Source organism: Pithys albifrons, chromosome 2 (assembly GCF_047495875.1).
Source record: "Pithys albifrons albifrons isolate INPA30051 chromosome 2, PitAlb_v1, whole genome shotgun sequence".
Taxonomy (NCBI): Eukaryota; Metazoa; Chordata; class Aves; order Passeriformes; family Thamnophilidae; genus Pithys; species Pithys albifrons.
In genome coordinates, this window is record NC_092459.1 from 32776119 (window position 1) to 32920297 (window position 144179).

The following is a 144179-nucleotide window of genomic DNA, read 5'->3' on the forward strand; positions in this document are numbered from 1 at the left end:
TCTAAAAGATTCTATGACTCTATGAAAACTAGAAACTCAGCTTCACTCTTGGGTAAAAGGGTTCCTGGGGAATCTTCTTAACACAATAAAGTAAAAATGTGCTTCTACAGCCATGAAAAACTGCAGATTGTTACTTATCTTGACAAGGGACAGCTTCTTTGATCAGGCTCATTTTAGCAGGGTGAGCAGAAGTGAAGGACTTGAGACATTTCTCTCCTTCCCTACTGTAACCTATCAGTGTGTCCTCGAGCTTTCCACTGTATTGGTCAGGTGATTCCCATTCTCACACTTTGCTTTTGTCCTCCCTCTTCTTCAGTCCTGAATGCTTCCTCCCTCCTGAAAAAGACAGCATTCTAAAGTGAGTGATCATTTGGCTGCATCCTCATCATACTCCTCCTCAGTTTGGCAAAAAGGACTTGCAACACTCCAGACACTCAACTGGCTCTCAAAAAAATCCCCCCAAATTTAAGCAAAGAAACGACAATTAACTCATTCCAAAGCATAAGAGCATCCATCTGGGCTCAGATTTTGAGCAACAAGCAAAGGCATTTGGATTTAGATGGTTTCCAGTCCTCCAGTTTCCGTGTGCCTTTGGGCAGTCACCTTTGTCCAACTGCCTAAAATATTTTCTAACTGAGCAAGTTAACAGAAGGGAAGATGTCAAGCACATCCCCCTCTCCTGGCCAGGCTGGCCAACAGTCCCGTCCCAGTCCCATGCCCAGCAGGTTTCAAAGGCACCGTGCAGAAGGCACACAGCATTCAGCAAGGGGGCTGCCCCTGTGCCTGAAAAAATGAGCCATCCCAGCAGCTTGTTTGTTTGGGGCTTTTTTACGGAGGAATAAGGTTCACTCATCATTACAATAAGCATATTCACACTTGCACTTCAGTGGGTTTGAGACTTCCAAGACCAGGACCAAGTATGAATGAGCCTAGTAAAAGCTACATACTGCAGAGTCTTAGTCAATGTTTTTCAAATTTGGGTCAGTCTGAGGCACCCTGGTTGAAAAGGTACTGCAATGAGCACTATAAATTAATATTTTATACTCCCTTGAAGTGCTTTTTGAGGAAATTAGCCTTCATTACTGAGGCATCTCTCCTGTAAACACAGAAAACAGAAAATACCTCTGCTGACAAGGACAGCATTGTAGGGCAGGGAAAGAGAGTAAACATTGAATCTGCATGAAGAACTGGACTGATTCAGCAACTGAATCAATCAGGCGTGTGCATCCCTGCTCCCCAGCAGGTCCCCATGCTGCACAACCTGTAGCACCCACTCGCTACAGATGGCCCCACCTTTACACCCAGGGAACAGCACCCTATTGCCCCTCCAGACCTATCAAAATCATAATGGGGAGACTTCAGCCCCTACTGGATACATCTCAAGGGCACCAGGACCCCCACATTAATCCCAGCATGCTGGTTTGTGGTGCACAGGTCACAGGCATCACAAGATTCCGGTCCTGGGACCTAAACTGGAAGGGCAGCAAGAGCATGGAGCTGCCACAGCACTGTTTCACTTTTCATGTTTCAGACCATTTGCACAGCCTGACCAGTGCTGGAGTGAGTATTTTTGGCACTGGCCAGGGAGGTTCCTCTGGAGCTGAGTGCAGCCAGCCAAACTTGGCTGGCACAAGGCAGGATTTTTCAAAATGTTCTGTGCTCCAATCAGAAAGTGGCTGAATGCTACTCTTCTCAGAAAAGTGCTGCCCTTGTCCTTTTAAAATGAAAGCAAACTTGGTATTCAGTAGGAGCAGGCCAGAGCTATTTCAGACACGAAAGACAGCAGACACAAATCAATAGAAAAAAATAACTTCTTTTTATTTACAAAAAAAATCCAAATATTGGATGCTGTAAACAAAATTCACAATCTGTTCCCTCTAGAGTCTGTTTTCCATCAGCTCTTTTTCTGTCTGTGACAAAGCCTATAGTCAAAATGTTTCCAAAAGAGCAATCCAAGGAGCAGTTTGCTGCAACAGGATGCCTTGCAGAAGGCAACAGTTGTAAGGAAATTTGAGGGAAAGCAAATCTGCACAGACTCCTACAGACTGCAGGAGCCTGCAGTGCCTTTAGCCAAACTGTCTTGAAATTTGCAGGCTTTTTTTTTTTTTTACTATTTATTTTGTTAGCAAACCACTATTACAACAGCAAAACAGTACACTGATTTTCTTTCTTGCAAGGGAAACTCTGTGCATAAAGAAAACCATACAAAAGAATATAATCAAATAGGAGCTGGATATGCAAATACAGTTTTTTCTCTTCTGTGCAGTTTTATCTAACACATTTTTTTTCTCAATTTAAAAAAGCGCCTTTTTGAACCGGTAGGAGCTTCTGACACGATGCAAACCAAACATTTAACAAGAGCTGTTTAGAGGATTGTGTGAAGGCCTTTGTGCAAGATAAAAATATTTTAAGTGCAATAAGAGAAACTAGAAAAATATAATCTTTTTGGTCTTCTAATTGCCCTTCTATTTTTAGAAGAAAGGTTCTTGCATTTGGAAGAACAGCTATATCTAAGGGGAAAAAAAAGAAAAAAAATCCTATTTCAAAGCTCTTGGTTGTTTTACGATCACTACATTTAACCAAGTCCAGTGCCCCATTGGTTAGCAGGAAATTCAGCGGTGGCACAAACAGTTTAACTGTAATCAGGTCAATGTCTTTAATCAGTTCAGCTCTTTAAAAGGGGCACTGTCTCCTGTAGCACAAGCTCTAACCTTACAGCTGATTGGATGGGATAGATGAATTCTACAAAGCAAGAATGCGGTTGTTAACTTTAAAAGCAGCAGTGTGCCGAAGAGCAGGAGAAAAAAAAAGAGGTAAAAAGAAGTCAAACTTTATGGAGAGGAAGGTGTGCAAACCACAGAAATAAGTCAACTTTGAAAAAGGGTTCTTATTTTACTCTTGGCCTGAACTCATGCCTTCTTCTCACCTCTAACACCAGGTACCTTTTAAGCTACAAGTAAAACAAAGCTCCACCAGTTCCACCACTTGATCATCAACATATGCAAAACAGACCTGGAATACCTATATAATATATATAAAAACATATTATATATGTATCAAAATGTAAATACCAAAACGTGCAGTTTAGCTCAGAGCCCTGCTGTATGCACTATAAGGTAACTAGCTGCTGTCAATCAAAAAAAAAAAACCAAAACACACAATAAAATTTGAGCTGAGAGGAAGTAATGCAAAACTTTCTTTCAAGCAATGGCAAAAAAAAGGGTCCTTCAAAGGAAAACTTTGTGTCATGTATTATCAGAATTTTGTGGTTGTGGCACAGCTATAGATTCTCAAACCCTTTAAAGAGTGGATGACTCATTTATTTGCTGCAAATAGTTGTGGGAGAGAAGACATACCACATTACCAGCTGATCCTATTTCCCCAGCCCTCCCCTCGCTTCCACAAGGAAACCAGGAGCAGGAGGCAAGGGGAGCCAGTGGGCCAGGAGCACCCAGCCCAGACCCTCCAGGGGGCTGGAGGGAACCTGGCAAGGACAAGAAGCCAGAGAGAGATTGCAGCCAGCACCAGAGAAGGGAAGGTGGGGAGAAGGTCTGCACATCAATGCCGGGAATGGCAATGAACCAGCTTTTATGTTTCCTGAAGGACTCACAGGGAAGGTGCTTCAGTAAACAAATCGGGTTCCTATTAAAGTGCCTGCAGAGTGAAAAGTACAAAGCACGACAAAAATAGATGTACCTTACTCTCTCCATAGGGAAAACACACCGGCAGGACACAAGTCCTCTCCCTCTCCCTGCCCCTGACTCCAGTACCAGAACCTGTCTGTGACCAAGCAGGGCACAACCGGTTTTCCTTCAAAAGCCTGAATTCCCCTTTTTTTTTTCCTCAGCAAGAAAAAACAAAATATCAGAGTCAAGTGTCACTTAGTCATTAGGTTTTTGAAGTCCAACAAAGAATTTAACACCTTCAGAGATGGCATTGAAGTGAAAACAACAGCAGAGGTTGGTTCTTTTACCTCCTCTGGCCTTAGGGAGAGGAAATGAAAGTGAATAGTTATTGTTCCAATGTAAAGTGATTCCATTTAAAAATAAAGTACAGTACTAAAATTGTAAATGCAGTGTGACAACCAGATCAAAGATGTTTAATATTTGCATAAAAATATATATAATATATATATAAAATATAATTTTAAGCAATCGTGCAACACTTTTAAAAAGGGTTCATTTCACATTTGCTAAATTCTAGTGGTCCTGGAATGCAACATGCATTCTATTAAAAATACTCCTTTAAATATTAACAATTAGTGTTCAAATCACCAATTAATACAATATTCTTTAGCTGTCAGGGGGTTTAAATAAACCTATCTTTGATCCACGTTCCACTGAATTACACATCATGGAGGTATGCAGTCACAATATTAGTGGGTTAAATGTCAAAATGGCATTACAGTACAAAACAGTTAAAAAAAATCAGCTAGTCATATGTTTCTCCATCTGTGGAATTATTATGGCTCACAAGCAACCCACTGAATTACTGTAATCCTTGTTCTTGCAACCAAAGACATTATCTGAATCCCACCTTAATCCTGACTGGTTCATTTACTTTAAATTTCTCAGGTGTGGGTTAAAAATTCACTGCAAGGTGCCCACTGCCCTATGACATCCTGTTGCAAACTGGAAAACAAGTAGTACTTTATTTAAACATTCCTTAATTGCTACATTTTCCTAGACCACATTAATATATATATTGTGTGTGTATATATAGATATACACCTGTAACATGTACATATATACACACACAAACATATATACACACATACACACACGTACCTAGGATAATAGCACACTGACATAACATTAACTCTATACAGGTATTTGCCAAGAAAAAAAAATAGGGCATTTCCTCCACCACTTATTCACAAGCTTATGGGGTTTTTTTTGTTTTTAATCCTTGTGTCCCTGACAAAACAAAATGCATGGTTAAACCACAAAACTATATTTTTTCTCACTTCAAATTTTATGAAGGCATCAGGCACTTTTGATTACTATTGGTGTGTACAAATATAGGAACATCTTTCTTTTCTTTTACATATATATATATATATATATATACTCTACTGTATCTTCTTTGCTCGGATAACTTATTTGTGAAATCTTTGGTCCTTGAGTATATTCTTTTTGCCACAGCTGGTTTTCCAGCATTTTCACATTTTTAAAATGTGAGGCATGCACACAGCTGGAAATAATGGATTTTGTCATCGTACGTATTTCTGTTTTTATAACTGTACCAATCCGCTACTGTTCATTTGGAGCAAGCTGTTTCTGGTAAAGCATTCTAGTCAAGCAAGCTATACATTCTACACGGTCAATCCATAGACAGCACTTGCTGCAAGCCCCAAATGCAGTAATTCCAATATACAATTTTATTCAGCTTATCTCTGCTTTATGCCTCTAACTTTTAATTCCTGAATATATATGGAATTGTTTTTTGTGAAGTTTTTTCTTTTTGTTGCTTTTTTTGTGTGTTTTCTTTTGCTTCTTTCATATTCTCCCTTTTGTAGATCCCATTCTAGAATAGAATAAAAGAAAATAAGGCTTTCCCACCTTCTCTATGCCAAAGCTATGGGAGCAGATATTGCCAACCCATATTGTCATCAAGCATTCCTCCCTCACTTATTTCAGGGGAAGCTGGTTGCTTTCAATGACAGGCCTCTTGTGCTCTGGGGTAGGACCCAATTATTCCAGGGTTCTTTCTCGATCATGCTCCCATTATTTATTAGAAAAACCACAAGCTTTTCCCAAGCTTGAAAACTAGAGCAGATCATCATTGCACAAAACACCCCATTTCAAAGGGACCCATTGCCCCTTCCTATGTCTTGGAAAATGTTCTCCCCACTGGGTCTACTAATTTCAGTCCTTAATTACAGGGCAGCCAAGTAGAGTATGTGTGCTGCTGGCAAGGGAACACCGTCTGAACCTGGGCAATATAGTAATTGCTGAAGTTGGCATCTGCTACATATGGGGCTGGCTGGTAATAGCAGGTGACATTGGCCACATTGGGGATGATATTTTGCTCGGCTAGGACCCGGATGGCCAGCATGGTGATCAGATTCAAAGTCTGTCTCCTCTCATGTCCCATCAGGCACACTGTGCTCTCATTCACCACACCGTGAAGGGTCATGAGATAGTCATACTTGCGGTCCTCTAATCCCACAAAGTGGTTCTGCAAGTAGGACTCCAGCTTTCTCTGCTGTTCTCCAATGTCTGAGAAGTCAATGAAAAACCTTGAACACATGTATCTCTGAAGGGACTTAATCTCAGATTCAGAGGCAGCCCTAAAGCCCCTTACCAAAAGGTTGCAGTACTTCAGAAGACCACCTCCTCTGATTTCTTCTGGGTTTCTGGTGGCAATTATCTTGTTGCAGAGGTGATCAAAGGCTTCCTGGAAATCCCCATAGACACTCTCACCAATGATAGTTGGGTGAAAAGTTTCACTCATTGGATTCTCTGAGCACTCATAAAATAGCAGCAGGGAGTCCAGCTTGATTTGAAAGGAATCGACACTGAATTCAAACTGCCGCCTCAGAGAGTCCACAAATTTCAGCTCCACATTTTTGCCACTGTTGTTGGACAGGGAGATGAGACTCCATCGGTCTGAATCATTGCATACTTTTACCATTTTCTGCACATAAGCTTCCTATAATTGGAAAGACAAAATGAGCAAATCAAGATACAGATGCAAGAAATTTCCTCTTTCCTGAATTTGTTTGCATCCCTGAAGCCCCCTCCCAGTTCTTGCACATGGAGCCTGCAGATACAAACGAGAATAAATGCTTAATGTGAGAGCTCAAAATGCTATCACTGCAAGAGGATGACAGGGAAGAGTGTACTGCTGGGACTGTGGTGTGCAAGGGAAACATATAGCAACATTGCTTCTTTCAGTTGCTTCTAAATACATCTACACACTAAGCCCATGGCACACATGCCAAATACCCACACATAAAAGGTCACTACTACAAACAGGTAAGAAATTTAGTGGTGTCCACTTCTCTCTCTCCTCCCCACAAAAACAACTTAGCAAGTGTTCACTGCCCTCAATGCTTCCAATGCACGTTCCACACTCTGCCCCATATTAAAAAAAAATCCTTCTAAAAATCTGAAAGGCATCCGGCATTCCGCCTAACTCAATCGAACTGTTTTCGAGGAGAGGGGATATGCCTCCCCGCTGGGCACTTAGTGCACCTGCATGTGTGCCTTACAGATGGAGTTTCCTTCTTGCAGATGTGAAATCCATCTATGCTTCCCCTGCACCCAGGACCCGGTTCGGCACACCGAGCTGCCGCCGAGCCTGGCGGGAAGAGAGGCGTGCAGCGCCTGGCACACACGCCCCAGGTAAAACAACGCTACAGCAAATCAACCGAGAGGGAGAAAAGGCTAATTAATCCTGGAGAGCCCCGACCAGGGTGCTTTACTGCAAACTCCTCCTCGATTTTAAGCGTGGAGTGAAAAAATCGCACAAGGTTCCTGTGGGTAGCGGGATGTAGGGGAGAACTGCGTCTGTGAGTGCACCACTCCATCCCCAGTGGGAAGGTGACCACTCCCGCCCACAAGCAGGCGCTCCCACCTGCCCACTCCGGACGTCTGGGCACAGGGCACGTTTACCTTGAGGGTGAGCGGCGTTATCTTCTCCTTATTCACCCCCTCGGGTAAGAAATCCAAGAGGCAGTCCAAGACTACGTCCTTCACAGTCTGAAATTCGGCTTCCCCTTTGAGGTCGGCGCAGAAGATGAGGTCCAAGTCCTTGTAGCCCAGGCCGCTGTCCTGGTGGAGGATGTGGCTGGCAGCCGAGCCGTTCAGCCGCACGTCCCGCAGGCCGATGCCCTTCTCCTCCAGCCGGCTCCGCACCACCTTGACGATCTGGCGGGGCTGCATGGCCAGCGTGGGGAAGTTGCCGCGGCCGTGGATGGGGATGGTCTCGCTGAGGATGCGGTCCAGGCGCTGCACTTGCTCCCAGCTCAGCACGTTGCAGTGCGCGCTGTCGCCGCCGCCCGCGGAACTCCCGCCGGGGCTGCCGCCGGCCTTCTCATCGTCTGCCATGGTGCGCGGCCGCCGCCTCCCCGGGCTGGATCCACGCACCGCTCCGGCTCCTCGCCGCCCCCTCGGGCCCCCTCTCCCTCCGCGCCTGGCAAAACAGGAGGAAAAGCCAGCGGTCAGCAGCTGTGCCCACCCGGCACCCTAGCTCCGCTTCCCCTCGGCCGTCCCTTCCAGTGGGGAAGCGGGGGGACACACCTACTGATTAGATTAAAAAAAAAAGGGGGGGGGAGAAAAAGCCCCCCTGAGCCGGGCGGTGCTGCAGGATAGAGAAAGGCGCCCGACCTGCAGAGCCGCTGCTTGCGCCGCTCTCCGCGCCCCCGCCGGGGCAGAGGCCGCCCAGCGCCGACGGAGAGGCCGCCCCCCACCGCCCAAGAGGCCGCCCCGCTCGCTGCCGCCGCAGGCTGCCTCTGTCTCCGGAGCTTTCGTAGTTCTGCCTGGGAAAGGTCCCCAGTAGTTTTTATACGGGGTTTCTCCGCGCTTCCGGGGCTCCAAGTCACGGCGCCCGCGTCCCGCCCCCATCATCTGCATGGCCGGCCTTGGCGGTGCCCCCGGCACGCCCACACCCCGTGCTCCCGCCGCCCGCCCGCCCCTCCGCACCGGCGGAGCGCCCAGCGCAGCCGTCCCGCATCGCCCCGCGCTGGGAAACGCGCGCAGCGCAGCCTCCTCCGGCACGGCTTCGCGAAGGCAACAAGTGCAACATCCCTCCGTGCCCCCGCAGGGGGCGCGGCCCCCTCCCACCCCTGTCCTGCCCAGATGCGCGCCCAGCGGCGCCCAGCTCCGCGCTGATATTCATTCTCCGGTTTTTTTCTTCCCGTCTTTTTACCCCTTGCGCCCCCGCGGCATTCCCGGTCATCCCAGGAGCAGCCAAACTTCATACCAGAGCGACGGAATTTGGCAAGGGCCCCTCTCCAAGCAGATGCCGAGGATCCCGGGACGTGTGGTTTGCGCTGCTCGGCTCCTGATCGAGATTTCGAGAGCCGCCTACGGCAATGCAGAGGCACCACGCCGTGCCTGTTCCGTCCCGTCCCCCTTCCCCGCGCCCGCCCCCCCTTCTTGCCGGCGCAGAGCCGAAAAAGAAATCCCGAAGAGCACGAAAGAGCCGGTGCCTTCTAGGCGAGCATCCTGCCTTTAGAGTATAACTTGGGTAACTGCGGAGCGGGAAGAATAACGTGTAAGACATGCATATTATATAAACACACACACATATTTTATTTTCAGTTAGGTTTTCTTTTAAATAACAGTGGATATCTCTGCTTCTTTTTCACCCGTTAAATACATACAGATACATATAGATTCTATTTAAAATACATATAGATACTATATACAGATAATTATTATTTAAAATACAGACAGATACTATTTAACATACAGATACTATTTTAAACAGACTAAGCGCGCACCCCCCCTCTCTCACACAGCAGAACCCGGGAACCCGGGGTCGGCCACCGCGGTGTAGACAGCGCATTGCCCGGAGAGACGCGGAGCTGGGGCTGGGGCGACCCAGCGTTGCGTCACCGCTCGCCGCTCTGTGACGCGCGGCTGGAGGGGCCAGTGAGGGTGCGAGGCGGCGTGACGCGCGACCCCTCAGCCAGGCACTTCGCTAAAGGGGTTGGGCGGTCGACAGACCCTGACGGGGCTTACTTCTCCCCTCCCTCCATTTTTAATGCCCTCCACCCTGGGATCGTGTTGGGGGTATGGGCCTGTGCCCTGCCCCTCACGGGAAGACCCCTGAACCGGGCGAGCTGGAGCGGTTTATGCCCCACCTCAAAAAACAGAGGCGGGGGGTCCCGCTGAGCGCTCGGTGCCCGCCCCGCCGGGGAAGACCCCCCGGCCCGGCCCGGCCCGGCCCAGCCGCGGGGCAAGGGCGCCCCCTGCCGGACGCCAGGCGCGCTCCCGAGGGGGCGGTGCAACCGCGGCCTCAGTGGCGGGGGGTGTTTGTCTTGGGGGCGGCCGCAGCTTTGATTCACTGCCCAGATTTCCTATACTCCAGCAGCACATACCTGCTCCTGACTCTGGACCAGGCAGAGAGCAGGGGAGACTCCACCCTGTGCCCCCGTCATGCAGCACTGCCAGCCTCTCCCCCGTGCCACTCACGGGATGAAATACTTGGTTATAGTGCTCTATGCTAATGCATTATATGAAAAAAAATAAAGAAAGAAAAAAGAAAAGAAGGAAAAAATAAAAAAGAAAAAGAAAGCAGAAAGCTTTTAAAATACAGATGTACACAAGTGTCTCCAGCATGACAGTAGAAGCAGAGTGGCCTGTGTCCCCTGGCATACTGAATGGGCTTAATTAACTCGGTCCTTTATTTAAAATAAATATTCCGACTAGGGGGCCTCCTGACAGGGGAGCCTGCTGAGGGCAGCCTGTGTCCTGCTGTACTGCCTGCTGCTGCTGTGCACAGAGAGCCCCCTCTGGGTGCAGGAATAGCATTTCCTCAAACTGAGGACGTACTTCAAAAGGAGAGCACCAAGCAGTGCCCATCTCCCTGCAGGGCAGAGAGATGCCCATGTCTTCCCAGACCCCAGCCAGGTCACAGCGAGGGCAGGGGCTCACAGGGATCCCACTGCGGGGGGCAGGTGGGAGGCCTCCCTGGCTGCAGCACTGAGGCATCACTGCCCTCAGTGCATTGTTAGGAAGCTCAGAAATGTTAAAACACAACCCCATTCCCAGGCTGGCATCACTCAGATGAACCACAGTTCACAGAGCCACATGATTTAAACTTTCAAAAGGAATAACTACCACCTTATTTATAAGCACATTATCAATGTCAGTAATCAGCCAGATTACTCATTTCTAGAGCAAGGGCAAAGCTCAGACCTGGAGGCTCACCCCATATTAAATCAGGCCACCTCCAAGAAACTGAGATTACCTCCTGGTTGGTAGTAGTCAGTATTTCATTTAGCTTGTGTTTGTCAGCGTGTTGCAATGAAATTTTAGCAATATTTCAAATACTGCAGAATGTATCAGTGCATTTACACTAGTCACTAGGATTTAATGGTATTTTATATGGATCTTCTTTCATTTCCCCATGAAATGTTATTTTTAGCCCCTCTTAAGTTGCTATTTCTTGCTCAGTTAAAAAGAAAAATGGGCAGAAGTTCATTCTGGGGAATACTGATTTGCTAAAGACAAGGTGAATGTGTCTCAGAAGGAAGACCTTTACTCTGCTGGGCTTTGCTAAAGGAGCAAGGCCAGCCAAACCCTGCTCTCACCTCACCCTCCCTTTCTCAGTTTAAGCACCTGCAAATCACCTCCTACTCACTTCAAAGAAGAGATGATATCGTTTCCCGTCATAATCACTGCATTTACACTTTTTCAGTTCAGAAAGGCATGTACAATATTAATCATCATGCTCTTTGTATAAATTAAGAATTATTTGCATTGATGTACAATACTTTTCACTTCTTTTCCCCTAATTAATGGTCACTAGACCTAGGGTGTTTTATATTTGTTTTAAATAAACTGTCTGAATATTAGGGAAATATATACTCAAATGTGAAAGCCCATGTCAATTTCAATCAGTAGAAATCATTAAGGATTTTAGCAAGACATTGAATCAGGATGAATTACCTTATGAGAAATTCAGAAATATTTGCATGATTTACAAAGATTATTCTAATTATGAGTGGTAATGCTGCTGCTAATAAAAATATCCATTCAGCTCATGAACATGCTCTGTCCCTTTAATAACAAAGTTACTTTTGGAAGGAAAAGCTGGTGGGGGATTAAATTGTCAATATGAGCAGTAATTCTTTGACAGAATTTTGACTGTATTACTCACACAGGTTGTTTGTACTGCCCAAGCAATTAGTAGAAACCCAAGACGTGTGATATGAATCATCTTTCTGTATGTCTGCACAATATTTTTCAATTAGTCCTTTCATCTCACCCATGATCTCAGTCCTGCTCTAGAACAAATGAAAGTTAATAGCAGTACATGTGTTTCTTGTGTATGAATTTGCATATATTTGCCTAATAAAGTCCTCATTGTGAGCTGTTCATTCAGTTTGGCCACGTAGCGGAGAGCACACTCTCCAAGTGAGTTCTGCAGAATTTAAGTATTTTATTGACTGAACTATATGTGCAGTGACTGTATTATCATTCTGTCTCCCTTCTGCCCAAGACGTGGTGCCTAAAACAGGAACGTGTTCGCTTTGGCAGAAAAAAGAGCAAGAAACTGACTCTTTCACTGTCCCTCTTCTAGGAATTTGTGCCCATTTGGTGCCCAGCAGGAGCAAAACTTCCAGTTTAGTTTTTTCCAAGAGGAATTAAGTTTGTGTGACACAGCTGCTCTGCTAACACAGCCAACATGTGTTACCTACAGACAGTTGGGGGATTCACTCTGAGCAGCAAAACTTCAGTCCAAAAACGAGTGTTGATTCAGGCAGCAGTGTTTGTTTTTGTTAAAAACATAACAAACATCAATATTGCTATCATCACTAGGTATTAAAAGCAGCAGCCTTCTGTCTTGGATTGACTTGGCAGAAACAAAGAAGTCTAGGAAGTCCAGAAAACACTCTCAGAAGAATTGGGGGAAAAAAGATACAGCACAGACTTATCACAATTGTGTCATGTAAGGTTTAGTAATATCATTCCTCCTCTCTTTAATTTATTTCTAATCCTTCTATTAAGGGCAGTTATTCACAGTGGAGAGACAAGTGGCAGGTACCACTATGGTGGTTTTCCCTATCTCCTCTTGACAATGTTAAAAATGCAGATAGGTGTTCAATAGAATAAAAAAGCAATAATCTGTAGCAAGATGGACATTGAGAGACACAATTTCCAAGTAGCTGGATATGCAGGGTATCAAGTGTGGATGAACAGGCCGTGCAAGGGCACCTCTGAGGCCCCTCAGCAGCCCTGACTGCAGCAGAAGCACTGGTGGTTGCACAGGGATGTGGCTGCCCTGCAGCTTCCCACCCAGACCTGGCACAGCAGCTCTCTCTGTCTCTGCTCAAAACTGCCTTAGCATGACTGGCTTGGCCTATCTTGTACAGAGGCCAACAGCAACTGAAACATTAAAAATGAGATCTTAACCTAATTTTTTTTCTCTGCTTGTTTGAGATGGAAAGACATTGCTGGGCAGCAATCACCGGAAAACTTCTTTATGTTATTCACCATGTTGCTACACAATTATCTTGCTGGAAACAGCAGCTGTAGGACTGAAGAATATTCATAGCTGTTCTCCACCCAGATAGCACATGAATGTATCAACTCAGCCTCAGCTACAAATTTCTGGAGATTCAGGCTGTTGTACCCCTTTCCCTCCCTGCTCATCACCTCATGTGCAGCTGCTACCAGGTACTCCAAGCAGTTGCTGGCTCCATCCTGCTCCCAACACAGTATAACTGGCTCTTCTCTGCCAGTTGTTACTCCAGACCAGAGAGTGGGGAGATCTCAAGGTGGCATCAGCCAACAGGACAAAAGTTCAGAGAATTTGACTTGGAAGGGAAATGCTGTGAATTACCACAAAGCCATCAGATCCAAACAGAACCTAGCCCAGAGTGAACCTTGCACCACACATACACATTCCAAAAATTGGTTACATGCAAACAGCCCAAAGTAAATGGAGGCTTGCTAGAAATTACTTTGAGTACAAAAATGACTACTATTGTTATTGACAATAGCACAGAACAAAATCCCTTCAAAATTAACTGTAAGACCTTATCTATATCAGACACATTTCTGATCCTTTCCAAAGTTTGTTTCATTCATATCTTTCCTCAGAACTAGTCTGGGCAAAGTTTGAGCATAGGTGTGGAAGCAAAGCTCCAAGGCTAATCTGGGGGGAAGGGGGTGGTGGTTTTATTTTTTTCTCACTAGGGTACTCAAGTCTACTTTAAAATGTATTTTCCAAGGGCCTTGTCTTTCCCTTGAATGCATGCCAACTAGTCTTCTCATACCTTGATATTCTATAGTTCACACTGATTTATATCCAAAATTTGTTTCCATGCTTGACATTTTGTAATGGAATAGTCAATATTAGGAATTATTACTGAAATTAGCATTGACTTCTCAGGTAGTCAATATTAAGGTACTTAAAAAATCAGAAATACTAGAAAATTATCTTTCAAAGATAAATAAAAGGAATCTTTGTGTTTTCAAAGTACTACTGTTTTCTTAGTTTTATTTTTCTTCTGCCAGATTTTACTGGAAAGATGTTTTACTCATCCTGGGAAAAATGTCAATATTTGGACTAAATACTGTGATGTTTTGAAAAGGTGCAGTTTGAAGAAAGCTAAATTATCAGAATTTTCTGATGAGCCTGCCAGTAGCTCTTTGCAGTTCTGCTGAGAATGCGTGTATTAAATGAAATAGTAGTTTTCAACATGTGCATTGCTGCAACAACCACTGGCCAAGTCAAGAGATTAGCGCACCAAAAGGTTCATCTATCAAAGAGCCTATTCCTGCCTAATCTAGGGAGTTCACAGCCTAAATACACCAGTACATAGCAGTATCTTATATTAGACAAACACATCAACATTTGCTCCTGACAAGGATTTTTTGGAGCTGTGGCTGTAGTCAGACACAGGAGATGGCCAGTTTCTCACCTCCTCCATGCCAGGCCAGCAGCCATTCCACTCGGCAAAGCACAAGACAGTGGACTCCTGGCAAACCCTTTTGCTCTAGTTCACCTACATAAAAAATAGTCATGCTCTGAGTTTCAGTTATGTCTTACATTCAGACACTGTTGTGATTTTGCCCATATTGACCCTTGAGATCTAAATGAGATAAAAATGAACGATACAAGATCTAGGTATTCCTGGTCATACAGCAGCCAAGGATAAGACTTTTTTGGTGGTGTTTTATTTGCTTTTCATTAGGCCATATTTTTCATTGCTGTGTAGGAGAGTTTAAAGCTTCTGTCTTTCTACCCCCATGAGAAAGACACCCTGCCCCCAGTATTTCATGACTCATGCATTTATGCAATCCTAGTTGCTTATGACTGATAGGATTTTATGTTGATTTTACTTCTTCATGTTTTGTTTACCTTACAAAGCATTAAGTTCATGTAGGTATACTCCAGAGAATTTCAGCATTTTGCCTTTTGTTCAGAAGAGAAGGAGTAACTCATCATTTCAGATTTAAACAAGCTGTCCTGCTTTTATACACAATGTGAAGTAACAGAAATTGTGTTACTGTTCATTCAGACAGAATTGATTTCACAGAGTTGAAGCCATAATTTAGTTTCATTTACTATAAAACAAATGCCATTTTATCAAGTACTTTCACTATCAGGGCTATGACTCCTGATAGAGTCAGGGCACCTTTCAGTCTTGATTTAAAGCCTATAAATGCTGGAAATTAACTGTAGTACTACTGAAAATGTGTTTCACTACCCACTTAATCTCACTGTTAAAAATATGAATTATGTTCCTAGTCAAGGGCATGTTTGCACAGAACAGGAGTGTTTGTGTTGAATTTGCTGTACACTGAAAGGACATGTATATTTTCGGAATACAATTTTTAGCAACTAGAAAAAATGAGATATACAGACTTGGTGCCCCTCCTGTTCAAAACTGCATGTTGAAGTAATACTAATAAATATCTGTGTAGAGACACAATAAGAATTCCTTAGCTGGCATCTCACACAGCTTTGCATCTCATCCAAGTCTACTGAAGAGAGTAGGCTGCTGTTAAAGAAGGTTGCCTATCTCTAACTGTTCCCACGGAAGCAAAATATGTTTGTTTAGAGCCAGTACATAATTATTAGACATACTAGAACAGATTTCGGTCATCTAGAGTTGTGTGGATGGGTCTTTGGCCTAAAGGCAAAAAATCAAAACTGCATGAAGATGAAAGCATGAAACCCAACATTTTAGGGCTGTGCAAGTGGAAGCACAACCAAAACTCTGTGTAGCAATGGACCAAAAGGGTGTGAAAGTGCTTGTCCAGGGAAGCAAAGAGCTGGAAAGAACCACAATCTATTTGTGCATGTTGGAAGAGACAAATAGAGGGTTTGGTAGCCCCATATGCTACCACTGGAAAATCACAGTTTGGGTCAGACATCTTAGCAAGCAGTAACCTTTCTGGTGTCCATGGAATGCCACCATGCTGGGCCTGAATATACTACCTGAACCCTCGTGCTGCCTTGGCTTTTCCAGAATTGTAAGATGTCAGTATGCATCCATTCTTAATCTCAATCTGCTTTACATGTTTTTCAGTCTGCAGCCAAACTGTTACTCAAAAGATGCAAAGTTGTCCCTTTACTTTTTCTTTAAACTCAATCCTTTCTTCTTTCCTCATCACAGATGATTCCCAGTTCTCTACATACTAATGATGGCAGCTAGAGCAAGAACCTAATTTTAGAATCATGCTGCTGTCACAAACAATACAGTGGTGTGCTTTGCCAAGTCACCCACCTACAACACTCATTTTCTTTTTTTCATAGGTGTCCTTTTTGTTCATGGGAAACCTTGTTCCTCCACACTATGTGCTCCTTTGGTATGCTAAGTTCAAAGAACAAAATACTGTCAGACAAGAGTATTTAGTCAGAGTATGGGAAAAAATCAGCTAAACAATTTATCCAGTACATTCCACAGCAAAAGGGTATTTTGGAAAATAACTAAACCAAAACAAAAACACAATGAAAAACAATCAACTCTTTTTTTTCTCCCTGAAATGAGAAAGGGTACCAAAAAAAAAAAAAAGGTTTGTCCCATGCGAGATTTTTCCTCCAGGACTGTCATAATTATACAGATCAGTACCTTAGCCAGGTTATTATGTAGCAGTATGCTCTGCCTCCACATCACCAGGAGGTCAGAGAGCCACCTCTGATGAGGAGAAGACTCCAATTTGTGCTGCCAGTTCACTTGCTGACACTCTGCAGTCACTCCAAAAGGAATGAGCTGCATCGAGGGCCATCGCCTCTCACAGCTGCAAATTACCACCAGTCTTTGTGCAATGCAAGCCAGAGACCCTGGGGCTCCAGCCCCTCCTGAGCATCACGGGAGCATTGCCAACACTATTTACTGCTAAGAGGGATGGGCAGCTGCAACTCAGTTTTAGCTCAGAGAGGGCTACAAAGTCTTGCTAGGCAGGAAAGTTGTTGCTTCCCTCAGGAGCAGTTGCCAGAGCACAGCCGTCTACACTGAGCTATGCCACTGCGGCATGGGTATCATTGTTTTTGAAGACCTCAGAAACCAGCAAGACCTAGGAGCTGGAAGCCTTTTCCTGACTGGGAAAGGATCAGACCAGCTTCCAGCTCCTGCTGAGTTTGGAGCTAAGCCCCTCTTCTCAAGAGGCCGAAGCAAGATCTTCAGAGCAGCAACTTCTGCTCCTTGGTCCTGCTGAGCACAGCAGTAGCCCAGATGAGTCCTGAACCATAAGCTGACTTTGGGGATAGATGAAAATAGTAAGACAAGAATAACATTAACACCAAAATAAGGGTAACTGTCACATTTCAGTTCTTTTTTTACTGTGAAGCCCTCACAAGGCTAAAAGGGCAAATATTACAAGTCCAAGTGCAAAAAGTCTGTTAGGGGAAGTACTACATGGTACTTTTAGCTCTCACTTTTTTCTGGACAGTCTCCTTGGGCATGGAAACCTTCACATGAGCTCTCCTAAGAAATAAGGAGGAGACAGACCAGCATGTAACCTCAGCTCACCACTGGGGTTGTAGAAAGGAGTTAAACTGGGAATGGAGCCTTCCTTTTCAGCTCTAATGTTTAAAGGTTTGCTGCCACAGTGAAAATCTTCTAAGACAGCTTATCTGAGCCAATATGAGGAGAACGGTTTGTGAAATTTCATCCTTTTGAAATAGAGCCCTGAGCTTTCCTCCTACTCATATCCAAACCTAATCTTATCCCAAGCAACAGCCTCAGCTCCCTTGCAGTCCAGACTCCTCCTCAAGTCTTTCCCCGACATTAAGGAATTTTTTGTGGTTGTACCACTGCACATCTGAAAGGGCTGTTGAGTGTTATAGTCCTGTGAGGTGACCTGGTAAATGTAACCAGAGTGAATGGCACGCTAATGTTATTCATCTATTTCTTGTTCCTCTGCTGAGGAAATTTTCAAAATTAACCCCCAGAGGTTCTTATTTATCAGCGTAACATTTTTTTTCATTTGCCACTGCATTCCAAATATTGCTTTGCCCTGGAGACCTGTTGTACTAATGCAGAACTTCAGAAAAAATGTCTATTCCACATGCCAAATGTTGCTATCATTCCTACTAGAATAATAGGGGAAGGATTTTGGCTCTAGATACACAGAATTTTATGAAGAGACAATCTGTGGGTTTAGATGGTTCCACAAACAATCTCGGATTATTTCTTGAGGTGGTACACAGAATAAGGTTGATTCCTATGCAAGAGGGGTGATTCCCTACCAGTCTCTTCCCAACAATCCCAGTACACTGTTTTGGTAGGAGCCTGGGCAGCCCACTGATGAGGCAACTTCTTGTGAAAAAGTTTCCTGTACTAGGTATTGCCTCGCCAGCCATCCAACGTGGTATTTCACAGCACGGAAGAAGAGGTGTGTTGTCCCTTTTCTGCTGATTGCATCACACTGTGTGCCCACTTGAGGCAGGTAATACATTTCTGTCTTTCTATGTTGTTGAGTATCCACTGTATAATTTACAACACTTTGTTGCTTTGAACAGTTGCACTTTGATTGCTGTTGAGCAGCAGATGCCCAATAAACATTGGAGTTATAGGTGTCCTTCCAGCATCTGTCTTAGATTGTATCATATTTGTAAGTAACCAGTAACATCTTAAAAGCAGCTGATCCCCTGCAGGCAAAGTGACCTGGGGCTCTTATTAAGCAAAATGTACGGGTTTTCATCACTCACGGCCTTCCTCACCTAAATTTGATACTCACAGAAACAGCATTTTTTTACTAACTGCATTTGCTGTGGATGTGCCCAGAGACCAAACAAGCCCCATGTCATGCTGTGCCAGCCCTGTGAAGAGGCAGCGTCATAGGCATTCCCCATTGCATTGCCATTGACCTCATGGAAAGTCAAACAGGAAGCCTAAAGCAAGGCAGCAGGGCAGGTGAGCAGTCAAACAGAGGGAAAAGCCCGGAGGGTCAGGAGAGTGGGTTTATCAAAGAGGTGCTTGTCAGGAACAGAGGAAACCCAAATCTAACCAAGAAAAATACCAAGGCCATTTCTGCATTGACAGCAGCTGCAACTGCTCCACCAGCTTTCATCTCTGGCTGCCTCCTCCTACATTTTCTCTCCCATGGGCGATGTGCCAGGGACTGGGAAGAAAGTGCCAGGAGACTTCTTGCAGTGCTTCCAGCAGCTACTCTACTTAGCAGTAGTTGTCTCTGATTGTTTGTGTGCTCATGGACTAAAAGAACAGAATTATCATATGCCCTTCAAAACTCCACATCTGATGAATGCACAAAGGGATGAGCAAAACTGCTCTCTGCTAACGACTGTATGGAAGTAGTGGGACAAAAAACAGCCTGGAAATTATTTTGGCATTTTCCGTCTAATAAACTGTAATCCTCAGCTGATTTGTTTTTAAGGAGTTCTGGCATTACTCCAAAAGGCTGCATTTTCCAGAGATGAATTATCCATTTCTTCTGGTCTTTTTAACATGGCTGCAGCTGAACTTTTAAGCCAGATCATCCCAATTGGCCAGGCATGAGATTATTGCTGGTGTGCAAAATGAGGCAGAGAATTAAAAATAACTATGCCAGTAGATGTGCAGTCTGCTGGTTTAAGGCTTAGATGTTTCTGTGTCACTTGGAAGTACTTGAGTTCCAGAATAGGCTGTTCAGTAAGTCTGTGTTGTACGGAGCCACACAGTACAGATCTGACTCCTTTGCTTTTCACAGATCAGCTTAGGATATAGAAACGAAAAAATGCACAGGCACTTGTTTTAGAACTGAATAGGTCAGTACTTTAACTGCACGTGATGAAAGCCAATAGTGTGCTTGGGTATACTTAGCTCAGCTTAGCTCAAAATAATTGTATGATGCACATGTTAGGCTGTATCATACAGTGCACCATAGCAAACACATGGTCCTCACAGGCAAAAGTGATCGACTCCAGTCACATAGAAAAGATGCTGATGAAATTTCAAAAATCAGATTTCCTGATGGTTTATTTATTTTTGAAAAAAAATGCATTTTTTGTATGTGAGCATTTTTGGATTCTTCCTTTATATTGCTGTGCAAATGCCCTACATTTAAGTGCAGTTCATAAACCTTCTGTACCCACTAATGAGGAAAACATTTGCAGCCTTCAGACACAGGCCAGACAAAGAACAGTCACCTAGCAGCCAGAGCTGTTCATGTATCCTAAGACCCTCTTATTCATCATCTCTTTTTCTGAGCTTTAATTCCTGCATAAAGAAATGGAACTTTCTATAGTCTTTCAATGGAAATTTATTGCAGAAGGAGATTTACTTCACGTATTTCTTGTGCTAGTGAAAAGAGGTTCTTTAAACTACTTTTGGACACTTCAAAATACATTAGCAATTTGTAACAAAGCATTCAGTGTATCATTTTGCATTCAGGTATCAATAGCTTTTCATAATATTAAAAAAATTGCTGCATTATGGTCAGTCTGCTGCCAACCCAGGTAAAGAGCTCTTCATTATGTTTTGTTTTTAATTTTACATATCTAAAGCCTGGACCTGTTGGAGCCCACTATTTAGCAGGCAGTGGCCCTTCAGAGGGGAAATGAGGGATGTTTAGCTATTAAAAACAGATTTTAGTGGAGCTGATGTCCTAAATTAATCCTTTATACTAAATAATTGCCCCTTCTTTTCCTCTTGCTAGCTAACATACATCTTCATTTGGTTTCTGAGATGTGCAGAGTGTTAAAACTAAACTTCCTACTCACCTTGAATAATACAAATGCAGCAGTCACCATTAAACATCTGGTAATTACATCTGAAATATCCACCAAGGATTTGCTATTATGATTCTAAAGAGAGGAATAAACCACATGTGGTTGGGTTTGTTTTTAGTATCCACCAGAAAAAATACCTCAGTGCGCCTAGGAGAGGACCCAGGGTTTCACAGTCTTTCTGTGTAGATGGTTTGGCTTCTAATTATTTAGTTTTTAAGGGCTTCCCCCAACCCTGATCCTCCTCACTCTGAGCAAAGTGAACACACATCATTACAGCCCCTGCCTGTTCCTGCCAGCATCCTGGAAGTGGCATCTGCCCAAGCTTTGTTCAAAGCCGGGTACTGTAGCTGAGATCTCCAGACACTGCCAGTTCCAGGGCACTGGCAGCTGTAGGCAGAAAGCACATGGGATGGATGACATAGCATCCACAGGGGTGGGTTATTTCAAGCAGATCAGGAAAAAACACTTCTATTGTTCAGCAGTCCCCAGAACGGCTAATCTTGTGTCCCCATGCCAGTGGCTGTCCTATTAAATGTGTCCTTTTTATAGACGTAGTTCCACACATTCCATGTCATATGTAAAGATCAGTAAAAATAAGGTCATTTATAAACACCTCCTTCTTCCTCTCCCTTTCTGCTTCCAGGATATGCCTGTTGGCAGGGTGAGCCCTTCCTGTCATAGACTTTGTCCACTTCATCCAGACCAAACAATAAAGCACTGAAAAGCATGATGATGGTGAGCAGTTAAAGGCAAAAAGAAAAGGGAAAAAGTAATAAAAGAGAAGCATCTTTAAACCTATTGGTGCATGTATAGCTCACCATGGACTAGAAGCAGCAAATGCATTTCTACTACCCACTTTATAGTTATTGAATGCCCTGCCCTTTATGTACTCATGTGTATTTTCCACAAGGGCCCACCTTCCATTTCATTTAACGTAATCTATTGATTTCAAACTTGACATAGAACATGTCCCTCCAGTGCCTGACAATTATAACAAGCTGTGCAATCTCAGAATCAGCCATTTTGAGAGACACTTCCTGTCACACAGAGGCTTTAAGTTCTGTTAAACCATTGCTATTCTGAAGTAAATAAAGGACCACAAATACACCATTGGCTTTGTATGCCTCTCCCATCTGCAGTCACACCAACTGTGTGCTTGGGTTTCTGACAAGACACCTGGACTCTGGCATACCAAAATGCAATGCCTTGCAGGACAGAAAGATTTGGGGCCTGTATAATTTCAAGACCATCTGGATGCTGTAATAACTCTGATCATTCATCTCATGGGGAAACATTGAAGAACAAGATGGCATTTATGTGCTGACCTCTTTTTTTGCTCTTCTATCTTTCTGCTTATGTACTGTATGTCAAAGTTACAAAAGGCTGTCGTTCATAACAGTAATCTGGTGCCAATCCTGTAAAAACTTCCTTTTCACAGAGATAATTCAGTCCAACAGTTCTTTAACTAAATAGGATTAATTAGCAGGAAGCTGGTGTCTTAATTCACCACTGACCTGTAAAACCTGATAAGAATGAGGTCACTGAACATGACAGCTATTTAGGAGCTTAGGTCAAATTCTAATAACAGAAAACATCATTTAAAGATCAGTCTGATATAAAAAAAACTCTGGGGTAACAAAATATTACTTATTAAAGAGATCTAATCTTTTAAATAGTGTGATCTGGATACTCAAAAGTGTATTCCTTCCAAAACAAGCAATTGTAACATCTAAGCATAGTCAGTGGACACCAGACCTTGACATTCAAACCCATCAAGCCTTTCCCCCAAAATTTGTCATTTAAAACTCACTTTTTTTGACCTTAAGATTTCACAGGAGCTTCACATTATGAGAACCTTTTTCATGTTTCAGTGCATAAGAACCAGCACTTCTTTGAGCATATCCTGAGTAATCATCTTGATTAAATGGAGCTTGTCAAAGGATCAGAAAAAATAAACAGTGTGCATGTATTTCTATAGCTTCTCAATTTCCCTCCAACTTCTACTTAAGTTCTCACAACTTTTTTTCTGACAGCAATTTTTGCAAATGACAGTTTATATTACTAATATACATGCACATCTGCATTTTTCTAGCAAAAACAATGTTCCTATTTTCCCCTGGGAATCTCCTATTTCTTCCTCAAAATTGTGTCCTGTCTCTTCTTCACATTAAGTGAGGAATATCAGGAAGGGTTTCTATTGATTTGTCTACTAGAGTGTGCACCATTTTTCAGAGAACTCAGTACAGAACCACTTACAGATCAGAAACACCACCTGAAGGCACTCTGGGAAACTAACAGGTCCTGTTTTAAAATCTTGTGGTCCTATAAAAACCAGATACAACATCTGAGGTAAGGAACTGTAAAAAAAAATAAATTTATTTTGATGTATTGGGCCAATATGTGTTCTGATTCCAAAGCAGAGGAAGCAATTATTACACCTTAGCTACCCATCTAGGAACAAAAAGATTTTCCTCTATTTTCCCCCCCTTTTTTATTGCCTCCATCTTCAAAACCTTCATGTAATAACTGGCTAGTGTCCCACCTTTGCTTGCCAAGGAAGTTTGAACATATTCCTTCAGATAGCCAAAAAGGTTGTTATGGTTTTAAAGAAAACATTTCTTCTACTCAGGAGCTCAGCACATCATGTCCCCATTTCTCCAACCTGCTGCCAATACTGAAAAGTGAGATTGCTTTTCAAGCCCACAGCTCAATAATGAACAGTTTTGTGTGTCTACTACAAAAGATCAGGAAGTCAGACCCACTTTTTGATTTAATATATGGAACCAGATTCTCAGCTGGTATAAACTAAAGCTGCTCTACTAGTGCAAAGAAAAATATACTGATTAACACCTGCCAAAGTTCTGCTCTACATATTATGTTTGCAGAGTAAATGGCATAAATCATGGAAACTGTACTTAATTTTTCCCTTTTGAGTCGTTCTTCCTCCAATACACTCTGGGAAAACATTGTCCCTTTTATTAAAGAGCTTAAGATTCAGTTAAAAAAAAAAAATTAGGGTCAAACTGCTTCCAGAAAACTCTCTAGCACCATTCATCACAATTACCCTCAAAACCACAGAGACAATGGGAGGAATAGTTCCTCATTTAGAACTTTTCCCTCCTGCCTGGTATTAATATGCCAGAACTGGGTGTATGTGTGAAAGGAGACATGCACACACGCACACACACACACGCACACACGCACTCACTATACACTCATTCATGTTATGAACTGCTGTCTTTCAGTATACAATGCTCAGGCTACTGGAATTCCCATTAGTTCAATCTATCCAAATGGTCAGATGATTCATCAGTAGAAAAGAAAAACATTTAAACTTTGCCCATCTTTTAGAGAACATTACTTGTAAAAAGTGTTGCACATAGAAAAAATCCCTAAGTGTTGCTAACTTTTATTGAATTAATCAGTATTTCAGAATAAGAGTGCACAAACTACATATATGCACCTTTAAACAGTAATGTTAAGGTTTATTAGAAATGAAAACTAATGTTACTTGTTAGTCTTATATTGAAGTTTACATCTTCGGCAATCTGCTTGTCATGCAACATTTTGGGGTAACGGATGCAGCTTTCCAGAAAGGAATGCTACTTGGTGGGATGTTATCAATGCTTTAACTTTTTTTTTTAAAGTGGACATACAAATCAGTGCAACATTCACAGTGAGCAAACAAGTTCTTCCACGCTGCCAGAGAAGACAGGGATATGTGCGAGGTGATAGAACAGCTAATTTACTGTGAAACTCAGATAAAATAAGCATTTTTACCTTTTAATAGATGCCTGAGCTGGCAAAATGAGGGGGAAGAAGGTAAGGCAAGGCAAGGAAAATTTTGAGAAAGACTGTGAATAATCTTTCCAGTCACTCCTGCCTGCTTGGGACAGGGGAAGAAGGAAGCGAAGACAGAGAGGGATTAACTTCAATGTTACAACAGTCTGTTCATGAGCTGAGAAAACCCTTCCAACAGTGTGTTGAAATGGATGCATTTCCAGGATTTCTAGTTCCTACACACATACATCTGTCATCTTAATAAAAAAACCCAAAACAAAACAAACTGTCAACTATATGAAGTCTCATTGCTTGAGATTAATCCTCTCCTCCATGCTCCAGTTGCTCAGACTGTAGCTGGAAATAATTTAGTAGCCTTAGAGAAAATCCAGGCTATGCTACATGCCTATCCGAGGGCCAGGAATTCAGATGTAACTGAATTCTGCTGACATGCCTAGTTCATGCAGTATCTCACATTCAAACTGAGTGCTTGCCTCATTCCCGCTGGCATGAGAAGGACTCAGATAGTTTGGATATTTTGTCTGTGCCAGCAAGTTCATCCATGAAGATCTGGGCCTTGTACATTGAATTTCCATTGTCCAGAGTAGGATCATGCCCCAGACCACAGCCAGGACTGGTAAACTGCATCACCTAATGGGCAACCTTCTGCTGGTGTCACCCAGACTCCTCAGGCACTTCTTTTTGTATTCAAACTGTTGTTCAGGATCCCCAAAAGCATAGGTCTCTGTCCTTCCCCAGCATGGCCCATGCCTCAGAGATGCCCTCTCAACGCCCTGAGAAGGGATCTCTAGCCCAAGCTCCTCCTTGACACTGTCAGAACACATATGCCGTAAGTAAATACCCAGTTTCGAAGACCTGGTGGGAAGTTTGGACCTCTCTGATGCTTTAGTTTCAGAAACACATGCATCTGTTTGAAGGTCACCACTCCAGCTTTTTCATATCCAGCTCTACTTTTTTTACTTCCCTCCTGTCCAGGAGATATTACATTTGTCAGCACCAAGGTTTTATTTTCTCATTTTGTTCTTGTCCCTTGTTACCCAGTTCATCTGTTTTCCTCCTCCTATTTTCCTACCCTCGTGAAATCAGAAGCCTGGAACTAACATTTATTTCAAAAGTGGTGGTGGAGTCATCAGCTGAAAGCAGGTTTTCTTTCCAAGCCCTAAACATCTGTCAGCAAACATTGTGGGGGAGTGTTTGTTACCGTAACAGATAGTGTAGAAAAACATAGTGGTGTCTCTTTCCTCTCCCTGCAATCTTCCTTGGATTTGATCAATTGAAATTGTCCTTCTTCTAAGACCTATGAAATGGGTAAACAGAGATCTCTGTCAAATCAAAATGAGGGATAACATTTTATGGAGTAGACTGTTCAAGGGACTGCAGGCTAAAAACCCATAGTGTGCTGTCTTGCTTAAAGGACAGAAATCATTGCAGCATGCTGCTACTATCAAATCTATTGGACATAACCTCATTTATTACTCATCATGTTGCCACTTATGAGAAAATGAATGAAAATAGTAAAAAAAATTAAGTGTCAGAAGAGAAGTTCTGAAAACTGGTGTGTGGTGGACCCTTCTGGGCATGTGCTGGTGGACTGAGAGTCAGTTCTGTCCAAACTCATGTGTGAGAAACCCCAGTGGTGAAAGATCATCAGAATATACAAATTCTTTAGCATATCTGTTCAGATGTGTCAATCTTACATGAGCTTTTCATTTACTGGTCTTTTTAGTTAGAGATACAAGGTGCAAAGAAATAAGCTGCACAAGTTATTATACCCAAGTGAATAACAATTTCATGTGCAGGAGCAGCCCTGGGTTTTAACCGTATGATATTTGACTAAGTATAGTTTATTTAACCTCAATGACCTTTCATGAAGGTGCTCTGTGTTCTGCTGCAGCAAAGGAAAAGTAAACATTGTTATTTTATTAAAACCATTTATCTTAGGGTATAAATGACCAATACCCTTCAGGCATCACTTCTTGTGCATACACTCTGAGTTTGCACTTGCACAAGAAGTGTTTTGATTTAGGAGAGATATTTTCCCAAAATCCAGGACCACTACAGTAGGTCTGCAGAGTGCTTCAGGGTACTCTGCTCCTCCCCACTTAAAGATATGCTGCAAAGCACATTGAAAACAGCGTGTGACTTTCCACTCACTCCACTGGGCTTCAGACCAGGATAACTACACCTTTGCCTCTTTGACTCCCCAGTGACTTTGGTACTGGCCCTGCCCAAAGACGGAAATTGATACAGGCTGACTGGAACTTGCACGATCTTGTCTCAGAGTAGTTGTCTCTGCCATGCCAATATTCAGCTTGTTCTTCATGCTTAGTTTATAGGAATGATGGGGGAGGGGGGAGGGGGCAGGCAGGATTTGCTCTTGATAGTGTTTTTACTGATAAATACTTCCTGTCATATTCTCGAGAACTTGCTTCCTGAGCTAAAAAATCTCTGCACAAAGGAGGTCTAGTAGGGATTACTGCTCCTAAAGGGTGCAACTAGGCTTGGAACTGTGTGGAGATAGCAGTGGGGAAGTAAGGCAGCAGGGAAGGAAAGAGGGATGGCAGGAAGGGACAAAATATTCCTGATCATATTAATTCCATTTCTCACTTCCTACTTTCTGGACAGTTTTATTTTTACTGCAACTGGAGTTCTGTCATATCAGCAAAGTCCACCTACTTGCACTGTTCTCTGTGTCCCAGTGCCAGAGAAGTGCTAGCATTAGCAGATGATGTATTTGTTTTGTGTTGTGTGTGCCATAAATAACATGAAGACACGTTGCCATGTTCTGGGACTGATTTTGTCCATTACTATTCATGTTGTATGAGGCAAAAAATTAAAACAACCATGAAAATGCAGAGGAAGCAAGTGACCTTTTCTCCTGTGTTCTGTGCCTATGTGCCACATACTTGCTTTCTCCTGAGCCAGAAAGCAACAAGCTTTGACTGGATTTCTGGGTTTAGGGCCAGATTAGACCTGTAGGATTACTGTAGGTGTCCAGGCTGTCCCACTCCATCTTACGTGGAGGTTTGAGCACTTCAGCAGCCAACTGCTGGGGCAGCATAAGCGCCTTTGTGCTCACATCTCTGAACAGCACAGTGCTGGTAACTTCTATATCTTTTCCATCAAACTTTTTTAGCCTCCACATTTAATGAAGCAGGGTCAAATGCAGACCTTATTTCCAGGCCAGGTCACTAATCCATTCCTTCCTTGGCCCTATGAGATGCATATATAATACTGTTACAGTACCTGTGTTTCCAAAACTACTTTGTCTTTTGTCTCTAAGGTGAGCTCACCAGCCAAGGAAACATTGGTTCCATGTGAGCAGTCCTTCAGCCACCAGGTTGAGCTGGTTTTGTTGAAACTGTCCTGAATGAGAGTGAGCAAAGCCCTCTTTTTACACCTGTGTTTTCTCAGTGGGCAGAACTTAAAATGCAACTTTGATATTTTCTCCCCCAGAGACTCTGAAGGGTTAACAAAACTGCTATCCCCAATCTTCTTCTTGCCTTCAGGAAAGTGAGACCTGAATTTTAACATTGGATGCCAGAATCAATTTTTTTTCAGCAGAAATCCTTTGACTGAGTGAAATATGCAAAATCAGACTGTTTTCTGCATGAGCAAAAGTTAATCATTGCTGTCTTTATTGCTTATTCTGTTTATTAAAACTGCCAGGCCAAGATTTATTTTTAATGAACTCTGATCAGTCACAGCCAGTGATTTCACAATTCATGTTAGTACTGTAGGCATTTGTTGTACTGCAAACAGCTCATTTGCTTATTTTCTGGTAGATTTTTTTTTTTTGATCTGACTTGAAATTGGTCACACAGACCTCTCTGGGAGTTTTCAGGCTAAGTATATTTGTTCCCATGGATAGAGGCCATATGTCAAAACCCTGTATTGTCACCAAAGGAAAAAAAGTCTTGCTTTTATTCTGCTAAGTCCTTTTCTTTTTTTCCCCCTCTTTTTTATTCATTTTTTTTTATGTTGACTGTGCCTTGACATCCTGCCTCACTAAACCATACTTTATCCTTGTGTCTTCTTCAATATGAATGCGTGTGTAAGGGAAACCACATACTTTACAGATAGGAAAAGATAACAATTAAATCAAACTATGCCAAAACACAGACATATATAATGAAGGTTCTATAATCATGTATCTGCATTATATCTTCTTAAAAAAAAAAAAAAAAAAAAGAAAGATCTACGAAGTAGAAATCCATGTGCCCAGTCTTTAACCAAAAGAAAGAAAATCTGTAAAAGTTTTTTAGTGAAACTGGAGCTTTTGGACTGGCTAATTGAATGGTAAGCTGTTGCAAAGCAATGCAGAATGGATGCACATAAGTCCAATGCCTGGCCAGTGGTGCTGAAGCTGGTTCCTTTGCTTCCTGCCTATGTTCCCCAGGATCCAGTAGAATGACCCCACTCACTCCAAAAGGGTATTTATTTTCATTTGCTGAAACAATTTTAAAGCAGCTGCTGGAAGATGGTTAAACAGAATATTACAGAAATTGCTTCAGATGAGGCAAGGATCACACTGTGTTGTGCTGGCATCAGGTGTCCATCTGGGACATAGTTGCAGGTGCTCACGAAGCAACAGTGATAATTCCAAACTCAGGATGGGTGTCCTGCTGCAGGGCTTTGCTCACAGCTCAGGTAGCCCCATCTCAGTACCCTCCTCCTCTCCCAGACAGCTATCAAAGGGACATGACTCTAAAGAAACAAGTTGTACTATAACTCTGCACAAAGCACTGCTTCAAGAGAACTTTCTTGCCTAACATCCCCTATTTCTTTTCTCTTGCTTCTCCTGGTATGGTGTAGCCTTGTCTTATATGGGAAGCCATGGCTCTTGGATCATTCAATACAACAACTGGTGTATTTTATTTTTGTTTTTTTTATTCTCCACACCTTTTTCCCTTGTTTACTGTCTCATGTCTGTGCCAAGGTTGGTTGCACAGCTGACATCAGTGGTAACTAATGGTATAACAAAGTGGGACAGGATTGACACATGAATAATTTATCTCTTCGTCTACTCAGAGGCTGAATTCTAGCCAAGGTACAAATTTGGAGGATATAAGAAATTTAAATTCATCTGCCTCTGCTGTTCAGTCAAATACCTCTTTGCATCCCCATAGACTTCAGCATTAATAATGTTGACTAGTTCTGTGTGATGATTGGTATTGACAAGTAATTTGAGTATTCTCTCAGAGAATACAGTCCCAGCCTCTCTATGAGGAGCCTGGCTTAGTCTAGGCCTCAAGCAGTGAATTGCCTCTTCTGTATCTGGGAAGATGGGCCTCAGTGATATTGAAAGCAGAATTGATTTACCAGCTTGCCTCTGAACTATGGTCAAGGTACAGCCACGTTATTAGTGGGTTGGGTTGCACTGTGCTTCAACATCTGCCCATCATCACCTCAAGATGCAGAGAACTTGGGCTTGATGATCTCAGAGGTCTCTTCCAACCCAGCTGATTCTATGATTCTATGGGCTCCCATGGTGAAACCCAAGTGACTGATGTTTCTGGCTTGTGACTTGAGCTTTGTACTAGTGCACATTTATCTAGTATTACCAGAACAGGTGGTTCATGCGACATTACTTTGAAAAGAAAATAAAACTTACAAAAATATCAAAATATAAAAGTCCCTTGTAACAAAAATATTTGCATAGCAGAACTTGTTAAATAGATAGATCCGTCTGTCTAGAACACTAATGTTTGCTTTTACATAGTACTACTCTAGCACTTCAGAGATTTGGGGGGAAAAATTCATGTTGGCAGCAAAATACAAGGCCATGCTTGTACTACAGAGAATAATAGCCCTATTTTCAAACACAAAATCAGACACACTCCTCTGTTTTGCTTTTTAACATCAGTGCATAAGGAGTTCACTTGATATGGGAATACTCAAACCTGGCTAAAGTTCTGATTAATTCTTGCTTTGCTTTCATGAAACATATTTAACAGATAGTTTTTCAGCCTTCCTTTCCTAAGACATTTCATGTCAACTCTCAAGGAAAACTCCACACTTCTCTTTTTATAGTTCTTTCAGAGAAAGGTTTACTTTTTAAAATATTATAATAAACAATATAAATTTGCGCTGAAGATGTTGTCATGAATGCCAGACCTACAGCTGTAGCCACAGTGTGACCAGGTGTCCAGAGACAAAGAAGAGGACAGCTGCTTCTGCTTAGTGGGATTGTAGAACTGACACTACACCAGTGCTCTGACAAATATATGACTAGAGTAAAAAACACTGCCATTCTAGGCACTCCTCTTCTCTGAAAATAGTCTGTTAAAGATTAATGGTGTAGAGTGGCTAAGAAGGAGCAACGCACACTGAATACGCACATGCAGATTGTCCTTGCTAGGTTAAGAGATAGCCCTCCTAAACCTCTTCTCACGTGGGCAAGTCCCTCATCACTTCGGTAATCCCATTAACTGCCTCAAAGGTCTAAACTCCCAGGCAGTCAGAGAAGCCAGAATGTTTGTACCTATTATTTTTCAAGTTGGGAAATGAAGAAAGATTATATGATTTTTTCAGGAATATGGGTCATCAGGTGAAGAACAGCCACTGTATGGAAATTTGGACTTTGACAGTTCTCTCAAAGCTAATGGTGGCTGTGTTTGGCCTGAACTAAGCTCTGTTTGGCAAATACTGTGTCTGACTCAGTGAGAGAAAGGTCAGAAATGAGGAAACACCTTGCACTGTGAGAGTCTCATCAGATTTTTATTGCAGAGTTCATAGTTCTCTATTGTCTGAGATCTATGTAACTTCTGGCCAAGTCAGAAACCCCAGTTCTCACTCAGATGCTCAGCATTATTTAGAGAACAGAAGACTCATAAACTTTTCAACAAAACCTGGCTGAATTTTAAATATGTAACAAACCAGCTGAGTTTTGGATGGTTTGGAAAGTAACAGCCTCAAATCTGGAAGTATTTTATATGAAATATGCAGATCTGTTTTAAAACAAACTTTGCAATAAATTCAACACTGAAATTGTTGGGCAACTTAATAGACTTAACTTCCTTCTCTATCAAATGAACAGCTTACATGGGACAATTACTCTGAGACTATGCAAACAAAACTTAAAGAAATTGCTTTCTCCTTTCCCTGCTTTTTCAAAGCATTTTTTCTGAGTTTTACAAAAATCCTGTTTTAACTGTTTTAATGCTCCTCATTACCTTTTTGTCTTCACTTTTGCAAATTGACTTGCTACTTTGTTATTTGCCTCAATATCACAAGGACATTAATTAATGCTTTAGGCTTCCCTGCTCACCAAGTTAACAAACAAACATACAGACTAGAAGCTCATTAGTCAAAGGGGCACATTTTACTATTCAGAGCCAAGTTGCAGGCTGATCCATTGTGAAAACACTAGCATAAAAAGTGCAATTTTGCAATGGAAATCTAAACACTTGGCTCTTTTTCTATTACTACAATGATAATTTAGTATCCTGTTCTTTCTCAGTTTCAGTCTTAACTGTTATTTTTACAGTAATCAGACAATCTCCATATGAGTGCAAAGGAACAAACATAATTTATTTGTGGCTTAATCCCAGAAACCTCATTCATATAAAACTCCTACCGTTCCCTGGGATGTTTTGCCAAGCAAAGATTCAGGACAGTGTGTGGATCTTCTCAAGGCGCAGGGCTGAGCAGTCTTCAAAGGGTAAGTGGTGGTCACCAACACAGCTAGCTGAGAATGAACTCATTGAAGGATGTCTTGTCATCAGCCACATACCCCAGTTTCAAAACAAAAGGAAGGTACAAGGTGGCATTTATAGTCATAAAAGTGAGGAAAAACCACCTGGACCAGGATAATAGACTCACATTAGGAGCTCTGAATTTCATTGCTGAAGAACATAGGGTCCTGCTCCCCATCAGACAAAGAAGCTTTGGTGTGACTTCACACATCCTATTCAAGCCAAAAGCTGCAGCTATTAATGAGGGTTTTTTCCTAAAAAAATTACTTAAACCTCTTTCATCCTAATGTAGAAAGGGCTTACAGTATTGCCATGCACCGGAGGCAGCATGTCTTCAGTCTGTGTTTTAGTTGCCTCTTGTGTGAGCAAAGCCGCTAAGAAAATTTTGAGGTAAGTCAGTGGCTTCCTTTTGCAACAGCCTTTTTAGGGTACCCTCAAGGCAGCATTTCCCCAGCATTTTCCCCTTGGCATAACAGTGCAGTTTGGAATCTGGATTAGAGGGGCTGAGTGTCTGAAATTGTTTCAATTGCAGGAATGTATTGATGGTGTAGAAATGAGTACTGTGAGATAATTCAGTTTTAATAAAAATTCACACATTTCAGTAAGCACACAAATATTTTGACTGCAGTTGGCATAATTTCTTTTGGAACAGATAGGCAATATCAGTGTGCAGAACAGCAGTGCCCCTTCACAAGTGAAATTTTCCTTTCTCCACTACAAATACTAATCCAAGTGATTCTAAAAAGCCCAACAGTTAATTCCACTTCATGAATAACTCCAGGAAAGCCTGACAAAACTACCTTCACCAAGTGACACGACAGTTTAGCTGTGATATTTCTGAATCAGTATTTAACTCTTTTGGTGAAGAGCTGTGCAATAATTGGCCAAAAGAAACAGCTTCAGCAGGCTATTGATTGTTTGAGCTGAACGAGCAGTATGTTAGAAAGATAGCAGACCCAAGAGGTCTTTCTGAATATTTATTTGACACCAATAGATAACCAACAGTGGGAATATAAGGCACCAGGTGACTGCTGAAATAACACAACAGAACAGTCTGAAGCTGATAAGCATTCCCAATTAAATTTCTGCAGTCCCACATGCTGTTCTCTAAACCTGCCTTGTTGCCCTTTGTCAGTTTAGACAGTGATATAAAATGTGCCACGGGCACAGGACTGAGAAAATGACCTAAAAATAACCATTTGCTTTTTCTTGTGCACATGTCCAGTGGCACAAAGGGAGATCCTTGAGAAATGAAAGCCCAGAGCAGCAGCCTTCTCCACTATGGCATGGGGAAACTCTAGGCAGTTTCTCTTTCCAGTCCCCAGTTTCCTTGCAGAAAAACTGGATGTTGTCATCTCATATCACACAGTAATGTGGACAGAGGATGCTTTCAGAACAGCTGCCGATGTGCAAATAGCTGATGGGCAAGGAAATACTGTTCTTTGCTCAGGCTGCCTTTCAGCCACAGAGAACTGATCGTGTTGTGCTGGCTGCTCACTAAGCATGGACACTTAGACCTAGACATAGAGGCATAGTGTTATTTAACTTATGAAATCTCAGTGCAGGACTTTCCTTGGTCTCAATCCCTGCCTCTGTTTTTGAAACAACTCATTCTTTCTTTTCTCCTTTTCTGTACTTTATTACAGATTTTCTTGCCCCACTTGGGCTAATTTTATTTTGATATTTATTTTATGAAGTGTTTATTTTATTGATTTACTTTGTACAATATGTCAGACACCTGGAAGAAGTACTATACAAAATAAAACTCAGTAGAATATTTTTAAGGGTGATTGAAGGCCTTCTCTGTCTGCTGAGCATTAGCAATCAAATGAGTGTAATTCACTGCATCTGCACTCAAAGTCTTCAAAGCTATTTGTGAATAAGTAGATTCCTCTTGCTTTATGATATGATGATGCAGAAATTTGAACTTAATGGAAATTACTCTGTAAAAGATGGATTATGCCCCTTGAGTCATCACAAAGTTGTACTAGCATAGCTTTGCAACTGAACCAGAGCTCCATCACTAGCTGAAAGACGGTGTCAAAAGAAGGGTTAAAGATCACCATGGCATTTCAGCAATTTCCTAGCATTTAATATAGACATAAACTTACGCTACCTGGACAGTCAGTCTCGGAAAATCCTGCAGTAATCACTGAACACTCACAAAAAGCCATGATTATGTTATCTGAAATCTCTAGTCAGTGGGCAAAACCCAGTGAAAATCAAGAAATCTGAAAGTCTGGCAGCTTTGGGGGAAGCTATCTGATCATGCCTGGATGCAAGTTTGGGAGCTAAGTCACAAGCTGCTGTTTCAAACCAGTTAAATCATATTTGGGAGGAGTTTATGTAGTCAATGGCAGGAACTGCCACACAAACAGGGAGAAGAAACAAAGCTTAGTGAAGCAACTCCTCAGAAAGGGCCTGTAAGATATTTAGGTCAGTAGCCATCCACTCAATCTTACAAACTAAGAAGGCAAAAACAGAGAAAATGTATCTCTTCTTTCACAAAACATGTACCTACAAAATGGTTGTCTGGACATCACAACTGATAGACACCAGCGAAGGAACATCTGCTCAGTATGAAGAGCCAGGACACCTCTAACTACTGAAGGTCCCTGATTTATCCCTGTTTGCCTCCTGTGGCAGAGCACAGAAGAACCCCCAAAGGTCATGAAATCTGCCATGATATTTTAGAAACTGCTGGTGGATCCAGACACAAAATCTGAGCCCCTTATTGAGGGACTTGTTTTTTGTTGCGTAATCAGTCCTTCCTGTAAAGAAACTATCTTTCAAGTGCCCCAAGCTGAACATCAAACACCATTAATCAGTTCTAAATTACAATGCAAACATGTAAAACAGACGTATGCACAGATGGCTATCTATATGTGTGCACATGCCTGTGGTCCTATACTTGGAGTGAATTTGTAATGTGTTCATATGGAATCAAGTTAATTAGTCATATGAGAGACTTAAAATAAGACTATGATTATTTAATTGAAGTGCAAACTCCACAAACAGTGTCAACTAATTCTGAGCAGCTACAGCATTGGCTAAAATAATTGTATGAGGATTAGAAGAATTAGTTGTTGAGAGTCAGTATAAACAAATCACAGCAACAATGAAATTGCTTGGAGGGCTCTGCTTCAACACACATGCTGTGGCTGCAAAATGTACACAGATCATAAGGTCTGGAATATCCATTCAATGGCAGTGGCAATCAGTGGCTAACAGAACACCAATATCCCAAGTAAGAGAGATTCACCTCCTCACATTTATTTCATTCTTTCTCAGGCTGGTATGGCAACCCTGGAATACAGCATGTCAGGGAACCTGTGCTAGAGATACATTCAGCCATATCTACCGCACTTAAGCCTCATTATCTTTAAGCTTCAGACTGAACAGTGAACCAGAGGCAGCCGTGTCCAGCTGCAAAGAGCAATGCTCAGCTCATGTCACGTAAACAACAAGCAGGGATTGCCTTGGAGGTGACCTAAGACCTCTCTGGATCTGTTCACATACAAGTGCTTTTTTGAAACAAAGCTAAGTCCTTGGAGACAAAGTGTCTGTGTACAGAAAGGGTCTCTCTCTTGTTTGGTCTTACAGGATGTTAGTTACAGTTAACAAATGCAAACAATCCACACCCCTTAATTAGTGTATTTTTATTAGCTTTAGCCTGTCTGAAATGTTTGGAGCCTCGTTGTTTTTGGCATAGACCTGTGGTGCAGCATTGCATGGGTGAAGAGCCTGAGTCCAATAGGTCTTGTAGGAGTAAATTTCCTCCATGAGGAGCACATACAACAAAGCCCAGCAGAATGTGACTACTCACATGCAAACTTACTGAGCTCTGGGGGACCTTCATTTCCAATGAAATACCAGTGTTTGTGCTCTCAGTAGGCAGAAACTTATTCTATTTCTTTTTAAAACTTTGTGACAATTATAGAGAGGTTTCTTGGGTTTGGATTTGTTTTTAAAAGCCATTTGGTCTCCACTGTTTGCTCCTGTCCACTTAGATTATCTTTTATTGCATAAGGGTACATAAAAATTTGAAAAACAAATGGAAATTCAGCTATTAGCAAAGTTAGAAAAAAGAAAGCAACACAAACCCTGGATGTGTTAAGCATGTCTTTCATCAGTCCACCCTGTTGTGTTGGACTGGGACCAATGAAATAACACAGAACATCAATCTTTTTCCAAAAACAATGTAATTCTTGCAATGTCTAGCTTGCTTCTGGGATTTGAGACTATTTACTACAGTTTCTGAATTGCTGAGAAAATGTTTATGTAAATGAAAATATTTATCTAGGTTACTGCTGTCAAGTACCCACTGAGAAACATTTTGCATTTATAGATGACCTTAAGAAACAATAACACTAGCAGCCAACATTTGGGACAGACATAAAACCCTACATGAATCTAAAAAACAATAGTCCAGATTCTGCTGATAGGGACCACCTGGTCCTCCTAGTTACAGAGCTTTAATTCCCACTAGAAACATAGAATTTTGCCTTTGGATTATAATGTCCAACCATAGAAATTAAACTACAACCATTTTTCTGACAAGCAACAATGCTTTTTCATGTCATTCATGACAAGTTTTATAGAAAGTTTTTGTCTATCCTTTTAGGCATGGGTGAGAAGCTTCTTTTAACATTCCAGTATATCAGAATTATCCAATAGCATCACAAAAATAAATTAACATCAACTTATCTTCTGTGTATTGCTATGGTATTGTAGTACTGGATGTCATATGAAATAAAGTCATGATTATATTTAGAGCAAGTGATGCAGTTTCACTAGCCTTATAAAAGGATTTGCCTGGATGAAAATAATAAAGACAGGCAATTTAAACATTTTAAGTGAGCTAGTAAAATCTTTTTTAAAAACAGTGAATGAATAGTATTGATAAGAATTAAAGCAGTCCTTATTAAATTTAATTTGTCTCAATTCCAACTGAGCTTTCAACTGATGATAAATCAGAACATATTTCCCTTTTGCAGAACTTTAAGAGTGTTTGAGATCAAGTTATAGGCAGATGGTGTGTTAAGGATCCACATCTGACACATGCTTTATGGCTGAAACAATGAATAGAAATGTAGGGAAATCATGTTATGCACATTTGTTTATCAGATGGACATACAATTGCAATGGGTTTTCTTGGGAAATGGTGATGTTCTTTTTATTGTTCTTCAGTAAAGAATAGGTTGTAGTTTCAGGCTGGTGATCAGGGAGCTCAAAGCAGCTTGTGCACAAATAAGAGAAGAGAAGAGAAGAGAAGAGAAGAGAAGAGAAGAGAAGAGAAAAGAGTATGGGACTGGTGCCTACATGCCTATGTCCATCCTTCCAGCGCAGAACTGCTCTCTCCAGACCACTGTGCAGGATACTGTTTGCCTTTCTTCAAATATCAGCTGGAGAGCCAAATATGCATTTATGTGCGTGCAGGCCTGGTCCACACAGATTTGCCCACACCATGTCATGCTTCTCTGCCACCACTGCCAGAACAACTACTTATACAGCTGCCCACATAGGCCAGGTGGGCAACTCAGTCAGGATAGACCAGCCAAAAAAAGAAAGAAACATTTTTTCTCAGGCCAGCTGTTTGTTAGCCCAGAGTGGACAAATTCTAAAACATGCTGCTGGCACTGTGGGCCAATGGAAGGCGGAAGAAAATGGTGGCAGAAGGTGATGGCAGCTGCCTAGGTGTCAGTGCCCGGCATCAGGAGCCTTTTCAGCCCAATTCTCCTATTTATAATCTCTCATGCCACCACACACCTCCAAGTTTGGCATGACATCATAGATGTCTTTATTATCCAAATGTATTTGCACAAAGGCATCACACTCACACCTCTAATTATCATGTAGCCCTTCTATCATAGAATCATTAAGGTTGGGAGAGACCTCCAAGATCTTTGAGTGCAACCCTTGACTGAACACCACCATGCCAACTAAACCACAGCACTAAGTACCTCATTCAATAATTTTTTTTACATTTCTAGGAGTGATGACACCACTTCCCCAGGCAGACTGTTCCAATGCTTAACCACACTTTTAGTGAAGAAATTTTTTCTGATGTCCAACCTGAACCTCCTCTGGCACAGCTGGAAGATATTCCCTCTTGCCCTGTCACTAGCTGCCTGGGACAAGAGGCCGACCCCTACCCGTCTGCCTTTTAGGTAGTTGTAGGGAGTAATAAGGTCTCTCCTGAGCCTCCTTTTCTCCAGGCTAAACACTCCTAGCTCCCTCAGCTGGTCCTCATATGACTTACTCACTAGACCCTTCCTAAGCTCCATTGCCCTTCTCTGGATGTGCTCCAGTGCTTCAGTGTCCTTCTTGAAGTGAGGGACCCAAAAATGAACAACAGGATTTGAGGTGCAGTCTCATCAGTGCTGAACACAGGGGGAGGATCAAATCCCTAGTCCTTCTGGCCACACTATTTTTGATACAAGCCAGGATGCCATAGGCCTTCTTGACCATCCAAAGTACCTATGAGTACATTCCCTTTGGTGAACAATTTTCCTGCCAAGATGATTCATCCTAAAAGCACTTCCACAGCTCTCATGTCTATTGAAAGAGACAGCTCACCTTGATCTGTGGAACATTGTGCTGTCTAGGCACTTCATCATCTGCCTGGCAGCCTCTCCTGCCCTTTCTTGTGGCAGGCAGGTGACACTGGCTGCAGTTTTGGTAGTCTTAGAGTCTGTCTCATGGGGTCTTTACTGCCCAGAATAAGCTGTAATGTGTGCTGACAGACCTGTTGCAGCTTTGGGGTCAGTTATTCTGGTATAGCTTATTACAGGTGTTAGATCATTGACTGTATCATTGCATCTAGTCAAATGACTAGACTGTAGGGAAAAGAATGCTAAAGGTCAAAAAACAGTTTCTACCCACAGCAAACTGCAAATTGTATTGTTTCTTTCTCAAAAGAAGAATTTTGTATATGTGTGTGTTTTCCCTTATGCATGCTCTCTCTATATATATGTATGTGAATATAAGCATGTGAATCTGTGGATATAAGAATGTGAATGTGAATGTACACATGGATGTACATATGGATATGTAGATGTGCACATGGATGTGAATATGCACATTCATGTATGTATGTATGTGTATTTATATATATATATGCTTTCATATAGGCCAACAAACCAAAGCAGTTGAATTCACAGTGATGCCAGAAATTCTCATGAGATTTGTTAAAAAGTGTTTTCTACAGTCCCATTTCCATCTATGGACAACTACTCTGGCAACAGAAACTACTTTCTTCCCCTAGAATGAGGAAAATTAATCTACAATAAGGATTTCATCATAAGAGATGTAGTATGACCAGAAAACTCGATGCCCAGAAAAAAAATGGAAGTGTCAAGTCATCTAACATTTGTGCCTAGGAGACCTCCACTAGATTAAAACCAGTTATTTTAGACTCTAAATAAACTCTCTTCCCGAGACTGCCATTTTCTGCGAAAATGTTGCACCTCAAAGAAGGCATTTTACAGAAAAGTTCTCTAGTTAAGAAATACATTTTTCAGCTATTAAACAATCCTGGAACATGTTCCTCACCATGAGGGTGGTCAAAGAATGTGGCAGGCTGCCTGGAGACACTCTGTTGTCTCCATCCCTGAGGGTTTTCAAAACTGGACTAAGTATGGCCCTGAACAATTTTCTGCCTAGAGTGGGAGGCTGGGCTACCCCACCTTGCATTTTTTGTACAAGCCTGTGATTTTCAGCTAGTTACCACACGGAGGAAGCATGTAGTTTATGCTGGCCATATGGCAGACTTTTAGGATTTGAAAACTGACAAGCTTTTTCTGCAGTCCTCAGTAGTGACTGGCATATTTTTAAGCTCACAAAGGATTCTGATGGATTCCTGTCCTCAGTTGTCATGGAATCCCATATTTAGCCATGCCTAATTTATTTTTTTCTGAACAATGACGACCTGACTCAAGCAGTCTAAGCTTTTGTGCGTCTCAGAGTCTCAGTGAGGCACACGAAATGCAAGTTGGCAACAAGCCCCTCAGAAGCACATTCTGCGACTTCACCATCCCACTCGGAATAGAGACAGAAGCACATGTACCACCTGATCCCTGTTCTGCTCTCACAAAGCTCTGGATGGCACCTACAAGGCTTTATTCATCCCTTTCCATCCTGACACAGTGTATTTGCAACAGTGCAGCTGGTGAAACTCACTCCTCAAGGTCCCTCAGGGTGAGCTGCAGGACTGCAAAGACAGCTGTCAAGACAGCTTGAAGGTCTGGCACCTCAACCGGTCTGTTGGGGGGATTTTCAAAGGTCCACCTGCTGCTGAAGGGTTGAGGGGTGTATGGCACATACCTCAGCTATACTTCACATTTTTCTTGATAGTGTTGTGGGTTTCATCCCTTACTGTCTTTTCACTTCTGTATTTTCCATCTTTCATTTTCCACTTGTGTAAATAAACAAGACATAGTATTAAGACTAATTCATTTAGCAAAATTGTAGTCTTAGCAAAAAGGGACATTTTTAAAGAGAACTGGGAGCAAAATAAACATGGAAGAAAATAAAAGGGGAGCACGGAGCACGACGTTTTTTCCTGAGCTTCCAGAGTTGTATTTAATCTTACTGAAACTAATCTTTATTCAGAAGAGGAAAACTCAAATGCAAAGCTATATGGACAAGTTTACCTAGAACCTGTGTATCTCTCAAGCAGAAAATCATATAATTCAAAGTAGGAAACCTGTATTGTTCAGACATCATGGTATTGAAGAGAGACAAACTCACAAGAGAAGTAATGTGAAGGAATGAGTAGTCCAACACCAGCCTCTACCTGCTCTTTATTCTGTGCTTATTCAATAAGAAATGAAATAGTTTGGTAACAGCCAAGAAAATCCTGGCTTGCACATCACCATATAAGCAGAAAATTCCAGTAATGAAAATATAATCCTGCAATAAAAGATCAAGCAGAAAAAAATAAGAAAAAATATTTGCAGTTCTGAGGAAGTAATGAGAATTATAAATATTGAAACACCTTCCTTGCACCTGTTAAATGCAGTAGCAAAATTTTGTAGTATATAACTTTTTTATCCCTAAGAGACCAATAAATGTTAGATTTTTCTTATTGACAGTGACTGTTATAATAATACCTTTGTTCACATCCTCATAACATTCTGGAAAAACTATTAACTTTGAGGACTAAAAATTCTTTAAATCTGGTCCTGGCCAGACGCATTTCTCAAAATTTGAACAAGATATTGTCAAGTATTTCTGAATTATATGTAGATATCTGTCAAAACATATATTTCTTCAAGTTTTTTCTTCTTTTTTTTCATGATTCACAACTTAAAACAGGACAATGATTTTTAACATAAAATTTCTGCGTCTACACACTTTCATGAACAAATAAGTCAGATCAGTGTAATTGATTTGAAAATTATTTTTTATGTATAGCAGAATAGTATATTAAAAATATTCAAGACTAAGGATGGTTATGATTACCATATGAAGTTAGAAATTTTATAAGTTTTCTGTGTCAAAAAGTCCGCTTTTCTAGATGTTACTCAATTCAGAGGGGCCACAGTGTAATATTGTTACTCATGCATAAAGCAAAAGTAGGTAAAATAAGCAGAAAAACAGTAGAACATCACACCTAACTTTTAAAATTGAAAAAAAATTAAAACAATCTCAAAATCACTTTTCAAAAATACTGTCATGTTCAAACATACACAAGTTTTCAGATAATGTCAATATTGAAAAAAAAGTATTCAGCTGGTAGCATAGTCACAAAGTATTATGACATGTTTTGAATATTGCCTTTGGTTGAAGTTATTGAAATTTAAGTTTCTTTAAGGACTGGAGATTCTTTCCTTGCTGCAGAAGTGGAAATGTTAGTGGCTATGAGCACACATTGTACATTTGCACAGAAATAACTTTTTTTTCAATAATTGTGTCATACAGGTTCACCAAGATCAAAAAGAAATGACAGAGAAGAGGGAGAGGACCATGGATGTCTGAGAAAACTAGTCCTTAAAGAAGAAAAGAGTTGAAATTCCCCATGGACTGTCTGGCTTTGTGTTTTGAATATCATTCACTTAAATTGGTTGCCTGGTGTAGCCGTATCTGCTATAATTGCAGCAGATTGCAGTTGCTGAAACATCTCCTGTATGCACATCCTTTCATTATGGCATATAAGCACAACATTTCCAGTAATTGAGAGGGAGCTAAAATCTCCTATTCCTTGGAAGCTGCTTTCCCCGTAGTAGCTCATGCAGTATTAGTAGAGCAATGCAAACTGGAGAGAAGTACAGTAGTTACTATGTTAGAAGCTGATGTCACTAGTTAGAAGCTTCTACTTGGCATTAAAAAAACACCAGCCTGTTAAAATCTGATAAGGGAATACACAGAACTGTACTCAAATTTCATTTAGAAGAAAAAAACCCTGCTGTGCTTTTCCTCTTTCATTGAACTCCAGTGTCAATTTGACAGTTTCTGTCTAGCTCACTGAAGACTTGTGATATATGGTTTTTCTTAGCATCCTTTGAAGCAATAGCTTGTTTTTTTAAGTTCTTTGCCATTATATTCTTTCATAACAACTTGAAAGATAGTATGACTTATAAGAAAAGAGGTCTAGAGTGAGCAGCTTGAAGCCACCAAATCATAGTGATCTCAGTGTCACTAATTTTTCCAATACTCAATGTTTTTCAAGAATCACCCTCTACTGGAAGTGTGTTTCATTAAAATGAGGTAAAATGCCAGCTTTCATGGTTTTGGAAAAACACTTTAGAGTCTGAATGTGCTGGTTTGAAGGTGAACCAGCAGGGGAAATGAACTCACCACGAGAGAGATTATAAGTCAGACCTAAAATTTAATAATAATATTACAATAACAACACTGATACACAAGGGAAATTGCTTTCAACTCACAATACCCCAGCAGTATAACCCAGTGTCCTGGGGCACAAACCCAAGGGGGTTTGTTTGCCCTTGTGCTGAGACCCCTGTGGCTCCCCCAAGTCCAGAGCAAAAGGAAAAGAAAAACCTGTTGGTGCAGGCGAGGGCTGTGGTCTGGGCGAGAGCGGTGATCTCCTGCTGTCGAGGTCCTGCTGCTGCTCTGGATCCGACGAGAAGGTCCTGAGGTCTTCTTACCCACCACTTATGTACCCTCAGGGAGCACTCAGTCCCTCCCCCTGGGCGGGGACTCACACAATGGGTGATTAACTCTGGGAGCCAGGGGTTGTTGAGCTGTTGATGGCCCATTAGCAGCTCCGCCCCCCTCAGGCTGGGTGTGAAGTGATAATGGCTCCCTGGGCAGCTGCTGCTAATGGCCCATTGTCCTTGGGGAATGAATAGAGGGGGTGGAATACACAGGTTTGATCACCACCACACAGGGTTAGCTGGTCCCTCCAGCTGAACTAGGACATTATCCACCCCTTATTCCACTCCATCTAGTCATTCCCAAATTAACCCCCTTTTTACCTATACATATATATACACATGTATACAATGAAACATTACAAACTCTTCTCGCTCAAAATTAGGTCCCCTTGTGGTACACAACGTGTTTCTCCATCTTTTTGCATTACCCACCAAGTGCAACCAGGTCCTTGAGCAAAGACAATCCCTCGGATGGGTTTGCCTTTGTTTGAGGTGGGACTAACCCAAACAGTCTTTCCTAACATACCTCTCATATGGACCACAGGGACTTTATCTCCATCTACAGTATTCAAGAGTTCTGATTGGGCAGGGCCAGCTCGATTGATGGAGCCCCGGGTGTTGACCAACCAGGTGGCCTTTGCCAAATGCAGCTCCCAGTGTTTGAAAGTTCCCCCACCCAACGCCTTCAAGGTTGTTTTCAGCAGTCCATTACATCGCTCAACTTTCCCGGCAGCTGGAGCATGGTAGGGGATATGATACACCCACTCAATGCCGTGCTCTCTGGCCCAGGTGTCTATGAGGCTGTTCTTGAAGTGGGTGCCGTTGTCAGACTCTATTCTTTCTGGTGTGCCGTGTCTCCACAGGACTTGTTTCTCAAGGCCCAGGATGGTATTCCGGGCAGTGGCGTGAGATACGGGGTATGTCTCCAGCCATCCAGTGGTTGCCTCTACCATGGTCAGCACGTAGCGCTTGCCTTGGCGTGTTTGGGGAAGTGTGATGTAGTCAACTTGCCAGGCTTCCCCATACCTGTATTTCGACCACCGTCCACCATACCATAGAGGCTTCACCCGCTTGGCCTGCTTGATGGCAGCACATGTGTCACAGTCATGGATAACCTGTGAGACACTGTCCATGGTTAGATCCACCCCTCGGTCACGAGCCCATCTGTATGTTGCATCTCTGCCTTGATGACCAGAAGCATCATGGGCCCATCGGGCTAGAAACAATTCACCTTTATGCTGCCAATCCAGATCTACCTGAGAGACTTCAATTCTGGCAGCTCGATCCACCTGCTCGTTGTTACGATGCTCCTCATTAGCCCGGCTCTTGGGTACATGAGCATCTACGTGACGGACCTTCACACTCAGCTTCTCTACCCGGGCAGCGATGTCCTGCCACATCTCCGCCGCCCAGATGGGTTTCCCTTTGCGCTGCCAGCCGGCCTTTCTCCAGCGCTCCAGCCATCCCCACAGAGCATTGGCCACCATCCACGAGTCAGTGTAAAGGTAGAGTCTTGGCCACTTCTCTCGTTCGGCGATATCCAAAGCCAGCTGAACAGCTTTCAGCTCTGCGACCTGACTTGATCCACCTTGTCCTTCAGTCGCTTCTGCAACTCGACGTGTAGGACTCCATACAGCTGCTTTCCATTTCCGGCTTGTCCCTACAATGCGGCAGGAGCCATCTGTGAAGAGAGCATATCGCTTCTCCTCTTCTGGTAGCTGGTTATATGGTGGGGCCTCCTCAGCTCGTGTCACCTGCTCCTCTTCTTCTTCAGAGGACAATGCGAAACTCTCACCTTCCGGCCAGTTGGTGATGATTTCCAAAATCCCAGGGCGATTAGGATTCCCTATCCGGGTTCGCTGCGTGATCAGAGCGATCCACTTACTCCATGTGGCATCAGTGGCGTGATGGGTAGAAGGAGCTTTTCCTTTGAACATCCAGCCCAACACTGGTAGTCGGGGTGCCAGGATGAGCTGTGCCTCAGTGCCAATCACTTCTGAGGCAGCTCGAACTCCTTCATAAGCTGCCAGGATCTCTTTCTCAGTTGGGGTGTAGCTGGCCTCAGATCCTTTGTATCCCCGGCTCCAGAATCCCAGCGGTCGTCCTCGAGTCTCCCCAGGTACTTTCTGCCAGAGGCTCCAGGATGGGCCATTCTCCCCGGCTGCAGTGTAGAGCACATTCTTCACATCCTGTCCTGTCCTGACTGGCCCAAGGGCTACTGCATGGGTAATCTCCTGTTTAATCTGCTCAAAGGCTTGTTGTTGTTCAGGGCCCCACTGGAAATCATTTTTCTTCCGTGTCACAAGGTAGAGAGGGCTTACAATCTGACTGTACTCAGGGATATGCATCCTCCAAAAGCCCACGGCGCCTAGGAAAGCCTGAGTTTCCTTCTTGCTGGTCGGTGGGGACATAGCTGCTATTTTGTTGATCACCTCTGTTGGAATCTGACGACGCCCGTCTTGCCACTTCACTCCTAGGAACTGAATTTCCTGAGCAGGTCCCTTGACCTTACTTCGTTTAATGGCAAAACCAGCTCTTAGGAGAATCTGGATTATCTTCTTTCCTTTCTCATAAACCTCCCCTGCTGTGTTCCCCCATACAATGATGTCATCGATGTACTGTAGATGTTCTGGAGCCTCACCCTTTTCCAATGCAGTCTGGATCAGTCCATGGCAAATGGTGGGACTGTGTTTCCACCCCTGGGGCAGTCGATTCCAGGTGTACTGCACCCCCTTCCAGGTGAAAGCGAACTGCGGCCTGCACTCTGCTGCCAACGGAATGGAGAAAAAGGCATTGGCAATGTCGATGGTGGCATACCACTTGGCTGCCTTGGACTCCAGCTCATACTGAAGCTCCAGCATGTCCGGCACAGCGGCACTCAGGGGGGGTGTGACCTCATTGAGACCACGGTAATCCACCGTCAGCCTCCACTCTCCACTGGACTTTCGTACTGGCCATATGGGGCTATTAAAGGGTGAGTGAGTCTTGCTGACCACCCCTTGGCTCTCCAGCTCACGAATCATCTTGTGTATGGGGGTCACAGAGTCTCGGTCAGTGCGGTATTGCCGACGGTGCACTGTGACTGTGGCCAGCGGTACCAATTGTTCTTCAACTTTCAGCAGTCCTACAGCAGAAGGGTCCTCTGAGAGGCCAGGCAAGGTGCTCAGCTGTCTGATTTCCTCTGTCTCCACAGCAGCTATGCCAAAGGCCCAACGCAGTCCCTTTGGGTCTTTGAAATATCCATTCCTCAGGTAGTCTATGCCAAGGATACATGGGGCTTCTGGACCAGTCACAATGGGGTGTCTATGCCATTCCTTGCCAGTCAAGCTGACTTCAGCTTCCAGTACAGTCAGCTGTTGGGATCCCCCTGTTACCCCAGAAATAGAGATGGATTCTGCCCCGACGTATCCTGATGGCATCAACGTGCATTGTGCGCCAGTGTCCACTAAAGCTTTGTATTTCTGTGGGTCTGATGAGCCAGGCCACCGAATCCACACAGTCCAATAAACCCGATTGTCCCTCTCCTCTACCTGGCTAGAGGCAGGGCCCCCCTAGTTCTGGTCATGGTATTCACTGCGCTCTCCCTGTGAATATGACCGGGAGGTTCCTTCAAGAGGATCGGGCATAACATCATCATTCCTATACTGTCTGGAGCCTTGCCCACGAGAGACCGGAGCAGCCTTCAACCTTGAAGAATTCCCTGTGTCAGTTGTGCCTCTTTGCAATTCACGTACCCGAGCTGCTAAGGAAGAGGTGGGTTTCCCATCCCACTTCCTCATATCTTCTCCATGCTCATGGAGGTAAAACCACAGATTGCCGCGTGGAGTGTACCCTTTCTCCTTAGCTGGAAGACGCCTGCTTCTGATGGCGGAGACTCTTGTTTGTTCTGGAGAGATATGGAAGAGTCCTTCCTTAATCTTCTCTTCCAGTTCAGCCAGTTTTGTTTCCACAGCTGAGACATGGGCTCGTAATGGAGCAGTGACAGTGTCTTCATAAATCCTGAGTTTGCTGACCAGTGCGCCCACCTTGTCTTCTCCCTCTCTCCACTGCAATGTTGCAAGGTAGCGAGAATACATTTCTGGCCCAAGTCGTGCAAATTTTAACCACATCTGGGATGTGCACTGGACACCATCTGGACTTTTAGGGAATCTCTCATCCTCTGAAAAGATTATCTCCAGTACGGCTAATTCCCTTAAGCACCGGATACCTTGTTCCATCGTGTTCCACTGTCCTTGCTGTACGTGGAGGTCCTCCTTACAAAGATATCTCTCCCTCACGCTTGACAACAGTCGCCGCCAGAGGCTGAGAGTTTCCTGTCTCTTTCCAATGCCCTGATCAATGACAACATCTCGAGACAGGGATCCCAGCTGCCTTGCCTCACTCCCATCTAGAATTGTATCATTGGCTGCAGCATCCCAGATTCGAAGTAGCCAGGTCAAGATGGACTCATTTGCCTGTCGTGTGAACTCTCTCCGGAGCTCACGCAGCTCTCCCAGGGATAGGGACCGGGTGATTATTTCTGGCTCCATTTCTTCTGCTTGAGATGAAGGTCCTGACTCTTCCTCGTCATGCACTATACGAACTGATTTGGTCTTTGATTTTCTTTTCTGGACAGGGGCAACTGCTATCGGTTTCTGTTGTCCTTCTGGCTCCTCCATGGTTTGTGTGGACATGGCGCTGGTTGATGTATCTCTCTTCCTCTCTGGCTCAGTCATGGTCTGGGTGGACATGGCGCTAGTTGATGTATCTCTCTTCCTCTCTGGCTCAGTCATGGTCTGGGTGGACATGGCGCTAGTTGATGTATCTCTCTTCCTCTCTGGCTCAGTCATGGTCTGGGTGGACATGGCGCTAGTTGATGTATCTCTCTTCCTCTCTGGCTCAGTCATGGTCTGGGTGGACATGGCGCTAGTTGATGTATCTCTCTTCCTCTCTGGCTCAGTCATGGTCTGGGTGGACATGGCGCTAGTTGATGTATCTCTCTTCCTCTCTGGCTCAGTCATGGTCTGGGTGGACATGGCGCCTGTGGATTTGCTCCTTTTCTCCTCCTCCTGATGATGCTGTACCACACCAAGCAGTGTGCGGTAGGCAGTGGCCAGGGCCCAGCAGGTTGCTGTGAGCTGCACATCTCTGGGACTACCAGAGCATCTTCCTTTCACATAGCTTAGCATTTTGGCAGGGTCCTGCAGTTGTTCCGGGGTGAATTTCCAGATCATTTGAGGAGAGAAGGTCTCCAAATACTGGCCCATATCTTCCCACTTCCCGTGCCACTCAACATCATCCACTCCCAGGGCAGGCCTCCAGCAAGTCTCCTTAGAGAGCCCAGTTCTGACCCTAAACATGGTGTATACAGTACAGAGGAGACAAAGCAACACTAACAGCAGGATTATGCTGTCCCTAACATCAAAAGGAAGCTCAATATTTTCAATGATTGTTGTAGCAGAGGTGAAAAGGTGGAAGTAACCATCTCCGCCTGTTTTCCCCACAGTCTGGGTGCTATTTTTAATGAGACCCCAGAGGTAACAACCCAAACCAGGACAGGCAGACCAGACTGAATATACATTCACAATGAAATTCATTGCTTCTGATGTTATGACAACATAAACATAGTATATTAATAAAGCAATTTTGATCCTTCTCCCTGGTATTAAAGAGAGCATCAAAACAGGCACATGGTTCCCCATGTGTCGAAATATGAACAGGCCCAGATACACCATCCACATGAATACATCAAGCAACATGGTAGTCAGGGAGTTTCTGTACCCAAATACACAAAATGAAATTGTAGTTCTGACTTCTCTCTCGTGCCCCACGTTGGGCGCCAAAAGATGTGCTGGTTTGAAGGTGAACCAGCAGGGGAAATGAACTCACCACGAGAGAGATTATAAGTCAGACCTAAAATTTAATAATAATATTACAATAACAACACTGATACACAAGGGAAATTGCTTTCAACTCACAATACCCCAGCAGTATAACCCAGTGTCCTGGGGCACAAACCCAAGGGGGTTTGTTTGCCCTTGTGCTGAGACCCCTGTGGCTCCCCCAAGTCCAGAGCAAAAGGAAAAGAAAAACCTGTTGGTGCAGGCGAGGGCTGTGGTCTGGGCGAGAGCGGTGATCTCCTGCTGTCGAGGTCCTGCTGCTGCTCTGGATCCGACGAGAAGGTCCTGAGGTCTTCTTACCCACCACTTATGTACCCTCAGGGAGCACTCAGTCCCTCCCCCTGGGCGGGGACTCACACAATGGGTGATTAACTCTGGGAGCCAGGGGTTGTTGAGCTGTTGATGGCCCATTAGCAGCTCCGCCCCCCTCAGGCTGGGTGTGAAGTGATAATGGCTCCCTGGGCAGCTGCTGCTAATGGCCCATTGTCCTTGGGGAATGAATAGAGGGGGTGGAATACACAGGTTTGATCACCACCACACAGGGTTAGCTGGTCCCTCCAGCTGAACTAGGACACTGAAGTGACTGCAGAAACCTTTAGGCAATTACAAAAGAAAAAAATATTTTGCTTCTCATGAAATCTTAAAGCAATCCCATGATTTCTTAGGATATGCTTCATGAGTTTTGATCTCAAGCAGCTGGCAGTACTGTACTCTTTCCCTAACTACAATGTGGCTTCTCTTTCTCCTTATTTAAATGCAATATTTTATGGTTCAATGCAGAGTAAGCCTTTGGAGTTATGCAATTATAAGAAAAAATATTGGATTCTTCTTCCCTCTCCCCATTATTGCAGAAAATATCATCAAAATATAAAGCATAAAAATTAAGGTATGAATCCCAAAACCCAGACTAAACACCAAATACTGTGCTGGGTTTTCGGGGTTTTTTTAAAGAATATCTCAATGTATACACTTGTGAAAAGTTAGCTTATAGTTTTTGGACTGCTGAAATGAGTATTACTGCCAGTTAGCACTTGAAAGAGAAATTATATTGTCTTTTTCCTTTTGCAGTGCCTTGAAAATGGAAAGTCCTATTGGCCAACAGTGCCACATATAGTTTATACTTTTATATCCCTTTATTGTTTGTACTACTGTAGAATTAGAGAACTTGCAGTAATCACAGTCCATTCCATTAGTTACTACATAGCAAAAGCAAGCCTCATATCTAAAAATGCCACGGTGTAAACAGATTGCTGTGATCAACTTGTTCAATTAGGGGGATTTTTGTTTCACTTGCCTTTGATAGTGGAGGGGCACTAATTATGTTTTATCCAAAGATGGCCCAGGAGTCTCAGATGAGGCATGATTTCAGGCAGGCCAAGGGAGGCAACACTCATCCTTCACTGCAAGACACTCCCAGGGTGGCTGAGCTCTTGCTCCAGGTGAAGCTGTCAACAAGCAGCGAAAGCAGAGGGCTCTGCTGACTGCAGGGGCACAGCAAAGGACTGCAGCATTTACAGGTGCTTTATATATTCCCTAGCTTTGCTTTTTTCCATTATCCAGTGGTTAGCTATACATACATACAGCATTATCCAGAATATAGCCAAGATATGATGGCATCCACCTGGTATTGAGGCACTACCTTAGGCTTCCTATAGTCAAGGGGAAGTTCTCTGCTGATTTGAATAGTGTAATTGTGACAGCACAAAGATAGTAAATAACGTTTGTGTCCCAAGCAGAGCAGTTGTGCCCCCTGATCTCTATTTGATAGTAAATATAATTAAGGAGATGTAGATTACAGGAAATTAAAAAATACATCTATTAAATACTAACCGGAATAAGAACCAGCAGTGTAATAATTTTATTGATTTCCAGTCTGATCCTAATCAGGTTTTGCAAGACCTTTCAGCTGCCAGCCATTCACAGACTTCTCAAAGCAGCTCCAAGCCATGCCCAGCTAAGAACTGAAAACCAGAGAGCTGTTAACACAGGAGCTGCTGGTAGGGATAGTCATCTGCCCAGCAAGGGAGATATTTATTTATAGAAAAGTCTTTGAACCAGACTAGTACATTTTAACATAGTAATAACCAGTTATACTGAATTCAAAGAGCAGTAGGGTGTAACACAGCCATGCATTATATACCCTATTGTAAATGGTCTCAGAGGGAAAGCTTGTAATTTAGGGAGGTTTGAATGGCAGAACCTGGGTCATTGTAACAGATACTTTTTCTTAGTTATTTTTATGGGAGAGTATGAGAAAGAAAAACTGTCCTGAAGAAGTCAGGCAAAGTGTGTTTTCATTCAACCTTAGTTAGCTATGAAACCTCCCGGAGCTCAATCCCGCTTGGCCAAATATTTGTTTTAAGATTAATTGTTCACACAGGAACTAAACAGCAACTTGCTGAATGCAAAGCTTTTAAATGAGACTTATGTTCCTCCTCAGGACATTTTTCTCATGTGTTGCTGGCTCTTTCACATGTTTTGTCACCTTCAGGAAGCAGGATTCAACCAGAACCAAGGAAATGAGTTTTGTGTTTGTTTGTTTGTTTTTAAAGTTTATCCACATATGTGGTGGTTCTAGGATTAATACTACAGGAGAGCCTCGGGGCTCCTTCAGAGTTTCCTGTTGTGTTAGATCAGTTCATTGCAAGGACTCAACAGGCAACATACCCCAGATTACAGCCCAGGGAAGATGGCCAGTGCCATCCCCGTGGTGCAGAACCTCCTCAGGTAGGTGTCCAGGTCAGGTTGAAATCTACAGGCAAGAAAAGAAAAAAATGTGACAAGGGAAGCAGAAGCTCAGGCAGAGAAGCCTTGGTTGCCTAGAAGTCAGTGGTCCAGCCTGGCTTCTACAGAGCCAGATTTTTGACCAGGGAGGAGTGTGGTAAAGGCATATCACCTAACTCAGGTTAAGAACAAGGAGAAAAGCTTGCCTTTCCTCTTTGTACAGCCCTTAGTTTTTTCAAACAGCTCTTTCAAATGCCAACTGTACCTTAAATCCAAGCTCCTTAAGCATATAGTCAGTTTGGAGAAGGATACTCTTTGGCTTTTCTGGCCAGATGGAGATGTTCCCCATCTTGTTTTAGCCTTTGTACCTGCACCTTTTGTTTTCTTAAGCAGTTCATTCATTTTTCACTCCCTGTCTTCTCTGTGCAGAGGATATGTATCCTAGTCAATTTTCATTGTTTTGCCCAAGACTGTAAATACATACACCTCTGTGAGTAGTGTCATCAATTATTGCCCAAGGACTCTGCTGTGGATGGGGCTTGGGTGAAAGTGTTCCTTCACAAGCAGAGTTAAAAAGTGAGAGAAACAACCAATTGAAGCCTAATATTAAAAACAAAGGTATGCAAAAAGAAGATTTCAGTAATGCCAAACAGTGCTTCCAGGTTATTATTGTCAGTTAGGAAATTAAAGATGAACACATGTAGTATAACACTGCTTCCTCAACACAACAAATGAATTATTTCTGAATGAATTTATCTCCTTATCTCCACCTGTCTACTATTAATGATGTTCTACTCAGAACAGGTCAAAATTTTTTCTGCATGATTGGTCTCAGCTCTCTCATCCTAATTTCACGTTGATACAGAATAATCACAACTATGAACTGGAATTCTAATGTGAGAAGAACATGATTTTTGTCTGCTTTTCATGGATTATGTTTATAGAAAGAACAAATTAGAAATATAAAAGAAAATATTGACTCAACCACTACTTTAATTTATCCTTGCGTTTTGTAAAAGAATTCTTCAAAGCCTTTGTTCTCTTGCTTCCAACAAACACTTGAGTTCCATTCAAACATTCAAAATCAGTATTGAAAAATTAGGTTTTATCACTTCAACCCCAAAATACTGAAAAAAATAACATGCATTTTAAATGGTGCAGAACAGGCTGTTGGCATCTTTTATAGCTCAAATCAACTTTTGTTGTATCAAATCAAGCAGTAAGTTACTTGTGGAATATTTGAAAATTACAATCTTTCCTCTTTTCCCTTTCTCTTTTGGGAGGAATGTAAAATGAAAGAATTAACTACTGTTCCTAGAATATCTTGAGCTCCTCCTGTGTAGCATATTGGTATTAGTAATGTCTTTTGTGGTAAAGAGACTATTTAGATCTAGTAATTGAGTTAAAGGACAAACCATCAATTCAATTTTGCATTCACTGACACCAAGTAAATGAAAAACATGACAAAGCATGGCTATAACTTACAATGCAGTTTTAGGGTCGAAAAGAATAAGGAAACTCTAAGTGACAGTCAGCTCCTCTGTGGGTTCTACTGCCACAGTATGGGTTTGATGTAAAACACATCTTCATGACTGAAGTCCAGAGTATGAGGTCTGCTATATTGTATGATTTGATTTGGTTTAGAGTATGCTTAAATCTATTGTTTTAGGACCTAAATGAGTAATATTACCATCATGCAGTAATGTCTAGAGCTTTTCTAGCATTCACATGGAAAGCACAGTTGAGTTTGTGCTCAGCATGAGTTAAAGACCTTTGCAAATGCAGACGCTGGCTGAGTTTCAGATGCAGATCTCTGCTAATGTCTCCCCTATCTCAGCAGTCCAATTTAACAATACACTAAATTCTCCATTCACACTGTTCTAGTACAAACAATTCAATTTACACTAACAGTCATTTAGCAACACTTTTTTTCCAGCTAATCTCATGTTTATATTGATATATATAAACATATTAAATGATCAAAAGAAAGTTCTAACAACCAGTGCCCTGTGGATGATAATACCAGTTATTAACAAGAAAACTTCAAAATAGATTTCTTTTCTCCAGCAGCCTTCTGGCATTAAACCTCTTCCACTCTCCACACACTCCCGCCCCCTGCCACCCCCCCCCCACCCTTCACCCCACTCCCCCCCAAAAAAGACAAAACATAAACACACACACAAACAAAAAAACAATGAAACAAAACCAAACTGAGAAAAACTGTGCATGCAAAGCGACTTGAATTTGGCATGGTTAGAGACTGAGATTTTTCTCTGTGAAATATGGAGTTTATTTAAAATCGGTCATTAGTGCAGCTGTTGGAAGTGTTTAAATCTAATTGTTGCTAAGCTATGTTTTCAGAAAGTATCATTTTGTGGATATGACTTTGGTCAGAGAGCTGTAACACAGAGATAAATATTATTTAAGATTTTTATTTTACACTCCAGAGGCTCAACAAATATATTCAAATCAGACACAGTTCCTGGCCAAGCTGATGACTGGAGTTGATTCAAATACAAAAACAAGTGCAGCTAAAACCATGCAGCTATTTTCTGAATTTGTGAGTGAACATGCCAGCCTTTGCCTTTTATGTGTCCCTAACATTCAAGCATCTTTCCACATTTTCTTGCCTTACATAGCCTCTGTTTTCCAGGTGCTTCTAACAAGACCACACAGGGCAGGGAAGCTTGTGCCTGTGACTGAATTAGGAATCGAAACCAGTAACGTCTTATTTATCTTCTTTATCTATACAGGGAGACTTGCATGACTAGGTTGTATTTAGGCAGTTAAATTTTAACTTCTGAAGTTTGGTGTGATGAAGCAAAACTGAAGTCACCACGGGGAAAAAAAAATGCAAACTGTGTCTGAGATTTGGGCTGGATTAAGGTAAGGGTGTAGCACCAATAACAACACTCAGTGGGAGTAGCTGGGTGAACCACTGGTTTCAATATGTGATTCTGCATCATAGTCCTTCTTTTGCTCAAGATACATAGTCTTACATAAGTTTTAGCTCTGCTCAGGAGAGAAAACTGTAGACTTTTACAGGTCTCAGACTGCACAACCACTGTGCTCTACGTAGCACAGGTCTCATCATCTGAACCATACTTCCACCTCTGCACATGCTCAGTGAGTACAGCTAAATCCCCCACCTCTTTTTTCCTTCTGCCAGAAGACCAAAAGGAACCGACAGCAGAAGCCCAGCCTTCTGGGAATTTGTCAGAGGCAATACCATATCCTCCAGCAACTCCAGCATCTGATGCGATGCCTTGTGCTTGAAATGGAATATCTATTTTGAGAGGTTTAACATAATATAAGGTTGAGGCTACTTGATACTGTAACAACTGTTAATGGCTCCTATTTAAAATACCATGTCTTATACCAGGTTTGATTTTGTCAACGTCTAGATTCCAGACCTTGTGCCTATGACTCCAAACTTAGAGAACATTTTCCTGCTGGACATATTTTCATTGTGTGATTATAGACATACATATATATATGTATACACTCTTCGAGGTCAAAAATAATTTCATCTCTATATTCAACTCTGAAGATTGATGTGGGAACAGAATACCATTGTTTCAAATGGCTTTAACTTAAAAGTGTAAGCTTTTCTCTGCCCTTTTCATCACTTCTAAATTTTAAGTGTTTCAGGAGTAGCCATGAGTATCTGTTTCACAGTGGAGCAGTAGCCTTTCAAAAAAAAAAAAAACAACCCTGGAGGTGGCTAGGAGAAGAGCAAACAGAATAAATCAGCTGTTTTGGAAAATCCACACATTTTCCTTCTCAGGCTTTCAACATTTTTAGATGCTTCTACAATTCATTGCAGCTAATATGATTCACGGTCAGGTATACATGACATCTGAGGGCTCCAATTCCCAGAGTGCAAAATCCAGCATTTATTGATTCAAAGTACATTTTACTAAGGCTCCCAGTCCCACTAATACACAGAAGCATAAAATACCACATACCACAGGGCCTTTAACTCTGAAGTAAAATTAAAAGACTTAAACACTGGAGGTTGGGGGAGGCTTTTTTTATTGTGGGTTGATTTGGGTTTTTTTTAAAGTTCTCTTATAAATTATATTCAAGTAACACTGGAAAATCTTAAACTGATCTATCCTGTAAGATAAGAACATTCCAGACACTTCATTGAGGGGAGACTATAAAGACATTGTTAATTCTCCAGTGAGCCCTGTTATTCTATAACAAGCTGATTAGTCATCTGGCAGCCACTGGGTTTGATCTAATCATGCGCAGAATGCAACTGGCAGAAGAGCCAAAACACGTATCCTGTGCATGGCAGTCTCTCAAGTCTGAAAGATGGTTCCAAAAATAACAAGAAAAGAAAAGAAAATTAGGCTTACTTAGGACCAACACAAAGATGAAGGTGGGAGGGGGAGGGTAGGCAGGGCAGGGTGGAGAGGAAGGATGGCTGAAGAATCATTGTACATGATTTTTGTACATCTTTTCACTCAAACTGAGTTTAGTAGATGTTCAGCCTTAATGGGCCCTGGTGGGAAGGTGGCTGCCATGAAGAAGCAGCTGCCTATTTACTAAGAGGGCATCTCTCAGATGAGCCAATTCTGCCAAGAAAATTCAAGTTAAGCCCTAAAGTGGGAGCCAGGGATGAGCAGTGCAGTGCAGTAGCTATATATGGAGAATCAGGCAATGGGAACAGGGCATTCCACTGTACTGCATATGCTTCACTGCTTTTCTGACAGCTAAAAATAGAATGTCATGCATGGGCATCAGAAGAGCAAGGTTTATTAAGAGGGAGAAAAATAATCTTTTTGTTTCCCTACTCATCTTTCTCTACTTGACTGCATTAAATGCTAGCTAAAATCACAGTTCTAAAATACAGATTTTTCCTCTATTATATTTCATGAAATTATTCCATAATTTTTCTGTAAGTCCATGTAACACTATTTATTATATCTTAGTTCATTCCAATATCTCAGTTTTTAAAAGCTTAAAAAATACTCTAAAATGCCAAATTGTATTAAAAACAGTATATCAAGTCCTGCAATCAGGCCTTAAGCCTAATCTCAGATTCAAAATATACTGTTACCCAGAAAACCATTTCTTGGGAAAGAGTAGATTTGGTTTGGATCACATTTAGTGGGAACTGCTTACAAACAAAACAAACAACTTCAAAATTCATTTGAAAAAAATCCACTATGTAGGAACTAAATACATCCAGGAAATTATATGATAATATTTTCCCCAAAAAGAGCATAAAATATTTTGACCAAAATGAGCATAACAATTTAGTGTAATCTGATCAAATCAATCTGCTCTTTCTGAATCACTTCTAGAGAAAGGTAAGAGAGACATGATTATTATTTTAGACTTTGAAACAAATATATACTATGCATGAACATATACACAATAAATATTATAGTTGTTGTAAAATGCAATAGAAGAAGCACATTTTGAGGAAAAGTATTTAGTCGGCACTGTATCACTGCTACAGTAAGAAGAAAGTTCTGTTTGCAAGATGTATTACTTACTTTGCCTTTATGGTCATCTAATCATGTATGTTTAGCTTTCTACGTACCTTATTTTGCCACCAGTGAATGGGTGCATATGGCCAAACATGACTTCTCTCAAGGATCCTTGAAATGTGTCACTCAAATTATGTAATTAAGACTAATGTAATTTGTTCTGATGCTAATTCAAGCTGACAAAAAGCTAGCAAATCACTAATAAGTGACTCTCATAACTGGCTCAGCTGAAGCCTGGTATGGGCAAGTGCCAGAGTTTTGAAAATTCAGGGATGAAATTCTGACAGGAAATAAATTGGTTAGCCTTTTTGGTTCTCCAGAAAGAAAAAGCAAATGGATCATTAGTATCACCTTTGGAGAAAAGCAGCCAAACCCAGCATGCTCCACTTAGTACATATAATGATTTGGACACCCCAAATGGATCCTCTACTGTGTCTGTAGATATTTACAAAAATTTATATGTGACCGTCATGGCAGCAAGTGACTGTGTTGATGTCAGTAGTGCTATATGCTGTAGTAACATTACAGTTTATGGAAGTTTGTAACCTCTAGCTGAAATTTGCTCTGGAATGGCGCTGGGATTTTGCCACACATGCATACTGCATCTGGCATAAATGTGCCCTGATCACCCTCTGAGGCTATGAGGCTGCTTCTATATTCCATTTTCACACAGAAATACTACTTCATAGTAATAATAGTATGCTTATGCAAAGACATCAGGCAGAAAGTCCAAAGGTCTATCTAACAAAAACCACATTGAAGTCATTTAGGAAAATATCTCATCATAATTATTATGAATTTCACTGTGAAAACTTGATTGAGGTGAATAAATAGTCAAGACAATGGTGGTATAAACAACACCATCCAAAAATTAGAAGTATTCATCTAAATGTAGTGGCCATGACCCTGATTAACATTTTCGCTATAACACTTTCATGAGGAATTTTGAGTTATAATTAAAAATAAAGAAAAAAAATCTGTAAAAAAGCCTTTTCATGTGGGAAAAGACTGATAACTATATGTGTTCTCAGTGAGCACCCGAAACATGTAGCAAAATGCTGAAAATACAATGGTTTTCTGTAAGCAGTTAGTTGCTAGCTCATCGGTCTAGTTTTAGAAGCTACTGGTCCACATGATCCTCTCTCAGCAGCTACAGCATTTTGTTGCATTATTTAGTGTCAGACATAGAGGAATAAATTTTCATACTTTTCTATTTAAAACCTGGAGTGCAGGAAAAGAAAGGATACAGTAGTTTCCTGGGGATTAGACCAGTGATGGATATTTCTAAAACAAAGGTCGCTTCATATCTGTTTTGTACAAAAATGTAATACTTTTTATTCCAGAAATAGAGAGTTACTGTCAGTCAATGCATTTTACTGCTCGTACTTATTGTATGTGATAGTTGCCCTCATGACATTTCACACGTCAAATACAATTCTGCTTTTCTCATTTCTCATGTTCTCCTTGCCATTATGAAGTATAACGCCATCATTCAAGGCACAAGGAAGAGTTGCTTATTATCCCTTAACTGACTCACATCCTCAACTTCTGGATTTCAGGCACTGAAGCTCTCTCAGCTAAATATTACACAGTATTTTAAATTCATTTCTCATACACACCTTCACATACACTGAAACTCAAAGAAAGATTTCATCTGGTTTCACTAGGCTTTCACTCAAATCCAAATTACTTTCAATATCAAACCAGTAGTACATCAGGAGGCTCTTAAATAAATAAGCCAGCTCCAAAAGCCACTGTGCTCCTACATTAACATCCCAGATTAACCTCAGCTATTCATCATGCTGCAATTTTGTGCTTAGCACATGCAACTAGCAATTACTGTATGAGAGCTGAAGTGTTAGAGCAGACATACACCTGGCTTAGGATGGTAGAAAACCTCAGCAGCAGCCCACGAAAAAAAGCAGGGTAGGTTGCAGCAAGAGTCTAACTGCATTGAGTCAACTGGGGAAGCAGTCTCACTCAGTTGGCTGTTCTGGTCAAATACCTGGATAAACTAGGAATGCCCTGGTGTGACCTCCCTTTCTACAATCTACCATGTTGCCTTATATTATCACTATATTTATGTAACATATCCTGCAGTTGAAGGTTGGGAGTGAGGTGGTAGATTTTTCCCTGGCTTTCTTTGGCTCTTCATAACTGTGTTATTAAACTCCTGAGAGATGGGTATCTATAGATACCACTATCCCTCTGCATCCCTCACATCTGCATTTTAGGGGCAGGAGGTGTACAGGTCCATGGGTTCAGTAAAGTCCCTCTCAACACAAATATCATTAGCAGGCTTTTGAATATTAGAGACTTGCAAATGTCTTCCTTATCTCTCCAATGCTTCAGTTTTCCAGTCTAAGTCCTCTCTCATGAGTTTATAGCAGGGCTTTCACATCCAGAAATCTCAGTTTTTAAAACCTGTTTATAAACTTCTGAATTATATTCAAGTACATGCCTGGAAGTGTTCAAATCCAGGTTGGATAGAGCTCTGAGCAACTTGGTCTAGGGAAAGGAGTCCCTGGCCACAACAGGGTGTTGGAACTAGATGACCTTTAAGGTCTCTTCCAAATCAAACCAGTCTATGATTCTATATCACAAAAATGAGAACTGCATAAGAAAACTAGAATTAGTGGAGACAACTGAGCATTTCAAGCATTAGTACAAAATCACACTAAATCCTCAGTAATTAAATATATTGATGAAATGCTTGAATGATATCTACATCTTGCATGAAAGTGCAACAACTCTAAATTTTCTGCAAGGATGCCAACCCAATTTGTTCTTTCAACTGGCTCTGTAAAGAGCAGTGATTTGAGGATGTCCTGAGGAAAGAAGACCAAACAATTCCTTTGTTGCATTGCCATGGAAATACAAATACAAACAGAGCACCTCCTGCTTTCACAGGCCCCAGCTGTTCACAGCGCAAAGGCACTGTAGAGCACGAGATGTAACAGACCCAGGAGCTCAGGTAACAGCAGAATTCAGTTGCTGTCCCCTTTCTCAATCATTTATGTAAGATTCAGCATGCTCATGCTTTAGTGCTGTCATTGTTTTGCATTTGTGTGTGACTCTACCCTTTTCTGTTCCAGCTGGGAATAGAAGCAGGAATACTGCAATGCCATATGAAAGGCTGTGGAGTTTTCCCCAATGTTTTGATATGAAAGAGAAAAATCCAGAAATTGTTTTAGTGACCCTATTTTTATAAGGTTGTTATCCTGGTTTTTGAATAACCAGCAAGTCTTTCCTCCATTAAATTGTCTTTTGAGGGGCATGCAGTTGTCCACAACACTCAACCTTCAAGTTTTCTTCCCACTCTTTTTTCTTTTGATATATTGAATGGAACTATTCCAGCCAGCTTCAGCAGACACTCTAATGTCTCCTCCATATCTATATGCCATGAGGAGGAAATTTAACCAAGTATTACATGGCAAAATTATCAGTGAGATCAAAGAGGCAATCAGGTTAGAGTCATAATCCTAAAGACTAATTGGAATAGGATATGTAAGAAGTTATTTAGGTAAATGAGAATTGAAGGAAAACAGTGCTTTGTTAAATGTCGTCAATGTAACTACCTGCTGCTGTTTTTAAGACACAAAAGTTTTAATCTGTCCACAAATACTCTTTATGTATAGTTTTATTTTTGCAGAAGGAGGAGGAGCTGTAGCATTGCCCTACATGTATGCAGCTTGTATCCTTTTTTATACTTTTTTTGCTATATACCAAACTACTGAGCTTTTTCAAGGGTCAGATGTGTCAGATGCTTCAGACCGGCTAGGGTCTCCCCCCAGAACAGGATTACTGGTGTTCACTGTGGAAATATTAAAACATTGTACATACGAAATCTCCCCCCCAGACAGCTACAATCAGCAGCCTGTGCCCTTCAAAGAGGCTCTCCTGGGCTTGGCAACACCTTTTTTAAACAGGCAGTTTATCTTCTGATAAGAAACAGAAAGACTACATTTACAGTTGTTGAATGCTGTTGGAGCATGTGCACGCAGTTTCCATAACAAGATAGGAAAAACAAGCCAAGTCTTCTGCGTAGAATTTTTCTGATCTCCAGGATATAGGAACACACCTATGGTATCTTGGTGTGTGAGTCATTGGCTTGCTGATGTCATGCAGTATGTGCTGTTAGGCTCAAGTAAGTGATAGCGAGAGTTCACTACAGGACAATAGCGTCTGGTACTCTGACGTATTACCTGCCTGTTACAAAGTGGTAACCAGGAAGAAAGTTATTCTAAAACATGTGAAACATTACATTTAGAGACAGGGAAAAAAAAAGATTTTATTTTCCATTTGTAATGTGATGCTATTAAACCTATGACTGTAGTGCTGAGCATGAAAAATCAAAAGCAGCACTGACCTTTGTTCTCCCCATCTGTCTCGTTGCCATTGGGCTCTCCAGGTTCCTGCGAAGCTGTGGCAACAACAGTGTGCTGCAGACAAAGAGACCTGCAGAAAGGGCTGCCAATTTTAGGTGTTCCTCAAGGTCTTGGAAAGTGTTCTTAAATATGGTTCAGCAAACAAAGCAAAAATCACACTTCTGAACAGTTTGCAACATTTATTTTAATAAGAGTCTCGTGTTTACAATTCAAACATGCAGCTGTGTGGATGTTGTCAGAATGTGCACTCACACCTCCCAGACATCCTGACACACACAGGATGAGAAGGGAAAGCAGTTTATTTCAAGAGAAAAAACATCAAGAAATCGGTGAGTCCTTGGACAAGTGAAAATGAGGCTTTGCAGGGGTTCCCATCACAGGTCCGAATACACAGTGTTCCTGTGGTGTGCAAGGGCAACTGTGACTGCACTAAAAGATGTAAAAGTAAAAGCAGCTGGCTACTACAGTGAAGAGGAATTGTTTGCTGACAAACCTATTGGACATCCTAGAACATCCATCAGCCAACTATGCTCTATGCACATGCCATAACATACCTTTTTTGAGACCTAGAGTAGTAAAATACAATGACAGTTCAGTGTCAAAGTCAGTTTTTCCCTCTTACATCCAATGTTCCCTCTTAAAATCTCTTTTAAAAGATCGAGGTCCTGTTCCCTGGGATTTCCAAATGTCTTTTTTTCTTAAAACTCTGTTTCTCTTTTACCCTATGCAAAAAGCGACTCCAGCCACTCCCTTCTGGCTGGTAAGGTGTGTCCATTCCTGTGTCTTCTAGGACCCCGTATTTTTTCTGCAAATAACTCTCTTTCCTGGCTCTTTATTTGTGCTTTCACCTTCCAAAGAATTGCCACTACAGCTAGCAACCAAATTCTCATTTGCTCAATTCATTTTTTCCTTCAAAAAGAATACCAGCTGGGGTTGGTGCAGAGAACACCACTGAGATGTATTAAAAGTGAAACATCAATCCAGGGGTAGAAGGTCATAGAAATTATTTTATAAATTTGCAGAAGGTTAACTAGCATAATAAGGACTGCTGTCTCATAGTATCAGAAGGTAAACAGAAGAGTCACAGAAACAACCTCACCTCATCTGAAACAACTGGGAATAAACTAGCTGTGAAGAAACTAATGTAAGGAATCATATAAATTTTTTTCCTTAAGGCTGATATGCTATAGAAACAATAATAGTAGAAAACCAATTTGTTTTCAAGCTTGAGCCACTAATTAATGAGACAAAAATGTGTTCATTGTGATAGTAGAAAAGAGACCTTGAAAATTTAGATGTTCTCTAGTTGTTTTACTTCATATTTATTGAATTATGCCTGCAAACTTGAAAAGATCAGTGGGATATGGAGAAAAAAAATAAAAATAATCACTCTAATGCATATTATATGAATTAGATAAGTTTTTAAATACAGCCAGTTGGATCCATATGACTCCACTGGAAGCCATTGGTGCTATCAGACCTGTGTGATCCTGAAATAGCACTTTGTTCCCCATGGAGGGCTTCTGGTTCTGCTAAACAGTGTTACTCAGAGATGGGTCCCTGTTGGTGGTGATATCGGGCATCTTCCCCCTTTAGTCTTTTCCATCACCAGTCCAGCATGACCTGAGGCTGCTGGCTACAGGGCTTCCCAGCAGGTGCAGCCATCCTTCAGCAACCACATGGTGCCTCACTTAACTGCAGATGAATGCAGGGATTTGTTAATATTCATTTGTGATTGAGAACAAAAAGTCCCTAATAAAGTTGGTATTCATTTTCACAGAATGATGGAATATGCAGAGTTGGAAGGGACCCATGAGAATCATCAAGTCCAGCTCTTAGCCTTGTGCAGAACTACCCCCAAGAGTCACACCATGTGCCTGAGAGTATCATCTGAAAGCTTCTTGAACTCTGTCAAGCTCGGTGCTGTGACCACTGCCGTGGGGAGCCTGTTCCAGTGCCCAGCCAACCTAAACGTCCCCTGACACAACTTTAGACCATTCCCTCAGGTCCTGTCACTGGTCACCACAGAGAAGAGATCAGTGTATGCCCCCCTTCTTCCCCTCACAAGGAAGTTGTAAACTGCAACGAGGTCTCCCTCAAGGCCCTTCACCATCTTCATGGACGTCCTTTGGATGCTGTCTAATATCTTTCTTTTGTTGTAGTCCCAAAACCTCACACAATATTCAAGGTGAGGTTGCACCAGCATAGAGTAAGTGGGACAAAAATTTTGTGAGCAAAGGCAGCCAGAGCAGTGCAAGGCTATGTGATTTTAAGTACTTAAAACAGATTAAGACCACTAGCTTTCAAATACTGTAATGAAAGGCAGAATTTTACTTATGCACCATCTAATAACTCATTAATTTTCATTGGCTAATGCTGAAGTAGCTATTAATACACATTTCAGAGTTATAACCCTGAACCATAATCAGATAAATGGATATCTGAACATAGTCAAAAATCTTTTCAAATCAACTAGAAAAGAAAACATATGGGAACTGCTGGTGACAACTTTCCAACCTTTATTCAACATGCTGTTTTTACATTAATACCAGGACAGGATCCTGATTGAGATCATCATCAAAGTGATGTCCCACAGTAATATACAACGTACTCAACTAGTGAATGTAAAACCATAGTGGAGTGCAACTCAGTAAAAAAATAACAGTGAATGAATACTTAGCATTAGTGGGTTATGCAGTATGAGTGCAGATCCTGCAGTTAAGGAAGACTTGGGGAAAGATAATTGAAAACAGCCATTGAAATAGCAGAACTGTTAAAACTAGAACAGCTAAAAAGCTTAGAACCATATGTCTTAGTAAAGCTGCAGGAAAGTTATGTTTCTATTCCCCATCATATGAATAAGGCAAAGAGGCATTTACCTCTATCAGGAAGTAGCAGATATCAATCATGTTACGCAATTTGATCTTGGAACTTATTGCTCCAGGATGTAAGTAGTGCCAAAAATCTAGATAAACTGAAATAATAAATATCTTTTCAGAAAGAAAAATATATCCAGTGCTGTAGCAGTTAATGTTAGCATTACAAAAGTATAGATATGAAATAATTTTTCATAGTTTATTCCAATCCACATTTCCTAGGGGACAAAGGAATTCCTGTCTATCAGATAAGGGTCATGAATATTTCAATTATCAATAGTTTGATTTCATTATCTGGTTCCAAACATCTTCTAAAAAGACAAAAGAAGTTATTCTCTTATACTGGCAATCTCAACATTAAAACTTTCACAGAGAGGAGGAGGCATCAGAGAAATATGTTAGCAGAAGAGAAGATGAATAGTAGTATTAAAGCTTATTAATTCTTCTTGCTTCACTGAAGGAAAGAAAACCCTTACTATGTGCCTGCAATGTGCAGAGAAATATTCCTAAAGCTTGGCTATGTTTCAGCACTATGGATTAATGAGGATATGACACAGCTAGCTAAGAGTATCTCCTTATTAATCTTACAGGTTAACTAAGAAAGTCAGTACATCAGACTTGATGGCATTACTTGGTGACAGTAGGTCAGGCTTTTTGCCAACCCTTACCCACTAAGAGCATTTTAAAAGAGAAAATAAGAAAAGTAAGAGAAAGAGTTGTCAGGTCAAAATAGATATAAACAGGTGGACAGGTGGCTTTAAATATAATAACATTGAAGAACTGTGCCCAAAGATTCTCCAGAATATATGTATTTAAACCTATTAATTCCTTCATTCCAATTTGAAATGGTTATAAAGTAAGGTCTCGGGAGGCAGAACTGGTATATTGACTGGCCATGGGTGTGCAGTGTCATCTGAGGTGCTGGTTGAGTTGTGGATATAACACAGCACCCAGGGCAGGGAAGCAGGAACCCATCCACAAAGGCAGTCAAAGGCCAGGCAGGCTACTTGAGGGTATCTCATATGGCACAAGACGTGTGTGAGTGACTGAATCTGGACCCCAGGACATACAACTTCACCAATTTCAGTGGAACAACATTAATTTATGATGTCTGAAAATGTAGCTGAAAGTATGACACAAAACTATAGCACAGCATAATTAAAGCTCCTCTGTTACCCAATTTTTTTAATTAAAAGCAGATAGAGGAATATGAACAGCAGTCTCATATGTTTTGCTAATGCTATTGAGGAATCACACTTTAAAACTTTAGCCTTGGTTCTGAATATGATATGCTGGTTATCTGCACAGGGCACTTTCAGCTCTCTGAAATCTTACAGAGAAGGAGAGGAAAGTCAAGAATTAAGGATCATGTTATTAGCCTTAGGGAATCTCTATAAAAGAAACTTGCATGAATATTCTGACAAGTGTTACATAATTTTAAAAATCCTGATTTAAACTAAATTATCTTCTTACACTGGTTTGTTAAAATAACATATAAGCTGTTGTGTCCAAAGCTTTTTTTTGTGCACATGGGGTTTTTTCAATAGTCATCTTAATATCTACTGAATTTGTCACCAGAATTGCTGTACTACCCAGGAAGGCACAAGCAGTGTTGAACTGTGCCAATATACACCTTAAAATTCAGTGCCTTTCATCTAGCAAAATGTAACTGTGGGAAAGAAATGTTATAACCTTCCACTGATAGAACTTTGCATATTCTTTCACTCGAATGACCAGAAGTGAAATCACAATTCATAAAAGTCAAAGAGGTATTAGACTCTAGTTTAGGGTTGAACAATTTCACGCACAACACCTCTCTCTGTATCATGTATTTTTTGTGACTTAGTAATCATATTACCATCTTCCCATTATAAAAGATACTGTCATCTTGCTGCTATGAGAAAGAACAGTACAAAGAACAAATTGATCACCCAGGGAAAACAATAAACCAACTGTACAAAGCACTCCAGGATCTTGAAGTGAAAACAAGAGATAAAAAAAGTGGAAATATGTATTTATTGCTGTTTCATAAGTGTGTGCTGTTAATTGTAATGGAGGAAGGCAATCTTTTTGATGGAATTGAAGACTATTTTTGGAAAGGAGAATATCTCACAAGCATGAGATAAGGAATTCCAACAGTGCAGACCAAGGAGGTCTTCAACATGAGGTTTCTTCCTGTAAAGTAAGATTTAATTTTAATTGTTTCTTAGAAGTCACATTAGTTCCCTTACCCCTACCAAGGTACAGGAAATTGATGCAGATAGATAGATAGATAGATAGATAGATAGATAGATAGATAGATAAGCAAATGCACAGTGTGTTTGTGTGTGTGTGTACACATGTTGGCAGCACTGAAGCTTTAGGTGTCCTAATGACAAAATGGAATAAAAGTCCATATAAGATACTGGTAACATGTCATCTCATGCAACTGTCCTGCCAGTTTATCATTTTCCCCACTTGGCATAATAATTTGCTAAAGCAGAACATAAAACTCTACAAATTCTAAACATATGCAGCCAAGAACAGAGTCCCTATAAATACGTAAACTTGAAGCAGAAAAGCAGACTTCTCCCTGTTTTAAACCTTTCAATATGCCTATCTGGAATGGACTTTGTCCCCAAGCTCTTTTCTGGTCTTCCCCTTCCTCCCCACCCAGGAGCTAGAAGAGTCTTGCTGATTCCTGGGTACTGCTTTTTCTTGTTCAGAGCCTACGAAGCTGATCTCCCATCCTAACTCAAGTCAGCTGCACAGCAAGGAAATTAAAAAGGCCTAATTGACCTAACTGCATAGGGAACATAACAAAGCATCCTTAATAGACCTCCTGTGGGTTTCTGCTGTCTCTCCTCCCTGTCAAGGGTAAGTTTGTTTGCCTTCACTAGTACACTAGCCACTGTATAGCTAAATTGTTCTCTTGAGAGCAGGGTGAGAGGGCACAAGCCAAGAGGACAATGGCCCTGTACCAAGCAGTATGAATAACTTCCTTCTCTGACTTCTGTCATTTCTAATAGAACAGGTCAAAATGTAAATATTTTTCTTTATTTCCCCTATGAAAATTTGCCTAGATGTAATGATACAGGAGTAACAGATTGGGGCTCTCTGCTCTGAGTAGACAGAGCAATGCAGCAGGAGCTCAAAGCTTGCTTCAGCTTAGCTCTAAATCTTCTGACTATAACTTAGCAGCAGCACACTTAATAGCATCCCCTTGAAAGAATTGGACATTCTAAGCATAAATTAATCCACTTTGGTGTTTCAGAAACATCAGGAGAAACTTTGAGCTCAGTTTTGTTGTTCTTATCAAAATAGTCAGACTTAACCAATCATGGTGTCATTACCAAAAAGCTAGATAGGTCCACAGCCAATTTATCCTTACCTCATGCTAGAAGAATAAATCTCACTTGGATACAGGAAAGCTATATAACATTTTCCTTATAAGAGCACATGTTCACAAAACTTAAATGTTAATCACTTAAATACTAATAACTGAAAGTATGTTTGGAACTTGGGAATAGTTAAGAATTCGTCCAATAAGAACTCTTCCAACATCCCACAGGAAATCTTCCCTTGCAAAACACAGGCATAGGACTGAGATTAATGATTCAAGGTTTCCAGCGTCACCTTTGCAATGGCCTCTATGCCTCATCTTGAGCAAATCCTGTGTCCACTCACTTGCTTCTTGTGCTTGAAGTGAGTAAAACTATCCCAAGCCTCACAGAGTTTTAAGGAGAATTGTTTGTCCATCTCTGTAGCAGCAATTTGCAGTGCTGTTATAAGAGTCAAGAAAGAGACTTAAATAAAGCTATTATGATTTAGGAACAGTATTCCCCAATTCAGTGTTCCCACTGAAGCACTTCAAACCATGCACCACTCTCTCGCTCACTCCCTCCTTCCCTTCCCCCTACCCCTGCAGCAGGATGGAGAGAAGAACTGGAGGCACAAAGGGTAAAGATCACGGGCTGAGGTAAGAACAATTTACTGGAAACAGCAATGGAATAAGAAAAACAAACAGTTACAGCTACAATATTAGTAAAAGAGAGAACTGGCACTACCTGACCACTCACTTCATGCCACACTTACTCGATCAGAGGGGAGCCCTTCCCCCATCTTCAGAAAATGACAAGATGTGGCATAGAATAACCTCCAGGTCCCAGTTGTGCTCCCCCTGGCTACTGCAAAAATTAACCCTATCCTGGCCAGAACCACAACAGACCTTTATGCAAACACGTGGCATATACACCCAGTAGAGAAAGGATAGGATAACCAGCTCAATCTCTCTCAAAGTGAAACTGGCCCTCTTTACCTCAACATATCTGGGTAATAAAAGAGTTGATTCCACCTCCCAGTAGGCACAATTATGTAGCATAGCCATCCTTTAGTCAATGTAGTTTTAAATTACCCTCTCTAGTTGGCAATATTATTACATTTATCTTTTCACTTATCAATCAAATATCTAAACTTCAAACAGCATATCCTTTCTAGTTGAGTAACAAAATAAACAGCATAATTCTATCACAGCAATTAAGCAAACGTTGCACAATATCACCACCAGAGGCTGTAAGTCTACAGATATGTGGCATTATCCCAGCTAACCTAACTGAAACTTGAAATAATTAGGAAATAGAGCAAAAGTGACTCATGAGTTGTAGATAGGAACAAGCAAGAAGAAGCACCAAATGGGCACAAAAGATGGATGCTGACTGTGGATGTTATGGTCCATGTCAACGATACATGAAAAAGGATGGGAGAGGATACACACACAGGCAGGGAGCACGTGTTGGTTCTGCCAAGTCTTCCTGTGATTCTGGCAAGGGCTACCTTAAGGTTAGGTTTTCTGGTTTAAAAAATTGCCCAGTGAGCAATATCCATTTGTCTTTTGACCTTCCTATGCTCCACCCTTATGCAGACAAAAATTTTGAGCCTTGAACAAAAAAGGAATCAAATTACATGTTACTGTACTTTTCAAGCAAAGCATTTAGGAAGATTGTTGGGGAAAATAACTCAGTTTTATATCAGTCAGAGCTAGGCTGTCATAAAGCACTGAGAAACAGCTGAAGTAAAAGACTGGTGAGATTACAGAAAAGGCAAGATGAAAGATGAAGAACATTTTTATATATGAAAGGACAGTGAAAAGGGTGCTTATTCATCAGAGGAAAAGAAGGCAGCTGATCTCCTAACAAAAACTGAGGTCATATAGGATAAACAGATGGTAATACTCAGCCCAAAGGAGTGCTGTACACCCCTGAGAGTCAAGTGTTAACTAAGGCTGAATTTCAACTTGGGTAGACAAAAAAAAGAAAAAAAGGCCTAACTATACTATCCAGCACATATAAAGGAAAAGATATCTAGAATTTGCATAAATTTTCAGAAACCTAGATGGTTTCTTAATTACATATAAATATATAGGGCCTCTAAAATTTTTTTGTTCGTTTCTCATTCTTTGCATACCCCTACATTCTATTTTTCCATTTTGCTAAGTTTCATTTTGAATGCATTAGAGTGAAGCGTTTGCCATTCATTTCTATGAAATGTCTTATGATCTCCTTGGAACAGAATTACTCTAGGTCAGCCAGCCTAAATATTCCCCTCTTTTACATTTGTCCTTGCCAACAGGTCAAAACTGAATGATTTTTCTTCTCTTCATTTCCCCATATTGAAATTCTGAAATTATTCAGGCAGTTCCAGTTCCTAATTACCTCCTTTTATGTCCTTAGATTAGTCATCTGTGACTCCTTGGAATCCATTTCTTTCAAATGCCACAAGTCATTAGGTCTTCCTATAGAGTTATTTACCTGTGATTTTTGTCATTTTTACTAAACCGAGCCCATTACAACCTGCATTGCTCTCTCCAGGTTTCCTGCAGATTTCCTTGCTAAAGAAATGCCCAGAAGAAACATTCCAGGAATAATTGAATGTGAGCTCAAATAGTATCACCTCACTTTTTAAAGTCCTATTCAGTTCTCCAAGCACTTAGCAAAAAGACATATGCAGTCTATCTCTCAAGGGTGCCTCTCCACATTCTTCTCCCTCACATCTTCAGCTCTAGAGCAATGGAAATTTAGACCAGAATAGTTTGCTCGGGATAATTTAACTCAACTGTAGACAAAGCCTTTTCAGCATGTTAATTCTTCTCCAGAAATTTAGACCTGTATGGGTGCTGAGAAGGATGGATATGGCTCTTCCTCCCCAGCAGGGCTCAGCTTCTTGCAACAGGACTTACCTCCACATTCCCAGATGTACATGGGGTGCAACAACACAGCTGTCTCCCTGATATGGCCAAGTAATGAACTTATCATCTTCAGGCATCCTCATGGGCTCCTCCCATGGCCTTCTGCAACCACTGACAGATCCCCAGCCAGAGCCCGTTTCGTGCTACCTTTCCTGGAAGGTGCTCGCTGCTTTCTGCCAATCTGGGAAATTTTTATTCAGATTTTTTAATCAATTTGGATAAATACTGTCAGTGTAAGGTTGCTGCTGTTCATAAACTCTAAGACTTTTAACATGTACCAAATGTTCCTGCAATATGGCCGGCTCAGTTCACATTAGCATAAAAAATGCATGCTGCAAACCCATCCAACTACTTTTAACATTAAAAGGAAATTTTCCACTGAAGTTTATAAGAGCTGAATTGAGGCCTTGTGACCTTGCTACAGTGAAGTATTTACACACATGCCAGACTAAGTATGTGAAGAAGCACCATGAATTCAATAGGCTTCTCAGATGCTTAAACACTTCAGTCAAGGCCTTAATTTTTTGGTTTTTTAGGGTGTTGTAACAGGACCTCTGTTCTATAAATTAAAATCCATGTGAGAATTCCCTTCATTCCTACTGAAGGAGGAATAGGTCTTTACATTAATATAGATGCATATATATAATGTGCCTGTTTACATACATATGCACACATATTTACACACATATATTGGCATCTCTTCTGGTCTTTACCTGAAAGTAAAGCCTTTATTTCATTCATAAAATTAACTGCAAAATCCATTGTTTGAGTTGATATTCTTTGCAGAGGAAAAACCTTCCTTTTAAATGCCCTTATCACAGTGCTGATGAACGATCTCCAACCTGGGACATTTTCACACAATAGACAAATTAAAAGTCTGAACTCAAGAGGTAGAAATATTGGCCTTAAAAAAAAAAGAAAAAAGAAAAAAAGGGAGACAGTTGAGCAAAATACTGAAAGATTTACCTCAAAGACCATCAGAAGGAAGAATCATTTCCTTTCCTGCTTTAGGGCACTGTTTATTTAGATTAAAACATAAAAGGTGCAGTGGAAATAAACATCCTCTGATGTCTATAGAACCTTCAAATAGACCTTTACCTTATAATGCCATTCAGGGGACACTTTAGGTCTTTTTCCTCCATTGTTTTTCTCTCCTTTATATTTCATATATATATATTATACATATATATATACACACACACAATATGCAAGCTTCAGCCTAAAAATTCCCTGCTGAAATTGAGTGAATTCATGCATATATATGCTGAGCAGCTGCAATCACATGTGACTCAGAAAGGGGCAATGCAGCATTTCAACTGCAGTCTCCAAAAATTCAATGAGAACAATGAGACTTTACCTTGGGGTAAGGGCTGGCAGATTAGCACCGGAAAAGACAGAAACAGTATGTTCCCAATTCTTCTGTCTCTGATGGAAAAGACTGAATTCTTGCATTGCTTTACTGAAGAACAGATTCCTCCAGATTCACTATAAGTCACAGCAGTATAGAAACAGATGGGTAGGTAAATACAATTTTCTGTTTAACTAGCAAGTTGTTTATGCTCTATTTTTTACTTATTTCTCCACAATTCGTAAATATAATTAAATCAATAACATCTGTGAACATCACTGCCCTTCCTCTCCCCTGAAATGCCCCATAACCTTCCATAACTTTCTTTAATGCTCTTGATCCTCATGTCAGTCTATCTGAAAACTTCTAGCTGAACAGGAAATAATGTCTGGATTACAAACACTTGGGGGTTTTTTGTAGTGGCAGGAAGGTAGGGAAAGGAGATAACACTCAAATTCAGGAGTATTAAATGGATTAAGATGACTGTTGGGCTTTGAGTGGTTTCTTTTGAGTCTTTTTTCTCCTTCAAGTGCAAAACACCTGGGAAGGCATCCAGCCAGCAGAGACACACTCTGGAAACTTCAAACCAGCAGACAAAAGCAACAATTTATCCTGCCATATCCTGTTAAATACTCTGCAGGGCCTTGCTTCCCATGCAAGTGGTCTTTGGATAACGACAGTGTCAAGAAACGCAACTGTGAGTGGTGTCAGGACCTGAGGGTTTCATCAATTGCAAAGCCACTTCTGTACTCTCAGTGACTGCAGAGATAATCAACACAACAGTCCAAGAGCTAACCCAGTCTCCCATGTGTGCTGTGCCATTTCACATCGGGAACTAAAGAAGCACAAAGATATTTCCAGAAGGCAGATGGTAGAGGCAAAGGCTTGTAGGGAGAGACTGCTGTGGCTCGTGAGGTCTTCTAGTGCAGCCTAACAGGCACATTGCTTTACAGCACACTACTCACAGCTCTGCTGGGACTACAACTTCTTAAGGGACAATTAAATTTCTTTTCTGTTTTCTCCATTTATAGTCTCTGAAATGAGAGAGCTGTGGTCAGTGTTCTGCATGCCCTGGCTCTAGCAAGAGAACGTTTTTGATGGTGACAAGCTTTGTGGATAGATGTTGAGGACTGAATAGCATAGAGGAAGTTAAATTTGTTGCAGTTTCACTCATGCCAACTGTTGGGAACAGTGCCTATTGTGCAGTGTCATGTCAATCCTGTTTAGGTGCTGTCTAGGAAAGAGATAGTTGGGGCAGAGTCAGAATGCAAATTCACATCTAATGGATTACTTAGCACCCAGTTCTTGAGCTTATTCCTTTGTTCTTCCTGAACATATAAAGCTATTTTGCCTCTCTTTCCTGAAGGAAAAAACTATTTTCATTAGTGCTGTTAGTTGCCATGGCTTTATATACCAGGCATTTATAGACCAAACTTAATTTATGGAGGAGTTGTGTTAATGGACTAGATCTAAAATCTGCTTTCTAGATGATGTAAAAATTTATAATGTTAATGGTTCCATTTCTTCCCAAAATTTATTAATCTCTCTATAAGAGATCACAGGGAACCTTATATGAAACCATTTACACATGTAATCCCTTTTTCCTGTGTCACTATCTTCTCAGTTTTCACAGGAGAATCAAAAGCCACAAAGCAGACCCACCCTACACAGTTGCATACATCCACCTCTGAATCTGAACATGGAACTACACACAAAAAAAAGTCATATACAGGCCAATTTGGATGTAAGCTTGATAGACAGTTGGAACTGTGCAAAGTTCCCAGACCTATGTCTGAACCTCATGTAGTTGTGGCACATCAGACACTAGCATGCATGGGACATGAAGATCAGAGAGTTTTCACTAAGGGATCGTTAGATTTTGCTCTCCACTGTAATTTCTGAACAAGACAATGCATAAGCTGATGTATAAGCATAGGCAGTGTATACCAAGCTAAAGACAAGCCCAGCACTGAGAGCAATTTAGAGTAACCTGCACTTTGTCCTCAGCTTACTTGAAGCACAGACGTCCTCAGTTACATGATGTGAGACTGAAGAAGTAGCTCTCCTTTCTTCAGTTCTCAACTCCTAGCTGAAAACCAGTATTTGTGAAGTCTGCGCTAGCCAGGCTTTGTGCATGTTAACATACTAAAGGTGTGTGTATTCCAGACATTTATCTTGTCTTGAATGACTTCAGGATCCAGCGTTCTGTGTGTAACCCTGCAGCCATAATCCCTTTTCAGTAGCTTTTTCCAAACTCACAAGTTACCATTTGTTCCTTCAGAAGCACTTGGACTTTGTGTATTAGCCTTCTTCATATACCCTAACAAGGGCTGAATACTTAATTACACTGATCTAATTTGGGTAAAGAAGCTCACCGGTGCTGTTATTTCTTACTCTCTGTGCAGTTTCTGTTTATCTAATGATTTTCAGCATATGCTTCACAGAGACTCAGGGGCTGTAGAGTCTGGATCCATAATACAGGATCCAGAAAATCTAGTTCATTTTCATCAAGTTTAAATCAGTTTATGCTGATTACTAGTGGTTAGCAAATGAAAGAAGTTAAAGAAATTCTTTTCTGTGTCAAAATTTTTCATTTCACTTGATAATTGTCATGGACAGAAGCTGTATTTAACTATCTATGTTCAATGACATGTTAATTCTTGATTTTCTAGCCCCTTTTTTTTTTTACCAAACTCCTAGATACTCCTTCTGAAACACAAAAAGAGATCATATCTCTATAATGTCCTATTTTTGTCAGCCAGTTTGGAAAATAGATAAAAAACCCTGAAGTCATGGACGTCTTTCTTCTAAACAAAAGATTTTCACAGAATTTCAAGATTGTTTTTCATGCCCCTCTTCTTTCTTACTTGGATACTACCTCCCACGCCCACCTCCTGGCAAGTCAACAAGCTCTGTGCAGCCAGTTCCCACTTCCGTGACTCAATCTCAGAGCATTAAAGACTTAAGCTTGGCAGGTGTCCAGGATGAGGAAATATTAACAAATCTCCCACAAAGAGCACTCTAATCATAGCAAGCACTGAAGCCTTGAACATAATATTTCCTCCATATATAAGATTCCCAATTTGCTTAATGGCCTCTCATACTTTGCAGTACGATATTGCAAATGTACTTTTAAAAAACCCAAGTCCTCCCCAACACATAATGAACATGTACACTACATAAAGAAAAAATGTAATTTACTATTCATTTTTGGCTTCTGCTGAGAACTCTTCTTCCAAGTCATCATTTAGTGGAAAATGAAAAGAAATACCATGTTCAAGTTATCTTTTGGAGATGCCTCATCTTCTAATTCCCATTGCAACAACAGAGGCACATATTTCCATGAAACATTGTTGTTTATCTCTTTTTGGGTGACCTCATTGAAGGTTATTTGGAAGAAGATGGAAATGCAGCCTGATTTATTGATAGCTGGAGTCTAAATTTCATACAAGGGTTCAAATGGTAGATTTTATAACTACAACTAAAGTCTCAGTTCTGTAAGTTGTAAGACATTTCCACAAGTCCATGTTTACTTGTCTGCCCCACACCACGCACTCAACACTCCTGCCTTCTTTTATGACAGGAGTTGACTCTGCTTCCAGATAGTCCCATTCAGAGCAAGGGTATTTACAAATCAATGCAACTGCACCCATTTTTGTTTATACCTAAAGGGTGTTAACAATATCTAAATAAATCCAATCTTACTGCATTATCTATATTTAGACTATGTTGAAACTGTAACATATACTCTGGATATTGTTCCTCTGAGGCCTGTAAACTCATCTCTGTGAATAATTACAATTTAGTTACTCAGGGAAAGGTTTATTACAGCAATTCCTTGGCATAGTTATGTTTGCCACTTTACAGACCAAATGTATCTAAGCGCAGAACTGCATCAAACAATAATTTCAACAGATGTAAATAATCCTTTTTTTTCCCCAGAAATTTCCTTGTCTACAGTACTGGGACATTATTTGTTGTTTGAACATAGTTCTTCAGTAGAAATCTATCATGCAGCTGCTATGCCAGCAAATATTAATGGAGAGAGAAAAACCTACGCTTCAGTTACTTATGTGCTATAAAATGTTCCAGTTGTGGTTTCTTCCAGCTCTTATTTACATTAACAGAAGGCCCTTTCCACATTCCCTGGCCCAGGTAAACACATTCACTTCACAGCAATTCCATGCTATGCCTGACGTTCTGCAGTCCCAGGCTGAATATGAGCTGCAGCCATTCACCTTTGAGCTGGCTAAGCTTTACAGTTAAACTAAAGTCAGCATAGCTCTTTAACTTATATTGTTCTTCACATTTCTACAATTTTCTCATGCTAAATATCTGGTTTTCCTTGTATCATTTTTTTACATCAGTGAAAAAAAAGACTTTTTAAATTTTACCTTTTTTTTAAGCATGGAAAAAATTGTGTCTAGAATACTTCATGCAGAAGTCCCTGAAATCTGGCACAGTCTTTAAAAAAGGATACAATGCACAATGCAGTGAATGTGGAAATAAGAAGTTTTGGTGAGTTTTGAGTCATCAGTCATGAAAATAATGAATGAGATGTCCAAACCCCACAATTCCCAAGTTCAAAACTGATGAGCAAATCCCTCCCTTAAATGGTTCTGACTGGTTGTCAGTGGCCAATTTCCCACGTCCTAGACAACAGACACAACTTTGAGATACAAATAACCCTCTTGGTAGAATTGGCATACATACTTCTAATGGGGGAAAAACATTTGACCATGACCACTGAGGGATAGATTTGTTCCTTTCATTAAAACAACAACAACAACAACAACAAAACAAAAAAGCCCCAAAACCCCACCACAAACAAAACAAACAAAAAAAATCCCAAACCCACAAGAATGTTTTCATTTGAAAACAAAATTGTTATATTTTCAAACCTATTCTCCAGTTTAAATCTAAATATGTTTTGATAAACACATGCTCTTAGGAAGCAGGGCATGGGACTGGAGATGAAAGAACAATTAAAAAGCTAAGCAAAATTAATCCCCTTGGTTATAATAATAAAAGAATGATAGTGATCATCTCCCCCATCTAGTCCTAACAGCAGTCTTTCATAAATTTTCCATTAAAATCAAATTAAAATTTGAGCTTTTGTGGTTTAATGAAATTCTTTGCAGCTGCATGTCTCTCAGCCCAGTGTTAATATTAAGCATTTAGTGAATTTCTTTTAGAAGTTAATTCAATAGTGCTTGCCATTATATAGCTACTATCTCATTTTCATTTAATCACCAAGACATTATAATCTTCCAGAATGAGACTGTTTCAAAAACTGTAAAGGTTATTTTCTAAAGTTTAATAACACTCACTTGGCCTAGAGCATTAAATTCAATAGTCAATACTTTCGACATTGTACTTTCTACATGCTACATCCTGACATTAAGTAGCCAGCTTTCATTTACAAGACATCAGAATCTTTTTATTAAACATCTTTTGCTGTTTTATGTTCCTCTCTGAAAGTAACATAATTTATGAGCATCTAAGTATGATCTAGCATTTAAAATAAAATATGTTTCAAAATTGGTCACATCATTCTTGAATTACATCTTCTGGAAATAATTTATTATGACTAGTTCAATAAAGAGTTGAAAGATTAAAAAAACCCCACTGGTTGATTTAATGCAATTTTTATGGCAGCTCTATTCATAAATATTGCAAGATTGACTTTTGTCTTAAGCAGTTCTTTCCAGAAATATCTGTGGGAATGTGTACTTAGGTTTCTTTTTGTACCTTGGCTATATACGTAGATTTTGAGATCTTTGTCAAATAAGGTAACAGAGCACATGTAGAAGTACTAGATTTTTCATTGCCATTTTTTTGTTAACCACGTTCATGCTCTCCCCCATATAGTATTAGATTGTCACTCAGCCGAATGCAGCCCTTCAGAAGCAAGTGAATCTCATTTCAGTTATGTGAGGTGGATCTTGCTCTCATTTTGCAGCATCTCACTTTTGGAAACCTGGTTCCTGGTGTGGAAAAGTCATATACCGGTTTAGGATGGTAGGGACTTGTGGAGGTCATCTGGTCACAACTCCAAACTATCAAGGTCCTGCTACATGGTAGCTTTGATCAACAGCTTTTGAATCACCAGTATAGTTTGCAAACTTTCTGATTGTCCAGGTCATTGATGAGGAATGCTAAACAGTTTCAGCCTCAGGTATAGCCCCTTAGCAAATTCCCTAGTGTTCAAGAACCAGCTGGCTTTCAAACAATTAATCACAACCCTTTGAGTCTGGCAGTCCAGCCAAGTTTCACCCACCTGTAGTCCACATGTAGTCCATATCTCACTATCTGAACTGCAAGGATACAATGAAGATTTTTTTGACTTTGTTGTTAAAGTCAATGTAAATAACATTCCTTGCTCTCTCCTACTCTCATCAAAGAACACAATTAGGTCAACCAGCCACATTTTTCCCTTGATCAATCTGTGCTGGCTGTTTGCTCTCACGATCTTGTCCTTCATGTATTTAGATATTACTTCTGGGAGCATTTGTTCCACAAGCTCCTAGAGACTGAGGTGAGGTCTGTAGTTGCCTAGGTTTTCCTTTTTGCCATTTTTGGTTTGTTTTGTTTTTGAAGAAAAGTGGGACTTTTTAAGGTAAAAAATTTGCTCTGTCTTTTCAAGAAGGATATCTCCCTCTGGATTCTCCATGGAGTCTGTTTCCCTTATTTGGTCTTGAAAGTGGTCATTCTCTATTGTAGATTGTACCTTTTACCCATAAATTTTGCACAGAGAACTTGGAGGCCTGAAAACAGACCTTGCCAGGAAAGAGCCAGAGAAAGATAACTTCAAACACATCAGCTTTTTCCAAGCCCTTTTTCATTAGATTGTCTTCCCATATAGTAGAGACATCACATTCTGTCAGTCACTTGAGCTGCCAACACAGTGGAAGAAGTACTTGTTATCCACTACATCCCTCTCTGTTTTCAATGCCAGGTGAGAGTTAGCTTCTCCAATTCTATCCCCACACACATGGCTGTTTCCATATGATTTCTTTATTAGCCCACCCATGTTTCCACCTATTGTACACTTCCTTTTTGCATTTGATCTCAGCCAAGAGTCTCCCAGTTATCCAGCTTGTTACCTCTTCCCATTTTCTCAGAAACTGGGATGAATCATCTTGCACTTTGAGGAGATTGTCCTTGATATAAAATAAACTTTCCTTCCCTCTATATAATAAGCTCTTCTACTCTTTGGGACATCCTTTCACATGCTAGCTCCAAGAGAAAGAATAAGTGTGTTCTCTGGAAGTCCATGCTCTGGTCTCTGGTACTTGCTTGCCTTGCTTCCAGCAGGATATAAACCACCACTATGTCATGGTCTTTGTAGACAAGGCTGCCACTAGACTACCCCATTCCCAACTAGTTAATCCCTGTTCATAAGCAGCATGTTCAGTAGAATCCTTCCTCTTACTGTTTCATCCAATGCTTGCATCAAAAGTTGTCACAAGATTCCCTGTATTACTTGTCTTTCATGCTCCTGCCCTTCCAGCAGGTATTTGAGCGACTCATGAAACACCAGAATCTCTGTTTCTTGCATGAGATATTATTTGATTCCCTGAAATACGCTTTAGCCACCTTCTCTTCCTGAGTAGGTAATCTGTAGCAGTTTCCCATCAGAATGATCATTTTTATTGGCCTTCCATCTGATCTTGATCCATAAGCTCAAATCACCCTTTCCTTCTTCTCTTAAAGAGTTCCATACATTTGACTTCTCCTTGCACAGAATGCAACCCCAGACTCATCTTCCCTGCCTGCTCCTCCTATCCAACCAGTGCCCACCCACTGCAGATTTTCAGTCATGAAAGCTGTGTCATTAGTACCTGTCATCTCAGAGATGTTGGATATATGAGACTGCACGGACTTCCAGATTCTCCCATTTGTTTACCAAGCTGGGTGAGTTTATGTGCTTTACAACAGGTCCCCAGTTTCCCTGCCATCTCAAGTACAGTACAAGAACTTTCCAGGTTGCCATGTCCCAGGTACAATTAGCTGAGGGTCAGTCTCCATCTTTTAATGAACTCCTTCCAAGCTATCCTTGCTAGGTTTAGCAAGCCCATTGGCAAAGATGCTCTGTCCCTTCTTTGTGAAACGGATCTCATTTCTGCAAGAGGGTCCTACTGCCAAAACCATACCTGTGACACCAGCCACATAGCCAGGCCTTGATCTGTGGGATCCAGCCACTCTACCCAAACCTTTGCTCATTATTCAAAGGACTAACATCACCCTGAGTGCCAGGTCCCTCATCCTAGCCCTCAATGCTTGTATATAAATGTGCAGACAGACTGGGACCCAAAGAGAGGCAGAGCATTGAGAGAAGGCCATCGGGAACTGTGAAAAATGATCTCTTAAGCCCTTTTTGTTCCTGAGACTTGAAAGCTTAACCCTATAGGCTTCTTTTAAAGCAGGACAGGTCAGCTATTTGAGTTTGGTTGTTTGGTTTTTTTGTTTGGTTTTTTTACCAACAGCACCATGACTAGCACACTTACAGAGAACACGAGAACCCTGGGTCCTAGATTGTGTTCAGGAAAAGGAGTGCAAATCCTCCCCCTTCAACTACCTGAAGGAGTGCTCTAGCAGCAGATATACAGAATGTTTGGGTTAGAAGAATATGTGGCAGGTTTAGTTCTTTCTCCTGGGTCTGTTCCACCTTTGTAAAGGAATTCAAGATTTAGTAGGTCAGGTATGTTACTTTCTAGCCAAACCATTTAGGGCACACTCTGGGAAATAGGAAAACCTGAGTTCCAAACCCTGCTCCAAGAGACTGTTTATTATTTTACATTAAGCAGTCATTTGATAAAACATATGAAGACTCCAAGGGAAAGTACAATGCATGAGTCTCTCTGCTGGTACATGTGTGGCAGTCAAACTGAAAACATCAGCTTTCAGGCAGAATGTCTCCAGAGAGAGAAACCAAATGCTTCCTTCAATAGCTTTTTCTATTTTTTAATCTAGTCTGAATAGTATGCTCCCTTTCAGAGAGCCAGATTCCCTGCACAGCTTTGCCATTCACTCACTGAGTTGTTCTGTTCAGCCTGCTCTTTCCAGCAGTGACACTAACTAAAGAATCAATAGATTTCCTGGCAGGACATGTGGAATGTACCTGTTGCCTTCAAATCAAACTATGTCTAGACTCATGTCCAAACAAATGCTTTGCTGCTAAAAGTAGAAGCAAAGCATTTTTTGAAAAATACAATTAAAAAAAAAAAGAGTGAAAGAAGATTAAATGTCTTTTTAGAGTTGTGAATTGCATAGGATGTGGTAAATTGTCTCGTCAGTGTTTGTCTACATGTGGTCTGGACATTTTTTATAAAGATTCTGAGTTTAAATACATATATTTTTTGAATAAAGATTAAAATCCCAAGAGTTATGATGCCAATAGCAAATTACAGGGCGTTTTCTTCATCTACAAGATCACTAGCTTTTGCCATTGGTTTTGGGTACTGATTTACCCATAAATATGAAATGGAACAGTCACTCTGCCAGAGACATATATTGTGTTTTCAGTAGAGCTGAGGATATTGTTCAAAGAAAAACACACATCAGCACACTTTCTCTGTTCCCACTGTAGTAACTGTACCTAACTTTAAAACAGCAGCACACTTTGTCCAAGGGCATTTCAGGAATTAAATACTTTTCTGTGGTAACAGAAACTTCTGAACCATTCAGCAGCCTTTCATTTTGATTTTTAATTTTAATCCTAAAAATATTCTTTTTTTTGAAACTATAGACTGAATTTTATCATTTCACACCTTCCTAGGTAAAAGAAATAACCATTTACAGGTCTTTATTGCTATATAGTTAGTCTCCCAAAATGGCCCTATTAAATTGCATAAGTACATCTCATACCCTATTAACTTAAGTTGGGAAAGGTCATCTGTGTCTGATTAAAAAAATACTATCCTTCCAGAGAACATAGCAAACCCAGAGTTTAAAATATTCCTGGCATGGGTGAGGTTGTTCAGGCAGCTTTAGGCAGATGCACATAATTCACAACATTCTTTGGGAATTCCTACCCAGTAAGCATCACTCTTAGGACAGAATCTGTCCTAAGACTATTCTTAGTATTTCATCTTGCTTTACCATCCTGTAAGCTTTTAGTTTTTTTATAGTTAAAAAGGCAGCACAGGATAGTGATACCAAACTCAAAAAAGGGCAAGCCAGTACAGAAGAAACAACACAGACATTTCAGCAAGCAGGTTAATCCCCCCTTCTTTCAAACAATTGGACTTAAAATTGTTAGGCTAATACCTTGTGCTTTTTAGAATTGTACTTCATGTGGGCTCTCATACCGGAACATACAAGGGTGAATAACAAGCCTGCAATAGAAGTTATGACAATTTCAATGCTATACAGAAATTTGGTTTGTATTCATATCACAATTACTCTTCATCAACAGTAGATCTTCCTCTGACTTGAAGCCTGCTTCTTTAGAACAGATTAACCTGACTGACTTGATTAGTCAAACCAACCTGCTGCCTCCTCTGCTCTCAGTCCCACACAATGATTTGTGTATGTAGAATGTTCATTTTAGAAGTGGGATTTCTTTCCTTTTTTGTTGCATCAGTATAATTATTTTGAGTGGAGAAAATGTTCCAGACTTACTGAAGAATCCTAGCAATCACCACAGGGCTACAAACTCCCTCTAATCTAAGCATTAATGCAGTCCCAAACTGCTTAGCAGGTTATTTCCATACATAGTCCAGACACTCTCCAATATTGTAAATACTTTTTAGGCATTTCCATTGAGGCCTCCTCCATCTTCCACCCATCCAGCTTTTAGGATATTCTTTGGGACTCTTTCATAACTTGAGTAAGAGTAAATGGGTTCCATATCCAGAATGAATCTAGAGACAGCATTTCCACAAAAGGCAATGGATGGTGCAACAATGAGTCAGAATAACCAGTGCCATCTTCTACTGCACACATGCACTACTCTATGGTTAGGAAAAGCATGGACATAGGAAAACAATGTGCACTCAGATGCAAAGAAATCCTATGGCAAGCTGAGGCAAAGACTATATTCAGATAAAATTTCTCAGAAGTCACATAATGAAACAGTCACAGCTTTCAGGCACTGGGAATGCTGGGTCACATGCAGAAGTTTTGGAGAGCACACTCTCACTTCGGAGGATCAGAGAAAAGCAAAGGCAGTGCTAACATCCATGGGAGGCCAGTCCCAGAACACCTGAGAGGTGAACTAGAGGGCTTTCACTATGAAAAGTGCTATGTTGAACAACCACTGAGTTAAACAGGGAGCTCACAGAAACACAGGATTGGAAATGGACCTATCTTACAACTTCTGTGTGCCCTCCTACAGACCTTGCTTCCACTCTCCTTGGATAGGTTTCTTCTCATGTCCCAAATCTCTCCATGTATTAGAGCATAAACAGTAAAAGCGGATGGATAACAGACCCGGATGGGTGACAAGCTATAAAACTGAAGAGAAAAATCATTCCAAAGAAACAGTGGAGTAGATCATGAAATAATGCTATCTGCCTGCTACCAAGACTCAAGTATTAGCAAAATGAATACCATGATATATGAAAACAAATTACTTTGAAATAAATACAAGACTGCACAGTGCATTCCTTACAATTAGCTGCATGCATTTCTGAATATGCTGAATAACACCAGGCTGTGTGTCTGTCATACCCTCAAGACCAGTAGTGGGATATAGGATGAGAAATACAGAACTAAGTATAACTAATGGAAAGTGTATCGTTGAGAAACACGCTAACATTTTTCACCATCAGTTAACCTGTGGCAAATATATATCACACTCACCACTGTCAGCTGCAGGAAGGGTGTCATCACCTACCAATGACAAGCGTTCATCTCTATTAACCCACCAACCTAACCCTAAAAAATTGTTACTATTGGCTAGCGTAATGATAGATGGAGTCAGGGACTTTTGACTGAGCAGTGCTTAGTACTCAAATAGTGAACATTGCACTCAGAACCTGCTGGAGTTTTTCAGCCTCTCCAAGTATGCAAGTTTTTGTGACTATCATTCACTTTCTACTTTCACTAACAAAACATAGCTCACAAATGAAAATTAAGAGATAAAGATATATAGAATTTGTAAACTGAAAAGGTGTAGTTCCAACAAGCAAGGACATTCCAAATATTACTAATTATTCCTTCCTTATTAAAATGGAGAAAGACAGAAGGACGGGTGAAACTCAGATATAATTAAACATACAAAGAAGAGGAAACTAAGTTCTGTGTTGCTGCTGCAGCAGCTCCGTTACTGCCATGACTCACTGCAGTGTCCTTGTTCTGCAAGGACCACAGCTGAGAATGAGCTGTTATGTTCCATGCCCTTGTGCTAAACCCATGCACAGCAAGACCAAGAAAGAGAAAAACTTAGTTATCCTTGTGTTCATTCTGATAAGTTGTTATTTTGTGCCATATTTTTTCAGTTGCTTTGTCTTTTTAGCAGGAATTTAATAACTTTAAAGTGAAAAATTAAAATATTGCTTTAATGTGCACATGAAACCCTCACAAACCCATACATTATGGCTTTTGCAACATGTCAGGCTTACCCCTGATGACTTTTTGAGTCTTGCCGGAATGAGAATAAATATGAAATTAGTTCATTCTTTACAAACATTCAATATAAGAAATGCCTAAGGACTGGACCAGAAGCACAGATTCTTCTGAATCCTTAATACTGCTAACACTTACATAGACTTTGTTTGAAACAATAAATTACCCTCTTGCTGCTATTAGTTTCAGTTATATCAATGTATATTTAACCCCTTTATTGCTGTCCACTGTACCAAATATATAGGACAAAATACTGTGTGCTTATTGCATCTCTGTTGGCTTAAAAGAAAAGCATTGCATTTATTGCCATGCATTCAGGTAGAAAACTGAAGTCCAGTGTGTGTCACACCATCTCCAGTTCTAGGTACTCTACCAGATTGAAGCAGAAGGCAGTGATGGAAGGCTCTGAGATCTGATTTTCAAACAGAAGTTACAGAACAACATAGTCAGACCAAGTGCTCCCAGTCATGGTGAGCTATTTGTAGATAACAGTATAAAGAGTTGTTCCAGCCCAGTTATACAGTGATATAAGGTACTAATACTACAATTAGCATTTAGTTAGTGAAAAAATGGTTTTCAAAGTTAAATAATAATATCCCTGTGCATGTAAGGTAGCCTTATGGCAAGATAAAGAGTGGAGTGCAGTCCATGATATGAAGAACTTAGAAAATTTTTGTTAGCAATGTTTGACATCAATGAGAGCCTAAAAATTATTCCTTTTTAGTATCAAGAGTTGTTGAAAATACAAGTATAATAAGAACTGTCTGTTAAATAAGAACTATGAAAATAGTTTTGCATGGCCAGACTTTCCTTCTTACATTGTGCAAGACCAAGTAGGGGGTGGGGAGTGAGGAACAAGCTTGAAAATGTGATCAGGACCAACACAAAAAAAAAGAGCTTCACCAGGAACAGCAAAGCTGTCCCAATGTACTCTGTGTAAAGGTCTGGTCAGCAAAGAGACAGGAGATCAAATAGTAATACTTTATAGAAAACATTTGGTTTGATTCCAATATCTGAGTAACTAACTACAAGGAAATGACAGTTGAAGGGAGAGGTAGCTATTAGAATGAGCAAATGTATAAACAACAAATGATACAGTAAGTAATACTGAGGGAGGAGAGAGGGGGAACAAAGCAGCTTTAATCTGCAGTTTGTAATCTTGGATACAGATACTTCAAACTTACAGACTCCACGCAGCTCATTTCAGTGCCAGCAGAGCTGGTGTGTTTAAGATTCAGAGAAACAAAATTAACTGTTTCAGAGGCAAGAGAGAGACACAGAGGTAGGTGGAGAATGGGCCCAGTTGATGATGGACATCTAGAATAAGATGGAAGAGGTAATTCATGGTCATGCTGATAGAGACTTGTGTCAGAGGAAAACAAACACTTTTTTTCTCCCTAGTTTTCTAACATTTTTAAGAAATATTTTCTGTTTTTCCTATTGAAAGAGAAAGGGACAAAAACTGAATGGAGAAATAAATAAAGAAAAACTTTGAAGGTTTTCACAAACAGTGGTAGAGAGCAGAAATAATTTCAAAATATATTAGAACAATACAGCAATTAACTCCACCATCAGGAAACAAAGTTAGATTTATCTCTGTATTTCGGGGAAATCAAGCCCCCAGAGGTCAGGGAGATTGCTAAATGGGTGAGGGAGCCAGTGAACATTTTAAAAATTCATCCTTTAATTTGGAACCATGGTCAACGATTTAAACTTTATTTCTCATCTTGAAACTCAACACACAGTGAGCATAGATGGAACCATCCCAACTAGCAATTACCCAGGGCCAAGCAAACAAGAACTGCAGAAGTAACTATAGCTGTAAGTGAATTCATGTTTTTAAAACATGACATCAGCCCTGCCTGTTTGCTAGCCACTGTTCACTTCTGATGGTGATAACTTGTTAAGCCACAATGCTCAGCCACATGCCTAACATCTAGCTGTACCGGGAAATTGCAACTGCCACAAGTTCTTCTACCACTAAGAAGTCTCAGCTGCAGCCAAGATATTAACACTAAGTTCTCCAATACTTTAGAACTGAATACTCTATGCCACAGTCAAAACCAAATAAAAGATGACCTGGCTAGTACTGTATAGATGAAGTTTAGTGCATATTTACCAAGGAACATATCCAACTTTTGCCTTGCAAATGTGTTCTTTGCAGAGCTAAATGGTCCTGTAGGAAAGCTAAAGAGAAGATAAAAAATACATATTGACTGTATTTCAGTAGCTCTGATGAAACCTTCCCTGCCATATAGTGAATCCCATTTCTATGTAATTATTTGGTCCATTGTTTGGTGTTTTTAGCGCAAATTTAAAGCAGCCCACACAAACTGGTGTCATCTTAGTGCTTACTACTGTAAAATATTGACCTCAGCATGCTAAATCATGAAACCATTTGTAGAAAAGGTTACAATATGCTGTATGTTAAAGAATCCCACACCCAGTCAAGTTTATACTATAGACATTTAGTATAGGTTTGAAGAGAAACTGAGGGCTATGTTCCAGAGTACTGAACTCAAATCTTTCCTATCCAAAGACAAACATTGATGCCAAATATAGTGATTTTTTATCTATCTAGGCAGAAAATAGGCACATCATTAAAAACACACTTGCTGCAGGTTGATAAAGCAGTGTTTTACAGTGAAATCCTGAAATTATCAACTTGCAACAAAAAGTGGAAAGAGACTGAAGTGAAGCTGTGGAGATTGGAACTAGCAAGTGCCTAAATGGGCTTGTTAGAAGAGTATCACAGAACAGCTGATGTGGAAAGGACCTCTGGAGATCATCTCCACTTTGACTAAACACATGGTGAACTTCCAAGATTGTATTTTTTATAAACATAATGCCTTGAAAGGGAGTACAAATTGCAGCACTGTTACTATCAAATCATGCTGAAGCTATGGCAAGCTGAAAGAAGCTTCATGTATTTCTTTAACTTCTCCTTCTTATATTCTCTCCACATCAAGACAAAGACCAAGGCAACACTTGGCACTTCTAAGAGTTAAAGAAGGCATATATGGTGTAAGGTCAGATTTTTCTTTCCTTTCTAACCCTTCTGACTAGTTCTACTTTTGGAAGTATTTCCTTATTTTCATTGGTAGAAGCAATAATAAAATATTACCATTGAATTTGTGCAATTGTAGCAAGAATTTAGTCCTGATAAATTCTATTTTTAATTTTTTCCCTTCAGTTAACTCTTACTGATAATATATTACCTGAGGTTCAAGTTATGAAGTTTTGGGGCTTTTTGTGCCAAACACTTTGAACATTATACAGGTTTTTAATATAAATTTTCTCTTTCAAAACTGAATCAGGATATTACAAGTATGTGGTTTCCTTCAAAACATCAACAAGGAGTTTAGTATATCATAGGTAAGAATGCCAGGTTACAGAGAGAGTCCTGCCTTTGGAGACTCTTGGGGGATGCTGAGATGATTATCCCACTGTCAGGTAGCTAATACATAAATAGTTAATTCCCCTAAAATAATCCTCTGAAGATGCCAAGTTAGTTTTTAAGCCCCTCATTCTCCTTAACAATGGAGTTCCCCATGTGGCAAAGGCAATTCTAGGCTGACAGAGTGCTACATGGAACATTGCCATGACAAGGCTCTTGCTGTTGAGTAGTGAAGTTGTTCATAAGGAATTATCAAAGGGAAGTGATAAACACAGTCTATGAGTATTACTGACATCAATCCTGAGAGACCCTCAAGCCACCTCTTGCCTCAGCAATAAGCTCCAATTAAGTATATTTAAACATTAAATCTGTTACAGAACAGGCTAACTACTGTTTTCAGAAATAAGACACAATCTGTCAGAGCTGGTAATAGAACTGAGCATGCCAAAAGGCATGCTCTTCAGTTATAGGGATGCCTTTAGCTCTTTATCCCAGATGCATAATAACCCTGCACTGCCAGCTTCTAGCTTCCCCCTTGGAAACCCTAGCACTCTTTGTATGACTCTCACAATTCATTATAGGATTAGAGGAAAGTATTTAATAGACCCTAATGAAATTATGTGAGAACTACACTAATTCAGTCACAGTAGCAGAAGAGTGATTTCACTAGGGAACTAGGGAAAGTCAAAGCTGCCTGTGAAAATGAAGAAACAGCACAGTTCACTTACAGCTGCTAGCAAGTGGAAATGGTGTGAGAATTCACCACAGTATATTTTAAATAATTCTTTAAAATAAAGTTAATATAAATTGCATATAAAGCCAATATAATGCTCTCGGAGTCAATGGGAAATTAGGCATGAGAGAGGAGCTATAACATCCCTATGAAGGGGAAAGTCTTTGTGGTGCTCTCAGCTCAATCCCCAAAGCAGTGACCTTGAGAGTATTAAACAAGGTCTGATTCAAGAAGGAACACTTGGGAAGAAGCAAAAACCAGAGACCTGAGGCACATCTGAGGACAAGGGTGATCATAATCAAATATGGATCTGATGGTTTACCACTCAAATACATTATGTGAGAAAAGAAACCTACAGAGAATTGATTAAGACTATTACTTTTCCAAAAAGAGTAGTAAGGGAACTTACACACAATGTTTTCAGAAACATAGAGAAAAACATTATTATCTTTTACACAATCTGAATGCCATTGGCTACACTGGGCATTCTTTACTAATATATGATATTAGTAGAAGGCAGCTAAAATTTCTCTAATGTCTAAACAAGCATATTGTTGTCCAAGTTATCGTCAACTTACAGTATAAAAACTGATTTTCCTACCTCATGTGAAAACTATAATTTCCTGTTAAACATGCTATTTTGTCATTAATGCTCCTTTAAAAAGAAAAATTGGATCAGATCTTTCTTCCTTGGCAGAGAGCAATGAGAAAAGGAGAGGGGTTTTTTAGACAAAAAATCCAAACTATTTATAAATTCAGAGGGGATATATAAAGACTATGTGCATTTGCTAAACCTCTGACTTCCACCAGCTTCCTATTTTGCATTAAACCATTTGTAAAGTGTTATTGATCTTTAAAGTGCCAGTATGGAAAAATTAAAGCAATACAGAAACTTCTGTGTAAGTTTTATTGTCTCTGCACCTATGAATATAACAAATATAAAAAAAGATCCACAGGTAAAAGTCATTTCTTCCTGTCCACTGGAGATATAGACATATGAACTGAAAGTTGTTCAGAATTTTAGTGGGTATTGTACATTGACCCAGATCACTGTTATTCCAGAGGGGAATTGATAGGGAGTGAAGCAGGTCAAAGTTGAAGGTTTCACATTTATCAGCAAAGCAAATAAACGGCAGTCAGCCCACATAAAAGGACAGGAGATATTCAGATCTCACTGTAGGTGTAACAGGGTATATTACTTCCTTAACTATGAAACTTTTCTCTGGGCTAGAGTCCTGCCACCAGCAGAGAAAATGCTGCCACCTGTCCCAGGAGGTCAGTGAAGGAAGAACAACACAAAAGTAGTTGTGACTCAAAGTCAGGGCTCCAAGGTCACTGCCCTGCCCACCCCTGCCCATCCCCAGGGACCCCCACACCTGCCTATGCCCAGGACCCCATTTCAGGCCGCCAGGACTGTTGGTCCCTGTCCCATTAGCAGAGCAGCAGTGCCAGTCCCCAGCTGCCCAGAGCCCTGCCCAGCCATGGGCCCCACCACACCCCACCTAGCCCCATCCCACGGAGATGCCCAAAACTGGGGTTGCCACAGTGCCTCCCAGCTGCCCTGCTTCTGGCCAGGATAGTGGGACAGGCTCTGTCTGATTAGGACCAGAAAGTTTTTGGAAGCTGTTGCCGGTTCTGGGTCACTGACCCAAGCACACTTGGTCTCTCTGAGAGAAATTTTATAGGAATGCAAAGCTAAAGGGTTGTTATCATGCAATATGAGTGAGAGAAAGGGAAAAGACACAGTTATATGGAGGAAATAAGGACAGCAATTTAGCTGCATCCAGAAGAAACACAGCAGTTTGTATAGTTACGAGAGTCTTGCTCTAACAGGAAGCTTGGTGTTACCAGCCAGGAGGGCAGTGATGTGACTTTAACCTTCTTGGACAGAGGTCAGGGAAGCTGTCACAGCAGAACAAATAATAAACATGGGAGAATTCAATTATACCCATGTAAACTGAAGGAATGTCATTGTGAGAAATGATACAGAGGTAGAAGTTTTAAATATCATAATGACCACTTGTAAACTTACTGCTCAGAAAACCCACAAGTGAAGAAGCAATTTGGCTTAGTTTTGAGTAGACAAGATGTGGTTTACAATGTTACTTTTGAAGAGTTGCTCTGTAATTATGACTACTATATATTCAAATTTAGCAATTGCAAGAATGAAGTAGATTTCATTTCAAAAAAAAAAAAGAACAACAAAAAATTGAAGAAAATTGTTAAAATTGAATTAAAAGGAAAACATAGAAGAATAAAATTCTTGCAGACTGAGTTGAGATTATTTAAAGACAACTAAACTTGAGTCTCACTGTAAATATTACTTTTCAATCAGAGAAACAGAAAAGGACTCACCAAAGTCAGAACCACTGAACAACAATAAAGGAAGGCATTTAAAGTTCAGAAGATTTCCTTCAAAAAGCAGAAATCTTAACTGAAGAAGAGAACCAAAAAGGAGGACAAATTCAGATAAAAGCATAAAAAAACAGATGAAAACAGATTTTGAAGATTAATTTGAGTAAATAAGAACATTTTGCTCTCTTGCAGGAAATTTGTACAGTCTGCAGAGCTAATAGAACTGAAAAAAACTGAAAGTCATAATGAAAATCTTGAATGAATTGTCTTCACCCACATTCATTTAAGAAAAGTTTAGAAAGATTCACAATCCCTTTCTTTATAAGGGTAAAGTTTGGCAAGCTATCAAAAGGTTCACAGAGAACATTTATGAACAGATTGATAAAATAAATACTAAAGAATCACTTGGGCTTCATTGCATTTATCACCAAGTGGTATAATAATCAACCTATGAGGCTACTGAATTTCTGGTGCAGTGGTAGTCTACTGACTAATGCTTTCTCAGGAATAAGAGTACCAAGTATAAAATCCCCTTTTGAAAAGGGTATTGAGAGAGGGTGCAAGTAATCTGCACCAGAACATCTGACTTCTGTGCATGTGGAGCTATGAAAAATTATATATCTGCTCAATACTTGATGTGCTGGTTATATTGGAGCAGCTTTTGCTGTAGAATGTCAAGGATCAAATACAAAGGTATGACAGAGGAGTCAGTAGGTATATTGACAATGCCATGGGTGATTCACAGAATTGCAGAGATTTCCAGAAACCTTTTGACAAGGCACCTCTCCAAATCATAAGAAACTAGCAATTCATGAAGCAAAGAAGAAAGAAATGTTTATTGTATATTCATAACTAATTAAAAACTGAAATCAAAGTGGAAATAAAAAAAATTACCTGAGAAATTGAACTGGTTTCTGAAAAAAACCTCTCCAATACATTCACATATGAACTGTGCAATGGGATAAGTGATGAATTTAGAGATGATATAAAATGAGTTAGGATAGTAAAAATTAAAGCTGTCTTTACAAAAGAGTTACACAACATGGCATGAGCTTTCATACTTTTTGTAAACATCCATTCCTGACAATTCAAATAGAAATCTGGAATAAACACACCTTTACTCTTGTCCTAATGATTGCACTGCTGTCCCAAAAAGGCTGACAAAAAGATAAAAAATTACAGACAAATGAGCAAAAGTGAATGGCAACATTTCAGGCAGGGAATGATGAAAAGAGCTGATCCTCCTTTCTCTAATATAACATCTTCTCAACCAGCTTTTATGCAGAAATTACTGTCATGATTTCAAAACATTTCATTTTGGAACTGCTGTATTCCCCTCTTAATAGTTTGTCCATATGTGACAAAGAATCAATATAGAAATATATGTAAATTACAGAAATTTAATATATTCAGTTTTCATTTTCCAGCCTTCAAATTACTAGCAACTGACAAGCTTTGTCACAAGGCTGGGATTATTGGATACTCAGCCTTCCCAGTCACTTTACTGCAGCCCAACTCCACAAACACCTTCTAAAATAATAGTTAAGTGATTTTAAAAAATCAGGTTGTATTTTCTCAAAAACTCCTGAGACATCATTACTGCTGAAGACACTGAAAAATCTCACATGACAGCCAAAATGACATGTGAAAATTTTGTCTGTGTAGAGATATTTGTTTCTTTTTGCTTTGCAGTTTCATCTTCAGCAGCACGTGACAAATGCTCACCATTTCTTCCTAAAAGCATTAAAGAGCTTTGAGACTTAAGCCTGTGTTCTATAAATACTCAAGACAATGACATTTCCGTTTGCATGGTAAGCAAACAGAAAGGTCAAGGCTGAATTTCATTTTTGTCTCTCAGAAGTGTCTGTTCTTATCAGTGATGTTTTCCAGGAGCTGTGTTTCTGTCTGTAATGTGCATTGCTGTGTAACAACTATGTGGTGGAAAATAGGTCCAGTTTTAGCCTTTGGAGGATAAATGTGTTTCACATCAGCCTCACTGGATACTGGAATTCACATCATGCAACCAAGTATTATAAAGAATACAAAGGAAATATGGTAAAGGTGCAACTCCACGGCTGTAGTTGAAAACATTTGTTTAAGTGCTATACAGAATAACACAACAGAAGTGTTCTACTGACACTGATAAGAGTGTCTTCAATCCATTGTAGTTTGTAGGATCACAATGAAATTTTTCTCTTGCCAAAGCTTTTTTCTGCTGTCCACACAAAGGTCTCAAGAAACAAAAAATTTTAGAGGGACAAGTGCAAGAGGTTGAAAATGTGACTCTAATGTTCTTTCATCTTTGCATAATTAGTATAGCCTTCAAAACCAGCAGTGAGAGCAATGTCACCCAGGTGATAAGCAAAGAAGAGGGAAACATTCAGGGGTATGGGTGGTTGTGACATTTCTTCACTGTATGAAGAAGTGATCATGACTGGAGCTTTTGAAAAAACAAAGTGACTCAAATGCATTTTCAGGCCCATCTTTCACTTCCAATGAAATATAGTTGGGCTGTCATTCATACTAAAGAAGTGTTACTGGCTTAAATTCACCTCCACTCACATTTAAGAAAATATCCTTATCCTGTGGCCTGCATGCAAATACCCAATATTAAGTCTCTGGGCATTTCTTTTAATTAATAGCCTGCAATTAGTGTTTGATGGCCCATCAATGCATTATGCAGTTCCTTCCTCTGAAAGAGATCTCCCTTTCTTTAAATTGCCAGAATTGAAAGAATTATGTTCTAATTCCCTGACTTCATCCAGTTAATTTTGAAACAATGTTTTTCATTTAAATCCCCTATTGGGAACTCATTCACTTCCATCACACCAGCACAGTCAGGTTGCCTTGATTAATTACTAGCACTTACCCTTCTACTTCAGTAAATCCCAGTACGATGTCTAATAACTGGGAAGCCTTAAATAAATGTTTTAAGTCATTCCAAATCTGAAGCTCTGAAGAATTCTACAAAATTGAAGAAAGACGGGGGACTACAGGGAACCTGTGTTTAAGAACTGAGAGTGTATGAGGTTCAGAGCTGATTCAACACTCAAGGTATTAAACCAAATTTCTACTGGAAAGTCAACTCACATAGGTAAAACAATTCTTCAAATAGCATAGGTTTAGGGATCAAATTACACTTTCAGTCCTGGAGGTGCAACAGAGCTGCCAGATTTACAATTTCTAATATACAGGAGATATATTTTAAATATCCAGGGGTTAATACGGGATCATTAACATGGCAGAGATTAAACTTTCATTTGTGTGAAGTCTACGGTAGTGACTATATGGAGAATTGTTATTCTAAATCCAGTTTTGGAAATGCACCTTCACACATGGATCAAAAATTCCAAAGAAAAGAAATAAACCAATAAATAGAACAAATTTTATGTATGGCCAAACTTCATGAATGAAGATATGGGAAGGGCTCTCCCCACGTGGGTGAGCCCTTCCAGCCTGCGCAGTGGATTTTTTAGGTGAGGCACAGCATGCGCAGAACTGGCCCCACCATTTAAGTCCTAAGGTCCATCTGCCATGGCTGAGCGAGCTTGGACAGTGACAGTGAAGTCCTCAGAACTGTTACAGCACCCAGTAGTAACCGGGGCTGACCCTGCTGAGCATCCGAGATCTGATGGGATGGGATGACAAGGGAGCTATTTAACTGCCAGGGGATGGTCCCTACTGAGACTCAAACTTACGACCTTGGGATTCGGAGTCTGAAGTGCTCTCCATTGCACCATGGTACTGCCCATAAGACAGAACAAATTGCAGAATCACAAAATTATATAAGTAAGAAAAGACATCTGAGATCATCCAGTTCAACCTTTGAGCAATCACTATTTGTCAACTAGACGAACGCACTAAGTGCCATGTCCAATCTTTTCTTGAACCCTTCAAGGACAGTGACTCCACCATCCCCTTAAGCAGCCCATTCCAATGTTTAACCACCCTTTCTGTGAAGAAATTCCTCATGATGTCCAACTTGAACCTCCCCTGGAACAGCTTGAGGCTGTGTCCTCTCATCCTGTCACTAGCTGCCTGGAAGAAGAGGCTGACCCCCACCTTGCTACAACCTCCTTTCAGGTTTTTGTAGAGACCAGTAACATCACTCCTGGGCCTCCTTTCCCCAGGCTAAACAGTCCCAGCTACCTCAGCTGCACTTCATAGGATTTGCTCTCCAAATCCTTCACAAGCTTTGTTGCCCTTTTCCAGACACACTTTAGCACCTCAATGTCTTTCTTGTATGTCAGGGTCCAGAACTGGATGGAGTACTCAAGGTGCAGGTTCACCAGTGCTAAGTACAGAGGGAAAACAGATGAAAAAACAAACAAAACCCCAAAACTATTCCCAACTGAAATTCACCTGGATTATCCCTTACCTACAGAAAAACCTGCATAAGAAGTCTAAGAAAGAAAGGAAACAATCTAAAAACTGGCAGTCTTGTATGAAAAATGTAGATATTCTTTTCCCCGAAGTTTATCCCCATTTTTGTTTGCCAAGTCAGAAGGATAGGTAGAAGGCCTCTTGCCAAGAGTTAGTTGAAAGTCTTTGTAGGGGTAAACAGCTCTTTTCTGGAAGATATTACTACCAAGGAGGCAGTTATTTTTCACTAAGGAAGTTTTACTACCTGGAACGAGACATCTTTCCCAGACAGTTTTGGGATGTTTCTCTGCATACATTCCACAGAAGGTTACTCCCCAGGCACAAGAGAGATAGCACTCACAGATGTGCTGCAAGGCCTTGGCAGCCAAAGGGGGAGCCAAGGTGGGGGAAGTGATGATAAAGCCCGAGGAACAAACAAAAGCCTTGTCTTTTCCTTTGCTTTGAGGCCCAGTGCTGCTTGTACAACATCGTTAGAATCTCTAAGTTTCCAATGTCCTCACCTTTGAAATAAACCCTTGAATCCTTTCCAATATTTTGCTGTGTTGTGTATATATTTCTTTATGGTCTCTTTCCATTTGGTGGTAGGCACAGATATGGGAAGAAACCCTTCTTCAAAGTCCTCAGAATAAAACTTCATTTTTGTTCATGCCAGTTAGAGCAGCAAACATTTATTAAAGTATGAAATCATCTCACACTGTACAATCAAATGGTGAACCATGTCTTGATGAGTTTGACCTTCAGCAATTTCTTCTGCAGATGAACTAGCTCACTGAATGAAGGTTTATCTCCATCAATCTCCTCATTCATTCATCTCTGGCTCAAATCTATATTTTTCCCATGATAGAACAGAATTACTGTGTTGAAAAATCTAGAGCAAAGAATAGGTGCTCATATGTTCAAAGCAACCCATCCACAAGCAACTTTATTCACAGGTGCACCCAGAAGAGCCTCTGTACCCTTCCCACTCCAGTCTGTCTTGCAGCTAAGAGGTCAGATAAGTGGCCATAATACTGCTTACTTTGACTCAGCTGGCAGGCAGTGGCTATCTAAGTATATAACTTTAATCAGTGGCAACACAAGTTAATTCAAATTCCTGCGGCTGTAGTGAAATCAGGTAAACTATGTTCCATTACAAGAAGTGCACACATTACCCACTATCATCACTAAACCCATGAGCATTAACGGTGGAGGTCTGACTCCTCAGAGCAGAGCTTTACAGCTCAGCTGAAAGGTTGTGTTTTGAAAGGCTTCAGACAAAACTGAATCCCCTCTTATCCATACTGGAAACTCCACCATCTTTCTCTCTCTTTTCTCCCTGAGTGCCCCCAACATCCACCATTTTTTACCTCTTGTCACCCTCCACTTTCACCACTGTTCACCCCTTACAGTGTCTACTAATTCTACATTTCATTTGGGCAGCAGGCAGTCAAGTTGTATCATTGCCACCACTGCAGGTGCTCTCAACAGGGGCTCACATACCCAACTGTGGGCAGACAATCCAAGTTTGCCCTGGCTTGCTCTGGAATTGTAAAATGTACATGTAATTACAATGAGACCTTGATAAAGAGTTTTTATATGCCATTATCATTATAAGGAGCTGACCCAAAATCCAGGCTCACATATTTCCTAAATTGGAGCCTTCTTGGAAAGCAGAGATAAAATTTTCAGTCTAATTTTGTAAATGAATGTTTAAATTGTATGTAGTTACAGTGACATACAAAGGCTAATAAAACTAAATTCCCTGTTTAAAAAGATGAAAATTACCCATTTGTTTTTCTTAAGTGTCCTTGCTAATTGAATGCTGTATTATATTTTACTAAAATTAACCTTTTCAAAAATCTATAATTATCTTGAAATACATTTCCCGATTTTTGATAAGGAGTGAATTATATTAAAATTGGGATGATTACTTCATTTATGTGCCAGATCTGATTTGCCTTTAAAACTGTATTTGGTTTTACTTCCTGGATGCTTAGTATGATAAAGTATTTTCCTCTTTCTAATGACATGATTTAATGATTTCTTGAGAGTTCTTAACTTCCACTGAGGTAAAAAGTATCACTCAAGGTCAGCTCCCAGCAACACCTTAAAGGGAACTGGAAGATTTCTGCCAAGACATCACTACCATAGAAATTGGGTTAGAGGAAAAGTAGCTTCCAAAAATGTCTTTCTTTTAATTTGCCTAGCAGAAATTCTGGTTTATCAGATTGTATTTCCTTTTGTTCAGTTTTTAAGCCAAATTCTTCCATTCTGTGTTTTTTTCAGAATTCAGAATCAGTTCTGTAAAAGTCAAAGTTGACAGAGCATTTTATTCAAGAACTATGAGAAAGAAGGGCACTCAGGACTCAGTTGAAGAGCCAAGAAAGGTTTTCAGATTTCCTGAATGCCAAAGCAGAGCTAACAGTGTCACACAGCAAAATCATACATTGAAATGCTGCCACAGAAGTCAGGTAGATCACTGGCCCTGCATTGCATTTGCTTCAGGAGCACAGGGTACCTAATTTCTGCCTTGAGATAGCAGAGGGTTGATACTGCTAACTAACCAGCAACTCTGTGCCTTGCATTACTCATAAATAGCTCTCCTTTCAAAAAAATGTAATTCTCTAAATACTATGATGGGCTGATAGACAGGCCAGGTTTTGAACAGCATGGGAACAAAGTAGTAGTGCTGGACCACCAAATGGAGCTCCCACAGAGAGCATGAAGGTACTGAGCCATGATTCTTCATATGGGAACAGCATAAACAAAACCCCTTGGCATTTTTTCTAATGACTATTTATTCTGTACACCTCTGCTGTCTGCCAAAGCAAACCTGTGGGATTCTGCTGTGCTATCCTCATCCCAGTGGCAACTCCTACATACTGCTAGGCAACTATTCACAGCATCTTTATTTTCCTGCTCCAAAGGGAAGTTTCACACCAGTGTTTTCATGAGCAATTTAAATACAGAAGACAGTTTCCAACCAACTAGCTCAGTTTCATTAACAAAAATTTATTTTCATTAGGTTCGTTTTAATTCTAACCTTCAGACTAGCAGCCAAATAAGTGGCAAGTACTTATAGACTGTGGGATTGGTTATAGCCACAGTGTCACATCTCTTGTGTAGACACAAAAATAAAGAGAACATAAATTACCTGAACTTAAATGACTGTCAGTGAATAAGAATCTCACTTTGAAAAGGCATAATACTTTCAAAAGGCACAATCCCATAAAGGTACAGAGACTAAAATTAATAGATCTGAGCTCAGCAGGAGTGCCTTGCTGTATACTCACTGTTAAGGTGAAAAACTGTTCCTGAATCAGTTGCTCCTCCTACTCCTGCAGTTCTGTGTCTTTTCAGCACTCACATAACTCAGGGTGACAATTTTCTCCTTTTAATTTGCCTGTTCTGCCTCATATCTTAACATCTGGGAAGGGGGGGAAAAAACAACAAAAAAATCCCAATTCACTTCTACTAAAACCTCAGGAGGTACGTATCGTGGCATAAATAACATAGAAAGTTTACAAAAAACCTAATTTGTCTAATTATGAAAAAATTTGAGAGAAATAATTCTTATGTCAGTAAAGCCAGCTGCATATCTCACCAGGTAAATAACACTAGCATCACTTCTCAGGTGTACAAACACCTCTTTATTACTTAACAATTTTCAATAGTACTATGCTATGTGAATCTGATGATAATTACATCTATATTGGTAAATTAAACTTGTTAATCTTGAATATGATCACAATTTTTTGACAAGTAATAATTGAAATGAGACAGATATATGCCAGGGATTCTTCTAACAGCTTAACTGAAGAAAAGGTCAAGCTCCAGAACCCTGATATTGATCTCTTAATGAAAATGCAGTCAATGCATTTGTATGTGCCAGAAATTTATCAAGTATCCATTCATGTGCATTTCACCATTCCAGAAACGTCATCCATTGCAGAGAATATTGAATTCTTACAACCTAAGGGTGCTTGGTGCTACCTTTGGAAATCTTTCCAGTTCTAACTGTAGATATTCAGGTTCTATCACTTGAGCAAGTAAGGTCTGAATAGTATCTCTAAAATCACATCCTTTCTGCAGGGGGTTGAAGGGCGGTTTCAAGCTACAGAGAACTTGGGAGCAATACAGGTACTCATCTAGCAGTGGGCACTCTCCCACTCCCTACAGGCAAGCTGTAGAAAATCCTACAAATATCACTCTGGGGCAGGGGCTACCCCAAGGCCAAGAAACAATGAAGAAAAAAGTGTGCAGCAAGGGAAAAACTAAGAGAAAGCCTCTGGCTGAGGCTTGCAGGGCAGGTGGGGGCTGGCCCAGGATCCTGATGAATGCACAGCTTGTCCCTTTCTACAGTCCCATATCCAGTTATGATTTGCCAGGCATGAACCACAATCCCATGAAGACACCAGGGAACTCCTACAACAGTTACCAAGACATTACTGTTAATGATATAAAAATGAGTTTGGTGAGAAAGCCGTGAGAGGTCAGGATGTAGTGAGACGGTGGTGAGGTCTGTCTTTCCCCCAACTCTACACATTCATTATGTGTCTTGTCATGGTCAGACCACTAAGTCAAGGAGATCACGTTCAGGTCCGAGTTTTCTCTACGTAGCTATGAGAAGTAACATCAGAAAAACAGCCTCACACACATCTCCTGGCACAACAGAGAGAAAACCACACAAGCCTCATGCCATCTGCAGCAAATCAGCCCAGGTTGCGGAATGGGCTGCAATGGATCTGACAGGCAAAGGGACTCATCTTGCCTCATAACAGTGTATGATGAAAACACCATAACTCTTGAAGCTTGGAGGTTAGCCACAGGTTGGGCAGAGCTGTAACAGTAGCACTTCGGGAACCATCACACTTTGGCTTGCTTCATGGGAGTTTCAAATCTGTGTGCACAGGGTGTCTCTGCATACAGCTCTCACCTGGGTCCAATTAAGCATTTCTTTTGTTTCTGCATGGTGCCAGAGATACAGGCAAGCATCCAAGGGTGACAGATTTTGCTGCCCTCTTTGAAGGCTGCCTGGAAACTAGTGAGCAGCTTCAGACTAAGAAAATCCCACTGAGATCAAAGCTGAGATATTGTCAAACTGGCAGTATTCCTCCTTTCTGTGCACCTGGAGGTGGAGGATACTGTATTAGAGATAAATATATACATATTAATTTATTTGATATATGTGCTTTACCTGTTCAACGTAATGACCAGAGTTAGCAGTAGCTTTAGAAGGAGCAAGATTTACCAACCTTATGCAGGCACCCTTTATTTTGAGTGCCAATTTAACAGTGAAAACAGTGACATGAAGAGAAGACAGACCTGGGCACTAAGGGTATACAGTATAGCAAACCAGTCTGGGGAAGAGCTAGGCTAAATTCACAACCACCTGACACTGGCAGTTTATGAAAATACAGCTGTCTGAAATAGTAATTTTGTCTCTTTAATTTACCCACTTCCTATATTTGTCAGTTCAGTCATCTCTTTGAGCATTATTCACACCTTGTACCAACATTTGCATGACAAAAACCTTATCATTACCTCCTGTTTGATCACCTTGTCCAGGAGCACTGATCAGCGCCTCCGTTGTGCTCATTCCTCCATCAGTAGCTTTCTCCCATTACTTCTGGCCAAGTCAAGCCCCTTCCCCGATTTTGTTGTTGAAAAATTAGTTCTAATCATTACCTCACCTGGAGAAAAGAGGAAGCAGGGTCTGTTAAGTGACTGAAATGTATCTTATTCTTACTATTATTAACATCTGATTATATACTACCAAATACCTTTCACCTGTGTCAGTGTTGGACTGCTTGCTACTGTCATAGCCATAGCCAGCATTTTATAGTGGACCTGTCAATTACCAGGATTTTCCCACAATTACCTTTATTTTTGGGGGTTTTTTTATGTGGTTTCACATTGTTTTTCAGGACTGGCAGTACACAAAGCACAGAAAGTGGGGTTAGTGTGTGTGTGTGTCAAACTGTGGAACATGACAGCTTAGAGAAATTATGTGCATGAACCTTAGCTAAAATTATGAAAAAATGGGAGGGTTTAGCCTCCTTTACTTGTGTACTATTCCTCTTATCTGTACTAGTTTCAAGAAAAACAAGCTTTTGGAAAGATGCAGTCAGAAATGCCTTCTTTCACACTTTCTATACATATCTGGAGAACCATAAAGAAGAGCTTCAGTTTCCAATTTTTTCTTGTTCTTTACAACTCTAATGATTGAAGTGGGGTTACTTATAAAGCAAAGCATTTATTTCTTCTGTCATCTATCACTTTATGGTCTTACTGTCCAAATGTATTCTCTTTATTTGTGGGGCGGTGTGGGGTGGCATTATCTTGGAAAGGGCAGGGAAGGGAAGGCAAGGCAAGGCATGGCAAGGGAATGATTTTTTAATTATTATTAAATTAGTATAATTTTAGAGGAAAAGGGGTTCTGAATTTTGTTAATGTAATGATCTCTCAGCAGCTGAAACTGAGACCAGGGAAATATCAAGAAAAATAAATTCAAATTTGAGGTAGAAATGCAATAGTGTTTTCTTAAATTGGGTGTGTTATCTTTCATTCAAAACATTGCAAATAAAAACCGTGTCAAGTGACAGTTAGGCTAAACTTTCACAAGAGCACTGCAGTATGCACCAACATAAAACTGAGACTATCCACAAAGCTTAACCACTTGATTTCCTAAGTAACTGCCTTTTCTTCTAAGGTTTCAATTTGTTGAACAAGAAGGAAGTGGTAAGCCAAAGAATGATTGAAATCTATGATCCATCACCACAGAAGGAGGTGATCCATGGTCATTGCAAAAATAGAGTAGTAAAACAGACAGTGAGATAAACCAGATAGTGTGAGTACAGATGGTTGCTTATTTGTCCATGAATCATGAGAAAGTGGTGACTTCATGGCACTTAAAATCTTATAAAATGATAATACTTAGGTCTGCAGTTTTCATGTGCCCAAAAGACTGTGCAGGCTTTGCAATTGAAATTGCCTCTTCATGTTCTTAGGAAATAATGTGATTGCATCTCAGCTGCCCACATGGGGCAGTTATTTCTGGTGACCATGGATTGCAGGCACTTAGAGGGCAAAATATCCCTCTGAAATGCTACCTATATCATGTTTAGTGGGAATCACAGAATCACAGAATATGCTGAGTTTGAAGGGACCCACATACATCATTGACTCCAACTCCTGGCCCTGCAGAGGACCCTCCTCAAGAGTCACACCATGTGCCTGAGAGTATCATCCAAACACTTTGTGAACTCTGTCAGGCTTGGTGCTGTGAGCACTGCCCTGGGGAGCCTGTTCCAGTGCCCAACCACCCTCTGGGGGAAGAACTTTTTATCCAACCTAAACCTCCCTTGATACAACTTCAGGTCATTCCCTCAGATCCTGTCACTTGTCATCACAGAGAAGTCTCTATGTCTACCCCTCTTCTTCCCCTCACCAGGAAGTTGCAATAGCAATGAGGTCTCCCCTCAGTCTCCTCTTCTCCAGGCTGAACAGACCCAGTAACCTCAGACACTCCTCATACAGCTTCCCCTCCAGGCCCTTCACCACCTTCATTGCCCTCCTTTGGATACTCTCTAATAGCTGAATATCTTTCTTGTATTGTGGCACCCAACAGTGCACAGAATATTCAAGGTGAGGCTGCCCCAGTGCAGAGCAGAGCAGGACAATCCCTTCCCTCGACCAGCTGGCGATGCTGTGCCTGATGTTCCCCACAACATGGCTGGCCCTCCTGGCTGCCAGGGCACTGCCCACTCAGATTCAACTTGGCATCGCCCAGGACTCCCAGGTCCCTTCCCACGGCACTGCTTCCAGCATCTCATTCCCCAGTATGTATGAACATCCAGGGTTGTCCCATCCCAGGTTCAGAATCCAGCACTTTCCCTCTTGAACTTCATATGATTGGTGATTGGCTGGTCCTCTAATTTGTTGAGGTCTTCCTGCAGGGCCTCTCTGCTTTCAACAGTTCGTCCAGTTTTGTGTCATCTGTAGACTTGCTTTGTATCTCTTCTAATCCTGCATCCAAGTCATTTTATGAAGATGTTGAAGAGCACAGGGCCCAAGATGGAGCCCTGTTGGACCCCACTGGTGACAATTCAACAGTCTGATGTTCCCTCATTCACTATTGCCTTCTGTGCTCAACCCATGAGCCAATTGTTCTCGCATCACATGATGTGTTTATCCAGCTGTGGGTTGGACAGTTTGTCCAGCAGGATCCTGTGAGAGACAGTACTGAGAGCTTTACTAAAATCCAAAAAGATGACATCAACTGGCTTCCCTTGATCAGCTAAGTGGGTTATCTTGTAATAAAAGGAAATCAGGTTTGATAAGCAAGTCTTTCCTCTCATGAAGCCATGCTGGCTGTGACCAATGTCTGTGTTGTCTTCCAGGTGTTTTTCAATACCTCTCAGAATAATCTTCTCTATAACTTTACCAGGTACTGAAGTGAGATTGACAGGCTTATAGTTTCCAGGGTCTTCCTTCCTGCCCTTCTTGAAAATCAGGACAGTATTGTACAGCTTCTAGTCAGCTGGGACCTCTCCAGATTCTTAAGACTGCTCAAAAATCATGAGGAGAGGTTTTGCAATGACATCAGCCAGCCCTTTGAGGATTCTGGGATGAATCCCAGCAGGCCCCATAGATTTGTAGGGATCCAGCTGGAGCAGCAGATCCCGCACAATTTCAGGGGCAACTGGGAGCTGATCATTCTCACAGTCATGGTTCTTTAGCTCAGGGCACTGAGACCCCCTTGGTTTGTCACCTGTGTTGAAGACATAGATAAAGACAGCCTTAAACCTCTTGGCCTTGTCTCTGTTCCTGTTTGTGAGGTGATCATCTTCATCCTGTAACATGCCGGTGATATTTCTATACTGGTTTTTACCATTAATATATTTGAAAAAACTCTTTTATTGTCCCTCATATTTTTGGACATCTTCTCCAATTGAACTTTGGTTACAAAGAATTTTCTCCCTACAGCAGCAAGCTGCATCTCTGAATTCTTCCTATGTCACTTGTCCTTGCTTCCACTGGGCATATGAATTCCTTTTCTGCCTTATTTCCAAGAGAAAATCTCTGCTCAGACAAGCCAGACTTCTGCCTCACCTGCCTGACTTCCGACATTTGGGAATTGCTGCTCCTGTGCCTTTAGGAGGTGATGTTTGAAAAGTGACCAGCACTGATGAACCCCAGCACCTGCAAAAACATGTTCCCAGAGGATCTTATTTACTAATTCCCTGAGCAGCCTGAAGTCTGCTCTTCTCATGTCTCTAGTGGAGGTTTTGCTGGCACTTTTCCTCCTGTCAACAGAGATTTTAAACTTGATCACTTCATTGTTGCTTTGGCCAAGATAGCCACCAATGTCCACTTTGTTCATGAAATCCTGCCTTGTTGACAAGCAGCGGATCAAGGAGGACATATTTCTGAGTTGTCTCCCTTAGGATCTGTTCCATAAAATTGTTATCCAGGTTTTTTAGGAACACTGTTGCCTGACTTTTACCAACTATGCAATGCTCCCAGTTAATTTCTGGAAAAGTTGAAGTCCCCTATAGGGACAAGAGCAGTTGACTTTGAAGTGTCCCTTAGTTCCTCAAAGAATAATTCTTCAGAAGTCTGAGACATTCTCTTCCTATAGCAGTACCTATTACAACTTCTCATCCAAGGGTTTATCTCGGAGCATACCAGCAAATACTTACTTCTGTATGCCTGCAGTACAGGATTCATGCACAAACATACCCTCAGATACCTACTATACCAGTCTCATAATGTTCTCCCATGAAAACAGAAATAAATACTTGTGTAGAGGATGACAAAGGCTATTTTACTGATTGTTTTTAATAGAAAAAAGATTTATAAGAAAGAGTCTTGACAGGTTAAATACATTTAGGTCATAAAGCCATTTCTTGTGTTCAGCAGATCTAGAAATGACTGTGTTTTGGCATCTACAGATGACTGTGACTATGAACAAGCTGCCAAAGTTAATACTTGCTGTGTTATTCTTGATCAGTGACAGAAATGTATAACAAGCATTTATGGGCAATGCTAGCACTCCTGCAACAGAAGTAGAAGAAATCTGGCAAATGCTGGATATGATATGGAAGAGGTATGTATGTTTCCCTCTGTTTTATAGTTGTAGTGTAAGTCTTCTTTACCCAAATAAATATGGTTGAAGGCAGCGATTTTTAATTTCTAAAGTCTCCAGGATTGTACAACTACCTCTGGACTGAAAATCCTATTTCTTCACAAGAGACCCAGACCTTTTCTATTTCACTAAAAAGGATCCTCTTTTCTTTGAGCTTCTGCTTTGCTCTTCACAACCCATTCATATGAAGCAAGATTATGTTGAATAGTACTGATGAGCCACACTGAAAAGACTGAAAAGAAACCCCCCACCAAAATTCCACCTCTTCTGTTATCAGGAAAGGTAGCAATTTTATTTTCTTCCTGATAGGTTAGACACTTTCCTGCCCTTCTGCCCAAACAGGCACTGAAAATTCATCTAATATAATCAATATATCTTCTTCTGAACTAATTACTAACTGTGTTTTCCTCTTTGTCCAAGTCTCTCCTGCAGACACTGGTTGGCCTTGTCATCTCTCAGTTTCAGGACCTTTGACACAGGGGATAACAACCACATGGCTGAAGAAGTTACTTTCTACAGCCACCTGTCTTTCCCCCAATAAGTGGAGATTTCTACTTGATAAATCAGCTCCTGGACTACAGAAGTATTCAGCTAGCATATCAAGATGAATCTAAATAAACAGACCAAAAATTGTAGCAGCAAAAGATTTGCCCTTTTCTAGTGGCAATTTCAACATTGAAATCAGCTGCTCAATGACGAACTGCAATACACTTCAGCAGCTTCTAATCGCAACAAGCTCCTCTCAAATATGCTTCTTTTGCTCAGTCAGTGTTCACATGCCTACCTCTGATGATTTTGTATTCTCCAAAACTACTGATTAAAAAGAAGGCTAAAAAAATAATGTTAATTATAACAATCATTAGCAGAACTTTCTCACATCCAGAATCTCTTAGTTTTCCTTAATGAGAAGTTTCTCCTGAAGTGTTCTTCATTTAATATGAGTTCTGTTCCTCGAAAGAGGTTTTTTATTTTGAAAGAAAAAAAGCTAAGGAGGATTAATTTTATGTTTAATCCCAGACTTTCAAACTGGAAGAAGAGTTTGAACATAAAAGCTTATATATCTGATTCACTGTCTAACTTAAAGACTTCAGGTAAAAATCAAACCTCAGCAGAAATTATTTGTACTCCCCAGTGGAACTGGAACAGTTATAACCCAGCAGACACATTTACAAGCCTGGACACCCACTGGTTTTTCAGCAGGTTTAGCCTCTTCAGCATTTAATAATTTTCATTACTTGAGCCCTGGTAACTGGTAATCATAGAAAACAACAAGGGAATCCAGTGAAGAGGTCTTTCTCATCCTGCTATCAGAATTTGTCCGTGAAAGAAAATACTTTATCTCACAGATTTGAAAGGATAACCTAAAACCTGCAAGGACTATTCGAGAGATTTGAGTCATGTGCTCATGGACACAGCACCTAGGGGTATATCTGCATTTCTCAGCCAGAGAGGGCCAGTGTGAGAATCACACACTGGACCCTTGATCAGTCTCCCCATGAAGTCACTCCTTACCTCTACTTTGGACCACTTCAACAAGCACTCTGCTAGGCATTGTCCAAACATAACAGGAGGTGCTCTCAGTTCATAGTGGTCAAGGGTACATTTGTTTTGGCTCTCTCCCAACAGCACAGCTTTGTAACAGCACCCCAGTAGATGCTGCATCTTTGAACACACCACATCCTAAAGCGTACAACATATACCTTCTAATTTGTATGCTAAAAACACCCTTCTGGTGGGTTGTAACACAGCCCCTGTATTATTTCAAGCAGTCTGAACTGCAAAGAAACATAAATATGTCTTAAGGCCAGAGGGGGTTGAGGACAAATTAAAGCAAATTTATACTTATCATCCACTTGAGATGGTGCATTGAACATATGGTCTAAGTGTTTGATCTGTGCCTATGAATTTTTCAGCAATACAGGAACTGCATAATTCCCACTTCATCTTCCTGGGTGCCACAAAGTCCCAGTCTGAGGTTGCCCCTTGTAAAATCTGGTCTTTCAGGTTACAGCTTCTTAACATGGAGATGCGCACGTACGCGCAAGCTAAGCTATCATTTTACAGCACAAGAGATCCTCTGCACTAGCACATGGCATCTGCAATCAGGCTGTGCTTATTCCCTCTGGCTCTGAGGCCATCTGGCACTAGTGAAGTCTATTATCATCCAAAAAAGGATGCCCGCATCCAAACTACATGTTGGGCATGGTGCCCTGCCTGTGCTAATTCTCAAAACATGCCCAGGAACTGTTTGGAAGAGGCCCGAGCTGACTGCCCAGGGATAAGCCATTCCAGGGACTGCTCAAACAATTTAACAGTGTAGACAATGAAGCTAGGGACTAAGTCTGTCTTCTGTGCAATTTCCAGTTTAAGCAAAGCTGCAACTGCAACGATAAAGGCTGTTACTTTCATGGAGCACACTTCTGCCTGAGTGGTATAAAGTACTTCACACCTACTGCATGCTAGGAGTGTCTTTAGAGACCAAAAGGCTCCTGGAAGTCAAAATACACACAATTTTCTGTATCCTGGGATCACTGCTGACTGAGCACTCCGAAGTATAATAATGAACTGATAAAAGAAAGATGCATTTGTAATATTTGCAACTGTATGTTCAACACAAGAGATCTTCACAATGGGCAGACCTCTAGAGGAGCTTAGGCAAGCCAAGGTACCAGGGGTGTGTAAAGGAACAGGCTTGCATGAGCCAAGCCATAGAAAGCATTCAGCTGAATAATCTAAAGCCAAACACCGTTCAGGATGCTAGGGCATCATATCCATGGTGCTGAGCATGGTTTTCACTCCCTTGGTTTTCTGATTTGTGAGGAGACCACTTACAAAGAAAAGGGAAAAAACCAAACCAAACTAAACCAAACCAGAAAACTCAAAATAAACAGGGAGGCTTTAAAGGTTCTTCATGCAAACTATGCATCCTGTAGCCATTCTAAACAATGTAAGAAGTGCAAACAAAAAATCATATTCTCCCAGTTATCTGAGATTAAGTGTCAAGAAACTGGAATAAAAGTTTCCATAAACATAAATTGTTGTTCTGATTCTAGCAGTCATGATGATACCACAACAAAAGATGCTTTCAAAACCTCATTTCTTCTAATTCTTTTATTTTTCTTTTTATATTGTTCCTATGAAACTGCAGAGTATACTGCTTCTATAATAACCATAGGCATTTTCTGAAATAATCAGAAACATGGATGGCTTTAACATGTTCACTTACCAACATACACACATGCATACCCAAAGAACAGTGACATTTTACATGGCAATAGTCAGTGTAAAGAAACTTGAGAGTGGAAAGGATTCCCCTGGACCATGGGATTCAGCTGTCTGCAACTGCAGATGACCATGACATATGGTTCCAGACCTTTATCAGGCTCCATCTTCATAACTAGGTTATTTGCCTCCAAGACAGAGCTGTTTCTGAATTTTACCTCTCTGACAGTCAGAAACCTTCTGAAGTTACTCACAGCAAGTGCAAACCATTGCTCCTCATGCTATCATTGTCGTTGCTGAAATCAATCTCTTCCCCTCTTTGCTATTTAAATAGACAAGGCCTATCCCACTCCCAACCTTGGAACTAACCAAATCCCTTTATAATATATTGACACCGTTAATTATAAAGCTCTTTGCACTATTAAAGGCAAACCTTCAATAATTAGCACATATCTTTTGACATGAAGTTATCTCATCAAGATATCAGATTAGCTTGGCATAGTCTTCCTTTGGTAAGTAGGTTACGTTTTTTATCTTTCACTGTCATAACAAATTCCAGTGAATGAAAATCCATAGGAGTCTCAGAGTATTACTGCTGTACAGGTATTAGTTAACTGCTTTAATGAGTTGACTGCCTAAGATTTGATTAACTTACAAGTCTCAATGGGTATGTGTTCTTCTGTCTCTAAAGCAGAAGTGGTCTTAGCAGATTGTAAAACAAAAGGCAATTTTTTTCCCATTAGTGAAAACACCTTAAGTATATGCTTGGATGTAATTTTTAAAATCTTGCAAAATGAACATTTAATGGAGAAAGCTTCAGCTGCAAACAATTTATTCATGAATGCTATAAGCAATTTAAAAAAAAATTGGACTGGAAATTAGACTCTAACCATAACTCTAGCAGATCTTTGTCCACCCAGATTTACTGACAAATTTTCCAATTAGCACTGCAAGTACCCCTGATCTGTGTATGCTTACTGCTAAATCACATATCACGTCTTTCAGTGTCACATGAGACTTATACGGGTCGGTCATCTGAGCTTCTGACCGTGGGTGCTGCTTTCGAGTAAAACCGCAGGCAGAAATACTGTCACAATTATGCCAGTGCTTAACCTCATTTCAGTTCTTTTATATTTAAGTTTTGCTGTCTTTCCAGAGCTGTGCATCTATTACTACAGCTACTGTATTTGGGCTAAATTTCTGTATTCCTTCCAGTTTTGCATAAATCACAAGCTGTGCCTGGCTGGTATCCAAATTAACTTTTAATGTTGTAAGCAGCTTCCACCACTTCCATCAAACAGGTCTTTTCTTACTTCTGCCACCTATATGACCGCAATGATTTCTTCTCTCAGTTCAAGTATTTTTCTACTTTCCATAAAATTTCCTTAATATATTTCTCTGTGTATGTCTTTTACCTTTCTTCCAGCATCTACTTTATAACACTGCCAGAAAACCCTTCACTTTCCTTTCTTCTGGTATCTCGTCTTAATATCATTGTCTTATATTTTTTATAAAAGTAGACAAACATAAACACCAAGCTGCACATACACCTACGTATTTGCATTGATTTCCAGTGTAACTACATTATATACCTTTGCCATTTTTTCATGCTTTCCATGGTTAGTTCCATTTGGTTCTCTGTGCCTTATGTATGCAGAAATTCATTCAATAGTCTTGTGAAACTTAATTGGTAAACTCTTCAGAGTATGAACTATTTGCTTCTCTCACATTTGTCTTTATTTGATTTTGTAGAGTGCTATGCATGCCTAAGTTTGAAATAGTAAGTATAAGGGCCAATGCAACTAACTCGTCACACCCCAAAGTCACATGGCAGGTTGATTTTAAGGTTGTATATTCTGCATAAGGTATGTTTCCCACAGTCTGGGAACTGGATGGCTCCAGGGACTGGATTCATGCCTCTCTCTTAATTTAAACATAGTGAGGTATCAAATGCGTGGATGAATGTGGCATGTTGTACACATAAATTGAGGCTATTTGAGAGATGCCAGACAAAAGCAATATTTTGAACCTTTGTCGCCTTCAAGTGACAAAATTTGATGTGGACACAGTGTTCAAGCTTACATCACACACAACATAAAACTCCCATTGGCTCCTGGTGTTGCTTTGTAGACTCAATGAGAGTCTGCAGAGAAAACCTGTTCCTGGAAAACTTTCTTTGGAGCTGATTTTGTCATCAGCAAAATCACACACTTTCTGTTGAATGTCTGTGGTAATTCAGTAGTTCACTGCACAGAAACACCTCATGGGACTGATACCATACTATCTCCTAGTAACTTAAAAATGTTTCACAACAGCAGAATATTTACAGTAACATGTTATACATATCATTAATCCATTAAGATATCCTGTATTATTAAACTACCGTCCATCTCTAAAAAATTCATTTATTTTATGAAATCAAATTCTAATCTTTTTCTCAGAGCAGTTATACATACCTAATAAAAAAAAAAAAAAAAAAGAAAAAATCATGCATTACTGCAAGATTAATCAGCCAAATAGACAGAGACCAGAGATTACTTATGAGCTGTACACAAGGAACATTCTTCTTCCCATTTTGGAGGTGTACTCTGTAGCGATGTTGAATCCCCATGTTGAAGAACTCACATTTATTCAGGCCTCCCTTTTCCCACAGCATTTTATGTGCCTGCAGTTTGGAAGCTACAGCCCTCACCCTGTAAGCTAATGTGAGACTCGGTGCTCATTTAGGAATAGCTCTCAGGAGGAGCTGTTGAAGAGTCCAGCATAATGGGACCTCCCTGTAAAACCCAGCTCTCTGGAATCACTGGCATCCCTCAATCCCATCAGTTACAGATGGAGGTACTCTTCCCTATATTACTCACTGGACCATTCCACCACTGCAGTTGTCTTCTTTTCTTGAGCTACTTTGCAAAATGTTCATTCACTTATCACTGACAAAACTACAAATCAAGATTTCTTGTTTACTTTGCCCCTGTCTCCTGTAATCCTTCTCCATGTGCACACCGTCCTTTTCTCTCTTTTGTTGTTGTTATGCTTTGTCACTTATAAATAGACGTCTTTTTGTATCTGACCTTTGGTTTGCAAAGTCTTCTCCACCCTATGGCTCAGGAGAGGCCATTCTGGTCTTTCTGGTTTTGAGTTCTCCCAAGAATGCAATTTCCTTGGGAAAAGGAAAAAAAAATAAAAAAAAAGAGAGAAAGAAAATCTTCCCCTTCAAAATGAGTTTCAAAATCCATTCATCCACTTCTAATTTTAGTTTCCCTTAGCAAATGGTAGCCTGTAATTAAAACATTGGCAGATGAGAATATTATAGAGCTTTACAGTTCAAGTGAACATTATTGTTAAACACAATAATTTTGTGTCTGACAGTCTAGTAAACTGACTGAAAACATGTAGAAATATCCAGATTAAGGCTTGCAAGGACCAGTTTACACTGCACCATTCAGACAGCCTCTGTTTCCACAGGTAGTATTTTCAACAGGCTGATAGAGGCCAACATATCAGGGCCAATGCTGACCTCTACCAGCAGGCGATTTAACTTCCTTTTCAAAGGGATGCTGTAGAACTGTCTCAGAAACCTCATTCACATATGTGTTGAATGTCAGGTAACATGACCATTGCAAAACCAAATCACCAGAATCATTTCCTTCGCATCACCTATGTGTCCATCTTCCACAGATCTCCGAGTTTTCCTGACCTGGGAAGAAGGATTAAAATTCTTATGTGCCATGTTCAACAAAACAAATGCCAGCATCCATAGACACAGTCATATATGCATTTTTAGTTAGAGCTGCACTTGCAGAAGTCTCCCTGTGGTCACTCATTCCTATCCTCACTGCATTCCATTTCATTAGACATCCCTTCCATCCCTAACCTCATTTCTATCCCAACGCTAAATACAACTGGACCCACAAAACTGAGATAACTGTGAGCAGCATTGTAGAGGTAGGCAAAAATGCTTAAGAAAGGGCAGCACCTCTTGAACATGCTTTATGACAGATCAGATTGTTTCAAAGACGAACTATCCCATGACATAGAAACAATTTGATCATTTTACGGTTGATACATACCGGTGACAGGATTTTGCCATTATTACAAAACAGTGATTTTGCCTTTATTACATCAGCAAGAGTGTGAATTCTAGTTAGCTTTCTATCCATCTAGAGATTTAGAGATCTTAACCTGTCAACTCAAATCACACAGCAGGTACTTCTGTCAAGTAGAATAGAGTAAACAAGCTCAGGAATATGAGTAAACTTCAAAAAGCAAAGCCCAAGAGACATTAACAGTTTCATCAGTCCCTAGAAAATCAGCAAGGATGTGCCAAGGAACACCCACAGCAAGGCACATGTTAGCTCCTTTCTTCTTTCTGTCATCTACCTTACAATGCCGAAGTTTTACCTGGGTGCATCATCTTCCATCCTTAAGTTTTCTGTCATAATAAATACAAGTCAGAATTTCTTGAAAGCCAAATCAGGCCTGGGGTAACATAGAATGAGAAACTGATTATGTGCCTTCACAAGGAAAATCTTCCTGTTATGAAGAGAGACTGTGGGAATTGGCCTCTTTAGTCTATAGAACTCTAAGAGGGATCTCATTAATGCATATAAATACCTCAAAGGCAGGTGACAAGAGAATAGTGCCAGACTCTTTTCAGTGGTACCCAGCTACAGGATGAGGAGCAATGGGCAAAAATTAAAACACAAAAAGTTTCACTTCAACATGAGGAAGAACTTCTTTATGTTGAGGGTGGCAGAGCACTTAAACAGGGAGTCATGTAGTCTCCCTTTTGGGAGACATTCAAAACTAACCTGGACACCTGTGTAACCTGCTTTAGGTGACCCTGCCTTGGCAAGGAAGGTTGGACTAGATGATCTCCATAGATCCCTTCCAATCCTTAAAATTCTGTCATTCATGCCACACTGCCCTGAGATAGGAACTCAGGGCTGTGCCATCTTCTGAAAGAAAGTAGGGAAATTGTAAGACACTGGTTGCTTTTTTTGAGAATTTATGCAGAGGCCCAATTCTTTGTTTAGCTCTATGTGCAGGGGAATATATTTTTATATAAAGAAATAAAACAGACTTATTTGGCCCTGTGTTTTTCAACATCTTCATAAATTACTTGGATACAGGACTGGAAGGGATACAAAGCAAGTCTGCAGATGACACAAAACTGGAGGACCTGTTGACTCCCTGAGAGGAAGGGAGGCCCTGCAGAGAGATCTCAACAAGTTAGAGGACTGGGCAAACCATGAAAAGTTCAAGAAGGGAAAGTGCTGGATTCTGCACCTGGGATGGGACAACCCTGGGTGTTTGCACAGACTGGGGAATGAGATGCTGGAAAGCAGTGCCATAGAAAGGGACATCGGGGTCCTGGTCAATGGCAAGTTGAATCTGAGTGGGCAGTGCCCTGGATGCCAGGAGGGCCAACCATGTCCTGGGGGGCATCAAGCAAAACATCACCAGCCGGTCAAGGGAGGGGATTGTCCCTCTTTGCTCTGCACTGGGACAACCTCACCTTGGATATTGTGTGCAGTTTTGGGAACCACAGTGTAAAGATATTAAGCTATTGGAGAGCATCCAAAGGAGAGCAATGAAGATGGTGAAGGGCCTGGAGGGGAAGTTGTATGAGGAGCAGCTGAGGTCACTTGGTCTCTTCAGCCTGAAGAGGAGACTGAAGGGAGACCTCCATGCAGTTACAACTTCCTGGGGTGAGGAAGAAGAAGGGTAGACATAGAGATTTCTTCTCTGTTGTGATCAGTGACAGGACCTGAGGGAGTGGTCTGAAGTTGTGTCAGAGGAGGTTTAGGTTGGATATTAGAAAAAAGTTCTCCACCCAGAGGGTGGTTGGGGACTAGAACAGGCTACCCAGGACAGTGGTCACAGCACTAAGCCTGACTGAGTTCAAGAAACATTTGGGTGTTACTCCCAGACACATGGTGTGACTCTTGAGAATGGTCATGTGCAGGGCCAGGACTTGGACTCAATGATCCTTGTGGGTCCCTTCCGACTCAGCATATTCTGTGATTCTGTGAAATAATAAACAAGGTTGATTCTTTACACTTTTTCCAAACCAGTTTCAAAAAACTCTACCTCTGCACTCCTAGGCCCCTAACTTGCATTAAAATTTTACTGATGAAAGACATTGGAGTAATACATAAACAAAAGTTTTTAAATCGTGCTGTTTCGGTTTTAGTTTGATCTCTGTGTTACCTGGTAATAGCTCTTCCTTTGAGAATTCTCTTGTCTCAAAACTCCTCTAGGAGTTTGCTGGTAAATTTTCTTGGCCTCCCAGTCCCTGTACAGCTGATATGTTGTCCTGCCCATTTTTGTGTTAGCTATCCAAAGGAGATAGGAGATGGTTGTTAGTTGATAATGGACTTAGGTTTTAATCTTCAATTATAGATTGTTCACGTAGAAGTTTGCAGGACCAGCCTGCTTAAAGGCTTCTGAATATTAAAAATTGGACTGTTTTGCCTGTGGAAAGTGACTCAGAGCTATGACAGAGAGATGCCCAGCATTTCTTTTGTCTGTAGTGATCCATAGAGCAGAACCTCAGTTCAAGCAACTAGTAGGAAACTGTCTCTTAGTCATAAGTTTGTCTTTTCCCTGCCCTCATCTGCATGCATTGCAGCATGCCAGGAGGCAGACAGCACTGTCCCTCATTCCTCCAGCATGCCCTGAGAGCCTTCAGTGCCTTTTATAAACTCATTTCTCGTGTCTGGGAATAAAGGGTTAGTCTCCCAGATTCCAGCAGCAATAATTGGCCAAGTTATGAAATCCAGCATCTCTTTAGCATGGTTCCTCTTCCTGAGAAGGAGTTAACTATCTTAATACCAAGAGATTTTAATGTGGAAACTATGCCAAAGGAGAACATTACACACCCAGCCAACATGCACAGAAAGCAGGATGAATCCACTAACTGATATGTTGCTACTCAACATGAATTTGCTGTTGCTTTCCAGTATAGGAATATTTCCAGTGAAGGTATTCAAGGTCATCTTGTACAGGAAAGAGATATATCACACATGCATGCATGATTGTTCCCTGAACTATAGCTAACTTTACAGAAAACTGATTTAATCTTGGCCAAGCTAAAATAAAATATTCCAGAGACTAAAATTATTGTGCAGGAGACTTACAGAAGCTGTCCAAGTGCTTAATTAGCAGTGTAAGGAACAGTGGACAAAAGGTTACTGGTGGAGAAGAGCTGAGGCATCTGGTTAGAGGCAAGCATTTCATTGTTCTCCATCATTTCAAAACCAGGCATTTATACCACCAACCTACTGCATGTGTCTCCTTTTTTCAGCTGGAAGGATCTTCTGCAGCTCGTCTAGATGGTCCTTGCCTTAATTTTAGGTTAAATCTACATTAAGTTCAGATATGTATGTGGATATTTTTGTCAGCCATATTAGTATAAGTTGGTACAGAAAAATGAAAGCTAACTGCACAAATAGAAGTGTATAAACCAAATTGAAATAAATGAGAGCTTCTGTTCAGTTTGATCCACAGTAGTCTTACAGGGCAATAACGCATAGTAAAATAGGTAGAAGAGATTGCAAGTAAATCTCAGTTTTCAGGGTAGGTACATGAGTTCATATATCTTATTGTCTAAGATTAATATCATTGCAGTTCACAATCCTTTCCTCGGGACCTGAATTTTGAACCATTAATGTCATTCAGACATTCTGAATTGCTGTTAGATAGAAGTCAAACAGTACTAAATTTACTTCTTGCTACATAAATGTTTTCACAGTGACAGCTCTTCATGTAAAGTATCATTCAGATTTGACAACTAAGTGGAAGACAGCAATCCCTGTGCGGGGACATCCATCCCATTAGCCAGTCTTTGAATCCCATAAATTTTGTGTGCACTAAATTAAATTCTTTGATTGGTAACATATGAAACCTGTTCAATACTTGCAATAGTCCAGCTTTATTTTTCTGAAAAACATGTTGTACTCTACAGTATATGGCCAGCTATTCTCAGTGCTCAGATACATTCAAAGCCATCCAGTGGAGCTACAGAACCCTGTACAGTAAATTTGCATTTGTACTTTTGTTAGCTACATTTTGGGAATTTCTTAGAAGTAGACAGAGGTCTCTGGCTTGCAAAGCATCTGTCACTCATAACCTGTTTTCAGAAGCCTTTTTCCTTTTCATCCTTTCCTCAGTCCACCAGGGGGGTTTAAAGGCAACCTACCTGCAGCATCAAGTAGCATTCTAACCATCTTTAACCTAAACTAAATCCCACTCATCAGGCCTCAAATGAAGAGATTGATAATTCCAGTGGTCACTAAATGGATCAGCCCATGAATAGAAGTAAATTCCTTCTAATGGGTGTTTGCTGTTTTAACTTCAAAAAGCTCTTTCCTTCTCCTTTTCCTTTTCACACAGAATGCTAACCTTTCTCAGAACTTTGTGCAAAAAGACACACTCCATAGACAAATGAGAGGGGATTTCCAATTAGAGCAACACACACAATTAAAGGGCTCCAGAGGCTGACTAGTCATACAAAGAGAAGTTTTATAAGATGAATACAACACAACTGTCTGACTGAGAATTAATTAAATTATGAAAAAGGCAAGATCATAATTTACCCTGTAAATATTTGAAGGGTATAATCATAAAGAAAATGGATGAATTTCAGTAGCTTGTTTTCTTGAATAAGAAATAATATTTTGGGCAATTACGGCCAGTGAAGAAGGATTCCTATTTCTGGGCCAACAAATGTTTACCAAGTAACTGTGCATGCACTATGAATTCATGCCAGTCTATAGCCCATCCTAGCACTGGGACACCTCTTGGGCAGCTGCCTGTGAAGACTGGAGAGGTACCAATCTCTTTTCTAGGTATGTACATGAGATTGCAGGTGGAGCCAACTAGGATAAGAAATACTGTTAAAGAAGGCACAGTAGTCAGGCTGTATTGTTTTGCCTGCATTCAGTAAATCAATCCATGCATTGGAATGCAGTTTTACTCCAACCAACCTGACTTTGTCAAAGGAAAAAAGCCCCTTTCATATTTTAATATTAATATAAACAGTAATCTATTTCAACACAGTGACATCTCAGCACAGAAAGTTGCTCAGTGAACACAGGGCTATATGCCTGCAGTCTCTCTTGCCTCCACACTAGTTTCCTGGCATTGACTCCATCCTCTTCACAAAAGCAAGTACTATACAATTATATTACTCACTAAATAACGCGACAGCTAGTTTTCCTCCCACATGATATAAATGGTGAGCCTTCAGAGGGACAACATACAAGATGAGGGTGCTGACTTTGAGTCAGAAAATCAATTCCACACATAATAGGGCGGCATGAGAGAGAAAAGAGATTTCTGTGGAGTGCCTTGGCCCAGCACTCACTAATTACCTCGGGAAAGCCAAAACCAGAGTAAAGCAGAAGCATTATTTGTACAGGTGAGTTGATTTCAGGCACACCTTGCCCCCACATCTGAAGCACAGAAAGCAAATGAGAAAGTCTATTCAGACGAGGTGAGAACACGCTCAAAGGCAAAATGTGAAATTACTGAACAAAACTCAGTGCATGTGATTGCCTGAACTATGCAAAACTATGCAGAAGATATTTCTGCTTATTTTGTAATGGTTTTTTCTTTAGGCTTCTTAAAACTAGAACCATTTCCCAGAAAGATAAACAGTAGCAATGCTGCACAAAGCAATTAAGACAAGACTGGACAACATTTTCTGTTAGAGGCAGCCCAGCCTTAGCAGCAGTGAGCAGGCATAGGTTTTCCTTCCGTAACTACTTTCTAATTAATCAGGAAGAGAATTCCTTTGGGTTGGCTACATTCATTTTACATTCAGGTTCTTTTGTTCCTCTGTCTGATGTAAATGCAGAGATCATGACATGTCTCTTTACACACAATTTTGTGCTTTAGATTATTATTTTTACAATACTAGTTTTTAAAGCATGATAGACTAAGTTGAATCCATCAGCAAACACCTCCTAGGCACAGTCATGGAAATACAGATTAAAAGAAATAGAAATTGAAAAGGGAAGAGTGGAACTTCACATCTGAAGTGCAATTCCACCCCATTGAAACTGCACCATCTCAATTTCAGCAATATTCAGTTTTATTAAGTGTCTCATTTTAATGCACAAGTTATTTCTTCTTGCAGCAACAAGTGCAGAAAAACATGTTAGTACTTGTTTCTTATCCCTTCTCTCTGACAACAAACCATTAGACAGCTCACTAAACTGGAAGGATGGTTGACTGAATACCTGTCTTCTTCTTCAGATTCCTCTTTGGATTGTGTTTTCTTCCCAGTAACAGTTTATTTATGAGTTTTGCACACCCTGGACAATTCCATTTTTTTCTTGGCTTTTGTTTGTCTGTATTGTACTGCACATCCTTCATGATGTTTGAAAGAGAGAGGAAAAAAAGAGCCCAGCCAGTTCTGATCTGAAAAGTTCACGATTTAGTTCAGAGCACTTCTGAGATGAGATGTGCTACATGCCCCAAGCAGATGAGGCCACGCTTGATGTAGAGAGGGAAGTAGCGTTCCCCTGATACAGGGCAGACTCTGAAACAAGGTGGCTCAGGAACAGACAGGAGTAAGCAGGGACCAAAGCATCCTGCAGGTGGCCAAAGTCCTCTCAGCAGAGAAGCTAAAGTCTTTCTGGCTGAGTCTCTGTCCTGGACAGAGCAGCAATTACAGCACAGATCATTAAAATGGATCAACTGGGGACCTAAAGTCTGGATTCACTTTTGGATCCAGGATTGGTTCCTTCTGATATTCTTGCCTTCTCTTCAAGGTCTCACCACTTCTTAGCGGCTCTCCTCCCTTACAGGAGAGCAGTCCTTGTTCTGAGGAAATAGCTCATGCTGTATGTTTCAATAAATAAATTGAAGAAGGACTCCAAACTGCTAGCCTGTAGGCTCTTGGGTATCTGACCTGAATAGATGGACAGCTCAGGTTTCACCCAGCAACCTTCTCAACTATGTAATTATCCCCATTGGGCACAATCCAATTCAACAGAAAAATGAATTCCAATATGGTTCATAAGTGTTTAATTCATTGTGAGCAAAGAGTTCTCAGAATTATATTTCCCATAGGGAGAGGGAGAAGGGATATTTAACTATCAGCCACAGTTCAGGGTGAAAATGAGCACTGAAATTCTTCTCCAGAAATGGAGAGTTTTTCTGGGAGGTTTTTTCTGTTTTTTCTCATCTCAGTTTCTCCATCTGTAGGTGAGGAAGATGGTGAGAAGAAGGAAAAAGACAAATGTAGTGATGGAAGCTGAAAAATAAGTAAAAAGGATTGTGTTAGCACTTGCATCCAGTCTGAGCTATGGAAAATACCATGACCTCTTGCAAACTGAAACAGTATAGGTGTATACAATACATGCACTTAAGTAGAAGAAACCTCTTGCATGATTTTTCTTTCCTTTTTTTCCTATCAGCATCAGAAGCACAAGTTTTGCCCCTTGCTAGAGGCCTGAACTTCTGTTCTTGTGCACATTCTGGAGAATGATTCAGAAGTTCTTTTTTTGTCACTGACCCCATTACCTAATGTTTTGCAGCCCTGCCCAATAAAGATTTATTCATCTCATATGTTCTTGGTGGTGACCTTATGTTCGGACACAGTTGGACTGCTTTGCACTCCAAGGCTCTTGCCTCAGCATCCAAACCTGGGAACTGCTGTGTCTGGGAAGACCAGTCTGCAGAGCCTTGCTGGACAGTAAATGAGCCCTTGAAGACCCAATCTTTTCAAATGAAGCATTACACCTCATCTGTTTTGTTATTGTACTAATACACTCCTGAGGAAAATCACAAATAAGAGTCCAGTGTATTTCAAATATGTTATTTAACCGAAGTACATTGTCCTCAGATTCATTTTGAATATTGCATTGCTTAACTTTTCTTTGAATACCCCCATGCACTATTTATGACAAATGTGTCTGATTCAACTTTTCACTGAAAATAGCAGCCCACCATAAGGGTTTACATGACCTAAGTGGGCACTGTACTTATCTTGCTGGTCTCCTGATCCACTTGTTTCACACTGAAATGTTTTGCAGAAAAATCTTATCCTTCCACAAACTACATGCCGTTGTGCAGTTTAGAAAATGTGACTCAAAAGTATTGCCCTTCTCTCTCCGTTGCTGGCCAAAAGTTCTTGAGGATCATCCCCACATTTCTCTTAGTCCCTTCAGTATTTACTTCCTCAGTCCAGCTATGTTTCCCTCCTGGTGAAACCTCCTGGCAAATCTTGTACTGAGAACTAGCAGTGGAGCTTCTTTGTCTGCTCAGGGAAACTCTATGAATAACACATTAGTTACAGCTTATTTCTCCTACTCCCCCTGTTGAAAGTGAAGTTCATACTTCTCGAAATTAAAAGCCTTTTGCTATTTGTGAGGTGCTTTATGGCTAATTTGTCACCATCCATCAAGCTTGTTCATGGTGAGATAGTTCATAAAAAATAATGTATGATATTTCTGAGACACTCTGATGAACTGAGTACTTGAACCTTTCAACTTGCATTTATTTACCCAGAGGAGCATTTAATGTAATCTTCCAATTTTCCTCAATCATTTTGTTCAGTGTATTGTTTCTTCACAAGTTTCACTATCTGTAAAAAACACCAAGACTTCAAGAACATTGGAAAAATAAGCTGTCAATATTACACCAGTGATTTTGATAGGAGGAGGTGGGGCTAATAAAAAAGTTATTTTTATCTGCACTGAATTTACTGTGGACTTTACAAGGTACTTATCTTTTGCTCTTGGCTTAAGTAACAGAAAGTTGTGGTAGAGGTGCTGCTGGTACTTGAAAAGTACTTTCCATTGCTCTGAGGAGGAATAGATGTGAGACTTTAATCACTGTGTGTTTCCTCAAGAAACAGTTCACCATAATATCACATCTTTCCTTCAGCTTTTCTCTATAAGAGAGAAATCAGCTGTGTTTGACCTAACAAACTCAGACTCAAATAATAGCTGCAGAAAACCAGTTTTTAACAGGATTGCATTTCACAGTTTCAGAAAAACGTGACTTCCATTCCCTTTCTGTAGATTTCTATAAAAAGGGAAATCCAATTCCCTTTGAATTCTTCCCCTCTGAGTGACGATGAGACTGAGTCATCCTTCCTTTGTTTGTCTTTGATGACAAATAGTACTCTCAAATTACAAACAATGTCAGCAAGAAAAGGGATCATCTGGGACTCGGTCCGGTTATATTTCTATCCTTCCAAAATACCTAGATAGAAAATATGCATATGCTTAATCTTAAACACCCAAATAACTCCATGGGGTATAGCTAGGATATTTCTAACATTAAAATTTGTTAAATGAAGACCATCATACCTACTGGAGCTGTGCTCCATTTGTGACAGTGATTTGGCATTGGTACAGCCGTAGCATTCCTGACAGTGAAACAGACTTAACATTTTTTTTACTTTAACATGACCACTTATGTCAAAGGTGTCACCTAGATGCAGGGGGGTAGGATTTTGGGCAGACCACATTTCATGGTTCCCCCGCAGAGAGCACTGCTAGACTGTCAGTCTTGCCTTTGAAAGCTGCTAATTCCATTTGCGCACCTGTAAGTCCCAAATGCAAGGTGCATGATGGAAACTATTTGAAAGTATAGCCCACTCTGCAGCAAGTAACAGATGTGGTCTGTAATTTTATGTCTTCTTTCCTCAGTGTTTCAATCGTGGTTTTGTCTGAAGCAGTGACAAAAGCGGAAAGCTGGAACTTCAGCTATCCAATTTAAAGGCAAATAGCTCCATAGCAGACTACAAAATGCTGTGCACAAAAAAATTAATATTAATGTATTGCAGTTTCAGTTGTCAGAGTCTTTCCTCCTTGCTGTCTTTTGCCCTGCTGAGCAATGAAATAGGTGTTCTGTTGAGCTCTTTTCACAACAGACAGGATGAAACAGTTATCTTTGGTTAGACAGCTCACCCTTGAGGTACGCTCAAAGCACATCCCTTTTTGCACATCTATGCTGTAGCTTCCAATTAGGGAGGCAAGCAGAGCAGAGAATAAGATGTTCTTAGCCTCCAGGCGGAAAATTCTTTTCTGATAAAAAGGTTGGGATTCAACAGCTCAAAGTTCCTTTGCTTTTATTGTGCTTTTATTCATATGAAAGAATTCACATACATGTGTGTGACTGTCTTCTTTCCATGAGTCTGTCTGAGCTACAGCTCTCAGAACTTGGACTGTTCTGAGAGCTGGAAATGTTTGTCTGATCGTCTGCAATAACACTTTTATGGAGAAAAGCTTTTTCCTCCCAAGAATATTCTCATCTGCAAACACAACACAGACTCTTCTCCATCTGATAGTGGTTTTCCGCTAAATTCAGTCTAGGCAAAATAACTAGGCAAATCCCGTTGTTATTTCTACTTGCTGTTGAATGTTGATTTTTTGTAGTCATTCCTAATGCAATATGAAATGAGAAAAAATTAATATTTTTTAAACAGGGGACAACACAAATACACTGCACAAGATTATTTCCAAGTTGTTGCTCAACATCAAAGGTTGAGATGGCTGGACAGTCCTATGGCAGCAATGAACAACTCAGATTATATATCCAGAAAAGCTCTATCTCAGCTAGGATTCAAAACAATGCCCTTGAGCAAATCTTAGGGAATATCACCAGTAACACTCCTATCCACAAAGTTCATGACTTTTTTTCTGAGAATACAAAACTGATTTGAACATTTTCAGGCTTGACAATATACTAGTCTGTGTTCATTCCTGTGATAGACTGCAATGCTTTAATAGTATGACTGCTGTTTACTTGGAAGCAAAGAGGCTAAGCAGCACCTAGCTCATTCCAGCATGAAATCTGAGGCGTATTTGGGTTAAATCTGACCTCTTCATGCCACCTTTGCAGTTTCTGAGGTTTTCTTTAACTTTTGAATTTGTAGCCTCGAAGTAACTTCAGTCAAAATATCTGATCATTGCCAGGTTTCAGGTCAAAATTAAGTCAAAAGTAGAGTTTTACATGATTCCCACCCAACACTTAATCCCTCCCTGCATTTGATATTCAGCTTAAGCTCCCATGAAAACTTTTATGTTTTGTGGTGAATATTTCTCACAGCTCTAGGCTGAAAAAAGCTGGAACATTATGGTCCTCTCAGCAGGTTTCATCCAAATCCCATCTAATTTGATAGACATCCTCATGACTATGAGGAGAGAGGATCAAGGCAAAAATTTTGTTGGTGTGCAGTCAGATTCTCAAACATCATGTACAGGACAGTGCTAGGTAGAAAAATAAAACAAGATAGCGATAGTCTTTTTGTTTTTTTTTTCATTTAGTGTCTTTAAGCAGCAGATATTGAGGGCAAAGGCCTTGTGGAACACTTTATGAAACACCTTCCTTTAGACTCATTACTACATTAAACATAACTTTAGAGTCACAGCAACAAACATTTTCTGCAGCATGTTAAAATAGGCAGTTTTTCACCCTCCAAGGCAGTTTCAATACACTGGTTCAGCTGCTGCCTACCTTCAAGAATGCCCAAAGCCCCTTCTTTCCTCTGTTTATCACAAGGAAGTCCCCTGGATGGTTCCATTTCTACAGGTAGGTGCCACAGAGCTTCTTTGTCCCAGCTACACAGTGCACCAGCATAGGGAAATTCTGCACCAGAGGGATCTGAGGGGATAGATTACAGAGTCACAGAATGGATAAGGTTGAAAGGGACAACAGTGGCTCATCTGGTCCAACATTCCTGCTCCAGCACGATCATCCTAAAGAACATTGCACAGTATTGTGTCCAGAAAGTCCAGACCCCACAGCCTCTCTGGGCAATCTGTTCCAGTGCAGAATCACCTGCACAGTAAAATTACTCCTTATATTCTGGTGGAACTTCCTGTGCCTCAGTTTCTGCCTGTTTCCTCTTGTCTTATTGTTTGGAATCACCAAGGAGAGCCTGGATCCATCCTATTGACACCTTCTCTTCAGATACTTATAGACATTTATAAGGTCCCCTCTCAGTCATCACTTCTCGAGACTGAACAGGCTCAGCTCCCTCAGCCTTTCCTCGTACTAGAGATGCTTCTGTCCTTTAATCATCTTTGTCACCCTCTGCTGGACCTGATCCAGGGCAACTGGGTGCAAAGTCCTCCAGCATCAAACAAGCATAGCCCAGCCAAGAGAAAGCCCAGCCTGACAGGATTTTTGTCAGAGGTGTGGTATGACCATGCACAACCTATGTCTGTGCAAGGGAACTCTGGTGGGGCCATTATATAAATGAACTGTAAAGACAGTAGCTGTGGATGGCAGGTAGGCCCCAAACCTCAGGAGAGAAATGATGTCCCATCCATGCCAGATTGTTATTCAGAAGGCAGGTTGCCTACTTCAGACTCAGGCTGCAATTTGCAGTGTTGGTGTCAGCCTTGGAGAGGTCCCTGGATGTAAACTACTTCACATATAGGAATGTGTCTCTTCAGTTTTGTCTCTCATTGTCACAAAGAAGGGCCAGAAAATAATATTGGCAACAATTCTTCTTTAAATTATTTCAAACAGAACACTCATATTGCAAGTTCCTTAACATCCTACCTGTATGCTTGATCACCAGAGGGAAAGATTCTCTTTCACAAAAGAAGACATTCAAAGTTACCCATCATTCAAAGTGTTCTACAGGAAGAATAATTGAGCTGATGGTAAATTGATGGTAAATTCTGGTCAGGCATGTGATCAGTCAGGCTGCATTCAGAGGACAATTTCCTCATCCCTATAGGCTTAAGAAAAAACACAGCCTGTTACACCAGTCAAAAAATGAGACCCTGCGGGTCAGTTCTGCAAAACCACAAACATAGCACCAAATAGAAAGGATTACTAATATTATTTGAACAGGGCTCTCTTGGTAGGTGGTGTTATGCAACTTTTCCAAAAGCATGTTAGATATTGGCAGACACTGAGAAATATCATCCAAATTCTGTTTTCTCTCTCTCTCCCTCTTTTTCTTCTTCCTTTACTATAGTCAGTCAATTTGTGGTGCTGGAGACAGAAAAATGTTCCATGAAGAAATCACTTTGAAGCTTAATATTTCACTGCCAAAGTACTTGGGACACTTGTTTTTTCCAGTATTTCTCTAACTCTTGTTATCACTACTGCTGACTCATCTCCTGATGCCGAGGGAAAAACAGTTTTATGGGAACATGAAGAGGTCACGACTGAATTATTTTGGCTGTTAAAAATGGCTCTGCAACTCATTTTCTGCACTGCTATTAAACAGATTTTCATAATTTCTGGATCAATCCAGTGTTCCAGAGCAGAAGGATTCTCAGGGAGGTGGGGAAGCATGTAGCCTTACCTCTCGAGCAGAAGCGGCATCTCTCAAACAGCTGTGGTGAACAACTCTCTCCTGTATACTGCTGAAGCAATCCTCCACAGCAACCCCATTCAACTTTCCCCAGTGGCAAAAAATTGTCTCTAACGTCATCTCTAAGTTCTTACAAGGTACAGTAAATCATCAAGATGCTTCTGGAAAACATGAAAGTTCTGCTCTTCTTTCTTCTTTTGCCTCTGCCTCCAAAGCTTTCACAGGGGTTTTATTTGTACAGAAAAAAAACCATTGAAATATTTCTCCCTCTTTCATAAAACACCACACACTCTATGCATATGCATATAAATAGATTTGAAAGTAAATTAAGTAATTGCAATAAATCACTATTTCAATGAATTTTACCTGCACTTGCTGCCTACAAATCCTTGACAGAGAAGTTATGACTTTTTTCATATCCGTTAGCAAAGTTATTTTTAAATCCTTTAACAAAAAATGCCTGGATATTATGTTGTTTGGGACTAGTTCACTGTACACATTTATAATGATACTGTGTGTAACTGCATCCCATTAATCAATCAGATGCTTTTTGTCTATTCCTTTTTCAGAGGCAGAACATTATGTGACAAGAATATGAGCAGACTATGCAGCTGAACATAATACTGACCTGGAGGGAATCTTTAAGCCTTTCTGCTTTTCTCAAAATTTTCCATAAAATATTTGTGTGTGTGTTTGAGTGCATGTTCATGTGAAGATGTCAGAGATAAGCCATGAAGAGACATAAAACTGAAGAATCCCTTCTATCAAGAACCAGTCTTGGATACTTTCTCTACCATGAGCTTCACTGTACAAGCCATGAGGCATATGTGAGCTAGTAGGCTGGTTTAGTAATCCTCCCCTGGTGAAATTAAAGAGAATTTTACAGCCCATATGCTAAAATGAGTCTTAAATTATTTTTAGGCAAAAGGACATAGTCTCAGTAACAGAAGAGAAGCTTTCTCCTGCCCCAAAACCAGGTTTGCCTTGCAGCTCTCACCCTCATCAGACAAACATCTCAAAAGCATACCAAGCAATGCATGGACTGGACTGCTGTATTGAAGGGACTCAGTGCCAGACTGAGGACAAAAGCCATTGCTGCTGCATGTTGTGCATGAGACCATCCTGAGCAGGTGTATCCTCTTCCCATCACCTACTGCATTCACATCTTCAACCAAGGCAGACAGAAGAAGGCTGATCAAGTTTTGCACACTCTTACGTTGTAGGCATGGAATGGTTGCTTATGATTACCATTACCACAAAGAGGATTGTTCTGGGCAGGGGAGAAGTCAGGCTTTGGCTGCTTAGGAAGTCAAAGACTAGGTTGCCAACACATTTTAAACTTCTCCAGCATTAGGCTGCAGCTGACAGAATGTCTTGAGAATCACAGTATCAAAAGTAAGCACCTATGTCTCTCCTAAGTCCTATCTCAGGTATCCACTTCCTTGAATCACAGTCTTGATGCACTTTGTTCCATCTCTCAGTTTCTTGGAACTGCCACTGAAATTTGGAATATTTTTCATTAAGATCTGCTGTGGGAAGTCTGGAATAAGCACAATGAAAAAAAAGTAAGAATAAATCTTCCCAGTACATGTTCAACTGAGGGCTGATGGCTCAGATTACTGTTGGCATCAGCTGCTTCTGAATACTTCTAATCCTGGCATTCATGAGAGTAGTGATAAAATATGGCTAACGTCTGTCAATCCCTATTTCAACAGTGAACTGCACAGTTGAATAAACATACTTCTAAGCACTGCAGTTTGATTTTCTTTTTAAGCACGTAGCTTCTTTATCCCTTCACATAGAAATGGCTTTCATAGGAAATTTAAAATAAATAGAAGAAAAAGTTCAGTATAGACATATGGTGTTCATCAAATGGAACTCCCAAATCAGCAGGAGTTTTCCTTTACAGAGCTGGAAACAATCACCATACCATCATCGTCTGCTCATTTGGATCTCACCAGCTACCACAGCTGAAAGGTTTGTCTGTCACTTTGACCAACAACACTTTCAAAAGTATAGTCTCCAAAGGCTGACAAAATGGGGGGAAAATAACCTATCATGATGGGTATTTGCCTACTTGTGTTCCCAGTTATTTGTGAGCCAGTTACTCCTTCAGTTGCTATTAAAATGCCAGATCATTATAACAATCATAGTAGAAGTTGCTATGACACTAAGGATTACTCTTAGCCATGCATGATACAGAAGCACCAGGCACACATCTGAATGAGTACACATATGATCTCTTGAAACTTCCAGTGATGAGCAGTCTTTTCCTTTAAGCTAGGATGGCTTGTTTTGAATCAACTCAGGATAAACGTTAAGCAGCATTTCCAGAAGAGATCACCATGTCTCTTCATCCCACAGAATTTTCTATACCCTAGAAAAATTTAAAAGCATCATTAGCTCACAGTTTTACTCCAGAACACATTTCTAATGAGAAGCAGTAAGTGACCTTTTGATATATTTATCCATAGCTGTACGTTTCTTCTTAAATACTTTCTCTTACTTACTCTGAGGTTTCCATTTAATTCACTTATTCCTTTTTCCTGATTGTATTAGCTCCTGCCCATTTTCAATTAGCTGTTTTTAATGTTTGCATCCCTTAAAAATTGTAACTATTTTGTTTCTCCATTACATTCCTTTGCTGGTTTGTATGTTCCATATATTTACACTAATTAAGTAGAGGCATTGTAAGTTGCAGTCCTGCATGAGATGCAGTGTGAGGCATAGGATATTTTATAAGCCACTAAACAAAAGGGAGACATATTACTGAAGGCAGTTTCTTTTGCTAGCATAAGAGATGCTTTCCATGGCCCTGTTGGATGAAAAAGGTTTGGTTGTGGCAAATGAAATCCTGGCTCTGTCAGGAGAATGTTTGTCATAGCTATGCTTTATCCATTTTTATCTTTCTAACCACAGCTCTGCTTTGAGTGTCATAGAATGAACTTGTCCAATCTAGAAGATGCTGAGAAAGTTTTACTGTCTGATTCTTCCCCAGTTGTATTCCTATATTCCATTTCTCTCATTCTTATATGGTTTGTCCAACAGAAACTTTCACTGTGATCTTTTAAAAATTAATTTTACAGGCTAATTTGGTCATGCATGGGTGTAAGAAAAAGATTTCTTTCCAAAAATCTGTAAAACTGTTTGCTGCTTTTGGCAAGAGTATAATATTCTTTTACTGTTTTATAATATGCAGTCAGCTATACCTGATTATTGTGAAATTTGGGCTTGAAAGAAGCTTTGAAAGCAGCATATTACTGCCATAAATCTTTCTGAGTGTTTCAAAGCCAATGGACATTATGGTAATAACTTGTAACATGTCTTGATGAAGATTTTAATCCGAGATGTCAATACTAAAGGTCTCTAAGATACATAGCACTGCACATAATATTGAACAAGAGCTATTTTCTCTTTATCTTTCAAGTTTTGATAGCTAAATGATACAAGCAATGTAACCCACTTTGCTCTGCACTGGTGCCGCTTCACCTTGAATATTGTGTGCAGTTTGGGGTGCCACAGTATAAAAAAGACCTTAATCTTTTAGAGAGTGTCCAAAGGAGGGCAATGACTGTGGTGAAGGGCCTTGAGGGGAAACAGTATGAGGAGTGGCTGAAGGCACTTGACTTGTTCAGCCTGGAGAAGAGGAGACTGAGGGGGAGACCTCATTGCAGTCTTCAACAGCCTCACGAGGGAAAGTGGAGGGGCAAGTGCTGATCTCTTCACTTTCATGACCAGTAACAGGACTTAAGGAAATGGCATGAAGATGAGACAGGGGAGGTTTAGGTAGGGTATGAAGAAAAAGATTCTTCCCCGAGAGAGTGGTTGGGCACTGGAACAGGCTTCCCAGGGCAGTGGTCACAGCACCAATTCTGTCTGAGTTCAAGGAACATTTGGACAGTGCTCTCAGGCATATGGTGTAATCATTGGGATGGTCCTGTGCAGGGCCAGAGGTTGGGCTCGATGATCCTGACTGGTCCTTTCCAATTCAGCATATTCTGTGACTGTGTGATTCTATGACTGGGCATATGGGATTCCCCTGTCTAGGTCCCTTGCTAATAATGAACTTGATCAAAAAAGGCAAAATCCCGCCTGTTTGAACTTAGCCTTTTGTTCAAACAATGTCCACTCCTGCAAAGGCAATAGTTATGCTCCATGTCAGTAGTCACTAGCATGATCATTTGGAACAAAATTCAAACCATTTGTTCATCATCTGAACCAAGTTAACTCTGTGTTGGAGCTGTGGCAGGGTGTAATAAATAATCTCTCTGCAGCTGCCGACTTGTACTGGAAATAAACTTCACTATATGTGTATGCTTTTACTTGGCAGTAGGGCACCGAAACATGGATCACAGAAAAGTAATTGTCATTTATAGTCCAGTAGAGCAACAGATAGACCTTACACCAGAATGATTTCTGTTCATACAGATCCCAATTCATTCTTTCTTCACATTGCAAGGTAGAAGACTGAAACTTGGACATTTTTGGGGATGTGAACTTGGCTACTTGGGACCACAGCTCATTTTGAATATGCAGCAAGTTCACAAACCTTTTCTATGTCTCTTCTGTAAAAGAGAATAGCAGGATTTCAGCACAGATAATTAATCCAGATTAGGTCTTAATTTCAGATTTTGCCAATATGTTTGTCATTTTGAGCATAACACTTAAGTTTTTTATTTTTTTTCTTTCTTGGCCAAAGCTAAACATTCGGATTGATCACAGATTTTTTAATGAAAATTAGTTTATTATTTCTATCATGCTCAGCTACTGCGGGCAAAAACCATCAGCATGATTTTTAAAATAATGAATATTTGTTGTCTTTCAGTTGCAAGCAGGTTATATAAAATCAAGTCTATTTATCCCCCTAAATAAAGAGTTGACTACAGCATCCACACGTATAAAGGAACAGAATCTTCATCAACAAGAAGATCTGCTGTGTTAGAACTTCCCCCATAATAAGTTCATTCACCTCCATTAAGGATATTAATTGTCTCCTCTAGAAGGAACAGCATCCTACAATGTAGATTTTGCATATACACACCTCTGGGAAAACTCCTGATATCAATATACACAGCAGACCAAGAAAAGTACATCTTGAAAGAACAGTACTGGATTATTCTTTTGAGATGACAAATAGTTATGTCATACTTTAATATCTCCATTTGGATAGTCTCTTATTTCCATTTTCAGGGCTAGGCATGCTATTTCTACAGGTACTGTGAGGTTTTGTTTTAATTTTCTGAAGAAATATTGTTGAACCCTTCTTTCTGTCTCATTTTTACTCCATTTATTAGTTCTAAAACAATGAATGACAGAAATTTGGATTTATCAAGGATGGTAGTTCAGTTTCTCATTATGAGACATCATTTAAAGGTCATTTATTGACTTTGCATTTGCTTGTGCCCTTAATTTGGCTGATACAGTTCCAGTGTTTTAAGGATTCACTTATAAATGTCTTTCTTGCATTTTTTTCTGGAATACCTGAAATAAAATAATGGATAAAAAAAATTGCTAAAATAAATTACCTGCAGGAAGGAAAGTTTCATATGTGACTAAGCAATCCAACTAGTATTTAAGACAAGTGAAATGCTGATTCTATCAGATCATCATAATCAGATAATAAAATGGTGAAATTAGGTGTTTCTCCATCAATTTTAACAAACCTTTATCCATTTTCACAGATGAGAAATTAGACTCTGAGATTGCAAATACATCTGGTTAGTGAAGCCTCTGGTGATAGTGGCTTCTCAGAAGTTGTAGCCCATGTTTGTCTGTTGTACAAGAAAAAATAAGGGGAATGGTCTCCCAGATTCATAAATATTCATGTCGATGAAAACTTTTTCAGTTGGAAGTTCTTTTCTTTCTAAAGGGCGTAAAGCTGATAGAAGCAGTGCTGTAGATTAAAAGGACAGTCATGAAGGCTGTGATCATGGTACCAAATTAATTTGGTGACCTTTCTAGACAAACTGCATGCAGCTGTGTTTTGAATGAATGCAATGAGGATCACAGGCACTTGGTGAGTTTGTGAGGCTTTGGGTAGTGAAAGGGTAGGGTAAGTGAAAGAAAGGTAGGATTGTTATTCCAGCCACAATTGCAAAAGTGTCAGGAGCAGTTACACAAATATATTACAAGACAAATAGAAAAATTAAAACACCATTTTTCTGAGCCTTCCTAAAAGTATGTTCACTGTGGGTTATAGGAAGAAAGAGTGTCTGGAGCATAGCAATGCTGAGGATTGTTTCTACAGTGGACAGATAATTTATAAATTAGATTTACAGGATAAACTGGTACACCAGCTTTTTCAGAAAGGGAACATCAGCAAGATCTTTTTTCCCTACTGAGCCATTATCTTTAAATATAAGTTTCCCCTCAAGTAATATATGCTACACTGAAAGCTTATCTGCCATCCATTGCACAACAACAGGGACACAAAAGACTCCCTGTATGCTTTGTTTTCAGATGTCAAAGTGAAGTCATTGGAAAGCAGTAGGCAGAACTTCAGATGAAGAATATCCACTATTAATATGTAAATGACCCGGAGCGGCGAACAGGAGCGGGCAAACAGGGGCGTGGCACGTCAGTGAGGGCGTGGCACGGCAGTTTGCACGGCAGTTCGCACAGGCAGGGCGAACAGGCAGGGCAGAAGCCTAGGTATTTCTGCAGCTTTTTTTTTTTTCTCTCCTCTGTTCATTTGTTTCTTTGTCTCTTTCTACCTTTCCCCACAGCTTAAGGCAGTCATGCCTCCCAGAAAAATGAAAGCTGTTGTTCCTGTTACCAGTAGAGGGATGTCAATACAGACAGAACCCTCTAAAAAGGATGCAGCCACTCAGGCCTCCGGCTGCATAGACTGTCTGAGCCTGGACCTACTACCAGAGGACAGTATGAGAAGCGCCTGCATACGATGTGAGCAGGTGAACGATTTGCTGAGTCTGGTGGCAGAGCTAAAGGAAGAGGTCGATAGGCTCAGAAACATAAGGGAGAGTGAAAGGGAAATTGACTGGTGGAGTCACACCCTTTCCACTCCTAAGGAAGCCCAGCAGGAGGTGGTGAAGCCCAGCCCCTTCTGCCATCAGGCAGACGGAACAAACCATAGGGTTGGGGATGAATGGAAACAGGTGCCTGGTCGTAGAGGCAAAAACACCCCCTCTCGACCCCTTTCACCTGCCAGGGTGCCCTTAAAAAACAGGTATATGGCCCTGGACTCGGGCAGTCTGTTGGAGGACAGTCAGGAGGAGGATCTATCTACAAGATCTTCTGGTTACCCCCAGCCTACCGGACGGGTTACAACTACAGGTAAGAGAAAAAAGAGAAGGGTTGTTGTAATCGGTGACTCCCTTCTGAGAGGAACTGAGGGCCCTATATGTCGGCCAGACCCGTCCCACAGGGAAGTTTGCTGCCTTCCTGGGGCCAGGGTGAGGGATATTACCAGAAGACTTCCTAAGCTTATCCAACCCTCAGACTATTACCCACTGTTGGTTGTCAATGTTGGAAGTGATGACATTAATAAAAGGAGTACCAGAGTAATTAAAAAAAGATTTCAAGGCACTGACCCGATCTCTTCAGGGGACAGGAGCACAGGTAGTAATTGCCTCAGTTCCTGTGCTAGCTGGGATGAATGAGGAGAGGTTTAGGAAAGCCCAGCTTACCAATAGGTGGCTTAGGGGATGGTGCTATCGTCAAAATTTTGGGGTTTTTGATCATGGCGCAAACTCTGTGTTGCCCAGTCTCATCAAAGCAGATGGGCTTCATTTATCTAGGAAGGGCAAAAGAACTGTAGCCCATAAGTTGGCAGGGTTAGTTAGGAGGGCTTTAAACTAGGTTTGAAGGGGGAAGGGACGGCAACTGGGCTCTCCAGAGATAAGCCTAAGGGCATAGAGCCCGAGTTGAGAATGAAATCAATGGCCCAGCTGAAGTGCATGTACACCAATGCACGCAGTATGGGAAACAAACAAGAGGAGCTGGAAGCCATAGTGCAGCAGGAAAACTATGACATAGTTGCTGTCACAGAAACGTGGTGGGATGAATCACATGACTGGAGTGCTGCTATGGGGGGCTACAAGCTCTTCAGAAAAGACAGGCAGGGAAGGAGAGGTGGAGGGGTGGCTTTATATGTTAGAGAGTCTCTTGACTCTGTTGAAGTTGAGGTCAGCAGTGACAAGGTTGAGCACCTGTGGGCCAGAATCAGGGGCAAGGCCAACAAGGCTGACACCCTTGTGGGTGTCTGTTACAGACCACCCAACCAGGATGATTAAGGGGATGAATTATTCTACAAGCAGCTGGGGGATGTCTCAAAATCTCCAACCCTTGTTCTTGTCGGTGACTTTAACCTGCCAGATATCTGCTGGGAGCTTCATACTGCAGAGAAGAGGCAGTCAAGGAGGTTCCTGGAGTGTATAGAGGACAATTTCCTTCATCAACTGGTAAATGAGCCTACCAGGGGGAAGGCCCTGCTAGACCTACTGTTTACAAACAGAGAGGGGCTGGTAGATGATGTAGTGGTAGGAGGCCGCCTGGGGCATAGTGACCATGAAATAATAGAATTTTCAGTCCTCAGGGATGTAAGGAGAGTCACCATTAAAACCTCTACCTTGGACTTTCGGAGAGCAGATTTTGGCCTATTCAAAGAACTGATTCAGAGCATACCCTGGGAAACAACCCTTAAAGGTAAGGGGGTCCAGGAGGGATGGACATGTTTTAAGAGGGAGATTTTGAATGCACAACAACAGGCTGTCCCAGTGTGCCGAAAGGCCAGCCGGAGGGGAAGACAGCCAGCTTGGTTAAATAGGGAGATTCTGCAAGAAATCAGGGATAAAAAGAAAGTTTACAGACTATGGAAAAAAGGGCTGGCTACTTATGAAGAATTTACAGATAGAGCTAGGTCATGCAGGAAAAAAATTAGGGAAAGAAAAGTGGAATTTGAAGTAAATTTGGCTATTTCAGTTAGGGATAACAAAAAGTCCTTTTATAAATACATTAATAACAAAAAGAGGGGCAAGGAAAACCTCCATTCTCTGTTGGACTTGGAGGGAAATATAGTTAAGGAAGATGAGGAGAAGGCTGAGGTACTTAACACCTACTTATCTACTGAGAAAGGCAAAGTGACAGATAAACTCCAGCCCTGTTGATCTCTACTTCTTGACACTTTTGACACAACTTATACTCCAGGAGTGTCAAGAAAAGATAACAATTGCTTTTAATTTCTCAAAGGGAAGGTATGTCTCAAAGCCCTAAACAGAATCTAAATAGACAGGATATGAACTCTTACTAAGTTAATTTTCCCTTCTGGGGTGACAAGTTTTTTTAGTACACATTCCTGTACAGATATATATATCTGTGAAACAGACCTTGAGAGACAATAATCATGATCTAAAAACCAGGAAGGCAGGGAGATGCATTGGATATAAGTGGTGAGAAGCTGGCAGTGGGTGTTGCAGAGGATTCTAGACAGCTCCAGTGAACCCAATGCAGGGCACAGCTGAGCCCAGCCGCAGGTACTTTCTTCATTTAATTCAGGTTTGCTCAGATTATTGTTGGAGGCAGAAAATCCTGACTCATCACTACCATTCAACACTACTTGGAGCAACAAAGATCTAAGAAGTCAAAACAGGTGAAAGTTGTTCTCAATAACACTTAGAAAAAAACAATATACAATCCTGAGCCTATTGATATGGTGTACTTCTGACTACTGGGCACCCACTCATCATTGACAGCACATGCTCAATATCTCACAGGATCAGATCAAACTAAAACAGAACTGGAAACACTGATTATGAGTCCAAATACTGACCATTTTTGTGCACTGTGCAACCAGTAATTTACTCTACACACTTCATTTAACCAAGGCAAACAGACTTTGCCAGACAACAAAGAATGATTTCTGTTTAATTGAGCAAGTATTACTTGCAATTCATTCTTGATTATAAGTCTTAACTGAGGCTTTCAAACCTGTTTTCATATAAATCCATGTGAAAAGGAGTCTCCAATGAGAATCAAATTATACAGTCCTGATTTGCACCTGTCAATTTACATTTCTTTTAATTTAGGGATAATGTTGCTTGAAATTTTGTTCCCACATACAAATTGAAAGCAGGAAATGCGTAAGTGATAATTCATCTTTGGTGCTCAATGCAATTTTTTTTAATTTTTAACATTGCTTGACTTGCTTTAGCATATAAAGAGCAAGTAAATTCTCTAAAGGAGAAGCAATGTCTTTTACTGGACTTATTATAGCAATTGGATTATAGATAAGTTTTCAAGCACAAAAACATTTCTCTGAATGAGTTCTAAAAGTTTGTGTTCCCCAAATCTATCACGATTAACAGAGATAAGATGATAGTTCTCCTTACAACCTTGCCCTCACTGGTACTCAGAGATTTTATTTAATGTTCAATATCCTAGTGGATGTACAGTGGCAAATCCACAGCTGCTGCAGAGCAGAACACCTTTTCCTTCATCTGAGGCCTGCCAGTTTTCAGTTGTTGAGAATGCATCTCAATGCCCTCACCCTAAATTTTTCTAGTGTAGCAAACTGCTAACAGAGTGGAAATATTTCTGTATGTTTTATGGGATTCTTTGTTCCGCTGAACAAACAAGATAGCAAAGGAACATGCCTTGAAATCTGAGAACTGTCCTAGACAGTGGACAGTGACTGGGCTCAAGAGGGAGCAAGGTGGCTCTCATCCATTCATCTAAACATTGAAAGCTATTTAAATACATCTGGAGGTGTTCTCCAGGGTTTTGTAATTAAAACAAAAATAGGAAAACTGTTAATAGGACACTTTATGGAAATTGGCTGTTTAGTTACACACTGCCTCATGCTGAAAAGGCACACACCCAGAAATAATTTCCATTCAGGTGAAACTGGAGAGTTTCTATCCCAAACACACAATATTCATTAGCTGCAGTCAAACATAAGCCACAAGCAAGGGAAATAATACAATATTGGAAAATTTTCAAAGTATTTCAAAAGTACAAGAATTCAGCATTTAAAAGCAATTTGCTTATTTACACTAGATGTTACAGATGAAATTTGCATTGATACTGGGTATTGCCCAACCCAGGTGTAGGATCTTGCACTTTGCCCTCCTTAACTTAAAGAGGTTCACACAGGTCCACCCTTCAAGGCTGTCAGGACTCTCTGGATGGCATCCCTTCCCTCCAGCATACTGCACCACTCAGCTTGGTGTCAGCCACAAAATTAGCAGAATGGTTACATTTGGATGTCTTGTAAGTGAAAACACCAAGTTGAACTCCAAAACTTGTTCAGTGCAACCCATTTTACCATCCTAACAAGTATTTCTGTTAACATAAAATTATATACAAGGGCATGGTATGCAATATATATAAATATGATACACCCCAGACCTCTGGCATCTGAGACACCTTCTACTTACTCTTTGTAGGCAGGATTCTGCAGGTTGCTTTAGTTCCTCACAAACAACATTAGTCCAGAGCATTTGAAAGTAGAAGACAAGCCACAGCACAGTAAAAGCTCTGCTCAACATGAGCATCTCTCAGCTAATGGCAGTGGTGCATGTACCCTTCATCAGAAAGAGCTGCTGTTCTAAAATTAGAGCTACAAAGGATAAAAGGTAGTGAGATGATAATGAAAAAATGTCTCTATTCCTTATTTTATGTCTTATAGATGTCTGAAAGGGTAAAATCCTTTCTATCTTGATTATTACAGAAAATTACTAGATCCATGTGTAGCCAGTGTGCTGTGTTTTCCTTGACATTTCAAACCAGAAACAATTTAGGCGCAAACTCTTTAGTTACTGCAGAGACTATGTTTTCCTTCCCCAGCTTTGTAAGCAAAGGCAATTCATAACTTTACTCTCTGCCCTGTAAACCATATGAGTTTTGTTAAAGATATGGGCTCTGGTCTAATTCTGCTGGGTCCCATGGAAGTTTTTCAACTAACTAGCCTTGACATGAATTGAACAACAGGAAATTCATTAGACCTTATGCATAGCCATTATTTTTTTAATTGATTAGTTAAGACTATTACACACATCCACAGAGCCCCAAAATTACATTGCGTAATGAGAAAAGAATCTTAAAAGGATATTTATTGTAAAACTTAGGTTAGCTACATGCTATGTTCACTAAGTTGTTGCCCTGGAAGAGTATAAGCACAATAGCCATCAGAGATTTAAGGGACTTATTTGTATATGGAGAGGGCAAAGTCGCATCAATAAGTCAGAAGAAGATAATGAGGTCTTTGTGAAGCCCTCTGTTGTTGACTTAAGTTACAGTCTTCTGAATGCCAGAAAAAGGGAATATGAATCTTCACTGACAAAAAGCAAACTCAAAACAACCAAAAAAAAAAAAACCACAACACCAAAAAGCAAAGTTCAAAAACCCCCTGAAAAGTACAAGGTCTTTGTTTGCCATTATAAAGAAAATATAAGATGGTGAAAGTGAACTGAGTCTTATATTATGACTGTAATTTGTTATACGGTCACTAAGCTAATACCTGAGCCTCAGCAATCTGCTGACTGCTCATAAAAACATTCTATTTAGCAAAAGTTTTGCTGATACTCTATAACAGATTTGCTGCATTTTCTCTTCCCTTCCCTTTATTGCAAAAGATATTTATACAGAAATAGAACCCTTGCTTCTGAGAAGTTGATCTGTTCCTTCTGGAATTCCCACCCCTGTTATGACAAACAGATGATCAAGACCTGATATGGAGTACCGGCTGAGAGAACTGACAAACCCTGCTGAAGTGAAAGGTGATTCAGAACAGAATATTCTCTCAGAAGGACTGATCAAAGCTTCTGGACATTGACCTACATTTGCCACAGAGTTAATAAGTAATATGTCACCTCAATATGTGTATTTGTGTTTGCTTATACACACATATTCTCTAGTATGTGTCCTTCATTTAATTGTTCCTTATTATTTCAACCACCACAAAAAAAAAGAGCAAGGAACTCTTTGAGTTATTAATGTTGTTGTCAATCCTGCCATGGTATTGGAAAAGACAACTCAGATCTAATTCAAATTAGTTGCCATGGACTTTCCTATATCTGTTGCATCAAGCACCCATCCCACCACTTATCTTCCACTGGGACACCTTTAACAGCCACATCCATATTTCTCTGATTTAGCTGCTACTGCTAAACACAAGCCTGGCAATAAAATGGAATCCATCTGATTCCAAATGCATGCCAGCAACAATATCCATAGGATTTTTCACCATCTTCCTACTGGATGCCTGTTGTAGCAAGGGAGTTGTGGGTACCTAAATTATTATTACACCACCATAAATTGTCATCATACTGAAATACTTGTCTAGTTTTAAAAGCTGATGAAGGTACTATCAAAGTAGCTGAGCACTTGCTAAACAAATTCAGATACATGTTTTAAAATAAAGAGCCTGACTTTGATATTCACTGGGAAACTGAATTAAGGCAATACAGTGAGGAAACTCTCTACTCAATGTAAAAGTGTGCTCAGAAGAAATTATGCTGTTACATTAATTTCAATTGCAATTGCAAAATTATGTCATGACATAGGCCCTTGAGAGAGTTTTTGCTACAAAAAAATCCTCAATCCTGGTTCTCAGAGAGATGAGAGTGGTGCACAGAACACCCCAGAGCAGTTAGATTAATGGCAGTAGCTGGGTTACTGATGAAAATAGTGTCTAATTTTATAAACTTGCCAAAATCAGAAGCTCCCATGGATGTCTCATTTTCTAAAGACAGTAGTGATTCATCATGGACCTTTGCCTTTTCAAGTTCAAAACCCACTGTAATGACTGCCTTAGGAGGAGATCCTGCTTGCTTAAATCTTGAAGGAAAGAAGAGAGCTGTGAAGTTAATAAAAATATGAAGGCAACCACTGGAAACCCAAACACACTGAATGCTGCAAGGGTGGGTAGATGTCAACTTTACCAAAGTTGTGAAGAAGAAATTTTTGTTTGTTTGTTGGGGGTTTTTTGGCTTTTTTGTTTGTTTGTTTTGTTAAGGAAAGAAAATACCTGTTAGGAAGCATGCTTTCTGTGACAGACTCTGCAGATCCCATTTGTTATTCCACTTCATGCAAAGAAGTTGAAACCCAGTAAATACACTGCAGGCTGAGGGCCAGCACAGCCCAGTGAAAAGAGCTGCTCAAGCAAGAGTATCTCTTCATCTCTTCCTATTTGACTACAGTTCAACAATAGCTCACAAGGTCCTTTTTTCCCCAGTGGAGAACAGTGACTCTTGTCCAGAGGATTCTGCAGAGGCTTCAGAAATCTTCATCCCTTCTTGCGTATCAAAATCCTCTGTGACAGCCAATAGAGTCCAAGTGGGGCTCATTTGGGCACAAACTGACTACTCCGGCAGGACACCACAAACCTTAGAGGAGGCCAGCACATTCTAGGTGAGTGGAAAAGGGTAGTGCACAGGTTAGTCAGGCTTTCCAAATAGCACTGTAGCATTTCTGCTTTCTTCTTTCTTCAGTAAAAATCTGTTCTGTTATGGTCTTCTATTTAACATAGTGCTGGTAAAAGGGAAAATTCTGTTTGTGGGAAGCCTAGGCTTTCTGATTTTACAGCAAAGGCTTTGGGAGTGAACTAAGTGATCCATGGTAGGTTATGTTTTTTAATTAAACTGGATGGAAAAACAGAGCTCTGTTGCTGACCCTGTTGCTCAGTGCCTCATAGGGGGTTACAGTTTCTCTTTATCTTTGCATTTTAATAGTTTTCACCAATTGCCTCTGCTACATCTCAGTAAATCTGATGGAAGTTCACACAACTAAAACACATAACATTTCAGCAAAAGAGTTCTTAGTATCTCATTCCTTCCTCCTGCTATACTTGTGGGAAAATACTGGAAATCTAGCATGAGAGCTACAGGTACATAAATGTGGTGTGGAGGCCTGACTGCTGTGATTCAGACAGGAACATGACCCTGATAGAGACCATTAGAAGCTTATTCTGAGAAGTGAGGGATGTTGTGGTATAGCTCTGACACATCTGATGACAAATTTCAGAATGACCAGAGATTCTGACTCAGTTCTCACCACAACTGTCATGCTCAGATGGCATCCAGCAAAACAGATTAGCACTTGAAAACTGGTTGCTAGAGTTGTAGGTGGGCAGCAGATTACAGTTACCACCTCAGAAGAAATTTCATCTTTGGAAAAAAATATTGGTTTTATAAATATCTCCAAATTACATCTGCATAGTGTCCCAAGTGCAAACAGTACTGCTCTGTCGTGAATTCATCAATACAATCTAGAATTTAGCAACACCAGTTTAATACCAAACAGCCAGTCACTGAGTTACACTGTGTCGATCCATCATCTTAAGACATAATCTGTTTTAAGAAGGTCTGACAGTTCAGATTTCCAAAGAAAACATAAGAAGAGGTGTGGATGACTTAATAACTGTGACCTTTCCCTCTGAGTAATGGCCCAATTTAGTGGTTCTTTTAAAAAGAATCTTTCCAATGATGTCACTAGAAGTTGACCATCACACCCTAATACAGAGATGGTGAAACGTCTTGGTCTCTGTGGCTATATTGGTTTTAAGAAACAGTCCAGTTTCCTTTCTGGTAAGTCTTGACCAATAAACTGACACTGATCTTAACAGATTGCCATGGCTGTTGCCTGAGAAGGGGCCCAGCCTACACTGAAGGTCCTGGCAAATTTTGTAAACCAGACTATTGCTGTTTAGTTACGGTCAAGGACATGAAGGAAAATGCTGCACAACAATTCAGGAAAGGAGGTCATGGAAAGAAACTCCAGCTCTAAAAAACATGAGAAGAAAATAAAGGGAAATTGTTGCAAATAATGATGACTTGAGGAAGTCTCTTTAAGCAAAGATACAACTGAGTCTGACCTGTCCTTCACTAAAGCCTACAAGATGCTTTACACACACACCTAATAATCAAAGGCTACAACAGAATTGCATTTTCTGGCTCGCATCTCTTTCCCACATGCCATCTGCCTCTCTTCTCTCACACAAAGGAATATCTCTGTCCAAACTGTTTGTCAGGAATAATCCTGGGCCATGTTGTGCCTGAACTGTGTCAAAGCACTACCAAGACACTGCTGGTTGCCAGTGACCAAAACCATACCTGAGAGCATACTAGCAATTAAATTACCAAAGCCCAGTGTCCTAACCTGTACCCCAGACCTATCCTCACCTGCTCATATAAACATAAGTAAAAAAATAGGGAAAAAAGGTTTTGTGAAACCAGCTATAGTACTTCTTCCCACCATTAGGTATTAAACTGTACTGCTGTCTGCTCTTCAGGAGGCTTCAGGTTTCATCTCAGCTTTGGCTTGAGGGTCCAGATCATTCATTCAGAAGCTGTCTTAGTATGAAATGAGATTATTAAAACAGAATAGTGTGTTCACACTTTAAAAATTTCAATAAATAAATAAAATACTAATCAATTATTACATACCTGTTAAAGAAAAAACAAGTCAAAATCATGCATTTGACCAAAAGACCCTTTGGGGACAAAATTTAAGCCTGGGCTCCTGCTTGTAAGAGTGTGCAGCCAGGATCAGTGTGGTTACATCCACAAGTCTAAGCTTGATGGCCAGTCTTTAACCAGATGTTTGAGATATTTGAGGAAATACAGAGATGGCATATTGCTAGAAATTACATACATTATCTTACAACAGTAAGTTCTGTTTTGAATTTTCATCTTTTAGTATTTCTGTGAGAATATAAAGGAAAGACAAGCATTATGAATACAAAACAGCACTGGAGTTCCCATTACCACAGCACATCATAAATGCTGTCATTCCACACAGTGACCTTTTGCAAACCATGTTCCAAGCAGAGGAAGCAAGGAGATTTCAAGGTATATTTGAGATTTATAACTCTACACTAAACTTTGGCACAACTTAGAACTGCTTTTTCACTGGAATGATCAGTTTAGAGTCTCTCTGGTTGTTGGTTTGATTTTTCCTCCATAGGATTCTAGAGCTCCCTCCTGACACAGGAATTTTACCTTTCTGTTGTTTGGAACCAGCTCTGAAAAGCATATGTTTGTTATAGAAAATCAGAGACCTGAAACTCAACAGGTTTGGGAAAAGAAGTAAAGTCTAGTGTCAAGAGAAAGTAAACTTTCAGGACAGGAGTCTGTACTACTGTACAGGACTTACCATGACCTGCTGCTTCCACACTGTTTGGATGCTTGCATTTGTTCAGCTGTGTTTGATCTCTTATCACAGCTGGCCATCAGCCTGCTGCAGCTGCATCTTCTTGACCTTTTTCTTGAAGTTTATATTCTCCCCAAAATCTGTTAGGATGCACAAGGCTGGGCAGCACTTCCTTGGGGATCATAAATACCATTGACAAGGCCCATTAGAAGGAAGACAGCCTCATACAGCTGAGCAACAAGAGTGCAGAGGAAAAGAGAAAGACCTACTGCTTCAGGTTGCAGCTTTCTCATCTATAAAACTGAAGGGAAAACAAAAACTGTCCAGCAAAACCTAGAAGGTAGCTTCTAGAAAACAAGGAACAAGGATAACACTGACACAGGGCCTACAGGAATGCAATATTTGCAAAAAAATTATTAATTAAAACCAGCCTGGTAGGATGGAAGGGAGAGACATTTAGACTTCAATAATACTGGAAAGATCTCCCTCTTTTCTTTCCCCTCCTGTTGGCTCTCTCTTCCTTTTCTGCCTGCCAAGGAATGCTCTTCTCTCCCTGGTGA

General features: G+C 40.6%; 1 protein-coding gene across 4 annotated transcripts; it reads right to left on the reverse strand.

Moving 5' to 3' along the window:
- Positions 1-1797: 1797 nt before the first annotated feature.
- On the reverse strand, positions 1798-101456 carry TENT5A (terminal nucleotidyltransferase 5A). 4 transcript variants are annotated; one of them, XM_071548664.1, is made up of 3 exons: positions 101387-101456; positions 7620-8139; positions 1798-6654 (listed from the first exon to the last, which is right to left on the reverse strand). In XM_071548664.1, exons 2-3 carry the CDS (start codon positions 8052-8054, stop codon positions 5875-5877), a joined length of 1215 nt encoding a protein of 404 aa, XP_071404765.1. In that variant the 5' UTR covers positions 8055-8139; positions 101387-101456; the 3' UTR covers positions 1798-5874. The 4 variants fall into 4 exon arrangements, with proteins under 4 accessions (XP_071404765.1, XP_071404769.1, XP_071404768.1 ...); XM_071548668.1 differs by lacking the exon at positions 101387-101456 and adding an exon at positions 8929-8966; XM_071548667.1 differs by lacking the exon at positions 101387-101456 and adding an exon at positions 8334-8509.
- Between the last annotated feature and the right edge of the window lie 42723 nt (positions 101457-144179).

Bases quoted from the DNA above. Each gene is read 5' to 3' on its own strand.
- TENT5A (XM_071548664.1), bottom strand. From the start codon at position 8,054: ATGGCAGACGATGAGAAGGCCGGCGGCAGCCCCGGCGGGAGTTCCGCG. The intron at 6,655-7,619 runs GTAAACGTGCCC...TTCCAATTATAG, and splicing joins TAACGCCGCTCACCCTCAAG to GAAGCTTATGTGCAGAAAAT.